The 139,674-nt window shown below is 41.2% G+C and overlaps 3 protein-coding genes and 3 long non-coding RNA genes across 14 annotated transcripts; 4 read left to right on the forward strand and 2 right to left on the reverse strand.

Moving 5' to 3' along the window:
- The first annotated feature begins 20,454 nt into the window (after positions 1-20,454).
- LOC119033839 lies at positions 20,455-24,051 on the forward strand. Its single transcript, XR_005079384.1, has 3 exons — positions 20,455-20,576; positions 21,330-21,463; positions 23,936-24,051. It is a non-coding gene; the product is annotated as an uncharacterized LOC119033839 (long non-coding RNA).
- An 11,137-nt stretch (positions 24,052-35,188) lies between these two features.
- Positions 35,189-37,862, reverse strand: LOC119034209. Of its 2 annotated transcripts, XR_005079496.1 has the most exons (3): positions 35,969-37,862; positions 35,532-35,701; positions 35,189-35,440 (listed from the first exon to the last, which is right to left on the reverse strand). It is a non-coding gene; the product is annotated as an uncharacterized LOC119034209 (long non-coding RNA). The 2 variants fall into 2 exon arrangements; XR_005079495.1 differs by having other exon boundaries at positions 35,532-37,862.
- Positions 37,863-38,640: 778 nt separating this feature from the next.
- chchd1 (coiled-coil-helix-coiled-coil-helix domain containing 1) lies at positions 38,641-42,245 on the forward strand. The gene is made up of 3 exons (XM_037125012.1): positions 38,641-39,020; positions 41,598-41,716; positions 41,951-42,245. Exons 1-3 carry the CDS (start codon positions 38,882-38,884, stop codon positions 42,059-42,061), a joined length of 369 nt encoding a protein of 122 aa, XP_036980907.1. The 5' UTR covers positions 38,641-38,881; the 3' UTR covers positions 42,062-42,245.
- Positions 42,246-49,323: 7,078 nt separating this feature from the next.
- si:ch211-51a6.2 (neurotrypsin) lies at positions 49,324-82,368 on the forward strand. 5 transcript variants are annotated; one of them, XM_037124897.1, is made up of 15 exons: positions 49,324-49,498; positions 50,665-50,765; positions 54,786-54,828; positions 61,188-61,430; positions 62,920-63,058; positions 63,656-63,831; positions 64,875-65,022; positions 67,529-67,707; positions 68,942-69,083; positions 69,611-69,825; positions 70,004-70,145; positions 71,014-71,292; positions 71,391-71,513; positions 75,071-75,351; positions 77,606-82,368. In XM_037124897.1, exons 2-15 carry the CDS (start codon positions 50,694-50,696, stop codon positions 77,923-77,925), a joined length of 2,502 nt encoding a protein of 833 aa, XP_036980792.1. In that variant the 5' UTR covers positions 49,324-49,498; positions 50,665-50,693; the 3' UTR covers positions 77,926-82,368. The 5 variants fall into 5 exon arrangements, with proteins under 5 accessions (XP_036980792.1, XP_036980791.1, XP_036980793.1 ...); XM_037124896.1 differs by lacking the exon at positions 49,324-49,498 and having other exon boundaries at positions 50,434-50,765; XM_037124898.1 differs by lacking the exon at positions 49,324-49,498 and having other exon boundaries at positions 50,669-50,765; positions 61,188-61,443.
- LOC119034141 lies at positions 65,002-68,086 on the reverse strand. Its single transcript, XR_005079479.1, has 3 exons — positions 68,046-68,086; positions 67,489-67,690; positions 65,002-65,017 (listed from the first exon to the last, which is right to left on the reverse strand). It is a non-coding gene; the product is annotated as an uncharacterized LOC119034141 (long non-coding RNA).
- A 16,097-nt stretch (positions 82,369-98,465) lies between the features above and the next one.
- Positions 98,466-137,769, forward strand: zswim8 (zinc finger, SWIM-type containing 8). Of its 4 annotated transcripts, XM_037124395.1 has the most exons (27): positions 98,474-99,212; positions 100,155-100,399; positions 108,743-108,896; positions 111,666-111,760; positions 112,936-113,108; positions 113,971-114,078; positions 114,205-114,286; positions 114,425-114,545; positions 114,909-115,110; positions 117,703-117,878; positions 118,089-119,388; positions 119,932-120,063; positions 120,397-120,576; positions 120,987-121,170; positions 125,384-125,491; positions 125,676-125,800; positions 125,930-126,251; positions 129,501-129,656; positions 129,855-130,077; positions 131,817-132,106; positions 132,212-132,435; positions 132,533-133,030; positions 133,162-133,339; positions 133,484-133,657; positions 133,757-133,876; positions 134,069-134,247; positions 134,560-137,769. In XM_037124395.1, the coding sequence occupies exons 2-27, from the start codon at positions 100,222-100,224 to the stop codon at positions 134,761-134,763; spliced, it is 5,886 nt and encodes a 1,961-aa protein (XP_036980290.1). In that variant the 5' UTR covers positions 98,474-99,212; positions 100,155-100,221; the 3' UTR covers positions 134,764-137,769. The 4 variants fall into 4 exon arrangements, with proteins under 4 accessions (XP_036980292.1, XP_036980293.1, XP_036980290.1 ...); XM_037124397.1 differs by having other exon boundaries at positions 98,466-100,399; positions 134,069-134,317; positions 134,560-134,702; XM_037124398.1 differs by having other exon boundaries at positions 98,466-100,399; positions 134,069-134,305; positions 134,560-134,700.
- Positions 137,770-139,674: the final 1,905 nt, after the last annotated feature.

Below are 139,674 nucleotides of genomic sequence, written 5' to 3' on the forward strand. Positions count from 1 at the left end.
CATCTTTATTATTCCATTTACTTTCTTGAGAACACCAGATCCAATGGCTGCAAAAATACCACTCATCATAATACTACCACTACCATCCTTGACAGTAGTTATGGTGATCTTTGAGTTAAAGGTCTCACCTTGCCTCCAAACATATTGCTGGTCATTGTGACAAACAACTCAATTTTTGTTTCATCTGAGTTTTCCTCCAGAGGGTTTTTTCTTTGACCATGTAATCAGCAGCAAACTTCTGTCAAGCTTTGAAGGTACTATTTTTAAGAAAAGTTTATTTATGACACTTTTCAAACTCACTTTGGGATTGTTGGACAGATCGGCTGCCACCCTGAAGTGTTGCAGTGTTTCATGTCACATAAATGGAAGGAAATTTGGGGTTAAAATTGGCTATCAATAATAATGAATGATTATCAGGATAATTCTTAATTAAGATAAATAATAAAATCCCATTTACATTATATCTCTTATAACTATAGGACACAGAAATAGTATACATCAGCACATTTGTAAAACATCTGGTTTAAAAGGCTATATGAAGGAACGTCACATAAGTACCGTCTAACAACATCAGCTCACAAACACATCGCAAACTATATTCACAGATACATGCAATCTTCCCAGGACCTCTGGACAGTGAACTTGGCCTTTCACACGTGTAGCACACAAGAATTCGTCTGCCCCTCACATACAGCTCATCCAAACTTCTCAGGGTAGCAGTGCACGTGTAAACACTGCTATATGGATTAGATCCACAGTACGTGTAAATGTTGGCCTGTGTGTAAACAGTAAATACGTCTCATATGTGGCAGTATGCTGTTATTTAAGCTAGCTAGCAAGCTAATCGTTAGCTTCAAACTGCTAACATTAGTATTGGGTGAATACAAATGACAGCAACATAAGGAGCTAATGTTAACTATGTTTACTACATAATGCAGAGTAATAAGACATTTCTGCAACAAAAACAAATCAGCTCATTACCTGTCCAACAGTAACACAGCTACCATGGTGTCTGTGTTAAGATCTTCAACTCCATCTATTGTCGCCATCAATGATGTTGACACTCGTTTTACTTCTTGCTGTTTAACTTCTTTTTTTGGTAAACAGTTCAGTCTTTCTTTTCTTTCTTTGTTCAGCAGTGTAAGCTGCTGTAGGTGCTGCTGGTGATGAGAAGTGTGGCCGTAGTTTGTCTGCCATTCTTCTCATTAACAGTCCGCCATACCTCCAGTGTGTTTAATAGACCCAGGTCAGGTGCAGTGAGTGATTGGGAGACAGCACAGGGTGGGCGGGGTGGTCAGGTCAGGTAAGGAAGATTGATTGACAGGCATTCAGTCCATACAGTATTAACAGGCCGGTTAACCTGATTAGATGAAGTCTTTACTGCCCTGTCGCTGCCAGAGACCATGGATTGTATCTGTTTTTTTCTTTTCAAATCATTTAATATTTTGAATGCTGTCAGGATGTGAAGAAATGTTATACAAATGTGATAGAAAAAACTTTTGAACAGAATTACCTACCCAAGCTTTAAGCCACTTCCCCCAAACCATGAACATGCACTGCCTGACAACAGCCGAATATGGGGACAGATGGAGATGCAGGTCCTAACAAGCTGTGGCAGGAAGAGTCCATCAGTGCATCTTTTTCATTACATCTAACTACAAGTAGCTACCTTGTGTCTCATTCACCTGTAAGTAAATAACTGTTATTATCATACTCAAGGTAAACACCCAACATAGCTATTGCTATTACTGAAAGCTGTCAAGCTAGCTTTGCTAATGTTCAGAAATTGTTTTGAAAATGTATTTTGATTTGTAACTTATTGCTAGTTAGCTGGCAACAACAGGCAACGGAGCACCAGATATGACATGGTAAAAAAAACAACTTAAATTGCGGCCACAATATAGCTATAACATGTGCACGAAGGCCACGAAGTAGGAATAATGTGCGCACATGTGTGCTGTCTAAATGCAGGACAACAACATATTGACCAGAACAGAATAAGATAAGACACTCACCTTAAGGACATCATGTAGACTATTGCGGTTTCTAGAGAAGGTGCACTCGATTTGCTTACCGAGCTGTCCAGGAATGATATTAACATTATTAATTAGTGTTTGGTGTGCACATTATACTTCTTCGTGGCCACGAATTAGTATTTTGTGGCCACAACTTAGTATTTTGTGGCCATGAAGTAGTATTTCATGCACACATAGCTATAGCTATACTGTGGCCACAATTATTATTTTTTTTATCGTGTCATGTCTGGGGCTCCGTAGTTTAGTGGGGGGTCTGCTACATTTTTTTCTTCTGTTACCCTCAGTGATTCACAAAGGAGAATATTTAATTGGATTCATTATAATATGATTTTTTCCTTGTAAGAGTTTCCACAATGAGAGCATTGTTGACTCTGATTATGTGTACATGCCAGACCCAAGCACATCACGTCACAGAGGACGACCCCGGGGTCAAGGGCAAAGCCAAGATGGTCGTCGGGAGGGAGGGCAACCAGCAGTGTCTGAGGAAGTGGAAGCAGAGCCAGAAGACATGTCAAATATTATACAGTTGCTGTGTGTGGAAGATTTGTGACCCTTGCTCTGATCCAAGTAGAATAGAATAGAATAGAATAGAATAGAATAGAATAGAATAGAATAGATGTTTATTGTCATTGTTTCATAAACTATGAAACATGGATAGCAACTTAGTTTGACAAATAAATATAAAATAAAAACAAGTATAAAAAAAATAGATTAAAAAATGATACAAAAAAATAAAAAGATAAGAAAAAGAAAAGATAAAAATAGTATAAAATATATACAGCAAGATAAATAGCAAGATAAATTGACATAAGATTCTGTACACAAGTTGTTGTTGTTGTTGTTGTTGTTGTTAATGGTTTTGTTCTATTTTAATTTTGAATGTAATTCCCAGAACTGTGTTGACAGTTCGTGTCAAAAGGGAGGAATATGGGAAATTGAAAACTCTGTTTTGTTGTATTTAAATCGGAAACATTTGGAAGTCTGCAGAGAACACTTCAGGTCTTCTCTCTATGCTGCATGTATTAAAGATATTTGATTCTTCACGCCGACTCTAAAATTCTTCTGAGAATTAGCAACTTTCTACCTCAACAGTTAGGGTTAGGGTTAGGGTTACAGACCTGAGGAGTTGGCCCTCCTGTGTTGCACCATTCCTTTATGGAGATGTTGTTTTGTCTCTGCAATGATCAAATCTGTGCAGTCCTGGCTGCACTGAACAGCATAAACTACATTACTCTGTGGGTGTTTCATCCTTGGACAACTTTCTGCCTCAGCATTCAGTAGGTTTGAAGTGAACAGGGACATGATGTTTATTGAAGATCCTCCTGAGCAATGGTGGAGGGGTGGGGTGGCAGAGGGTGGCCGTGGCCATATCACACTAAATCGTGGCCGCCCTATTGGCCACCCTGGCCTGACCCCAACCACCCATGCAACCACCGCATCACAGCTGTCACTACGTTCTGGCGTGCAGAGCCAGGGTGAGACCGGCTGCGCTGGGAGTTTAAAGAGCGGTGCTCTGAAAGAGCGGTGCGTCAGAAATTGGCTACCCACCTCCGCAGCTCCGACGCTGTTTCCACGGCGCATCATCCTCCGATCCTCGAGCGAGGTCGTGGGTGAGGCGCTTCCAGCTGCTGGAGGTGGGGACCGAGAGGCATCCAGCGAGGGACAGCGGGTGGTCGGGGGCCGCTGCTTGCCTGAATAGATTCATAGGATTTTCTGAATCGAATCGAAGGTGATTGTAACATAACATCCGATGTGTGCTGTGTGATTGACTGGTGTGTCTCTACCTGCCACAGAGTTACACTGTGACTGAGCATGAACAGCAGGCTGAACTTTTGACTGAGGGATACTGTTAGGGTTCTTTCTCTGCCAGCTGAAACAGCCTGGTCAGAGGGTTTTCATACAGAGCTAAAATATTTCTCTTTGTAATTTTAAGTGGATAACCAATAATTATTAGTTTTATTCTAACAGCATTCCAGACCATCAACAAAATGTAACAACAACAACTGTTTTGTGCATTTGTACAGTAGCCCTTAAACCTTGTATGCCTACGACTGTAATCAAATCTCAATTTGTTTCTTGTTGGATCCTGATGTTGGCCCATTTTGCTGGCCATTATTCATGTGTGTGTATATAGCTTGATCAGGCTATAATAAAAACAGCTGTTTTTCAAATTATGTCTGTGTATTCCTGATACACAGAGAGAATGAGCTTATAGTGATCACTACAAGCTGAGCTGAGCATCTCCCAAGTCCTCTCAGTTGTATGTGTATTGTGATACATTTGTATAGTGTACGCATCTTTATTACTTTACTTGCAGGAATAAGAAAACAAGTTAGATGCACTGAATATTATTTTATCTTTTCCACCATTACCTGCATTCCCGATATTGTGGAGGTGTGTGGTTTATGTGCCCTATGATGACAGTTTTCTTACACAGCGTTTAACGCGTCACACTGCACACGTTAGCTCTCTTTGTGTGAATAACCGCAATCACGGCACACATGGGTTTTATTCTGTACAGCTGCAGGTAATCAACAGAACAGGTGGGTCACATGACCACACGGCATACCTCATCAACATAAATCCACGGTTGCCACAACAAAACAAAACTCATTTAAAGGGGCACAGTACATTGATGAGACCACATCTCTCAACACCCTAAATACCCCTATATTTTCTAGTGAGACATTGCCACCCCAAAATGATCACATAACCATCCTGGTCACCCTAGAGAAAATGTCCTGGCTCCGCCACTGCTCCTGAGTTTCTCAGATGTTCCCGTAACACAAGGACAATGATTTTCCATCTCTCCCTCTCTGTCTGATATGAATCTTTTAGCGGTTTTGACAAAGGTCCAGTTTGGGTAGCCACAGGTTTTAAGTGCTCCCCTGATGTGCTCCTGTTCCTTCTCCTTCCCCTCTTTCTTTGGGGGCACGGTCTCAGCCTGATGGTTTAGTTTTCTGATGACCCCCAACTTGTGCTCCAGTGGGTGTTGAGACCTGAACAACAATAACTGATCTGTGTTTGTAGGTTTTCTGTACACCTTAACGTTGAGGCTTCTGTCTTCTTCACATTTGGACACACCAGATTGTTATTAAAGGGATATTCCGGTGTAAGTTTAATCCATAGTCTAACACACCTTGACACCGAGTACCACCCCCTCGAGAGATAAAGTTTGTGGACTGCTAGCTTACGTAGTTTTAGAATCCTCAGAAACAACCACGCAACAACAATACACTGCAGCAAATAAATCCAAGTATAAACCGCCATCAAAAAGTCACAAATAATGCTCAGAACAGCACCAAACTTCAGCAACATTAGAAACAGAGTCCCAGCACATGTTTCAAGGCATCAAACATCTGATATCGTTGCCGGCTTTGTTGGAAAAGATAAACAAAGATAAACAAAACTCACCTCTCCAGCTGCAGGCTCGTTGTGTGGAAGCCCTGTGAGTCGATTACCGAGCGCAGTAGAGTTCCGCAGCTCAGTGAATATCATTACTGTGGGACTCTACTGCACTCGGTAATCGAACTTCCCCACAACAAGGAGGCTTCTCAGGTGGTGAATTTTGTTTATCTTTTCTGACAAAGCCGGCAACGATATCAAATGTACTTGGACCCATTTACTGCAGTGTATTGTTGCTGTGCGGTCATTTCTGAGGATGCTAAAACTACGTAAGCTGGCGTAACTACGTAAGTAGCTACCTCTCGAGGTGGGGTCGTACTCAGTGTCAAGGTGTGTTAGAACATGGATTAAATTTACACCGGAATACCCCTTTAACAGCTAATCTTCATTGTCCAATTGGTTAAATCAACTTACAATTTCCTTGGGCTTCAAGTTCTTTTTAATGTATTCCACTGCTGCCATTGGATCTTCAAACCGCCTCTCCTGACCAGTCGAGTCGGTGATGCTTAGTACTGCGGGAACCGGACACCAAACTTGACATTCTGGCAGCTTCGGAGTAGACGCTTAGGATCAGCAAAGGCTGCTCTCTTCTTTGCCATGTCACCGTGTAGTCAGGGAATATGCTCACTCTCTTATCGTGCAGGGTCAGCGGTGCTGAGTGGGCTGCTGTACGGAAAACCTCATCCTGTTCCCGTTAGTGGAATCTGATCAGGATGACTCTGGGAGGGCCCCCCTCATTGGCGTGCCGTGGTATGATGCATCCGGGGTCGGGGTTTAGGTCCAACAGTGATACTGGCAGTGGGCCACTGCCCCTCACATGATTGAAAACCCTAATTTATCTCGACCAGACGTGCACTAAATCGGCGCTGTCCCCCGGCAACATCTTCCACTTTCTGGCAGAGTGAGGAGATTTTCGCTTTAAGCCTCATTTTCAGTAGTAGCCGTCCTAGCCGAGTATGTGTTCAGGCTGCACCCCAACTCGCTCAGACGGGTCTCCTGCTTCGCCATGTCCCCCCAGAGTGCATCTATCTTAGCGTTCAAGTCAGCTATACTTGAGTCTATCCATGCCAAAAATTCTGTTTTGGCTGCTTGTAATGGCAGCCATGACAGTTGATAGGTCTGTAACGTCAGTCTCCTCGCCTGAAGATTCCTCATGTGCCGACATGGTTTCAAGGCTTTAGCAGAGGCCTCCGTCTTGTTGCGTTTCACTTTAGACATTTTGTTGTTTAGTTGAACAATATGACAAAATGAAGCTGTCACTGTGATGTACTGATGTTGTTTAGTTGTTGTTTTAGTTGTCTCTGCTCAGGCAAATGGTAAACCTGGCATCCTCTTTTCATTTCTCATAAACCCACAAGCTGTTATTTTGCACTTCTCTTAAAACAACAGATTAAACAAATATTTAGCTACGTTATGCACACACCCTGATTCCAGTCATACAAATACAAGCGGAGCATTTGTTATGTACTTAAAGTCCTTAACAAAGTACTTAACAAGCATTACACAAGTGATTTTGATTTTCCCATAGCTCCTGGAAAGAAAACAAATAGAACATGCCATACTATTTCATAGTATGGACGGCTCCTGGTGCTGAATTGAGGTTTGATACACTTAAAAGGGATCTGCTGGGGGTTACTACTGCAGATGTGCAAAGTTAGTTTTAGTGCCTCCAGAGAGAGCTGTATGAGGTCTGAAGACTGTCACTGCCAATTTGAGATGCCACTGAACACATCACTTCCTGCTTTAATTTATCAGGGACTCTTCTCAGCAGGTATCTCAAGTCATCAGTATTAATGCAGCTCCTCTTTGTCATACACCAGCATAACTGACACTAATGCACTGGATTATAAAACAACTTTGCCATTCTTTAAATGGACAGGGAGGTAAAAAGCAGGGAGGAAAGAGAAATTCTATCATTTTATGCCAGATCACTCCATCAGTCTGAGAAACAAACGTATTCCCTCGTGGCTGCTTTTATCTGCACATGAATGTGGACAGTTAATGTTATTTCTCCAAGAAGAAGTAGCAGTGATGCAGCATTGTGTTGGTGTGAAAAGAGGGATGATCAAGAGAAAAACCTGTCTGTATTCTCCAGACAGACACGTAGTTCATTAGCTAATGCTCTTGTCTGGATAATCAATTCAGTCTGTCAGACAGCCACAGGTAGTCTGGTGCTTTTCCCCCAAGCTGTCCCTCACATCCCCTTGGCTACAACTCTCTTCCCCAAAAGAACTGGCTGTTGTTCAATATCTTTCTGCATATCTTTATTTCTCTTTCGTCCATTCTTGTTCCCATTTACATTTAAATTCCTGTTGTATCCAGAAAAAGTCAGAGAGCGCATGTTAGACTGCAGAACCAGAAGATTCACAAAATAAAAATCTTACTCATGGTTCACTTTGTTTTTTGTGGATTGTTGTAAAGCTTGAAGAAATTGCTTCCCAATCCAAACTGTCCCGATTCTCAAACTAGCATTCACTGCTTAAGTGAAATTAGTGTTTGAGACTCATATTGATCCCGGAAAAAAGACTTTGCATATTACAGAGGAACTAAAAGGAAATGCCAGTTTTTTCAGCTTTAAACAATCTATGTGAGTGTGTAGCAGTGTTGTTGATTGATTCAGGTCATATCACTACACTAAGTACAAAGTATTCAAATTGTGCTACAATTTTGCATAGTGACTGCTCTCTACAGGTTGAAACCTGCTATTGCAGTTGAATTTTGCTATAGGCAAGTCTTGAGACAGTCGAGCGCTTTCATGGTAGTTGTGTGTGTCAAGTTCTTCATATGTCATGTCATGTCATGTCATTGCCTGAACCGCTTATCCCTTTCCATGGGGTTGTGGGGTGTTGCTGCTGGAGCCAATCCCAGCCTCAGGGTGAGGGCAGGGTTCTCCCTGGACAAGTCGCCAGCTCATCGCAGGGCCCTCACTGATGAGCAATGTGGGGTTCAGTATCTCGCTCAAGGACACTTCGACATGCAGCTAAGCACTGCCCGGAGCTGGGATTTGAACCAGTGACCTTCCGACCTGCTCTACCCGCTGAGCTACAGCCGCCCATGTTCTTCATGTGTTTAAACTATAATCACTATTCCTTTGATTTTTTTTTCTATATATTAACGATTAACAACAACATAACATCATTGTCTTCCTGCTGTGCCCTCAGATCTGGGCTCCTAATCGCTAAAAATCTACATTCTAATTGTATGCTATTAAAGTGGCAGACAACTCAAAATTTGCAATTAGTGCCAGCCAAATTAGAGGGACTGTTTTCAGCCAAAAAAGGGGCAGGGGCATGAAGCAAGGGTAAAGTACCCAGATTAGTTACTATCATCTATAACTTCATTTTCTGGACTCAGCAGTCTGTGGGATCGGAGTTTCAGCAAAAGAATGAAGGAGTACTTACATAAATATGTCTTTGTAACAACTGACAGGTTCACAACATGTTGACATTCCTACCTGACTTTCATATCAAGAGATGGAGGTGATGGCAGTGGAATTACAGGAGAGAAAGCTGTCAAGTCAGTGACTTCCGTTTGAGACTGCGTTTTAACATTCTTGAATGTGAATATTTTCAAGAAGACTACAGGTGGCATCTCCAGCATGTCTGTGGCTACAAAGCCAGGTGTTTTGGACCTGAGATTTTCATGTTTTGGACTTCTGTGGGGTTGCTGTAGCTTAGGAGGGAGAGCAGGTTCATCTAGAAATCGGAATGTTTTTGGTTCGAATCTAGCTGCATGTTGAAGTGTCCTTGAGCAAGATACTGAACCCCAAATTGCCCTTGATGAGCAGCTGGCACCATGCATGGCAGCCTCTGCCATCAGTGTATGAATGTGTGTGTGAATGGGGGATCTGACATGTTGTGAAGCGGCTTTGAGTGGTCAGTAGACTGGAAAAGCGCTATTAGAAATACAAGTCTTAGAAGAAATGCGACTTGTCAGCAACGTAGACTGCTCAGCTCATCATCAGACTGCTACTAACAGCTGTGGTTTTGGACCAGCTCTCAACAAAGGGGCAGGGCGACAATTTCCACCAGCACCCACACACACACACACACACACACACACACACACACACACACACACACACACACACACACACACACACATGCACACATATACACAAAGACTCCCTCCTTTCCTTTTCTGCACTATACCAGCTGTTGCTTTCAGAGGACCCTGTGTCCTAATTAATTATTCAGTTCTTCAAGTCAGGCAGCCACACAGAACCGCACACTCACACACAGCAGGGAGCTCTTGCTTTATACAGCAAAGCTGACTCATACTGTCAGCCCACACAGGAAATGTATGCTCAGCTCTTTAGTATCAGGACCTCCTTAATTTTTGTATTTTTATACATATAGTGCCCATAGCATAAACATCAGGCCTGTTTCTAAATATTGTGTTATGGAGTAGCAGACAGTGTGAACAAAGACCAAAAATCAGTCAGTCCTGTGCTACTGAAGTACCTTCAGACAACAACAAATACATATGAACTAGGATGGCACCGTCACAAAAAATACAGATGGCCTCAGTCTATCGCTGTGTTTCTTATGTTGATACATTCTGGCAACAGGCCTTCATCAGAGGACAACCACAATGACAGTCTCCTCTTTTTGTTTGACAAGTTATCAGTCCCAGCTGTGTGTTAGAACTTAGTCACATTTGTACATCTCTCAAAAAGCCTAGAATACGAGCCCTTTACAAAGGAATTAAAAGGTTGTCGGCAAGAAAGTGACCTGTTTTTCAACCCACTAAAAGTCGCCTTTTGACCCCATTCCCTCTTTCAACTGGCAGGGCAGCCTGTGTGTAGTATTTTTTTCTAAAGAGTTGTGTTTTGTGACGTGAAATGTGTTGGCAAGTTTTCGAAATGGCCAAACCATGTAATTACATTGTCACGTGATGCACTGCAGCCCAAAAATATCTTTTCCATAAGCTAACATTGTGAAAGTAGGTTCTGTAAAACATCTTTGACTTTGGTAATGTGCATTTTTGAGTCCAGTAGTACTTGGTCCATGCATTAGAGCCATTGTTAAATAATGTCTGTCAAATTTGTTTGTAGCATCACAACCGCCGCAAAATGACTGGGTTCATGACCATAATTTAAACCATTCAGTCCAGTAACATTTGGAGAGTACAGAAGAGCCGCATGATTAAATGATTTTATCCCCATTCAAGTTAGTTGGGCGCTAAAGAGGAGGTTAGCAATCCAGGTATTTTCTTAGCCAGGAAGTCAAGCTTTTTTGGCACCACTGAGTAGGTTTCATAGGGATGAACGGGGCTCCACCTCCAACACTGTGTCCAGTAATAAAACCTCCTTGAATCGCGTACCAAATTCCTCACGCCACCACCGGATGTCGATAAGGTATCAACACTTCACACAGCGGGATTTATCATGTCCATACAGGTCTTACTTTTAGATCAAAGCCGAGCCTAGCCGAGCCAAGGTGAGAAAAACCAGGGTCTACTGCAGGGTCAATTAACCTGGGTGTAAATGCAGAGTTTTCACAATCCCATTGCAAAAAAAGCCTGATCTTTAAATTGGATTTTTGACCAGTGGAAAAGGGGTAGCAGAGGAAATTTGGAATGAGACAGAATACACCTCGCCATCATTGTTCCTGCTTTTATTTGCTTAGTTGGGATACTGTAAATATACAGTGACCATCTACCTAAGAAAGCAAAGCTTTACTAATGTGACTGTGTGTGGCAACTTTGTAATGTGTTAAGGAGCAAAAGAAGGTCTCTTTCTTACTGGACTTTTCCTGCGGTGATGTCATACGTAATCCTTACAATGTGCTTAGTGCAGAAATGTGTTGAAGACTCCTGTGCTTTAAATGTTTTACTGTTCTTACATCTCTCTATAAACGCGAGGAATCTGTGTGTGTGTGTGTGTGTGTGTGCGTGTGTGCCGGATGTGCAACATTGCATTTGTTTGGACTACAATGATACTGTTAGTTAATGATTTAATAAATGATTTACCAATTCCGCTAGCATTGTCAACCGTAGCCACTATAGTCACGTGCGCACCAGAGCCAATCACTGCAGGGCTCACCCCTACAACACACCTTAAGAAACAAGCGGATTTATACCTGCAGCGGCGCGGGCTAGACCGGGATTTTGCCGGTGGTACAGTCCCGTTCTGTGCATCTACACTGATTGTTGTGGATTAATGTGACTAAATGAGTCCGGACCTAGTCGGTTCGGGTCTGAGGAGATCTGGATACACAAGGACAACAAAGTGGAATCAGAATCTGAGGATGTTCGTGTGTAGCTAGCCGCTAGCTGCTAGCCCACCCCCACGGCCCACATCTGAGTGGACGGACGCGCCGGCGTGTCTTAACAAAAAATAATGTCCGCCACACTTTTCGCTAACATTGGCATCACGTTTGCTTTGTGTCTGGTGCAGGAAGAAACAGTAACAACAGGCTTTTGTCACTAAAGTGTCTGCAACCAGGAAGTGTTTGCAAGCAAAAAAACACATTTCTATTGGTGGTAAAAGGCACCACACCAACCAATCACAAAATTATATGGCAAACCACGTGATTTGGTTGCTGAGGAGCAGGGGAAGTTGTGGGAGGGACGTCGGCGGAAGATTGACAGCAGCAGTGACGGTGACAGAGACAACGACAGAGATATTTGGAGTATATAGTTAGTGTGTCATATAGTGTTTAGTGTAGTGTGTTCAGAGTGTAGTGTAGACGTTTTTTTGTGTTGTGAGTCAAAAAAATAAGGAGACTGCTGAATGTGAAGGAAGCAGGAGAGCTGAGGGAGGCCTGAGCCTGAGGCATTGCCTGCATTTAAATGTAAATAGTTACATATAACTTTGTAAATTTCAAAAACTAATGCACAAATTTAGCAAACAATAATTTATATTTGCATTATAAGTAATAAAAATGGTTCATTGAACATATTTGTGTTTTTTGTGATGGAAATTTTGTATTTCATCAAGAGAGATGTGAATTGAAGTCACACGCAGGAGTGAAATGTAACTGTGTAATGTGACCTGTGACCCTTTGTGCTGTTTTGTGACACATGTAAGGTATTGAATAATCACTCAGTGTTATCACTTCCTTCCTGAGACAGAAACAGATAAATACCATGCATTTCTCCTCAGACACTGAGTCTTCACTTTGTAACAGATCTGCGTGTTGCTCTGTGAATGCTCCTCTTGTACAAGATGAAACTCTTGTTTGAATTTTGAGCTGACTCTGATCTCCTTCCTCCAGCTCTAAATTATTGCAGAATTATTCTAACAAATCTTTTGGCGCCCAACGTGGGGGCAGATGTTGCACATGTTTGTATAGTTATGCACATTGTGTAAAAAATCTAGCTAAAAATCTAAAAGTAAAAAATCAGACTTTTTCATACTCATTTTATGTTATTTTGTGATTTTACGTCCATTGTTTTAATATAGTACATCACAATGAAAAAAATAACTGTACAGTCACACATGTGAGTTTCTACTTGTTCTAATACTTCTTTACCTACTTTATACACCATCATGAAATGATGTTACCATGACATCATATCATTTATCAATAAGCTCATTGTGTTTCTATTTTGTCAAATTATTATTAGTTATCCCTACAACATCTGTGCAATATCAATGTCAAAGTATTTTCAAACATATTGTTCTAAATGATTTTGACATCTAGTCCTAGCATGTTTTAAAGTGCTTTTGAGGAGATTTCAAACTACTAAGATATTTATTGTATATCATGATATAGCCTGAAAATATTGCAATATAATTTTGAGGACATATCACCCAGTCCTAACAGTCGATTGTCATGATGTTGATCATTATGGCTATTTATCACAATACAAGATTTGATCATGCAGCCAGTTTTAAGGTTATAATCTGAAGAAACCAGAGGGTTTATTAGTTGAGCTTTAGAATAATTTTAAAAAGTATGTTTAGGTTACATGTGCCTGGCGGTGTTCTGCTCTGTCACTCTCTCCCTCTCTGTTTCAGGTGGCACCTCCTCCCTCTCTACCTGGGCACACCTGTGGGTAATTGGTGCTCTGGTGGAGTGGGGGAGGTGTTATGAGGGCCGGAGTGCCAAAGGGACAAGGGACAAATGAGAGAGGAGATCACACACAGACCAGCAAGGCTTCTCTCCTCACCCCTTTTTGGCTCTGTGGTTCCAACAGGTTGGAAAAACCCCATGTGCTCAAGGTGCTGGGGAATTTTGGTTGTTTTGGCTGGAGATCACCGGGAGCTCAGTTATCTGTGTCCTTTTGTTTTAGGCCTAGCTGTCCTATAGGCAGGTTAGGGGGAGGTGTGGGAGCAACAGCCCACTGCACGGCTGGTCCTGCATCTTCCCTTCCTTTTCTTCTTTTTGGCCGGGATCTCCAGCCCTCTTTGGTTTGTTCTTGGATCTTCTTTTGATAATTATGCAATAAAGCTTGATTAATTGAGGACTTTGTGTGTGGCGTCTTTCAATAGGTTACTTCTTCCAACCCTTTTGAGCCACTGTGTTTAAATTATCAGAGGAGGCTGTAACAGTATGTGCAAAAATTATTCATCTAGCTAAGTACTAGTTTTACAACTCAAAAGGTTTAGAAGTAGAAATCTTGCAGTTATAGTGGTAAAGTAAAAGTGCAAAATTACACAATGTAAACATTTAACTATACAAATATCTGCCTTAAACAATAGCAGTCAACTTCTAAGAAAATAACTAAAATCTGTGAATACCATCACAAGTACCACTGGCAGGGCAGCAAACATCTCAAATGTTGATACAAACTAGACAAAAAAGTGGATCACAAGGGCTGACATATTTAGGTACAACTAATAAGATTAAGTAATACTGATCATGCAGTGTTCCCCACACATTAACTCATTTGTGGCAGTCCATTGCATCACCACTGGCCTCCACATATTGATTTTCTATTTTTGGAGCTGCTCATCCAGTTCTCACTCAGTCAAGACAGCACCCCCATCAGTTAATAGCATGATGTTACATATTCCGATACAGTGGAGGGTGGTGTGGTTTTTAATCCAACAGTGAAACAAACAAAGAAGAGGAGGAGCATTTAATGCTGTTTAATGATGCTGTTTAATGCTGTTGGCTTGACTGGAACTTCCTCTGCAAAGAAGACGACTAGCCTCATCATCATGACCAAGCCCCCAGGAAGAGCACCAGGCCTTGAAGCCAGTTTTTATTGTGGCCACACTGTGTACTTTCAAAAAGGCTTTTGCCATATGCTCGTATTGTAAAAGCTAAAATTGTAAAATGGTGGATAATTGTTTTTGAGCCTCACAACCAATTCAATATCCAATAATATTTGGAAAATCTTGAAGAGACGCCCAATAAAATTATTTTATCTCCATTCAAGTTAGCCGAGCACTAAACCGGAAGTTAGCCAGGTTAGATCGAGTATCAGTTAAAAATATAAGAGGCCTGTCTATAAGCATATACTCTGGTCCTGCTTAAAGCATCCCAGCAGGCATCACACACTTGCCAGTTTGATCAGTTACAATCAGCACTGCTCATTACTCCTGATATTGGAGTTTGTATGCTTTCCTGAGCAGTGCCCACACAAAGTTTCAGGAACTCGTACTCAATGCAGTAAAAAAAATAAGTTAAAAGACAAAAAACAGTAGTTGTAAAAATGATGACAGGAAGATGCTTAGTTTTTATTGCTATAATAAATAATTCTCAAAACAGAGTGATTCAAATAATGAAATGAATCAGTTACTATTGTTGCAGACAGACATATCTTTTCTAAGATACCTGAAGCAACATCAGAGGCTTGTCTGGCCTCTTAAGAGGAGTCAGATCTAAAAAAGCAGCATTGACCCGAGTCACGTTCTGCAACACTGAAGGCAAACAAGACACAAGGGGTCAAAGTCCGTGCTATAGCTGATATAAATATCCTGGCTAAGTCTGTTCTCAACACTAAGCAGATCCAAAACTAGGAGAGCAGGAGAAAGCTATCGGAAAGAAAATGTGTAATAAGACTGTTGGTGCTGTTGAACCATCTGGACATGCAACATTACAATTCTGTTGGCTGGTTAATGCATCAATAATTTAACACGTTTAGAGGAGCCTTTCTCATATTTAGCAGTAGAGACAAACTGATATAGTCCATAAAGTCTGAACAAGCCTGCAGAACAGCACCAGTGCTCCTTGTCTGATTCTGTTTGAACTGTATAGAACTCTCCTGGAGGTATTGACAGCATTCTTCTAAAATATTTTAGTCATTATTTAGTCACTTAATACAAAATATTTTTTATAATCCATTTCTGTTAAAAAAAAAAACAACAACCAATATTGGCAGATATATTGTCATTAGATATTTTTTAAACTCTAAAATATCAATATTGACAACCTTAGAAATCCACTAGACAGGCTGTAATCAAAACCATTCATTTCAGTATCACTGATGATACTGTACAACTCCTCTGAATTTTAGGGCCATTCATTTGCATGTTCTTTATAAACATATCACTAATAGAAAGAATACACATTTTGCACTCATGAATTGCAGCGTGTAAAAAAACAGTAAAAATTTACAGAGGCAAGGAGTAATTCATTCACACAGTCTGCAACCTAACTGTGAGATGCCACTAAATCCAGCACACTGGACCATAAAAAATTGGACCAGTTGTTAGACTGTAACAGCCTCTGCCTCTGTGGCTGTGGGACTTGCATCTCCACATATTCACCCAAATTGGCGGTTCTAGACAAATTTTACTGTGGGGGCCAATGTGGGGGGCACATTAAAAAACAGAAACGAATGATAATTAGACATTAAATGCTTTATTTTTGCTTTACATTAAAGTTATACAAAAGTTTATTTTGTACATAAAGAGTGCATTGATTGAAACACTGATGTAGGGCCATCAAAAATCAGAAATTAAATACAGTAGGACAGTGCTGCAGAAGGTGGGCATGGACCCCTGACCCCCTCATACCAGTGTGGCCTAAAGCTCCGTCTCCTGTCCCCCATCAGAGTGGTTGAGAATATGTTGGGCTGCACGTCTACATTGTTCTTGGACTTGCTGATATCTGTGGAAAGATGCACATTCAACATTGGGCACAGCTATAAACAACATTTATTTACTGTTGTATGCATTTATTTTAAAATGTAGTGTTTGTTTATTTTTTTAACATAAGAATCACACATCAATGACACAAAAAAGAATTTATGGCAGAAAGCACCATTTTATAGACACACTGTACTATGAATTGTAATGACACTGCTTTGCAAATGGCCTGAACAAGAACACCTTCTCCACATCACAAACCTAAGGGTGCAGTAGGTGATCCACATGGATCCACTTGCTGTTCTTCTGGCTGTTCCTCTCTCTGTATGTTTTCTTCCTCCTCACCCTCTGGAGTGTCCCTCTCTGTGTCAGTGCCCTCACTGTCATCACCTGCCTTCTCTCCAACCTCCACCAACTCTTCAGCTCTCTCAATACCTTGACATGTTTCTCTCACTTTTTCATTTACTGGGGCAATAAAGGCTGCAATGTCCTTTCCTCATTTCGATTTTCTGATGTGGATGGGTTGTTCCTGCTAAAGATGGCTCGTTTGTGAATGGATCAGTTCGAAGGAACGACTCTTTAATGCAAACAAAGTGACCTGATTCCATGTTTCACTTCTCTCTCATTCGTTCTTCCGTTCTCACAGATTAGTCGCTGTGTTTCTCACTGTTTAGTTATCAGAGAGGTGAAGGGGACTGAGAGCCAGCCAATCATATGCTGAGTCTAGGACACTGTCGCAGAATTTTAGCCAATAAGAAACAGGAAAGCATAGCAACCGTTTCCATGAAAAAAAAATAAAAAATACTTTTCACTTCATTTGTAGCTAATTGTTCTTGTTCAGTCACTCAGTCAGCATTAGCTTACCTTCGATACATGTCAATTTGATGTCAAGGTGAATATACACATTTTCTACTGTTGTGTTGTCTAAAAGTATGCATAATCATGAAGTTGCAGCTATGCATTTGCTGAATCTCATCGAATGATGAAATCCACCTCTGATTCCTGCAGACAGTTGTGTTTAAAAAGAAAAAAAGTATCTCAAAACTTGCACTTTTCTTTTAATGCCTTCAAAAGAAAGTCCCACGATAGCTGGATCATGGTGTATTTTTCATTTCACATAAATTGTTTCCACATTTCCCTCACTTGCGTCTTAGTCCCTCCAACCAAGATTTCGTGGAGATACACAAGGAGAGAGGAGACAAGGCAATACATTTTACGAGAAATGAGACATCCTTTCCTCTGCAGCATCAAGCATTTCTGATGAGGGCTGAGCTGATCCGCTGTCAGTCAGCTTCAACACCTGTTGAGACATCAGTTGAATTGATGCCAAACATGCCGTTAACACAGAACTCAACTTGTCGAGAGATTTAAATCATCAGTAGAGTTAAACTGATGTGCCACATACAGAATTACACACAGCTCTGTTAATGGAGAGATGCAATTAAATCGTGGTGAAAGCAAGTGTGTGTGCAGTTTTAAGTGTCTCAGTGTTTTCAGACAGTTACATGATTTAAGTCAGTGAATACAGTTTAGGCCTATACTTGGAAATTAGATTTGATTCACAGATTGCTTAAAAGATATTTCTTAATTAGTTAGTACTTTGCATTATTTCAGCTGCTGTTTGTGCCCTACGACATAACCAATCCTGTCCTTTATACCCATTTAAATATCTTTTGGAGAGACGATGTCAGGCTCGGACAAAAGAGAGAGGACTCAGATGCAGAATGGCAGAAGTAATGTCAGGTTTTATTGACTGAAATTGCAACTCTTCAGTTTGAATGATAAATCAAATGACTATGAAACACTATGGAGGACAAACAATACCTAAAATACAAAGAACGAAAAACGCTCCCGAAGGAGGAATCCTACACTGTACTGAAATCTTAGCTATAAAAATTAAACAGAAAACAAAATCACTCTGAAGAGGTCAGCACACAGGCTATGAAACTAACTACTCTGAAAACTACAAAAAGGTACAACAAAAGGCGCTCCACACGGAGGAAAACAAAAGGCTAACAGCAATTCTAATAAATCAAACACTAACCGCGATGTGACAAAGGTACTTTGATGTTTTCCACTCTAGCTTGAATTTCATTGAGGCTTTTTAAGTGTTAAAATTCTTACTTCTATCCACAGTCTGAATACATGTCTTGGCGTCCCAAGGAGGCATCATAGTGTCAGGTCGGGGTTTAAAGGGGAAGACGGACCCAAATGCAGTTACACATGGGAGGCAAGGATAAAGGGGTAGTGAGCCAGGTACAAAAAAAAATAAAAAGTAGCAAATAAAACCAGCAACAAAATAAAACAGCAAGACAAAGTACAAATCAAAAGGCAAAAACACAAGAATCAACATCCAAAGAACACATATCATGGGGAGACTGGAGGGACATTACGGGAACATGAACAGGAGCATAGATGCAGATAGAGGCAGGAGCAGGAGCAGAGGCAGGAGCAGAGGCAGGAGCAGGAGCAGGAGCAGGAGCAGGAGCAGGAGCAGAGGCAGGAGCAGGGGCAGGAGCAGGAGCAGAGGCAGGAGCAGGAGCAGGAGCAGGGGCAGGAGCAGGGGCAGGAGCAGGAGCAGAGGCAGGAGCAGGAGCAGGAGCAGAGGCAGGAGCAGAGGCAGGAGCAGGAGCAGAGGCAGGAGCAGAGGCAGGAGCAGGAGCAGGAGCAGAGGCAGGAGCAGGAGCAGAGGCAGGAGCAGAGGCAGGAGCAGGAGCAGAGGCAGGAGCAGAGGCAGGAGCAGGAGCAGAGGCAGGAGCAGGAGCAGGAGCAGAGGCAGGAGCAGAGGCAGGAGCAGGAGCAGAGGCAGGAGCAGGAGCAGAGGCAGGAGCAGAGGCAGAGGCAGGAGCAGGAGCAGGAGCAGAGGCAGGAGCAGGAGCAGGAGCAGGAGCAGAGGCAGGAGCAGGAGCAGGAGCAGGAGCAGGAGCAGGAGCAGAGGCAGGAGCAGGAGCAGGAGCAGGAGCAGAGGCAGGAGCAGAGGCAGAGGCAGGAGCAGGAGCAGAGGCAGGAGCAGGAGCAGGAGCAGGAGCAGGAGCAGGAGCAGAGGCAGGAGCAGAGGCAGGAGCAGAGGCAGGAGCAGGAGAAGGAGCAGGAGCAGGAGCCAGACAAGGAGTGAAGGGAACACACAGACTAAATACACAGACACTGATGAACAGACAAGGAAAAGGTGAGGAGAGAGAGGAGGGAGGAGGTCAGGTGAGGTAACGAAGGGGAGGAGCACATGAGAAACCATGAAGGGAACAATACAACAGACAGAGGGAGCCAGAGGGGAGAACATAGGAGAAACTGAAAGGACACAGAGGGGCATGGATTATCAAAGCAAAGGCACAACAAGACATGATACAAAGACAAAAATTCAGAGTCATGACACATGGTAACTCAAGCGGAAAAGTTCTGACCGTCCAGCTCCACACTTGCGTTAAATTCTTTTCTGTTCTGCCTTCGTCCTTGCCTGTTTGGCTAATCCAGCATAGTGTGTGTGAGATCCTTTGACATGCGTGGCTCCCGTCTTCAAACACTCGTGGAATCCTGCAAATGTAAGATAAATGCAATATGTTACACACACATGTTTATATTTGAGCATTTAATGAAACAGCCCAACTGCTAACCATTAAAAAATAAACAATGTAAACATTTACATATTAATTTTACTGATACAATTATCAATATAAGTGTTTATTAATTATAGCAAAGGATGTTTGAGTATTTCAATGACCTCTGTATGCTCAATGTCCAACAAAGCCTCCACATTTTTGAGTTGCGGGGATATCTGATAAAAGACAAAGCAGAGCTGCTCTGTAAACCTGATGTCCTACAAAAGAGCTGTCTTCTAAAATCATGCCAAAGTTCTTGAAGCTCATCACGTAAGGGGTCTAAGAAAGTATGGATGTTTAGCAATGGCTCTTTTGGTCCAGGTATTAGTCCAACGAGAATCATATTTTCTTCCTTGAAACAGTCTTCGCGAGATAGATTCAAAATGACCAAGCAGATGCTCCAACTGAATAAGGTGCATTTTTTAAAAGGTTGGAACCAGTCCACATTCAGCATCAAGGCCAAATTATTTGGTTCTGCTAAAAAATGCTCTCCATTCACATGCTGGTAATCCTGCCATACTTGTCCATCAAAAACGTCTCCTAACACACTCTCAGGTATTTTCTGCTTTCACTATTATTCACATTTCTCTTCAAATCCAGTTCTTTTAACAAGTCCTTCCAGAGACTGCACAACACTCTTGTAACAGTAACAATGTGTTGGATTGTCATACTCTTTACCGCTACAAGATTTGCTCTGCTTTGCTGTGAGTGATTGTAGAATGGGATGTGACCACAAGTCTTGCAAACCTTTGTGCCATCCTGTCTGAGCTTTTATATATATATATATATATATGCTGTAAAATGTCGTTAACTGCTGAAAATTAGGGAGATTTCCGGGCACTTATAATGGGGCCGAAAATCAGACTTTTCATGCAGTGTATGATTTTCTGACTGTTACCTGTTTAACAAACAGCTGCACATGAAGAACAAGCTGCAGTCTGTATTTATTCTTTGTACTGTTTGCTCAGAGGCACAGCAAGCATTTCAATGCAGAATCGTTTATGTATCTGTTCATTATTTGCCTCTGTATTCAGTGATATTCTGAGTGTGAAATCATCATGTTATAACCCAGAATGTGATTATGATATCCTTTGAACACAGGAAGCTATCTTTAGGCTAAATGTTTCAAGGAAAATTGAAAAGATGTAACATATGAAACCTGGCACTCAGGAATGATCAGCCTGACGTTTTCAAAACCATGGGAAGAAACTAATACCCATTAGAGTCGTTTGTCACCTGTGGAACACAATAGGACTGACAATGTTAATGTGCTGAATAAAATAATAGCTCTCCCAACTCACTGTCCAGTCAGCCAGAAATGACAGAAATGATTTGCCATCCCCTGTATCACTGTACAACAAGCTTGGAGCTGTGTCTGCTTGTATTCTGTGCTCTGTGCTGAGAGGAGAAGAGTAGCTCTGCAGTGACAGTCAGACACATTGGTAGGTACAATCATTATCCTCATTTGCATGAAGATTATCAAAACTATGTCATAATTATACAGACATATCTTGAATGTGTTTGAATCTGACTCATCCAAGACTTGTTTTGTGGATACGTTCAACACTGTGATAGAATACACTGAGATTAAAATAGAATTTATTTACTAAACTCAAAAAAAAAAAACTCTGGTCAGATGTTAAAAGTAAAAAGTTGTTCGTGTGACTTTTGTTTCTGCTCTCACCTGGAAAAAAAACCCATCAGTGGATATTTTCAGTGTGCGTTTTTGGTAATGTTGTGTTTGTGTGCATTTTAAGTGCAGTGATGTGTGACTGTGTGTATTTGTCTGCAGGTGGGTTAACCATAATGGTTCAACTACTTCATCAGCACATCCAAAAGAATGTGCAAAAACTGTCCGCGTAATTAATCAATGTGTGTGCGTGTGTGTGTGTGTGTGTGTGTGTGTGCGTGTGTGTGTGTGTGTGTGTGTGTGTGTGTGTGTGTGTGTGTGTGTGTGTGTGTGTGTGTGTGTGTGTGTGTATCAGGCATCTGGAAGGTTAAAGGATCGACTCAGGCTTCCGTTGTCCTCGCTTTTCCTGGGTTGTTGACATTATCAACAAAAAAAGCTTTGGAATACATGATATATTTGCACATGCTTAAATATCTTGTAGTGAGGAAAATGAATTAGCTTAATTTGTTCTGTGTGCTGTACTTGCCCCAGGGTGTATGGATTGAGTCTGTAGCGTCAGATCACTGTGGATGAACTGATATTGGCACAGAATCAAGCCCGTATTTCTCCCAGTACAGACACAGCAGTGGTGCAGCAAATTTCATCCATTTGAAGAACATGCAGAGACACAGAAAATACCACACCTTCCACGTAGACATTGGCAGGAATGTGGCAATGTGTTCACCGCTGGAAACTTGAAGACATAAAGTGTGTGTGTGTGTGTGTGTGTGTGTGTGTGTGTGTGTGTGTGTGTGTGTGTGTGTGTGTGTGTTATGTCAGATAGATTTTCATCAGTAATGATGGTTGTTTAATGGTGTCTTCACCGCCAGCATAGCATAGCAGGTTTGACCACAAGGATATTTGTGTGTATTTTTGTCAATCTGCTTCATAGCAGTTAAAGGCAGGTATGGACATTGGACACTGGATGTTGGCATGGATTAAGTGGGAAAATTCCAAATGACTAATTTTTGTATGTGGAGTTGTCCCAACTTCTGTTTAATGACTGCAATGCCAATGGTACACACCACTGGTTTAGAGTATCACTGTAGTATGTTTAATATTTAGTCTCTTCATGAAGTGCAACTCAGCTGTTGCAGTGGTTTTAGTGGCAACATTTTGGAAGTCACTGATATACAGCAGTGCCGCAGAGAGGCCTTTTTGATGATTATTCCCAAACAGTCAATCCAACAGCTAAACTGACTGTGACCTTTACCATTAATTATTCCAGGTGTGTCCTAACATGTTAGTTTTGTTACTTTACATATCTGTTTCAACTGGAAAAGTTCAAAATGTGAGCAACAGTCTCAGTGTGTAGGTGTGGCGTCTCCTGTGAAGGCTGATTTTATGAAGCTGAACCTGATCTCATGACAGGATACCAACCCTAATACATGCTTATGCTGCTTACACTTAACGTGCCCTCACAAAAGGACTGATGTTAAGACTTGCCCTGCATTCTCCCTGAATGTCATGTAACCATAGGCCAAGTGCCAGAAGAACACAGTACAGAGGCCGTTTCACACTGAAAACTACCCTTTCTTTATCATTGCCGATGTCTCGGATGACTTTTTTGATCGGATTCCAATTAATGTAGCTCGTTATTTCTGCAATTCAAGTAATCAGTTATTTAGTTATTCATAAAAAATAATTCATTACTGGAGAAAAATGCTGTCTTGCTACAACAATCAAAGAAAATCCCTGAAACATATGCACTGACTCTGTAAAAACAAGTAAAAACATTAAGAAACAAACATTAAAACAAGTAGGCTAAAATGGAAAAGCCGTAAAAGAAACAAGACTGTAGAATAAAAGTCACAATGCAGTTCAAAGACTTGAAATTGCTTCAGTTAAACGCAGTAGCAAAAAGAAATGTTTTTAGTCTTGATTTAAAAGAGGTGAGAGTTGGAGCAGACCCGCAATTTTCAGGGAGTTTGTTCCAGATATGTGGTTCATAGTAAGTGAATGCTGCTGCTCCATGTTTAACTCTGAATCTAGGGACTGAAAGCGGACCGGTACCTGACGATCTCAGAGATCTGGGTGCTCCATAATGTGGCAGCAAATCATAAATGTATTTTGGTCTGAAACCATTTAGGGCTTTATAAACCAACAGCCCCCGCGACCCTGCAGAGGATTAAGCGGCGTACATAGAATATGTACAGATGATGGATGGATGGATGGATAAACCAACAGCAGGATTTCAGGACTTGAGCAACAGCGTTCTGAATCAGCTGCAATTGTCTGTTTTTAGGGAGTCCTGTAAGGACACCATTACAGTAGTCGAGTCTGCTAAAGATCCACGCGTGGACAAGTTTCTCCAAATCCTGCCGAGACATAAGTCCGCTTATCCTGGATAAATTCTTAAGGTGATAGTAGGCTAACTTTATAATCAGAATCGGAATCAAAAATCCTTTAATGTCCCGCAGACGGGGAAATTTGTTTGTTACAGCAGTGTCAGAATGTTACAAGAACAGACCAATAGCAAAAAAATATATAATTAAAGGAAAGAAAATAGAATCAACATATATACATATTTACATGATATAGTGCAAAAATGAACAGCACATTTTTATTTACAGATTTTAAATGTAGATAATAAATATCCATCCATCCATCCATCCATCTTCTTCCGCTTATCCAGGGCCGGGTCGCGGGGGCAGCTGTCTGAGCAGGGACACCCAGACTTCCCTCACCCCAGACACTTCCTCCAGCTCTTCTGGGTAATAAATATGAGTGTCAAAATGAGTTTGTAGAGACTTATTGCACAGTGCAGAAAACAGGGTGAGGTCTATATGGAGCAGTGCTGGTTGTACAGTCTGACAGCAGCAGGAAGGAAGGACCGACGATACCTCTCCTTCACCCATTTAGGGTGTATCAGTCTGTTGTTGAAGGAGCTGCCCAGTGCTGAGATATAGAACTGCAGGGGGCGGGACTCCTGCACCAGCAGCGATGACAGCTTGTCCATCATCCTGCTCTCTCCCACCACCTGCAATGGGTCAAGAGGGCATCCCAGGATGGAGCTTGACTTCTTTGTAAGTTTATCAAGTCTCTTCTTGTCTGCTGCTGAGATGCTGCTGCTCCAGCAGACTACTCCATAGAAAATGGCTGATGCCACCATAGAGTCATAGAAAGAGGTCAGGAGTGCCCCCTGCACCCCAAAGGACCCGAGCTTCCTCAGCAGATACAGTCTGCTCTGACCTTTCTTGTATGTAGCTGCAGTGTGATCAGTCCAGTCCAGTTTATTGTTCATGTCAACTCCCAGGTACTTGTAAGATGTCACCATCTCAATGTCTGTTCCCAGGATGTTCACCTGTGTGCAGGGTTGTTTGTGCCTGCGGAAATCCACCAGCAGCTCTTTGGTCTACCCGGCACTGAGCTGGAGGTGGCACCAGCCTACAAAGTCCTTAATAAGTTGTCTGTAGGCTCTGTCATCCTCGTCCCTGATGAGGTTGATGATAGCAGAGTCTTCAGATAACTTTTGTAGATCGCATTGAGGGGATTGGTGGTAGAAGTCTGCGGTGTACAGGGTGAACAGGAAAGGGGCCAGGACTGTTCCCTGTGGGGCCTCTGTACTGCAGATTATTGTGTCCAACACATAGTCCTGAGTCCTCACATACTGTGGCCAGTTAGTGAGGTAATCCAGGATCCAGGATGTGAGGTGTTGGTTCACCCCTGCGAGCCCCATCTTGTCCCCCAAAAGTGCAGGCTGTATAGTGTTGAAAGCACTGGAGAAATCAAAGAACATGATCCTCACAGAGCTTCCAGGCTTCTCCAGGTGAGACAGTGATCTGTCCAGGAGGAAAATGATGGTGTCGTCCACTCCGATGCCAGGTTGATATACAAACTGGAGTGGGTCCTACCAGAGGGCAGAGATGGACGAGGACCAGCCGCTCCAGGGTCTTCATCAGGTGTGAAGTGAGAGCAACTGGTCTGTAGCTGTTAAAGTTTTTGGGTGAGGGATCTTTGGTACCACGCAGGAGGTTTTCTACAGCAGTGGAGCTTCAGGCTCATGTTGAATATATATCCCACAATCCTGCACAGCTGGTCTGCACAGGACTTGAGGAGCCTGAGCTGATCCCATCTGGACCCGTAGCCTTCTTCACCTTCATCTTCCTCAACTCATTTCTCACCTGGAGAGACGAGAGCGACAGAGTGGAGCAGGGGGCTGAGTGTCGAACGTGGGGGGAGGGTGAATGTCAGGGGGGACAGTGGGAGGAGTCTGCGACATGAAAGCTGTGGAGAGGGAGGTAGAGGTGAGAATGGGGGATTATACAACAAGTAGTTCCGACCAAGCAATCTGATTGGTCAACAAGACATTTAGACCATGCTCAAATCAGCATGACAGCACGCCTGACTCATTACTCAAAATATTACTCCGCCAAGTCTGTTGCAAGATTGTATCCATCTCCATGACAACATAGTAACTGTCAGAGCTGGAGAAAAACAAATAAAAAGTACGGCTTAAGATTCAAACTCTCTGCCGTAAATATGCAGAGGAAATCTCAGGAGAAGTAGCTGCTAGACGTTTCTTTGTTGACCCCAAGAGAGTGAGAGATTGGCGAAAAAATAAAACGGAGCTGTCCGAGGAGGACAACAACAGGGTCCGGCTACCTGGTGGAGGGAGGAAGAAGGCTAGCGAGGAGCCTGAGATAAACATGCAGGGATGAGTTATCAGCAAACAGGCACACCATAAGAGAGTGTCCCGCACAAATGTACACTACCGTGAGCAGAGATGAGGAGTTTGCCGCGAATGCTGGTTAGCTGAATTGTTTGCTCTGACGCAAAAACTTCACTTACGGAAGACGTACAACTATTGCCCAGAAGGATGCCAGAGAATTCACCAAGAAGCTGGCGAAGTTTGTGACATTTTCATCCCGCATTTTTGAGAGGAATGAATTAAACGCCTGTCCCAAATTGCCGCCTGGTCTTTACGGTAGTTCATGAAATTCCGAAACCGCAATAAAACATTAACCTCAGCTCATTCATCTGGGACTTGAAAATCCTTTCTGTTGCTAGGTTGTAGGAGACTCTACTGCTTGATATTAAGGGTAATTAATCTGGCAATTAATGATACACTTGTGAATGGGGCACCACCTCCGTTGTTTAGTTCTTGGAATAATCTGGAGGAAATTATTCCAAACATCTAACTACACAAGTTGGCTTGGACAGTTAGAGTCCATTCCAAATCAGTTTATTCAGTCTCAATATTCTGAAGCAGTGACTTCTTTGCACATATCCATCAGTTCACCACATTAAAATTAAGTTCCAGACAAAGACAACCAACTATATGTGTTTATTGACTAAATAATTTGGGTAACATAAATGAAATGACAATTTCAGACAAACAACAGACAACAGAAGATGTAAAGACTGTAATTAGGAAAGTAATGAAGTTATGTGACTGTCAGCAGATGGTGAAGTTAAAGGGTTGGGTTTTTATATATATCAAATATCAAATATATTTTTAATATTAACGAGCCCTAATCTCAATTCACTTAAGTTCATAAGATAGAATGCCAGAACTTAGACAGAAGTCAGAACCTAGACAGAAGTCAGAACTTTAGACACCACTCATTCTCACGTGTGGATCCAGCAGTATGAAGACATTCAGCCTGTTTTGTCAGGGAGTCAGGAGGTCCTGAAGCTTGGTTTCCTTGAGAGTTCTGGGTTGGACTACGGCACAGCGCGTCGGTCCAATAGCCAGAGGGAAGGCCGGTACTCTGTTGAGGAACTCTCGGTCTGAAGGCCCAGCAGGGTTCCGCCTTAGGTGCGCTGGGGGCAGGGTCGGTCTCAGCTGGGAGCACACAAAGTCTCTTTTGTTGGAGACTCCTTCCAAGGCTTCTGAAGCAGACAATGACTGCAACATTCTTCATCAAGTTATCGTAGCCTTGAAAAAGACTTTTTCTTTGTTGTTTCAAGTAGTGGTTCTTAAGTTCTGATTCTTACTAATTCAACTTCTTCTGGATCAGGCGGTGATACTTTAACAATACATTAAAATCAAAAATCAAAAAGAAAAGAATTTCATTCTATTAAAAACTTGTATAAGGAGTAAAGCACTTAAAGTGGTTGTTCAGTTCGCTTTTCTTAAAGCTTGTTGCAAAAATAAAAGTAATGATTACTTTAAAAAGAAAAAGAAAGAAGAGAAGAGAAAAGAAGTAGACAGAAGAAGTGGACAGAAGAGAAGTCAGAAGTCAGAAGAGAAGAGAAGAGAATCTCTCTCTGCCTTTATGACCTGCAGCAGAAGGACCAAAAGGGGTCGGGGCCGGCTCCTACTGTCATCTCAGTTTAGGCTCACAAAAGTTTAATCTAACTAAACTATTGTATTTAATGTTTCGAAATCATGTTTAACCTTCCCAAAACTTCACCATGCTTAAAAGCTGAATTTTTGCCTTTGTGAAAAGATGCGACATGATTATGATCACTTAATATTCAACAAGAATTAAAACATGATTAAACAGTAAAGTACACAACATAAAACAATAAAGTATACAATACACAGTAGGACCGAGGACTTACTCGTTGTAAATAACTAAAAGAAGGTCTCTGGTGATCTGTTTGTGGAGCGAGGTAGGCGAGAAGAAACTAAACTAAATTATCTGACTAGAACAAACAAGAAAAGAAACCGACAACGTCACCCTGGGCATTTCACCCAGGGAATTAATTTAAAGTGCAAGGCACACCGGTAAAGCCACTCATTAAATACCGGTACTTTCTTTTAAAAACAGCCTTTTTATGATTCACTCATAAACAAATAAGGGCTTGGAGCCTAGTGAGTGGACGATGACTAGTGCAGGGGGGGGTTCCACCAAAATAAAGAAGTCAAACAAAATTACCCAACATAGTGGCACACACACACTGAAGTAAACCCACTTCCAGGACACAGCAAACCAGACAAGGGGGGACACCACCACCAAGACTCCAGCACGCCACCACCGGTCTCCAGCAACTAAAAAAGAGAAATACACAAATCAGTGGGCAAATAACAAAACAACATTAAACAGCATAATTTCAGAAGTTTACAAAATTATAACTATTGGGCAAATAAACTTAACCAATATCAACAACTGCCCACCATTAACTCATATGGTAATAAACAAAACATGAAAACTAGAAGAAAAACTCGATCCAACCTAAAAAATAACATACCGTATTTTCACGACCATAAGGCGCACCTAAACGTCTCAAATTTTCTCCAAAATGTGTGGCGCGCCCTATAGTGCAGTGCGCCTAATGTGTTGTTTTTTTGTAAGGTGGATTACATGAGAACGTTGAAGGGTGAAGTGTGAAGTGTGGGCGTTATTGTTGTTGTTGTAAGACGGACGTAACAGAGGACTAGATGAGAAAGTTGTGCCGGTATGTGCGTCATTGTTTTGGCAACCCCGATAATGGCAAAGAGACACGCTTACGAAGCACAGTTTAAACTGAAAGCTGTCAGTTATGCGGTGGAACATGGGAATCGAGCAGCCGCGAGGGAATACAATATCAATGAATCTATGGTTCGCAAGTGGAGGAAGATGGAAAATGAGCTGCGACAGGTCAAGAAGACGCAGCTGAGTTTCCGCGGACACAAGGCGAGATGGCCCGAGTTGGAAGACCGACTCGAGCAGTGGATTGCCGGTCAAAGGACAGCTGGAAGAAGCGTCTCTACAGTCACCATACGACTAAGGGCAGTAACGCTAGTGGAAGAAATGAAAATTGAACATTTTCAAGGAGGTCCGTCTTGGTGCTTTCGCTTCATGAAACGGTGCCATCTTTCCATCCGGGCCAGGATTTCAATAAAGCACAACCAAACTCAGTTTTGCTCCCGCTGCCTTTTTAAATACACACACTAGCATGCAAGTTTTACCAGTGTGTTTTACCATGCCCGCGCCCTATGGTCCAGTGCGCCTTATGTATTTGTTAAATACAGAAAAAGCACCCATAACTGAAACCGCGCCCTATAACCCGGTGCGCCCTACGGTCATGAAAATATGGTAACCTAAATATAATTAAGTAAATAGTCAAACCAGAAGAATTACAAAATTACTCATATAACCAAAACACACTTAAATACACACTCATTCACACATCGGGAGGGGGGCTAAGCCCCCATTAAAACACACACTGGATGAGCACCCCTGGTAGAGCTACTCGGGAGTTGTGCACTGCGAGACACAGACAGGAGTGAACACAATATGCCAGCCGGAGCAAAGCACATGGAGCAAACAACAGCAATGTGAAGCAGCAGCGAGGCAAAGCAGCGTGGAGACAAAGTATTGGCAAACAAAGCAGCAGTGAGCCCAATAAGCTGATTCCAGTTGGTCCTAATCATGAGAAAATACTGTCAGTGTCGCTACATTAGCCAGAAATGCTACGGTTGCTTATTACACTAAACTTTAGTCCACTTAAACTCATTACAAATTATGAAGTCCATCACTCAGTATTTTTCAAAAACATCTCCCACAATTTTTTCTCAATTGTCACCAAACTTGCTAGAGAGCATCTTCAGCCATGGTTTAATGAAGTTGACGAAGTTTGGAAAATATCAGCATTTTATCACAAAAACTGAATTTTTGAGAACATTTTGAATTCTGCTCTCATGGGAACAACTGGAGTCAATGTAAGAGTGGCATTTTTAAACATCAGATTTTCTCGTATGAAGCAAAACACTTAGAGTTAAAAACAAATCACCAACATTTCCATGCTGTCAAGATGCAATTTATGTATTATCAGATTTTTGTTCAGGTAACAGAATATCTGACATTTTTACCATTTTTGAAATCTGCCTTGACAACAGCTGCCTGGACAGTGACTCCCTGAGTCGACAAATGAAGCTACACAGCAGCTCTCGCTTCCAGCCAATTAGCTCAGTGAGTTAGGAGCTGGTTCTTGGTATCAGGGGTTGTGGGTTTGAGACCCAGCAAGGATGATGACAGATCAAAATGTCAGATGTCCTCAACATGAAACACAAGACAATTGTCCTGATGGTGGCATCACAGCAAGCCTCTAAATTACGTAAAAACAAATAGCTTGGTCTGGACCATGGGTGAAAGCTAACCAAATTATGCACAAAAGTCCAGTCTCATGCCAGATGACCTCAGCTGTAAACCCAAGCCAATAGTCCTGATGGTGGCACTACAGCAAGCATCTAAAGTTCAAAATATTGAAAATTTGTAACAAATCAACTAGAACTTCACACTTTCATCAAACTGTAGCCCTAATACTAAAGAAACTTTTATACATTTAAACCTATTAAAAATTATGAAGTCCATCACTCTGTTTTATTTTGTTTAAACTGTAACACATATCTCCTCGCACAATTTTTGCCTACAGTGCATGAAAATGTTTGACTGTGAACACTACTGTAAACAAATTGATAAGTAAATCTTCAATGTTCATGAAAAAATGTAATAACATTTTTTAGAGTCATGGTAGATGATGTATGACAAATATCAGAATTTTACCTAATTTTGCTCTCATGTGAATAATTGCAGTCAATGCAAGCAGCATTTTTAGACATCAGTTATTCACTTATAGAGCAAATCAATCATTTTTAAAAACAAATTACCAACATCTCCATGCTGCAATATGTGTATTTTCAGATTTTTGTCTTGATAACTGATTTTTTTTACAGTGGTTTCAAATCTGCCTGCACAACAGTGAATGGCTTACTCAGTTTGTGAAGCCACTGTTGTGTTGCCACTTGCCAATTAGCTCAGAGCAATTGATGACAGTCTTTGGTTTCTGAAGTTGTGAGTTCAAGCCTCAAGTGGTCTAAAATGAACACTGTTGTCAACTGTATTGTCTTCCTGTTTGTTGCTGAATATTGCCAAAAATAGCCCGGACCTGACCCATCATTGCGCAGCAGCTATTATATTAAGATTGTTTTTGATGTTAACAGTTTGTGGCTGACAAGGAAAGGCCAAATCCATCAGTCCTGATTTCGTGCTCTGGGCTTTAGCAGCTCCCAGGCAGTCTAAGAAAGAGTCCCAAATCCTGTAGAAGGGCTTGTCCTTTAAGGCTGTGGAAAAGGGGATGATGTTTGTCACAGTGCACCACCACTGATATAGGGCTAGGGCTTTATCAGCGATCCACATGAGTAGCATACACTTCCAGGCACAGTGCAGCAGAATATATGCACTAGATTTGTGTCACAAAGATCGGCAGGTAACTCATCAGTCAGACCCAACAAGCAATTCCTGGCACCCAGATGTAAAGGGAGCTTAAAGATCTTATCAAGCTGATGAGCAATTGTGATCCAAAACTGCTGGACATGGGGGAAGCTCCACAAGCTATGAAAAAATGAGCCAACAGCATATTGACATTTAGTACATATCAGGTCTGATATGGCAGGATTCATTCTGTGTCTGACCCAGGAGTAATACATACTCATAAAATTCTGAACCTGCAGATATTTAAGGAAGTCACCACTGGTGACACAAAACTTGTTTTTGACTTGCTGAAATGAGAGGATCAAGCCACCCTGAACCATGTCCCTAACTACTTTGATGCCTCTGCAGCTCCAATCAGCGAAACCAGCCTGAAAGCCAATGGGAAGGCATAAGACTGCCTGAATGCAGTGGCTACTCCATTCAATCTGAAAAACGAAAAAACAAGTCAATATTTAGTTTTTCTGTATCTCTGTATGCACCAAACATTGAACACGGGCCCAAAACAGAAAATATAATAAACAAGGAAACCAAAACAAAATAATGAATTTAAGTTCCATATTCCGTTATTGTTATACCATTTCCCATGGTACATTTCTGCTGTGTGGTCACACTTTGTGCATGCACAGTGTATATTCCGGTATCTGGTCACTAAATATGTGGACTGGAAACCCAGCAGGTAGCGTTACACGTGCTGAAATGGATGCATCATTTGTGCTTTTCAAGGCCTCCAGAAGAGTCACATTGAGAGAGGAGGACGTGACGGTGGAAAAGATTGCTAAAATATTTCAGGTAGTATGGTCTTCAAATGTTGCTTAACGTTTACACACAATCATATGTAATGTTAGCCAGCTAACTAATTCTAGTTTGATAGCATTACGTTTTACATTTACAGAATGTGTGACATTGGGTGAACTTAGACAGCTAGTTAAAGGTCCCATATTATACTGTTTTTCATCAATTTCACACATCTGTCAGAGGTCCAACAGCTCTGTATTTGATATGCATTGCCCCAAACCCATCTGTATTCCTGAATTTCAGCTGTCTAAAAGTCGCTCTACAGAGCTCTATTCAGAGCAGTCTGTTTCTGTGCCTGCACCTTTAAATGGTAATGAGCTCCGTCTGTCAACGCCTACTTGGAGAGCCCTGCCTGCTAGGTCACTCTCAGGGACAGGATGCCCGTTGCGTTAGCAGTAGCATGTGCTAATATTTACGGTGGATGTATCACTATGGCTCGCAGAGATTTTTTCGTTCAACCATACCAGTTTGACCCAGAGTGGGACCCAGAAGGAGAGGCTCCAAAAGAAGGATTGACTCTGTGGCTGCAGCAGGACATTTCAGAATGGTTAGTGTGTCTGAATAATGTTCGTTTGTTCGTATGTGTTGTTACATTTACTACCATGAAGCTAATGACTAACAGCTAGCAAAAGCTGTGTTTGTCTCCAACTCAGTCTCCAAACGCTTGGACACTGTTAGCATCGTCTCTGTCTCCAGTCTGCATGTCTTTTCATTAACATTAAACTCGCTTCAAACTCCATTGCATAGCGGACTGAAGCGGAGCTAACTAGTTAGCCAATTTCCAGCTGACTTCACCAGACTCATAGGCAACTATAAATACTATCAAACTGCAGCGACACTTTTGGATATGGGACCTTTAAGTGCAAAGTTATGGGATACGAACAGCCTCCCATCTCCTCCCTTAACCCTACTCAACCGAGTTTATTAGGTCCACCAAGATAAATCTAATTCTGTCTAATGCAATTGTCCTGCTATAAGTCATACCTTCATATAGGTTATTATGTTCAGTTTGTGTTGAAACTGTTTTAGAGAGATGAACAGGGAAAAATAACTGAAGCACACTGACTTGTGTTTTAATGAGGTATTGATATGGTCATTTTTGAGGTTGCTGTTAGTGGTGCTGTTGAACTCTGTTGTGTACCGACAGGTGTTTCTATAATTTTGTCCACTCCATTTATATCAGTGGCTAGGCTCAATTTTGAATGCCTGTACTGTCTGCCTGGGTGAATTACAGAGTGGAAAACTTGTGAACAGCAGAATGGTGGTTGTAAGATTCACTGAGCAGGAGGCCAGTGTCCCATCCATGATTGCCAAAGTAAATGAGGCCTTAGGAAACTACGAAGCACTCATCGTCACAGACAACAATGGTGTAGAAATTTTGGACTCAGAAAGAACAAGAGGTGCACCATTTGAGCAACTTTATTTACCTTGTCAGTTTTCTGGAAGATTTGACCATGGCAAAAATGTTAATGTTGCTTCGCAATTAGGTATCAAATATATTTGTTGGCTTTGAATTGCTGCATCGACATTTATGAAGTCAAACTGCAGCCATAAACAGTGTCAAACTTCTACTGCCATTTCAGATCAAACTTAATTAATATGCATTCACATCAGTCTCAAGAATGAGTCCTAAATTAATCCACTATACATTTTTTCTACTAAATCATTGCTGTACCAGAGGCTGACTTCTAAGCTGTGCAACAGAAGAAGCAGAGAATCTTGTAAGTTGGATTGCCAGTGGCTTGTTACACCTCCTGACATCAGTCACTGTAAAAGGCTAAGCATGGCCTCAAATGGAATGGTAGAGTTATTTCATCATTTTTTTTTGTGTGTGCTTAAGCTGTTCTTTATTGTTATTTTTTTTCTACTTGAATAATGTTTTAACATATGCATTCAAAGCACTTTTGACTTTTAAAGATGTTTGTGCATCTTCATATTGTGTAATTTTGTTTTGGTAAAATCATCTTTCAGTGCTGTAAGAGCCAAACTACCTCATATTTGCACTAGTTTATGTTGTATATTTTATAAATACAAACAGGAATTTTATACAAGGACTCAGTTGTGTTGCTGTGCCGTTCTTTGTGTTCTTTGTGGCTTCAGAATTCATCACTGTGATTGAAGTTCCGAGCAGATGATTTTTCCATCAGCTTTCACAAGATTACTGGCCTTACTGAAGTAGGAAATGTCGTTAGAGGACTGGCACTTAAAGAGTAAATGCTGCATCCCAATCCCTACTTTTCATAGTGCGGATCATGTTATTCATAAATGCTTCTGATAATGAGGATTGATATGTTTGTTGCATCATTGTTCTCAGCTCACAGGGGTTTTATAAGAGCTAGAAAATGTTGATGTTTTTGTGACAGGCTTTTCTATGGAACACCACACTGGTTTAAAGTGTATTTGCTTTTTTCATTTTCATGTAGAGTATCCCAAAGCTGGACTCACTGTGTGTGTCTCTGTTCCGTCATTGTTCTCTCTGTATACAAGCAGTACTTGTTTTTCAGCAAAATGAATATTTTGTCCATTTTGAAATATGGACACAATGACAATATACAAAATGGAGTGGCATTGATTGTTTTAATGTAAACAAAAAGACAGCTTATTTTTAGTCCATAGTTCCACTATGCCTACTTAAACAGAAGTTAAAGATCTCCAGACATGTAGGTTACATCCAAATGAAGATATTCTGGTGAGGTATGATCCCATGTCGCTGTCGTACATGTAAGCTGCAGCTATGGCATCTGGTAGAAGATCTGTTGTGATCTTTGTCGGTGTTCCAGTCCCTGCCAGGTGATTTGGTATCCCTTTCCCTTGAACAAGACAAAAACATGTTGTGATGTTCAAGTTTAAAACACTTCTAGAACCTGTGACAGAATAACTTGTATGGGATATGTAACATACCTGGGATCCTGTGAGCATTCCATGATTGCACAAATCCATTTATACCAATCTGGCTCATCTGGCAGGTCAGATTGCATGTGCAGAACCTTGTCAGGCTGTGCCAGGGCCTCCTTTAGTGGGTACTTCACTCGATTATTGATTTCTGGCCACATCCTTTCCACTGCGTGATTCTGTTAAAACAAAAAAAAAGGAAAAGGTGGGCAGAGGTCTGTTAACATAGTAACATAGTGAACTAGAGAAAAGTTAGTGTTAGAATTTTTTTCTGGCCTGGTGGTACACAAAAAAAAACAACCTAATCATGACTGATAATGCACCAAAAAAAAACTAAATATGACTGATATAATATATTATGACATTATTAAATTGTAATTACTCATTATGTAGTGAATAGAAGAATAAGATAGCAGAAAATGGATATACTCAAATAAAGTAGGTACCTCAAACTTGTACTCAAGTGCAGTACATAACCTTCATATTGTCTTCCCGGGTAAAATTGACCCCATCTGTATTGACTGTTCCTTCTTTCCTCCATTCCTTCCTTCTGTCCTCCCTCCATCCTCTTTCTTTCTTCCCTTCTGTCCCTCTTTCCTCCTTCCTTCATCTGTCCTTCCTTCCTTCCTTGACCTGAGTTAATATACTTGGTTACTTTTCACCACTGGTGTAATGTAGGTGGATGGCTTGCAGATGGTTAACATTACCCTTGTTGACTGAGTTTGGAGGTATGGCTCTCTTTGCTGGTTGTGTCTATATTCTGACAGCCTCTCTTGCACGTAAAGGCAGAGGTAAAACTCTTTTCCATGAGCCACATGAAGTTGAGCCCACATTCCATAAAATGTAATTGCAGGTCTATATGAACAAGTATGAAACACTTTATTATTGGTATGGTTAAAATTGATTCAAATATTTTCTGTCAAACAGAACATAAAGCACTGACCTGTACACTTCTTCGTAGATGGCTAGGTTGTTTTTTACTGGCATAGTTGCATTTGCAACAATTTTCTTGCAATAGCCATCTACAGCAATCATGTGAGTCACTTCAAACATAACCAGCTTTTCATTTTGGTCCATGTGCAATTTGTGTCCCATATACTCCACAAGAATCAATAACTTTACTGTAAATGGCATACACAACCCTAAAATTTAAACATTTAGGACCACTTAATGACATACTTGATGCCGTTCTTCATGGTAAGTCATCATTTACGGCCATAAGTAGATCCAGTCTGTTAAAAAAAAAAAAAACACACACACACACACACACACACACACACACACACACACACACACACACACACACACACACACACACTCGATTGTCTACATGCTACAGCAAATAGTACATGTTTTTTTTCCTGTTGTTTGTAAATACTAAATAGTCTTACCTCATTTACTGCATGAGAGACTGAAATTTCAAGGTCTGAGTCTGAAGTGTGTCCTTTTCTCTGCATGTTATGTTGGGCAAGTAGTCTCCAGATACTGATTTCAGAGCCTCCCCGCTGGACACCCATTTCTTGCAACTTTTCTGAGATCTCATGATATGTCACTCCATTCATAAACATGTCATTAATTAGAGACATGTACGGCTCGAGTGAGGCCATGAGAACGTGGGACTCCAGCGATCTACTGGGACTGGACCATACATGCGCATGCACATAGCGTGGCCACACAGCAGAAATGTACCATGAGATATGGTATAACAATAACGGAAAATGGAAATTAGATTCATTATTTCATTTTGGTTTCCTTGTTTATTATATTTTCCGTTTTGGGCTGAAAGTAGGAAAATAAACATCCGTTTGGTCCATACAGAAAAACGAAATACTGACTCGTTTTTTAATTTTTCTTTTTTCAAATTAAATGGAATCATTTAATGATCAGATGATACACGTGACAGACCCGTACTGAACTGTCACAACATGTCTAAACCAGACAAAACCAAAACAAAACATTTTCGTATCCATTCCGTATTATATATTAACATTCAAGTGTGGTTCTGAGTCATTTTGGATTCCACTAAATATGTCTGTCAGCAGGAGGCAAGCGCGAGCCAATTGCCAGCCAGCCACAGTAGTGGCTTATGAATGACTGTGTTGTTACTCATTATGATTATTAGTCCATTATGCAACAGAAATACATTTGTATGTATATCAAATATAATAATACAATTTAATATTTTTTCAACATTTGTGTCAAATAACCAGTATTATGAGAATATTTCACCTTGTAATTACGCTACATGTTATACTTGTATGAAGAGGTGACACAGATTGTTGTTGATATTTGTCATCTTCTATGTATTATAAAATTGATTTATTAATCTAATGCAATGTATTATTGAATATATCAAATGATATCTGAACTGTAAATTGACAAATATAACAATTACTTTTCTAAAAAAAAAAAAACTATTTTTAATGAATTAAAAAAAAAACATATTGTCCCCAAAATATCATCCAAATGCAAAATATCTTTTAAGTAATAGATTTCTAAATCCATCAGTATGAATCCCCAAACCATTAACAAAATGTTAAATCATATTTTGCAGTACATTCTCGAAGCAAGGTGGTAGTATGTCATGTTATAGAGTCCATTTTAACGTCGGTGTTCGTCTGAATGATGCAGTGTATATAAGTCTATGCATAGACACAATATACGTAGACGCCTCATAGACTGACGCTGCCTATTGGACCTGACGTGTCAGCGCGGCCGCCATCTTGGATGGGTCTCCAATGCGCCCCCTGCATTTATTTCCACTAAGGAAGGTGTATCCCAACTACAATTATCATAACCTCCCGGATTTTTACCGGATTTTCACACCGTGACAAACGGCGGAGATTTAGTTATGATACAGGGCGCTGTCACAAAAATGTAAAAAATCTTACTTGTGAAAGGTAATCCCACACGATCTGGTAACAATACTGCGCCGGTTATTGCAACCATAAACTGCACAAAATACGGTCATAGTAGCTCGCTCTCCGTTGATTCCGATTGAATCTGGTGCTAGCCTACATTGAGGAGACCCAACCAAGATGGTGGCGTCGCGAGATTACGTTCCAGCACGCCATGAGGCGTCTACATATATCATGTGTATGTGTCCATGGTTGCAGTGGCTGATGTACGCTTGTGGAACAAACAGCTTTACGAGCGTTTTACGACAGTTAATGGCTTCTCACGGCAAACATGGCGCCACACTGTTCAGCGCGGTGAGTGCGGAATTGAACTGAAGCCTGCTCGCTACTTTTATTCTCAGTTCGTTCAGGGAGATTTAACATTTTAGCGCTGAGTACTGTCAGCTCTCTGCTGTGTTCGGGCAGAGTTAGCGCGGAGCAGAGGAGATTTCTTGAAGTGAAATGGCGGCACAGGGAGGCATCCAGTTCCAGGAGAAGGTCAGAATGCTGCTCAGCAGACAGAACGGGAAACCAGTGCTCAAACCCAACAGGACTCTCGCTCTGAAAGATGCTGTATCTAACTGCAAACTGAAGAAAGGAGGTATGCATAAAAACTGTGCGGCCGTTTGCTGATTGTAACTATTTAATTACACTGAGGCATCTTATGAGGGCTGACTCCCATAAGGTCAGCAGCAGAGGCACAGTAAACATTCGCTCGTAAGCAACATGAAGTGCAACCGGAGACATGAGCACACTATACATTAAATGAGTAAAACAAACATGGGATATGGCATTGTACCTAATGGTGCTCATGGGTGAGCATTATAGATAGAATTGTAAAAGGTACGTGTGTTTTTATATCTTGGTATTCATAAACGGATTTTTGTTGTTGTTGTTGTTGTTTATAGGTTTTATCCAGAACCAAACATAATAAAAAATCTTGTAAATCAAGTGTTTTCATGAAGCAAGGTGGTATTGGCTCAAGAGACAGCAAGCTCAATTTGTGGCAGCGGCATCTAGCTGCGGCACTCCCAGATGCCGCAGCTAGGTGCCGCTAACAGTCGCGGCAGATGCCACTGTTTGCCGGAAGTGCCACTGGTTGTGCCACTGTTTGCCGGAAGTGCCAGTGCTTGTGCCACTGTTTGCCGTGAGGTGCCACTGGTTGTGCCACTGTTTGCCGTGAGGTGCCACTGGTTGTGCCACTGTTTGCCGTGAGGTGCCACTGGTTGTGCCACTGTTTGCCGTGAGGTGCCACTGCTTGTGCCGCTACCCGTGACATCTGCCGTGGCATCTAGGAGTGCCAGTTTATTTTTATTTTCATTAATTTCTTACACATGTTGTGTGGATTATCATCTGCACCTTAATTGACTAAAACTATAGGCTACTTTGCAACTTATTTTGTTGTCTGTATACTTTCTTGTATGATTATCACAGCTTTTACCAAGAGTGGGTATAATATACATCGATTTAATTGAAAGACCCACTTATGTTTGGTAATGTTTTTGTAGGCATGTCAACCAGCATCCATTTTGCTGATGTTGGCGAGTTCTCTGATATTGTTTATTTTCAGAGAGGATTGTATAGTGCACAAAGTCCTCAGGTCATATCTGTTATTGCAAATCTTTTGATTTAATTTTTATGATTCATGTTATGTATATTTTTAGGTTGTTTAATGCATAAGTGCTTTGTGTTGCCCTGTTGTGCTACAGAGGTCTACATCAATTTTCAATTGTGTTGCAATAAATCATCTGAATACAGTCCTGTGGACATAAGACTGCATTTAGAATAATTTATATATCATGAATGTGAAGTGGTTTCAGACTTGGCAACTACTTGCAGACATGTCAACAGATGGCTGATGGTCTGTGAGGTAGAAAAAATCAAATATTCTTATGACACACATTTCAAATATACAGAATGAATATGTAAACATTGTCATGTTTGGGTTTTTCCTGTCACTTTGGGTATTTGAATCCTCATTGGCTACATTGCTTTGTGTTGTTTGAAGGGTGATGTTTTTTTTTTCTTCTTACTTAGTCGATTACAACTTGCCAAAAATACCAACTGGAAGTGTGCAGAGGCAACACTTATGATAGGGTTTATGACACTTTATGATACAAGGGGACTGTGGAAAACAGTGGCATCTGCCGCAAAATCTCGCTCAAACAGCGGCATTTGCCGCAACGACATGTGCTGTGACATCTCTGATGGCACTCCTAGATGCCACGGCAGATGTCACGGGTAGCGGCACAAGCAGTGGCACCTCCCGGCAAACAGTGGAACAACCAGTGGCATTTCCGGCAAACAGCGGCACAAGCACCAGCACCTCCCACCATGCAGTGGCACCTTCTGCAAACAGCGGCACCTAGCTGCGGCATCTCTGCTGGCACCCCCAGATGCAGCAGGAAGGTGCTACTGCATGCCACAAATTGAGCCAGCCCCAGCAGCTTGGCTCTGCTTTAAAAACATTCTTTTAACTTGATTTTAATCAAGTTTAAGTTGTACTGTAATTAATGATAAGATGATATTTTGTTAGCTTTTTACCAGCATGGGCTATATAGAAGAGAATGGCCAATTCAGAAATGGAGAACTGGGCAGCTGAGTTGTGAATTTTAGTAATAATCAATCTGATGATTTTACATTTGATATTGTCAAGTGTATCATGTCATTATACATATCATGAGAAATGCGATTTAAATTTACAAAGTAATACACCTTGATTGGCTCTGATATCAGTCTGTGATATTTTAGGATGTCCTCACAAAAACTAGTTTGAAGAGCTGCTGTTCATATAGCCCATATTTGCCCAGTGCCCTGATCATATAATGAAACATGTACACATTAGGAAGGCATAGCAGTTCAAAGGAACAACAAGGAAAGATGTCTCTGTATTGTGAGGATGATTTCACTGTCAGGAAAGCAGAATGTGAAAAAGTCAGTGCTATATTTATTTTCTTATTCAATAACCAAACAGATGTCAGAAAAATATCACTGTTTTTTCTTTTTGAAAGTTTACTATTGTGATTGTCATTGGCAAACATCGAGGGGGTCAGTGTATTTGATATACACGAGAAAATTGTTCAGTGTGTATTGGTGACACATAAGCATAAGTGAGGGGAGTGTGCGACCCCCTGGATCATCATCACAAATGATAAACATGACATTCTTTTCTCCATAGAGGCCACCTGTATTACAGAGATGTCAGTCCTGATGGCCTGTTGGAAGCAGAACAACTTTTTGGATGGTCTGTGCTCTAATGAGGTGAAGGATTTCTACATATGTGTTGAGAAGGCTCAGGTATGTCCACACACAAAGCAAAACAACCAACAACTGAACTGCTTTGTGCTTTTAAACAACATGTATATTCCATTTAAAATAAACAGTGCTATTCTATTTTAGTATATATATATATATATATATATATATATATATATATATATATATATATATATATATATATATAAGATACACATACACATACATGCACTATGTTTAACACTGGCGGTAACAAATCATCTTCCTCTTTCACAGGCTGCTATGAAGAATAAGTCTGAGCAAACCAAGATGCAGGGAGGCCGTCTGCACCCAAAACAAGCCACAACACTGCTGAAGAGATTCCCCAACCCGCGCACTGAGATCTAAATAACAAACTTTTTCATCAATAAGTTAGGCAGACTGCAAATGTGCAGACTAATAAGAGGCTACTGGACTGACTTTTAGAGCTGTGTGTATTTATGTTGAGCTGTTGGCAAGAGTTATCAATGAGTGTATGAGTCAACCATATTCTTTTCCTAAATAAATAAAGCAATGAGCAGAACACTGAAAAGGGTGATTTCAGCACAAACACACTGCACTAACACTCTAGTTTGTACCATCAGGTTGCCAAAGGTCATCCAGTCATTTTGTATTGCTGCTGTTATAGTACAGCCTTTGTATCTGAATTGGCCCTGATAAAAACATCATGCCATTTTGTCTCAATCCAATTTAGCAGAGTGGTCTCTGTTAGTGCGGAGATGTGATTAGCGGACACGATGGAATTCTTCTTGGGTTTCATGGCTCCTGGCTGGAAGCTTACCGTTATCACTGAACACTTTGATGCTTCATCATTCCTGTGGAAGCTCAAATTGATGTTAATGAAATAAGCATATTAAACAGATAGCATTACCAGTTACCCATAACAGTTACCAGAAAGCAAAGCACAATGAAGTTGAAATGGGTTAAAACTGCAGATTTCGTGTCTGTACGCTTTAAAGTGACAGATAATTGTATACTTCAATGTTCAAAAAACCCATTGCATTTCTCATACTCGTATCTCATGTCCATCGCTGCATCACCTCTATTCACCCTCTGTCTGGACGCTCCACTTTAGCATCTGTCTCTGTACAATTCCCCTTCGCAAATGCTCACTCTGGTCTGATTGGTCCACTGTGTTTCAGAATTGTCAAATTATTGTCCTAAATCAAGCAAAAAACAGCTAAGGAGATTACTGAAACTACTGAAATTGGGTTAAGAACTGTTCAACAGTTGGTTGGTTGGAACCCTAACCCTAACCCTAACCTGAAGAAAACCACTCATCAGTGAGGCTAATCCGGAAAAAGGCTTCAATTTGCCAGACAGCATATAGATAAGACTCTGGAGCATTGGAAAAGGGTCTTGTGGTATGATGAGTCCAGATTTAATAGTGATTGGTTCATCAGGATAAGAAGAGAGGTGAACGCAGTGATGCACCCACCATGCCTAGTGCCTACTGTACAAGCCTGTGGGGACACTGTTTTGATGTGGGGTTGCTTCAGTTAGTCATTTCTAGGTTCAACAATGTTATGAGCCCAAAAAAGTAATAGTCAGCTGACTAGCTGAATATACTGAATGACCTGGTTTTTCCATCAATGGATTTTTCCTTCCTTGATGGCACGGGAATATTCCAAGATGACAATGCCAGGATTCATTACGCTCAAATTATGAAAGAGTGGTTCAGGGAGCATGAGACATCATTTTCACACATGGATTGGCCACCACAGAGTCCAGACCTCAACCCTATTGAGAATCTTTGGGATGTGCTGGATAAGACTTGAGGCAGCAGCCCGACTCTCCCATCATCAATACAAGATCCTGGTGAAAAATGAATGCAACACCGGACGGAATGTATGAATATGACATTGCAGAAGCTTATCATAATGAAATATTAGAGTGTGTGCCAAGAAGTGTAGTTTTCCTTCAAGGTTAGACCCTCTATGGAATAGTACTTTGGTAAAGAGATATTTAATGTGTATATACTTATTAGGCCGGATCAGCGCTAGGGTAAAATACCAGAATACTTCTTTGATCACTTGCACTGTGACTGTTAATCTATATGTTGACCTGACTGAGCCAGCTTTCCTTTGCCACACACATCCCAGTCTATGGTTTGCTCCCATATATGATAAATCATAAATTTATCATGCCCCAAATATATATTTCAAAACATGATTTATGGAAAACCTGTCTCTTTGGATATTTGAAAATGCAATTAGAGAGTTAGCGATAACAAATTTACTTCTTTATGTTTAGTTTTTTTTTAATTACCTGTGGCTGAATTTTGAGAGCAGAAGCAGCAATGAAGATGTCAACATCTCATATATTAGCTTCATCAATAAGGTGACAAAATATAACATCCAGTTAGATTTAAATCCACATCTTGGCGTTGTTGTAAGTTTAATTTTTGAAAGAGTCATATTAGCATTTCCTGCCTACAATCTTTGTGCTCAGCGCAGCTCCTCTATATTTACCTGATGAAAATAGCATGCCTATCACTCTCTTCGTCTGACTAGAAAAAGAAGCATGTTTAAGTTGGATTTTTCCTTTGATGCCTCTTGTTTTTAATGACTAGCTTCATTTTATTCCCCACGCTTCCTAGTTTCACCCCATGTTTTCTTCCAGTTAGTTGATTTCTTGCAGAAATATTGACATTTTGTTAATGATGCTCTGAGTGTGGCTTTAGTTTCATGTTTTGTCTGAAGGACAGGAAGGATTTTGTGCTATGTCTGCACCAACCATTGTCAGGATGTGGTATTTTCATAGTGTCCCTGTTTATCTGCCTGTCATTATACAGAACCATTTCCCCACCCTGCTTATCACTTCCTCCCAAACATGTAGAGTTCAGAGGAATCTCCTCCACAACCAGCAGCAATCACTTGCACAGCTATTACATACTCAGATCCTGAGGCTGATACAAACTAGAATAGGTTTTGATACCTCATAAGTTATACAAACAATTGCCTATTTAACCCAAGGGTGGACAATTAAACTGATGCCAACATATTATATTCAAATTTAGTCTAGGGGTATCTGAAGCAACATAAGTCAGATCCACTCAAGTGATGATTTGATACATGCTCTACTTGTTGATAGCAAAGTAAAATGAATTAAATCTGCAAGCAGCGATGAAAGGGCCCTCGCAGGATGCGCACATCGGGCTGCGGCGTCGTCGGACTGCGCGCTCACCTGTTACTTGCATGTCATGATCGGGAGAAAACAGGCAGTAAACGTCATGTCAGTCGGATGATGTTTGTCTGACTTCCTGTATCCAGTGGGTGGCACTATGGATATGACACAGTTTTGATGCACAGATATATTCAGGGTGACCTCTACATTCCTGAATAATTTGGTGAAGATGGGAAATTGTATGTTGAACCTATAAAGCCTTGATGCCTCACAGCGAAGGAAAAAAATGGTTTCCACCATCACGGCCACCAGGTGTGACCTAGCGGAAAGATCTCTATAACTTTTGATCTTCAAGGCATGAAGATGATACTGAGTTAATGTGAAGACTGCAAACCGAATTTCGTTCCTGTATCTGCAAGTTGGAGGCGGGCTTTACATTATGATTTTTTTGTGGCGCTATGATGATGACACAGTTTTAATGCGCAGATATATTCAGGGCGACTCCCTCTACATTCCTGAGAGATTTGGTGTAGAAGGGGAATCGTATGTTGAAGTTAAAAGGACTTGATGCTTTATGGCAAAGGATTTAAACTGACCGCAACACCATGGCCAGCAGGTATGACCAGGCGAAAGCTTTTAACAAATTTTCATCTTCAAGGTCTGAGGATGATACTGACTGACTGTGAAGTCTGTTGTGTCAAATCTGTAGGAGGATGTCATTACAGTGCGAGGATTGGAAATATTTCAAAATGGCAGCCACAATCAAAATGGCCAACTTAGTATTGATGCTGAGACGTATTCGGGGCGACACCGTCTACATGTATGTGCATTTTGGTGTAGATGGGAAATTGTATGTTGAAGTTATAAAGGCTTGATGCTTCACAGCAAAGGAAAAAAATGGTTTCCACCATCACGCCCACCAGGTCTGACGTAGCCGAAAGATTTCCATAACTTTTCATGTTCAAGGCATGAAGATGATACTGAGTGAGTTTGAAGACTGTGGTGTTTAAGCTCTAGAACAAGATAGTTTTCAAACTAGACATGAATTTGTGAAAAATGCCACCACACATCAAAAAAGACCTTAGTCCTTTTTACACCCTCAATGGTCAGTTGAGCTGGTGAGCTTGATGACTTGAACACAAGATTTGGGCTCAGTAAAGGTTGAATATAATATAACATTGTTTCAAATAACTTTGGGCTCTTAAGGGTTCCGGATGCTAGGATTCTGCCATCAAGCTGTAAGGAGCCATTTTATGTTTTCATTCAGATGTATTATTAATATTTTAAAACGAGTCTTCAGTTTTTTTAGGAGAATGCTGCTGCAACACTGTTGCAGGTATCTTATGAGCTATTGGTTCAATCAGTTCTTCCATCTGATTAAGATCTAAATGTTCCCTTAGGTGTAGTTGTTTATTGACATTTTGAAGTAACAGTGTTATATGTTCCATCTTTAACTAATTTATCAAACAGATCATATATCTTTATGTCCAATTATACCACTTCACCAATTTTAAAAGTCAAGTTATTAGTCACAACTAATCAGGACAATTAGAAATACAAATCTTAAGAATACAAAACCATTGGTGTGTTTTCTGTCAACAATTTTGTATAGTATTGTATAATGTAATAAACATTGCCGTTCTGTAGACATTTGCTCCAAATACTGACTAACAGTATGGAGCCGCACAGGACAGCACTCAATACCTAGTAATACTACACCTTAATCTAAAAGTATTTTAGCCACGGTTCAGTATTGATATTGCATTGACACTGTGTTTCCACTACACTGTACGACTTGGCTCAACTTAACTCAGTGTGCTTTTTTTATTAAGACAATTTAGTAACACCAGGGGAAACTGTTGTGACATCACCTGTCCATTCCTTCTGACAACTTTTCATTGGCAGCCAAAGGAATTTGTCCCTTTTTAAAACATCATTTAAAGCATTTTAAATACAGTATATAAACACTCATCACTTTTCATTTGAGTGGCTATGTTGTGAATGAACATATACAGACAGTAAGAACAATACGAAACTAATGATACCATAAACAACATGTAATACACACAGCAAAAGAAGGTACACAGCCATGTCACCACTCCCCGACTGACCCCCCCTTTTTAATGTGCTCCAACATTGAGCTCCAAATTTTGACAAATACCAAGATATTGTTGCTATGAGAGAATCTCAAACATTCTAAATGAAGCACATTCACCAACTCTGTAATTAACATTTCATATATTGGAGTACAGTCTGACTTCTACATGTGCAGAATTACTTATTTTGCTACCACCATACCTACTGAACAGCCTTGGTTTCATATATGTTCTTATCAGCTGGAGATGCCGTGGATTCATGGGCTGCCATTTAAAAACCTGGAATAAACTGCTTGGAACCTCAACCAAGGTCACAAAGAAAGTACCGGCTACTACCCACAACTGCTGGCAATGGAAAACCAATAAAGAGCAAAAAGATTTGAGTTAAGCTGAGGATAACATGCAGTGGAAACATGGCATCAGATAAGTTCAGTGCTTCAGAAAGTTGTTTTTCAGTACAAGTTAATTAATCTTGATAAGGTCCCTCCAAACTGATCAGTTAACAAGACACAAAGCTGTTCCGTGACTGTCTGTGAAAAACATCTTAAAGCCTTAAGGTGTTTTTTGTTTTTGTTGGGCCCCCTGTTGATGCCTTGGTGCGGTGCAGTCAAACAAATTCCTCAGCCTTGTTCAGTGGGATCTGTGAATATATATTTTGCTATCTTCAACAGCCATCTCTGGAGTTACAAAGCATCTGAGGCCTCTGCTCCAAGAGGAACCCTGTTCTGATGATATAAACAACATCAAGTGTTATAATCAGCTGTGTTTGTGAGAGGTCACCAGAATAAACAATCTGTGACTCAAACGTCAACAATTGAAATCCAGCCTATCAGGCTCTTTTTTTTTTTTTTGGCCTTGCCCCGCTATCTCTGCTCTGATCTGTGGAGTTCTGTGGTCAGTGTTATACTGACTTGATGTTGACTTCCGCTGCTGTTGTTTTCAGAGCCTCCATTGTAACTTCACTGAAATGCTCCAAACAACCCAGATAGCAAAGTTTGATGGAATCAACATTGAGATATTGTCAGGCTGAAAATTGTAATCAACGTTGATGTCAGATATTGAAATATACATTGAAAGTGCTCGCTATGATCAGCATTGAATCTCCCATCAGTTCTGACAATGAATCAACCTTTATTCAACTATGATACAATCAACATTGAAAGAATGTAGAATTAAATCAACATTGATTCATCTATATATATGCATTGCATTATACATTGAAACAAGGTTATTCTTAAAGGGCCGTTGAACACTTTTCAACCTTCCTTTCCCTACAGGAAATACACGGGACCGCGATACTTCAGTTACAGATGACTTTATTCTTCTTCATCATAAACCACCATAAGTCAGCGTCGAACTGTTAAATGCGTAGCATATCATTTTAAGACAAAATTTGTATGTGACAGAAATACAGAATATAAACACATATGCACGATACAACGTGACAGAAGTAAACGTACCTCACTGGCTGCACACAACCGAGAGGGAATGAGTCCACTTAAGAAATCTTTTAAGCAGTAAATATCTCTGCAAACTTAAGGTTCAAACTTGTTTTCGGAGGCTTGCACGCTTCTCCTGCTTCATAACTTTCTAGTTCACTCTTTTCTTCCTGAGTGACGTGTCGCGATCAAATTCATCCCACTTGTAACTCTGGTTGAAAATAAGTTCTTACTCATTCTTAGAGAAATAAAAATAATTGTCCATGAAAATAAACAGCACAAAAATAAAATATATAACAAATCAACAAATAATTACACAAATACGATTTATGGCAGTTAAACTTTGTATGCAGCATCACACAAGACCTGAATCATTTAATCAACTTATCTCAGTCTTCAGAAACTTGATTGTTCAAACTGTGTGCTCTTGACTGGTTGGAACAAAAACCTGCAGCCACACCGTTCACACTGGTTTGGTTCTCCAATATTACAGCCCTGATAATACATCCATAGGTGGAGTGAAATTTCACCCCTCGCTGCCTCCGATAGATTCACACTGAGATGGAGGCGGAATTGGTGTACAAAAATCATCATCTATACTACACTGATTCAACAACAGTTTTTCAAACGTTGAAATGTTAACTGTGATTAAACATTGCATCAACATAGATTTTTCAACCTCAACCAAATATAACCAGTCTGACCAAAATCCAACATTGAATTAATGTCTTTTGCTATCTGAGAACACACCCTACTAATAACCTATCATGTTTAAAGGCCAGAATGTCCCTTGACAGCATTGAGAATTCATTAATACTGTTCTAAGCATTGTTTACTTATCAAAGTAGGTGTTAAAACTTGCTAACTATATTCCAAAAGCTACCACTGTTCTAGATTGTTTGGTCAGTAACTGATCTCTCTCCTCCCTCCTGCTCATGATGTAAAAGAGGAAAGCCATTTTCTGGTATCCCTCCTTCACTGTATTCAATCAGAGACAGAGAACTCCATAGAGAGACACTCCTTTCTGCTCAGGGAACACCCAGAGAAGAGGATCCTCCATTTTGCTGTCGTCTGATGATTTATTTGGTCATCATGTGGTGATGTAGAGAGGACAAAGAGGATAGGTAATTGCAAAACCAAAAAACAAAGATGCAAACCAGAGGGTGCAACGTGACAAAGGGAGTGGTATTTCTTTGTCAGGGAGGAGTCAGTCTGTGTGTGTGTGTGTGTGTGTGTGTGTGTGTGTGTGTGTGTGTGTGTGTGTGTGTGTGTGTGTGTGTGTGTGTGTGTGTGTGTGTGTACATATATATACATATAGTCAGGATGACAGTCAGGACTCCTCATATGGAGACAGGGGAGTCCTGACTGTCAGCACCTTCTGTCTACAGTCAACTGATCTCAACCCCTTTGAACATTTATGGTGACACCTGAAGACTGAGGAAGCCAAGCATCAAGAAGCTTTCTCGAGCTCTGTTAAATCATGCTGGGATAACATGAGTCAGCAGGTTTGTGGAATCCATGCCAGCTCAAGTGCATGCCTTCATGAAATGGGAGATGTTCTGACATTCACAGACAATTTTCAAACATTCAGCATTTCACTCAGATTAGTTAGTATAGTATTAGATAGTACTACATTTGAAACACATGCATGTAATCTATTTTAAGCATTGATCTTAGATATTTTGAACCTAATGTATACACACACATACACACAGGCCATGCTCAGCAAGTTTTAGTGTAATTGGTTTTGTTAGTCATAACTTCTGCTGTTGACAGCTCTGCTTCTCTATACTCAACGCACCTGCTGACTCATAATGTTTTCTTCCAGCTGTATTGTATAAGGTTCACTGTTGCACTCTAACTACTACATGGCTATCGTCAATTCTTCCAATTAATTATTCACAGAGATTTTCATGTTAGCGATAGAGGATCGCCTATAAAGCCTGTGATTAGAAAGAGCACCCAAAGACTTGTGTGTGTGTGTGCGTGTGTGTGTGTGAGAGAGAGAGAGAGCGAGGGAGAGAGAGAGAGAGAGAGAGAGAGAGAGAGAGAGAGAGAGAGAGAGAGATTTTGGTATGCGCTCCTCTCTCAGACAGCGCGTCATTTATAGCTCGGTCGGAGCGGGTTGGGTGTCTGGAGTTGAGTTCAGCGCGGACCACGGTGTGTTAGACTGTGTGTCTCCGTCCATTTCTCATCGGTCGAAGTGGGATTATCAGAAGGCAGGGTGAGCTGCTGAAGGTGTGTGTGTGTGTGTGTGTGTGTGTGTGTGTGTGTGTGTGTGTGTGTGGAGGGTTTGGAGGAGATGGTTCCCTCAACAGGATGGACCGGAGGAAAGTCTTGCCCGGGTTCGTCCTCTGCTGTCTGTTTCTGGCCCTGTGCGTGTCTGCAGAGGTAAGCAGGCTGCTGCCAGCCGCTCTCAGCCTACATACAGCTGATGTGTACATGCGTCTTTTAGCCTTGAGCGGGATTTAGGACTTTTTTATGTAATGGAAGACATGTGCGACCATCTCATTTAATTCCACAGAAACATGTAACGTTATTCTGCGAATCTCTAGCATACTTCATCCCCCAACACTGGGTATTTGGCAGAAAGAGGCAGCCCTTTTTATCATAAGCCAGGCTCAGGCAACAACATTTTTAAAATGACAACAGGCAAATCATTATCTGGCTATGTGATCCAAAATAAAATTCCGACTTCTTCCAAATTTTGAAACTTAAAGTTTTGTTTTTTAAAGCTCTAGAAGCTGTTGATTATACATATCTGACTGGCAATCAACCATATACATTAACACACTGAAAAAACTAGATATTTGACTAAGTTGTCTTGCTTCAGATGAGCTGATGTTCTCAGCTGTCTCCTGATTGATAGGTATGTTCAGTCTGTTATGTGTAAAGACACAACAAAAATGAATTAATTAGGCTACTAATATTTTCTGTGCAATGCAGTCTTTGAATAGTCTTCAGTTTGAAGGTGTCTGAGGGTGTTCACGTCTACAGATTTGTAGACAGTGTCAGGGTTATTATTTTACTCAGTAACCATTTCAACAGCCTCAGACTGAAGCTGAGATTCTGCACTTAAAGCTCACAGTCGCAGTTCAAATCCAGTGTGCTGGACTGCAGAGAAAACATGAAACAAAAAGTCCAAACATCACAACCTGTTCAGCCACTCATTCTTCCATTAGTACCTGGTCTGACTACTTCATATTATCAGCAGGTCGAAGTCCATACTCATTTTTATTCATATCACGTCTCTGCAGATAAGTGAGAAGGGAAACACCATCGTGTAATTGCTCTGTCACGTTGATTCAAGTGCTTCAGAAGGACCTGAACTGATTTCAAAAGCCACAAACCAGGTTAAAATCCAAGAATGTAAAATAATCTACATCAGCATGGTTAACTAAAACAATTCCTGACCACCACAAATCTAAAAAAACAACTGCTCTGGCAGTTCAACCAATGAAAAAATTATATGGCAACGCACAGCATTTGGTTGCTGAGGAAGAGGACAAAGTCGTATGTCATACTCTGTGCTGTACTACTTTTATGAATTCAAGTAAAACACACATCATGCCTATGCATATGTGTGCAGCACGGTCACTGAAAGTTCCGAAACAAAAGTGGAAACACTCAGCTACTATTGTATTCCTAGGAATTCTTTCTTTCTTTCTTTCTTTCTTTCTTTCTTTCTTTCGTTCTTTCTTTCTTTCTTTCTTTCTTTCTTTCGAGGAAGTCATATTTCCCATGGGCGAAAACTCACTAAACTTTACAGAAATGTCCGGCCCTATGCCAGATTTACTTAATTCCAAGGGCATGTCAATATTCCTCCTGGGGGGCACAATAAGCATTAAATTTTAAAAACTTTTTAAAAGAAAAAAAACCTCCCACAATTTTTGCTCAATTGTCACCAAACTTGCTAGAGAGCATCTTTAGACCGTCCTCCACAAAACTTGTTTCTCGGATTTTTGATTTATCAAAAATTAAGCCTACAGTGCATCAAAATGTTTGACTGTAAACAGTACTGTAAACATATACTATCAAATTCTTGCTAAATACATTTTCAATCTTCCTGAAAAAAAATGAATTTTTGAGAACATTTTGAATTCTGCTCTCATGGGAACAACTGGAGTCAATGTATGAGTGTGAATTTCTGACATTTTGACCATTTTTGAAATCTGCCTTGACAACAGCTGCCTGGACAGTGACTCCCTGAGTCGACAAATGAAGCTACACAGCAGCTCTCGCTTCCAGCCAATTAGCTCAGTGAGTTAGGGGCTGGTCCTTGGTGTCAGGGGTTGTGGGTTTGAGACCCAGCGATGATGATGATGATGATGATGATGATGATGACAGATCAAAATGTCAGATGTCCTCAACATGAAACACAAGACAGTTGTCCTGATGGTGGCATCACAGCAAGACTCTAAATTAAATAAAAACAAATAGCTTGGTCTGGACCATGGGTGAAAGCTAACCAAATTATGCACAAAAGTCCAGTCTCATGACAGATGACGTCAGCTGTAAACCCAAGCCAATAGTCCTGATGGTGGCACTACAGCAAGCATCTAAAGTTCAAAATATTGAAAATTCATAACAAATCAACCTGCTAGAACTTCACACTTTCATCAAGCTGCAGCCCCAATGCTAAAGAAACTTTTGTACATTTAAACCTATTAAAAATTATTAAGTCCATCACTCTGTTTTATTTTGTTTAAACTGTAAAACGTATAAAAACATATCTCCTCCCACAATTTTTGCCTACAGTGCATGAAAATGTTTGACTGTGAACACTACTGTAAACATACACCTGCAAATTGATAAATAAATCGTCAATTTTCATTAAAAAAAAATTGAACATTTTTAGAGTCATGGTAGATGATGTTTGACAAATATCAGAATTTTACCTAAATTTGATTTTTTTTTTTTAATGTACCTTTTTGAGAACATTTTGAATTCTGCTCTCATTTGAATAATTGCAGTCAATGCAAGCAACATTTTAAAAAAAATCATTTTTAAAAACAAATTACCAACATCTCCATGCTGCAATATGTGTATTTTCAGATTTTTGTCTTGATAACTGATTTTTTTACAGTGGTTTCAAATCTGCCTGCACAACAGTGAATGGCTTACTCAGTTTGTGAAGCCACTGTTGTGTTGCCACTTGCCAGTCAGCTCAGAGTGATAGATGACAGTCTTTGGTTCCAGAAGTTGTGAGTTGTGTCAACTGGTTGTCAACTGTCTTGTCTTCCTATTCTCCTCTTGTTGCTCAGAATTGCCTCCATTTGCCAAAAATAGCCCGGACCCGATCCATCACTATAATTTGTACTTTTTTTGTACTTGTTTTTTGTGTAAATTTTTGTAAAACTATTGAAGCTGAGTGTTATCAGTCAGTTTAGGCCAAGTGAGCTGTGGCAAATAGGCTTGATTGCAGGGCAGGGCTAAGCCTGCCTGAAGTAAATCTAGCACAATTGGGCTAGTCACTACAGCATCAGGACAGCTGAACAAAGACTGTCAAACAAAGATTTAGGGAGTCTCTCTGCAGAGTCCATCGAGGGAGGTCTAGTAACTCACTGTCCACCACCGATTGTAGCCATGAGTTCTACCCAATCCTAGACAGGAAATCAAACTGGGGAAGATTTCACCAGAGAACCAGCCAAACATTCTCCACCGGTACTGAACTAGAAGTACTAGGGGGGCTATGGAACTGCCAGTCTGCAGTCAAGAAGGCAGACACCATTTCAGCCTCTGCCTCCCTGCAGACTCTCCACTTCCTGATCCAGATCACCCAAGAAAACACCACCACTCCAGTTACCCTCTCACCTGCGTACTTATTCTCACACTCCCCGAGACAAACAGGTCAAGGAGGAGGAACTGGACTCATCTCACCCACATGGTCTGCATTTGAATTCCACACTGTCTCTGTCACCCCTCCTTTCAAGCTCAACATTGTGGTGATCTATCACCCTCCTGGTCTTCTCCATGACTTCTTTGATGAGATAGACACCCTCCTCAGCTGCTCCCCTGATGTTGGCACATCACTCGCTGTCCTGGATAACTTCAACATCCACCCAGAGAAGCTGCACTCATCTGAATTCATCGAGTTTTTCCTCCACATGTGACCTCACACTCTCTCCCTCTCAGCCCACCCACCAGGCCAGGAACCAACCAACAAGGTCCTGGTGTACCTCGGCATACTCTGTTATCAGCAGCCAAATGTGCCTTCTACCTGTCAGATCAGCTCCTCCACCTGCAAGTTACTTTAACAAGACAGCAAAAGACATCAGCTCCTCATTTACCCTCACCTCTGATGGCCTTACCTGCTTTTATTTTTATTTTGTACTTCATCGACGGTGATATGCTTTGGCTTCTTTCTTGTGACAAATATACTTATTGTAATTTGTTGTCTATCTTCCACAGGTCAATGAAGGTGGATACTTAGTGAATATTGTGCAAAGTGCAGGTAAGGTATATCTTAAAGTCTTTATTCATGTATGTCTGTTTGGGGAGAAACCTTATCAAAATGAGTAATAATTGTAGTTATTAAAATAATTTTTAAAAATGTTAATATAAATGAATAAATTGGTTTATTTGGTAAAAGTGATCAAGACATGTATACTTCAAATAATAAATATCTGTTATCCATCTACAGCTACAGCAACTGAAACACACTAAACAAACTGCTATTTGCTGTGTGTGTTTTGTTTGAGAGAGAGAGAGAGAGAGAGAGAGAGAGAGAGAGAGAGAGGGAACAGTTGGAGGGGGGGACAAGATGGTGGACATGATCTTTGTGGAGATCACATCACATAAGAACTCAAGATGGCTGCTGTGGACACTACCGGACAAAGTAATTTTCAAATGACAAGCCAGCAAATTTCCCAGTCATAATCAGCCCCAGGAGTCCGGATGAATTAGCTGATGTTATCAACTCAAGACAGGACATTGCTAAGCTAGTTACTTTGCAGTTTACGTTGAACGAAAGCTAGAAAGAAAGCTAACCTGACTAACCTGTGGCTAACAACATGAAAACAACCACAATTTCAAATTATATACACATACAACTCAACTAATCACAAAAGGTAGGGACATTTGTGTTTTGTAGATTATTTCTTTGTTGTAACAATGCTTCTTGGCAACAAATCTTACGCCCTTGGAAAGCCTGATCAGCTTGGGCATGCTTTTTGTGCCAGAGTGACCAAAACAACCACATTGGCTGACTTGCAACAAATGCTGGTTGAAGAATGGGATGCCATCCCTTAGCATTGTGTGACCAGGCCTGTGGAGGAGGTGCCAGGCTCTGTTGTGGCTATGTATGGTTCTTCCACACACTACTGAAGCTCCTGTTTTTTAAACTGATAAATTGTTAAATTGCTAATATGTCTGGTTTCTTCAGCCTTCAATCATCCAATCCACCAAACAACACCAAATGAGTCAATTGTAGAATAAGTGGTTTGGCATAGAAGATTTGGCAAAATGTTCCTGGGCACAACCCACATACTAGGCTCTGCTGCTCATCCCACAAATGCACCTTCCTTAAAAATATGGCACCATTTAAAAGGAAAATGAACAGGCTTCCCAATGTTTAAGATTTACTGCCAGGAAGCATTGATACAACAAAGAAATAATCTACCAAACATACATTTGCTTACTTTTTGTGCTATGTTTATGACATGCTTTATTGCAGTGTCTTTTTTTTAACTGTTCGCCACGAAGAAACCCACACCTGCGTCGTTTTGGAGCTTCAAAAACTCCCTCTATGAGTTCTGAAGTTTACTTTTTTTCGCCAGATTTCGGTCCAATTCCCGTTTGGCCAGATTGGCTTCTGTGGATATTACTCTCTTTTTTGGGTTTACGAGCAGTCTGTGTTGGGGTGTGTTTTGTTGAGAACTGCCTGTCGCTTGTAAGTGGACTCCATTTCTGAGCTATTGCAATGCTCTGTTGCTAGCTCAGAGCTAGCTGAGAGAGGGACTCAGAGGCGAACATGCATGTCAAGCCAACACATCAAGCCAACATAATTTTTCTGGGAATGTGCTACATGGAGCACCTCGCAAGATGAGTAAGCCACAGGCTGATAGGGCCAACCGAGTAAAAAGGGGAATGTCTCATTTATCTTTTAGCTTACTCAACAGCCTGTAACAACCTGTTTTAAAACACATAAAAGTTGACTAATGCATCTTTGACTTGCCTTCATTCAATCCTGACCTGATCCTCATCTAAAACCTTCAAGATAACAACTCCTACTCTGACCTGGATCTTACCATGTTATTAAATGCAGAAAAAAAAGTCCAAGGTGAGGTTGAATGTTTTTGTAGATACCATGTATCAAGTCTCTTAAGGTCAGTCTGTTTCTGTTCATATCCTTCCTCCCACCGGTCGTGTCATTATTTCTAATGTCCCTTAGCAGAGGATAGGCTAATATAATTAGCTGGCTATGGTATGGCCTTTATGCATGCCTGTTCTTTCCGGTCCTCCCTGTCTCGTCACCTCCACTCCCTACTCTCTCCCCTCCAGTCACAGCATGTCTATATATACAGTAAACCAGTGTGGTTTCATCCTGTGCCTCACAGTCACAGTTAAAGCAGTCAAGCTGTGTAGGTTTTGTAATTTTCATGCTTCATGCCCTATGGCAGTGGTTCCCAACCTTTTTTCCTTAAAGCCCCCCTTTCCTGTGTCCAAGACAAGCCAGGCCCCCCCCAACCCCAACCCGCATACACTAAAATAAGTGACTATTTACAAACTTTTATTTTCAAAAATAACAAACAGCTGTATGTTTTTACTCATATTCTCATTGTTTTACAATGTATCTAGATTAGTGCTGTCAATTAAAGGCATTATTAATGGCGTTAACGCGAACCCAATTTAACGGCGTCAATTTTTTTATCGCGAGATTAACGTTCTATTTTGTGTAGCAAACTAGTTTTTTCACATGCTGTTGCAACCACTAGTGACGTTAGAAAAGCTACAACACCACACCTGGTCTAGCTAGACTGGAAGCAAAATGACAGGCACGATATTTTGGCTTGCCAGCCGGCCAAAGAGTTGAAGGCACCTTATGTTTTGAGTGGATGACGAGCGTGTGACGTGGTATACTAACGTCATGGTGCACTGCACGCACGCTCACACACACGCTTGGACACACAAGCACTCGAAAGACCTGCTACTGCAGGGGTGGACTGGCCATCGGGAGTACTGGGATTTTTCCCGGTAGGCCGATCAATAATGGGCCGATGGACGGCTGTTATTTATCTATTCAATTATTTTCTTTTTTTATTCTTTTTTTTTTTTTCTGCTGCACCTTGCCTTGGTAGCTATGACAACTCTCCTGGCCCAAGGATGGAGACATGCATCGGATCGGCCCACAGTGCTCTGCTGCAGATACAGCACAAAGGTGACGATTGGCCCAGTGGCTTGTCTGTCTAAAGAATACCTGGCCCAATGGCCCTATGAGAGGCTACAGAGACCCAGGAGTCCCACCCACACGTTACTTTATCGACCCGCACCAAGCTATTTCATTCATAAAAACAGGGGCCTATGGCAATTCTGGACAGCTGTTTGAGTAATTAGCTCAAAGCAAATAAGTAGTAGGGTCACCTTTTATTGGTAACCTAACCATTACTGTTCATTCTTTCCGAAATAAGAGGCTGGGTTGATGAGCCTCTGGTGAATGAACTGCTGTGTTCAAAGCAAACTTGAGAAAAAGAAAGTATTAAGCTCTGGTTTAACTGCACTATAGGCTGAGTCCTGGTTTACCTGACATGTGCACTTTATAATTTTATTTTGTATTGCCCTGTGGGACTCCTGCACCAGCAGCGATGACGGCTTGTCCATCATCCTGCTCTCTCCCACCACCTGCACTGAGTCCAGAGGGCATCCCAGGATGCAGCTGGCCTTCTTCATAAGTTTATCAAGTCTCCTCCTGTCTGCTGCTGAGATGCTGCTGCTCCAGCAGACTACTCCATAGAAAATGGCTGATGCCACCATAGAGTCATAGAAAGAGGTCAGGAGTGCCCCCTGCACCCCAGAGGACCTGAGCTTCCTCAGCAGATACAGTCTGCTCTGGCCTTTATTGTATGTAGCTGCAGTGTGATCAGTCCAGTCCAGTTTATTGTTCATGTCAACTCTCAGGTACTTGTAAGATGTCACCATCTTAATGTCTGTTCCAAGGATGTTCACCTGTGTGCAGGGTTGTTTGTGCCTGCAGAATACCACCAGCAGCTCTTTGGTCTTCCCAGCGTTGAACTGGAGGTGGTTCCGATGGCACCAGTCCACAAAGTCCTGAATAAGTTGTCTGTAGGTTCTGTCGTCCCCGTCCCTGATGAGGCTGAGGATAGCAGAGTCATTAGAGGACTTCTGTTGATGGCAGTGAGGGGATTGGTGGTAGAAGTCTGCGGTGTACAGGGTGAACAGGAAGGGGGCCTGGACTGTTCCCTGTGGGGCCTCTGTACTGCAGATTATTGTGTCCAACACATAGTCCTGAGTCCTCACATACTGTGGCCAGTTAGTGAGGTAATCCAGGATCCAGGATGTGAGGTGTTGGTTCACCCCTGCGAGCCCCATCTTGTCCCCAAAAAGTGCAGGCTGTATAGTGTTGAAAGCACTGGAGAAATCAAAGAACATGATCCTCACAGTGCTACCGGGCTTCTCCAGGTGAGACAGTGATCTGTCCAGGAGGAAGATGATGGCGTCGTCCACTCCGATGCCAGGTTGATAAGCAACCTGGAGTGGAGGGGGAGGGTGGAGAAGGACCAGCTGCTCCAGGGTCTTCATCAGGTGTGAAGTGAGAGCAACTGGTCTGTAGCTGTTAAAGCCTTTTGGGTGAGGGATCTTTGGTACCACGCAGGAGGTTTTCATTTTTCCAGCTTCAGGCTCATGTTGAATATATATTCCACAATCCTGCACAGCTGGTCTGCACAGGACTAGAGGAGTCTGGAGCTGATCCCATCTGGACCTGTAGCCTTCTTCACCTTCATCTTCCTCACTTCCTCTGCACTTTTCCGTGTTGATAAGAGCATCAAAATGTGAAAAAATTATGGGACAAAATTGAATCAAGGGACATTTAAAATAGATACAACGTGCAATTAATTGCAAGTAATCGTGAGTTAACTATGACATTAATGCAATTAATTGCAATTAAATATTTTAATCATTTGACAGCACTAATATAGATAGATTTCTTACTTTTTGTGTCATCAGATGTATCACACACAAACACACACACACACACACACACACACACATACACACACAAAGTGTGGACCAAAAATATGTTTCAATTTGGATTATACAGAGTTCTGATTATCCAGTTGGGTGTGTTATTGTGTTTTTATAAGTTTAATGTGCACAAATATAATTTCGGTAACCTCACAACCTCAGAGCAGACAAAGTTGTGCGCACCCCCTGTGATCTCTGGCGCCCCCCTGGGGTTCAGAGTTGTTCTGGCTTCTCTTCATTTATTCACTCATAAGGACAAGACAAGATACAGTAATCAACAATTCTGTAAATGGACCAATAAGGTCAAACCAAGTGTGTGTGCGTATGCGTGCACGTGTGTGCGTGTGTGTGTCACAGCATTGTCTTGTTAAACCACCATCTGCCCACCAGATGAATTTACTACTTCACAGAACTTGTTTTTACCCGTCTCTAAAAGATCCCATAACCAGGGGAAGGGTTGTGAAGCTCCTTGACCCACTGATGAGGTGTGAAAACTGTCTGTCAGTCAGCTCCTTATGTCAAACAAAATTAGGAACATAAGTGAGAACAAAGCAGTGATCACTTGAGCAGCTGAACATTTTGTTTATTGGATCATGTAAACTCTTGGTTTACTTATAAAACGGTCAGCAAATTTAAATTGTGTTGTGTGTATTTAATGTGTCTCTAGTGTCTCTAAGATCACCTCTCACCAACCACATGCCCATTTTAATTTGAACTGAGTAAAGTATTAAGTATAATATTAATAATATTAAGTATTATCACCAAAATGTCGTTAGGGTATAAAAAGTAAAATTGTCATTGTGCAAGAAGACTCCATTGAGAAAGTTTGCTTATTGTATAAAATACAGTATATTGTCAAATTACTATTGGCGATTGGTGCATAAACACACAATCAGCATTGTTATGTGGCAGCTGGTAGAGGTCTACTGTAAAAAACAAAAATGAAAAAGGTAAACTGTCAGGCTGTAAACATTTTCCATTACACCACTTAAAAATATTATATATAACTCAACAATGAATCACTAAAAAAATGCAGCATTATGCTGTATGTTTCATTTGTAATATTCTAGCCAAATTTGAGCAAATTTTCATTCATCAAGACACAGAGGATGTCGCCAGCCACAAGTAGTGTGTTTAACAGGAGCAGGATATGATCAGCAGAAAGTGTTACTTCACTCTTACCTGCTCATTTTCTTTGTAACTGCGAGAAAACTAATCTTCTTTTTTTCGAGTCAGCTTGCTAAACTGACTACTACACAGGCAAAGAGAATGAATAGTGGGAAACAGCATACACAACAGGCTTTTAAAAAGATGTTGCAAACAGGGATTGGGCAGCAGATTAGTAGCTCCAGAAGAAATACAGAATTGTTATAAATATTAATAATAATAATATTAATGTGAGCTATTAAAAATGCATTTATGTTAGGGATCACCTCCACCCAATTCTTCATTGAATTAAATTTAGTTTGTAAAATGTGTGTTACACAACTGACTAAATTAATAACTAAAATCTAGAATTGATCAAATCTAAAATCTCTGTTTGGTTGTTCTTCATGTAATGTGATTTAGGAAATAAAAACTGGAAAACTGAGTGATAGTCTGTGTCTGCAGCTGTGCCCTCCTGCTCTGAAGGCTTTACAGACCTGGGCTACTATAATGGCTCAGTTTCCCACACGGACTCAGGCTCCCCCTGCCTCAAGTGGACAGACTTTCCAGACTACATGCAGCAGTACCCAGGCCGAGGCCTGGGGGACCACAACCTATGCCGAAATCCAGACCAAGAGGCCAACCCCTGGTGCTTCTTCCGGCAGAGCTCTGGTGCCATCAGCTGGGCGTACTGCGACTGCCGTCATGGTGAGCTTAAACTGTATGTAACTTGATAACTACACCTGTGTGTAAAATATGCATATGCATTATTTTATTAATTAGATTTGTAAATATGAGCGCATGCCTGATTCTGCTTTATAAAACTTGAACGCTGTGGAACTAGGCGCACACACTTCCACTCCCATAATTACCCACCAAAAAAAGCAGTGCAATTCGGTATTGCTGAAAAAGTGGTAAATTCTTGCAACCATTATGTAAAGCATGTCTGTTTTTAGCCTACCAATTATTCATCAAATATAGTTGAATGCAAGAGGTTCTCAAACGTTTTCTTTCATGTCACCTATGCCACATTGTTTTCTTGTTTATAGGAAAGCAACTATTAAAATCTGATCCAAAGTGAAATTTAGTGAAAAAGTGATAAAGGTCAGTACAATAGCATCAGAAAACATTTGCTTGTTTATGTTCCTCACATAAATCATTTTCATTTAACTTTGTTTGACTCCATATTTTTATCCCAATCATCTGGGGGCACCCTGTGTTGGAGAACCAGTGCTGTAAACCATCATGGTATATCTTAGTCACCATTTTAAAATGGAGAAGGCTGATCCATGATTAGTCTTAAGATTAATCTTGTAAATAGTATTTATAATTTTCCTGCAAAACTGGGCTACTCATGAATTGTTGTAGTCCTTACTACTCAACGATGTGTTCGATGTGTTTTGTAACTTACCAGATACAATCCACTGTCACAGACAGATTTTTAAAAGACAAAATTAGATGGTTTTCAAAATATGTCATTTTAGGCAATGTAATGGGGGTTCTCATGATGTCAGAAGAGATATTCACAATAGATAAAAATACATACAATACCCATTTTAAAATATATAACAATGACAGCACAAGTCATCCATATGCATTACATCCAGCTGCAACATCTTGTTAATAAAACAATGCCAATATCAAATCCAATAATAAATAAGATAATAAATCATCCTTACCTTTAAATGTTAAGTTAAAGTGGCCTGTTGTTTGGATCATGCGTACTTTTTTAAAGTAAAGTTCAAATGAGTTAATGAGTTCACCCAGTCGTGAATCATTTTAAACATAAGGTTTAGGTACCTACTGTATGTATGAAAGTGTATTATTTTAGAGCAACGATTCTCTTTCATTATCTATATTTAAGTTGCTGTAAGGAACATTTTTTATAAGATAGCTATATGTTCCAACAATAATCACTGTCATAGTGTTTGGTCAGAAACACGTCTCCCATCCTCATGTAGTAAAAGAGAAAATAAATGTTCTGATATCCCTGATAACAGGACAGAGATGTCCATTAAAACCCTGTCCTGCCACTCCCTTTCAATTGCAGGTATTGCATAGGTATCAAGTAAAAATGACACCTACGCATTTCAGCTAGTGCACCAATGACCAATGATTCTCAAAAAGTTCCAAAGTATCACTTTGCCATGGATTGCAACAGGTTAACCTGTGGGAATTTCTCTTGTGTCATTTGCAGGTGCTGCCAGACTGGTGGGAGGGTCATCAGGCAACAGTGGGCGTCTGGAGGTCTACCTGAACGGCCAGTGGGGGGCAGTATGTGAGACACATTGGACCAACCATGATGCCAGTGTCATTTGCAGACAGCTCGGACTTGGGTGAGGGCAGACTAACAGACTATATAATGCTGACAATACACATGTGGAGAGGATAAGTCAAAACCATTGTTGTGAAAAACGATGAATTCACTGCTCACAGAGCTACAAAAAAGGATGACTTTCTTCAATTTTGTTGCCGTAATAGTTTACAACATGAGCAGATCGGGGGCATTGGCCCAAACTAAATTCTCAATTGCCCTGTTAGCTTCAGAGCACTTTGTAACTGGCTACCATTAGCCAGCTAGCACTAGCTAGCAAAGCTACACATTGTAGGAAGGTACCGTATTGTCTGAACACACAGTGTTCTGTATAGGCTCAACTCAGGCCAACTAACATTTCACCACAGGTTGGGATCTCAGTTACTGATGGTAATTGTTGCCTACTCATCCTCCTATATGTCCTGTCCTAAATAACAGTGTTTTCTGGTGTCTGAATTTTCAAAGACAATTCATCAGAGTGCAAGAAATTAAGTGTCTAACACTCAGATTTACTCCAGACCACTCAGTTCCATTTTTCTTTTAATGTCACACATTGTATGATTTTTGCACGTGTGCTTCAAAAGAAGAGAGTCTCAGTGTGTATCTGCTCTCCATGCAGTGAGATTGGTACAGCCCTGCAGCATTCCTACTTTGGCCCAGGTTCTGTCTTCCACTATGAGCGTCTGGGTTGCCGTGGTTATGAGAAATCCCTACTGGAGTGCCGGAGCAGGAAGTTTGTCAACGGTAACTGCAACCATGGCAACGAAGCAGGAGTGGTCTGTGCTGAACCTGAAGGTGAGGCCAGAGTGCCACCTCATATAATATAACAAATTACAACACTAATGAATAGCAGTATCGTTATTGTGGATAAAGGATAGTCACACAAAAACACCGGATACATTTTACACATCTTGTCTTATTGGCATGAGTTGTTTTTTTCAGGGGAGTTGCAAGATATCAATTGCCACACACTTCACCTATGTCATTTAAACATCAGTGTGTAGGAAAACTTGTGCTTGTGGCAATAGTGTGCCTCTGGAAGCAATCAGACCCAAACGTTTGGCTCAGTGGACCTTTAAATGACAGGAGTGCTGACCATCTGCCACATCGGTAGAGTCAAGCAAACACATCCACTTATCTTCACTAATCCACTCGCAACATTTGTGACCATACACACAAACATTGTACTCAGTAGCAATAGTTCAGAGGAATAGAATAATTTCAGCCGTATCATCATTGAAGTGTGAAAGGAGTTACAGTTTCCGAGGGTGAAGCATTAAAACATGGTGAACTCTACTGATACTATTAAATCAACTCTCTGTCTATTACCTCAACCAACTTAGTTACCATCATCATGGCAACTGATAACAGTTGGGCTGAGTCAAACAGATTTGCCAATAATTGCAAAGACACAGTGGCACACACAAGCATAAATGAAGTCAAATATGTATGAGTGCACACATGACCACACACACCGTATATACACAGTATATTTGCCAAAATTTTAACTATATTAATTCATCATCTTTTCGTTCATTCTTGAAGTGGCAATCTCCATTTAAATATTCAGATATTTATTATTTTTATTCTTTATATTCTTGGCAGTTTTTTAAAGCCAGCAATGCATATTTGCTGTCAGCATTCCAACAGCCAACATTTGCAATCACAAGTTCTTCAGAGCTGGCCTTCTCTTGTTAGAATAAATTACTTTGTTCTGACATATGGCTGACTAAAACAAATGGTTGAGGGAAACACAGGGCCAAGAGCACATAGCTACCACTGCAGAGGTCCATGTGTTTATTATTGCCTCACTTGTTGCTTTACTGTTTGTTTCTCAGGCATTGGCATCCCGTTGAGGTTAGTCGGAGGCCTAGAGGAGTTTGAGGGCCGTGTCGAGGTGTACCATGATGGCAGGTGGGGAACCATTTGTGATGACCAGTGGGATGACTCTGATGCTGAGGTGGTGTGCCGACAGTTGAACCTGGGGTAAGAAACAACTGCTGTGCTACTGCTTCAAAAAGAGTATCAGGATCATCCCTACATACCTTATTGGCATATCTTCTGATCTATAACCCTCTTAGTTTAAAAGTCTAAATGATTACAGTAGTAAGTATGGAGGCATGTTGACAGTCTATCTGCCAGACAGATACAAGACACATCATTAACTTTATATATCAATATCAGTATATTGTTCCAAAACTACTCTGAGAATACAGATAGATGACTAGATGGAATTTGATAAATTTCACTTAAATTTGGAACTATGATGGATAATTATATTTAAAAAGCACAACCAAAATGACCATACCAATAAAGCTATTAGTACATTAGTAAAGGATGAAGGCTCTTGGAGTTCTGAAGAGGTTGGCAATAATCACTCTTGCTCAGCATGAAATAGACCAGTGTGTAAGGAGCACAATATTGTTTGCTTGTAATAATGTTTCTGTGTAATTGCCAGATGTAAATAATCCTTTATGCTGTTTCACTAGGCTATATGTCAAATCACAAACATTTTAAGTTACTTGTATATCTCAAATATCTCCTGTGCTCTTCTAATGTATTCCTATATCCTGTAGGCTGAAATATTTTAGCCCAGATCAATATAAGGTGACTTACAGTATTATTTGTTTCTATTTTGTATTCCATATACACTCACCCACACAGGCATTGTATGCATACTGATCAAATGATTATATGATTTATAATTATATTATCATAGATTATATTGCTTATTTTATTTAGTTAATTCAAACCTTTTTCACTATTTACAGACTATGTGTGGTCTCCCTCTTTTGTCACATACTGTTGAGCCAGGTTGTGACAAAATTGGGGCTTGTCTGTCCAATTTCTGATTTTCTTTGTCTGGTAAGTTTTCTGATGCTGAGTTGGTATCTTTTTGTAATCTGCTGGAACTAGTACTATTTGCATGACTTCTATCTTATGCTAATCTGCACTACTTTTGCCTTTAGTGAATTAGTAGTAAGTTTTGCTATGGATGACTGTTAAGCACTAGTTTTGGGAGGCCTCATAGTCTGGAGTTATGGTTATTGGTTGTGATGGAGATCAGTTTGTCTGTGTATACATAGGTTTGGTTTAAGTTCTTGTATGGTTAACTGCTTAGTTTTTGTCAGATGTGCATTTCATTAATACTGGAGAAAGTTATAGAAATTGAGGGCCATGGAGACAATGTTTGTTTGTCATGCACATGTTAGAATTTGAGCTTTCCTTGGTAGGATGAAGGAACATTTCTCCATTGGGATTTGTGCGTGCCTTGCTTGTTCTAGTGGTTTTTGATACATAAATACCCACTGTAAATACCTGCATGAAAACTAGGGTTGAGATGAATAGGTTTCTGGGTAGGTTAGCGGGAAGGCTCAAATTTTTACTTTAACTCAGGGATGAATATTGTCCTGTTATAACTACTGCTGCTGTTTTTTTCAGTGTCCATCTGATGAACTTTTGAATAGTTGTACAAAAGAGCAACTCTTGAAGCTGAACTCTTGAACTCTTAATGGAAGAAATAAAGGGTCACTGAGGACTGCTTTAAAGGAAAATGGTGTTTTGCTGGCTACATTGCAGAGTCCCAGTGGCAGAGCTGGTGAGTTTGTGGGTTCTACTACAGTAGCTTTAACCTTTAAGCAGCAAAAAGAGCTGTTGCTGTTGCAGATGGAGATGGATAAATTGGGTATAAGAAAAGAACTTCTAAGGCAGTCTTTGGAAAAGGAAAAATTGGAGTTGCAGCAGTATCAATTAGATCTAATTGAGGCAAGTAAGCTATCAGGTAATGCTGGTGCTGGGTGTTCAGAACATCTGTCATATCTGATTCACAAAGTTGGAAAATGTTTGACGTGGTAGGTAACTTGTAACTTCTAACACGACAGACCCCAGACACATTGTTTTTCTCTTTTGAGCATGTCACCAATGTGAGAGGTTTGCCTGAGGTTGACTATGCAGTTATGTTGCAATCAGCATTGACAGGCTAGGCCCAAGAAGTGCATTTAGCGCTCGAAGTTGACAGCCAGAATTATTCTACTGTTAAAGATGCAATTTTGAAAGCTTATGAGCTGGTACCAGAGGCCTATTGGCAGCGTTTCAGGAAGTCTGACATACAGTCACATGTTGAGTTTGCAAGGGACTTAACTAAACATTTCATCAGGTTGTGTTCTGCATCACAGGTAACTACTTTTAAAGATATGTGTGATGGGATGGTACAAGAGCAGTTTAAAGACTGTATTCCACCTGAGGCTGCCTCTCATATTGCTGATATTGCTCATATTGCTGAGCAGGATGTACAAACTGCCTCCAAAGTTGCTACTCTGGCAGATGAATAAGTACTATTTTGTGTTCCACATACATACACCCACACAGACATAATTATTTTGCTTATTTAGTTGATTAAAAACTTTTGTATTATTTATAGACTATGTGTGGTCTCCCTCCTTTGTCACATACTGTTGGGCGAGGTTGTGACTCTGTTTGTTCTGACTGACAGAGGAGTGGCCAAGGCGTGGACCTGGGCCCGCTTTGGCCAGGGTGTTGGTCCCATCTGGCTGGATGGCGTGCAGTGTACAGGCAATGAGCTCTCTCTGGAGGAGTGTCCTCATAACATGTGGAAGCAGCACAATTGTGACCACACGGAAGATGCAGGTGTGTCCTGCAACCCCTACACAGGTCAGTGCCATGGAGCGAAAAGCCTACACCAACTCACATGTTCATATTAGACAACACAGATATCATTCCTGTCAGAAGCAACTTACCATTGTTTCTACATGCCAAAAAAATTGGGATCTAAATATCAAAGTTTCTACAACGGTTATGTGAGCAGAAATCCTCTTATGACATATCACAGTGACATCAAGAAGTACAGCATCAAAACTGATCAGTCTTGTTACACATTCTTGAAACCATTTGACCTCCCATCCAAAAATCCCTTTCTGTTCTGACTGACTGACAGGGATTCCTCGTCCCTTGACCTTTGTTAATTACACATTGAGAGTTGCTGAGCTCACATGCAGGTCGGTAGGCAACATGGCTGTCATGTAAGAGTTACTGCCTTGGAAGAGAACTGCACTGCAACTGCCTCTCACAAGCCTTAACCTCGTTGACCTGTTTAGTGTCAAGTAGGGACAGAACAGGAGAATACAATATAAGAAGAAGAGTGAAAGGGGTAAAGGGGGGAATTAACTATTCCGAGCAAGGAAATAATAAGATAAAATACGAAACTGAGGGAAAAATGGATATCTGTTAGCCATAGTATTTATCAAAAGTACCAGGCCATATCTAGTTTTAATTGTTGAGGACTAGAGAAGAAGGGGTAGAGAGTTAAAAGGAAAAATGACAACTTAAGAGAATGTTTGAGTGTTGAGTTAAGTGTTGAGTTTGTGAATACACATTAAAGAAGTAGTTATATTAATCCAAAAACATCAGATATTATAATTCAACCACAACAGGGAATATTAGTTTTCATACTTTAACTTGCATACTAAGTCACCATAGTTTTATTACAACAGTTATCATAGTCAAAATACCATTCCTGTTTTACATTTCAAAGATGATAACATTGAATATTTAATTACATATTGACCGCCAATGTCCCCAGTTTTTTTTTTTTTTTTAAATTTAGTCACCATACCCTAGTGTGCATGTTTTTGCATTCCTTGCATTCATTCCTAGGTATCTTCACCAATCAGATGTGAAGAGGCTTTTTGAAAGGGGGAAAGTTTTCAAGAATATACAGCAAGTTCTGTTGCCTTTGATGTAGAACTTCTACTTATCATATGACTTGGATGCCTTGGAATCGTCCTGTACATATCATTGAAATCCACAGTGAGCTAAAAAGACAGTCCATGCACGACCCTTGGCATATGATCTGATAGTGTATTTGTGTATTGCTGTGTGTCTGCAGATGGTGCAGTTCGTCTGGTGGGAGCAGACAGTCACTGGGAGGGTCGTGTGGAGATTTACCACCAGGGAGAATGGGGCACTGTATGTGATGACAACTGGACTGAGCTCAATGCCCAGGTGGTGTGTAGACAGCTGGGCTTCAGGTCAGTGCTTCGCTAAATCTGAGTCACTATAGAATACCTCTGTGCCTTAAGAGCTTAAGTAACCCCCTGTGATTTTCAATCAATTTTACAACAACCACATGCCATTATGTCTGTAAATGATCATTCTTACCAACTAATAACAGTTTCTCTTCTCTGATGAAGCAAAAGGAAAAGTTATTTTTAAACCCTAGAATGATTGAACACCATAGTAGCAATTTTGCTATTCTTAGGGCTTATGAATATCAACCCTTCTGTTGTTTTGTCTGTGTATGGGTTCCAGTCGTGGTGGCATGCTAGCAAGGTATTTCCCCTTCTCCCCAGCCCCACTCTTCAGTCTAGTCTGAGGAATGCCAAGGCGTTCGCTACTCAGAGACATTTGGCAGTCATTTGGCATCCTAAATACATATTTAGCAAACGTGGATAGTTGCACAGAGGCGTTTCTCAAATTTACCATTGTGTTGGTGATGTTGCTCTTCATGTCATTATGAAAAATGTCCATAGAGTAGATGTTCATGCTTTGTTTGCAGTGGCCGAGCAGAGGTGGCTGCTGACATGGTGTATGAAGAAGGTTGTGGGCCAATCCTACTGGATGAGGTGCAGTGTCAGGGAACAGAAGCCACTCTACTGGCCTGCACCCACTCTGAGTGGGGCCAGCATGACTGCTCCCACAGTGAAGATATAGGTGTCCGCTGTGAGACGGGAGGTTTTGCCAGTGACATACCAGGCCCGTTGCCTCCACCTGGTAAGGCTATTGAGGAAGCAAAGCAAATATTTACTTTCTCAGTTTATGAGGTTTTTGTTGGTTTTCTTTGTAGAGGCCAGCATACCGAGGTATATGTCAGTACTTGCTAACATATATCTTCTGGTATAACTCACCAACAGCTCAATGACATGTTTTTTCTTGACATGTTTATTTGCAGGCCCTCTGGTGCGTTTGGTTGCTGGAGAGAGCAGAAAGGAGGGGAGAGTGGAGGTCTTTCTCAATGGCCAGTGGGGAAGTGTGTGTGATGACAACTGGAATGATGTCAGTGCAGCTGTAGTTTGCAGACAGCTGGGATTCACGTTAGTATAACTGGACAGGCTTCATCCTCAACATGAAATGAAATAGAATAAATAAACAAAATGTATTAATAAATAAATGAATAACATTTCCTGGAAACCTATCCATTAGAGCTCAGATTCAGGACAGTTGATTGGTTGCCTGACTGAAATATCTTGACAACTACTGTGTCGATTTCAGGGAAATTGTGTATGGACTATTTTCATTACGAGATGATGGCTACCTGATGACCTCTTACTTTACATTCTTGGTTCCCAGATGATCTTCCCTAATGATTAATATGTTTTGTATGGACTGAGCTATTGGATGCATGCCATCAATACTTCACTATGGCTGATCTATGCCATCAAATTTTTGATTTGCCTAAATTTAATATGACCAAATAACTTGAAAAACCATTGGCATCATTTGTATGTTGTATAAATAAATAATTAGCAATTGTGAGCATGCAAACATGCTAATCTAAATGGGGAAAATGAAAAACTTTACCAGGAACTACAAACAGAAAACCCACTGTATAAGGGAAAATGTGTTCAATGGAAGCACGTGGGCCCATGATAATAGCTCCTACAATTAACTGGGTTTAACTGAAGAACATTTTGTAATAGCCAGTTTTTAACAGTGACAGCAGAGTCTTAATGTATACGTACATTTATAGAACAAAAAGGAACAAATAATAATGATACCGTGTGTGTGTGTGTGTGTGCGTGCGTGCATGCGTGTGTGTGTGTGTGTGTGTGTGTGTGTGTGTGTGTGTGTGTGTGCGTGTGTGTGTGTGCGTGTGTGTGTGTGTGTGCGTGCGTGCGTGCGTGTGTGTGTGTGTGTGTGCGTGCGTGTGTGCATGCGTGTGTGTGTGTGCTGTCCTCCCAGTGGTGTGGCTAAAGCTCGATCCATGGCATACTTTGGGGAGGGCCAAGGTCCCATCCATCTGGACAACGTTCGATGCTTGGGCACTGAGACATCCTTAGGCCAGTGTCCAGCTGTGGGTCAAGATGACCATGACTGTCGCCACAGTGAGGATGCAGGTGTCATCTGTGATTACACTCTGGATCCTGTGGGAGACGGTGCCATGGCAATGCAGACCTGTGGCCTGAGACTAAATAATCAGCGTCGCCGACGGAGGATTATAGGAGGAGATAAGTCACTGAGGTCAGCATACACACACAACACTCTGGCTCCTCACTTACAAAGAGCAGAGTTTGATTCACTATCTGACCTTACTCTGGCTTGTGTGAATGTGGTTTCAGGGGTGAATGGCCCTGGCAGGTGTCTGTGTGGCTCAGGTCTCAGTCTAAAGGAAGTCATCCTCTGTGTGGAGGATCAATCATCAACCCCTGTTGGGTTGTGACTGCTGCCCACTGCTTCAAGCGGTAGGAGACGCTTCCCTCTATTGGTCACTTAGTGTCATTAGAAACATTCACAGCTTCAAAATAGGAGCCATCTGTCACTTTCATGCCACATTGTCCTTTACCATCTATGATCTATAAGTAATATGAAACTTAAATTATTTAATGTTTTTGATTGTAACCGCATAATGGTCACATAATGTTTTCAAAATATAACGAAACCTTTTGCAGGAATATGTACTCACTTTATTTATGTTACATTCAGTGTCTTTTCCATGTGTGGCTAGTATTGTGTACTTTGTATCTGTCAAAACTAAATCTCTACAGAGTTGTCAATGACCCTACATTGTGCCATCCATGGTTGATTCTAGAAAAAGACCTATACGGGTGCTCAGCTCCCGCACATTTAACATTTTATTAACTGATTTTGATTTTTTTTTTTTTGATTGATTGTTTTTTTTTCCCCTCTATAATAGTCTTCACTATCTGTCCACTTTGTCGCCTGGTTCTCTGGTTCTTGCTCTCTCCTTCTCTCTCTCTCCCTCTCTCGCTTGGCTGTTTTACAGAGAAAACAAAATGTAACCTGTAGCCACCATGACACAACAGACATTTCTTTGGAGTCATATACACTGTGTGCACAATTATTAGGCAAGTTGTATTTTTGATGATTCATTTTATTATTGACCAACTACAGTGTTCTTGGTCAATTCAACATGTTAATAAGCCTCAAACCTGAATATTAAAGAAAGTAAAAGTGAGGTTTTGGCTTTCTTAGGAGAATATCTCTGTGTGCACAATTATTGGGCAACTATTAGTGTGAAGAATTATTATGCAAAAAGTTTCCCATCTCATTTGTTTATTTTCATCTGTTAAAGTGAGAATAATCGACAAACAACTCAAAATTTACAACATTTCTGACAAAAAAAATCTGTGACCAATATAGCCACCCTTCTTTTCAATAACAGTGATAAGCCTTCCATTCATGGAGTCTGCATCCCTCTGAAAGATTTTTCACAATTTTTTCAGAGTCAGATAAATCTGTATTTTGGTCAATTCTGCCTGAGGAAAAGAAGCTGCCCAATAATTATGCACACCTTGATGCAGGGTGTTGATCTCCTTAGGCCACACCCTCGCTCATTACACAAATACACAACACCTGATACGTTTAAATCCAATAAGCATTCCAGTTTATACAGCTTGGAGTTGGAAAATATGCATAATAAAGATGATATGGTCAAATACTGACTTGCTTAAGAATTATGCACACAGTGTACAGCAAGGCCAGTTCATTTATTTTTGCTGTACACTGACACCAAAAGATGAATATGACACAAGAGTTCAGCAGTTTAGCTTTCATTTCCAGGTATTTACATCTAGATCTGTTACAAAACAAAGTATTGGAACATGTGACTGACAGGTGTTTTTTGCTGCCCAGGTGTGTCAATATCACATTGATTATTCAGACAATAAATAGTGCCGAATGTCTTCGCTCAGTTTCAGCTTTGGGTTTTGCCTTTGGAGTCTGCATTTATAGCTACAAAGATGTCACCAACATAAAGACCAGAAAGCTGTTTATAGGAGAACAGCAAGCAATTCTGAAGCTGACAGAAGATGAAAAATCAATCAGAGCTATTGCACAAACATTGGCCATAGCCTGTACAAGCATCTGGAATGTTCTGAAGAAAAAGAAACCACTGATGTACTTAGCAACGGATGTTGAACTGGTAGACGAAGGAAAACATCAGCAGTTGATGACAGAAATAGTGAGAGCTGTAAAGAAAACCCCTAAAACAATTGTTAGTGATATCATCACCAGTCTCTAGAGGGCCGGAGTGAAGGTATCACAATCCACCCTTTGCAGTAGACTTCGCTAACAAAAGTACAGAAGCCACACCAGAAGATTCAAACCACTTATCAGCAATAAGAACAGAGGGCCAGGTTGGCATTGGTGTGGAGAAAGAAAGGATTTGCTGATGATACCAAACACACAAGCTTATCTGTGAAACAAGGTTGAGGTAATATCATGGTTTGGGCCTGAATGGCTTCTCCTGGGATGGGCTCATTGATGTTCACTGATGATGGCAGCAGCAAAATAAACTAAGAAGTCATAAACCTTTTGTCTGCCAATTTAAAGAGAGATGGAACCAAACTGATCGGGAGATCCTGCATCATGCAGAACAACCCAACAACAACCCAAAATACACTACCAAGCAGCTCATCAGGGGAAAGAAGTGAAAGGTTTTAGACTGGCCAAGTCATTCTCAGATTCCATCCCTATTGAGCATGTATTGCACCTGCTAAAGAGGGGACCGATGGAGAACCCTCTGCAACAAGAAACAAGTGAAAGAGGCTGAGGTGAGAGCCTGGAAAAGCATCACAAAAGGAGAATGGAAAAGTTTGGTGATGTCATTGGGTCACAGACTTGATGCAGTTATTGCAAGTGAAGGATTTCCAATTTAAGATGAACTATTATTCATTCTAATCTATTTTAAGTCAACCTGTTCCTATACTTTTGCTCACCTAAACATTTGGTGTTCCATTACAAATTATGCTATCTTCCAAGTTGTGTAACAGATCCTGATGTAAATACCTGGAAATGAACTGATCACTTGTGTCATATTCATCTTTTGATATCAAATTCAAATATTTTCAGTGTACGGCCAAAATAAAGGAATTGAGAGCATGTTACAATAGTTTTGGACTGTATGAAAATTGAAATAGCTTTAGCATAGCCAAGGTCCTCAAATTCATGTTGGATCTTAAACTGAACAACGGAGACATGTGATAAGACGTAACATGACGTAACAAAGTTGGTTGTCTACAACTCGAGTCATCTTAACTTCATCTGTCTCTCCCCGGGTCCACTGAGTCCATGGGAGTCTCACATAACCAGAGCCACCTCCACAATGTGTCTGCTGTACACCTGCAGTAAATAACAGAAGAGGAGAGACACTAGCCTTACAATAAATGACAGCAACACACAGTAGAGACTCTCATACAGTGTTGAAATGAGTTCTTATTAATGAGGTAAATAACATAAATAAATGTTTTTGTTTTTTCTTTCAGGTAGCAGGGAATATGATAAATAAGATGTATAATAATAATAATAGGTATTATTATTTTCAGTGGGTGCTGTCATTAAATATAGGTGAACTTGAGCACCCCTAAAAAAATGTCTAAAATCACTGAATGACACCATCTACTCTATCTAAAAATGTATTTTACGGTAAACGTGGGCATACCTTATGCTATGCAGGACTGCCCTAAAAATGTAGATTCAGACAAAAATAATCCGTCTTGACCATCTGTTATGAGCCACCAAGTGTATGGTGGTGTCTGCACAGGCCCTGCCCTTTGCCTCTATTTTCTACTTTATTTAGTTGTGTTCAGAACATCAAATACTAACACATTGCATTGCTGAGCCATGAACCCCAGTGTTGACATTTGGTGAACTGGGACTAAGCAATCAACTACCTTCCTCCAGAATTGCTAGTTGCAGCTTTAAATATGTGTTTGCACACAGTAACTGACAAATCTTGCATAATATGCCATTAAGACCATCATTACTATTACTCTTTCAGATTTGGCAGAGACCCATCCCGCTATGTGTTGCGCCTGGGGGACTACCACACCGAGGAGCAGGATGATTTTGAACGCACCTTGTCCCCTGAACGCATCGTTATCCACAGAAAGTATCACAATCAAGGCTGGGAGTACGACATTGCCCTGCTGCGGCTCAAAGGCACAGAGGGTAACTGTGTGGCATTTAATCCTCACACTGGTGCAGTGTGTCTGCCGGAGCCAGGTAACAAGTGGGAGAAAAGGCCTGCTGCCTGTGTGATCACTGGCTGGGGCATCACAGGTAACCTCACTGCTCAAACCGTCAAATGGCGAGCATGATGTATGCAGCAATGCTAAATATAAATGATACATCGTTCTTCTGCAGCCACGAACATAGCATATCATTTGTGAAAGGATTAGTTCAAGAACAGTGTGTAGAGCGCTTCATAGAATGAATTTCCATGGTCGAGCATCTGCAAGCCATACATCAGCATCCAACGCTTTGCAATATAACGTGTTGGATGCAGTGGTGTAAAGCATGCCGCCACTGGACTCTCTGGAGTGATAAATCGCGCTTCCCCATCTGGCAATCTGATGGACGAGTCTGGGTTTGGCGGTTGCCAGGAGAACGGTACTTGTCTGACTGCACTGTGCCAAGTGTAAAGTTTGGTGGAGGGGGGATTATGGTGTGGGGTTGTTTTTCAGATGGGTTAGGATTAGGGTTTAGGCTGGGCTTGGCCCCTTAGTTCCAGTGAAAGGAACTCTGAATGCTTCAGTATACCAAGATACAAAAAGAGATGCTGGACAATTCCATGCTCCCAACTTTGTGGTAACAGTTTGGGGATGGCCCCTGCCTGTTCCAACATGACTGTTCACCAGTGCACAAAGCAAGGTCCATAAAGACATGTATGAGAGAGTTTGGTGTGGATGAACTTGACTGGCCTGCACAGAGTCCTGACCTCAACCCGACAGAACACTTTTGGGATGAATTAGAGCGGAGACTGAGAGCCAGGCCTTCCCATCCAATATCAGTGTGTGACCTCACAAATGCGCTTCTGGAAGAATGCTCAAAAATTCCCATAAACACACTCTTAAACCTTGTAGAAAGCCTATCCAGAAGAGTTGAAGCTGTTACAGCTGCAAAGGTGGACCGATGCCACATTAAACCCTATGGATTAAGAATGGGATGTCACTAAAGTTCATATGCAAGTCAAGGCAGGTGAGCGAATACTTTTGGCACTATAGTGTACTTTCCCACGAAGATGTTCGCAGTGGAGAAAGCTGCCTTTTCAGTATTTTTGTGCCCTTAATTCGGATTGGAGGCTTAGGTATGTTTACTTAAAAGATTTGTCTTATAGTGGAGCATCACATTGCTACTTATGTTATCACCACCATATCAGAACAAATAAGACGTACTGGTTTTGAACTACCTGTGGGAAGAATGAACAGGTAACAGTCCATTCTTAGTAAAAGCTCTTTCTTAGTTGTCCACTTTTCTCTTATATAGAGCACACAATATAAAAATGCCTTTCCTTTGACTCGAACCTCTTCTGACAGTTCGCTCTGGTGTGTATCTTGTTTCTATAGAATTGCCCACTTGTCCGTACACAAATTTTGTTGACTGAGTAGCGTTACATGAGATGATTCACAAAGCATGCAATTGGTCTGAGAGATAGGATGGCATTTTGGTCCAGAATTGTAGCGCAGTCCACCTATTCGTGACATCTGATGTAGAGCATGAAATGAGATCTGACAAGTGCTCACTTGAGGTTTCTGTCGAGACACATTCTAAAGCCAGGTGTGAACCGATTGGCTTAGTGGTGTTCACCTATGTCCAGATCACCTCAGGGTGCACCAAGCATGTTTGACCCCCAAAGTCCAGTTTATTTGACTAGTGTATGCACTCCGTACTGTGCTCAAGTACAGTATACTTCCTTGGCCCTCGCACAGTTGGAAGAGGCGTGCTTCATCATGATACAGTTGCTCTAGGCGAGCAAAAGCACAGGTGCGTAATGTGGACATGAAGTATAATGGTGTGGTGGTTTAATCATGGTATGGTTTAGGACAGAGCTGAACCATGCAGTTCAGAATTTGGTGTTACTGCGACACACGCCTCTTATGAAGTATGGCTTGGAGACAAAGTTAACTTTAAGTGATCTGTTCACCAGAGGTGTGTGCAGGCATGTGTATCTGTGGGTACATGGTGAGAGGTGGTGAGAGGAGGAGGAGAGGAGAGGAGAGGAGAGAGGGGGAGAAAAAAAAGAGTGTAGCATCTCCAATAATCATGGCTGTGTGCTGGAACTACAGTGTGCTCATGTGTGCTTCAAGCCAATGGGATAAGAGAGTTCTGAACCCGGAGAAATGTAACAAGCAGGTATGACTGTCTGGACTGCTGGGGTTTGGTCGCACTTTCTTTGTCCACAGGCTTTGCTGGTGCGTGGTGGCTGCAACTTTTTTTAATGATTTGCTTCATTGTTTGTATTGCTTTTGGACATCTTGTACTTAATGCTTTTACATGACTGTACTCACTGTTTCTCTGTCCTGTCTTCTGTCAGATTCGGAGTACTCCCGGACTCTGCTCCAGGCCTGGGTCCCCCTGCTTCCAGCCTGGAAGTGTAAAAAAAGATACGGTGGTCGTTTTACCAGGCGCATGCTGTGTGCTGGGAGCCTGTCAGAGCACCACCGCGTGGACAGTTGCCAGGGCGACAGTGGGGGTCCACTGGTTTGCCAGGGGGAGGGGGGCCACTGGGTGCTGACCGGAGTCATCTCCTGGGGTCATGGTTGTGGTAACCCCTTTTTCCCTGGAGTGTACACGCGTGTTAGCAGGTTCTTGCGATGGATTGATAAGGTCATTAACAAACCCTTTAAGAACTAATGATGGAGATTATGACTGAACTCTAGATAAGTAATGTTATTAAGTGGCAATCGCACTTGTGAAGGGAAGTGCATAAGATTGAGGCTTGCTGGCCACTGCTTCTGTGTAGTGCCTTCTACACTGAGCTATTAAGATCATTAGTTTCTTTTTCCACATCAATTTAAATAGTGTAATAGGTGTGACACAGAGTGAACTCATGCCAAATTCTCATACAATAGGGGACACCTGATTTGTTAAATATGTCAAGGAACTTGGATCAGCGCCAGTGAAGGGCAGTGAAGGAAGTGGTAAGAGTTTCTTACTTCAATGACTTATTGTGGATTTGATGTTCCTCAAAACTGTAATACGTGCCTGTTTCCTGCACCTCTTCATCTAACTAGTTCGATGGTTACTTCTTCTTTCATTTCACATTCACAAAAGGGCATTTAAAACTGATCTGCCCTTAAAAAGTTAGCTGTACTGGAGAACAGTACCCATGCAAATTGACTGGAATAGACAAAAACATTGACACACCTGAGACACAAGACCTGTGGCAAACATAACTGGATACTGCTACCTGTAAAATAGTGGACCCAAGAAGACCTCTTGGTGCATATGGCACAGTTTGATAATGCTATACTTAGCTAGTCTTGTGAAAAGTTGAATGACATTGCACTAAAATATATGCCTTACAATCAGACGGTCAGAGCCAGTGAAAGAATGACAGTAATGCAGAAAAAGCAAATGCCTTTGCAAAATGATGTGTTGTGTATAGTTGCGTAATACTAAATTTGTACATGTTATTTGTCTTAACATTCCAAGTGTGCATTTCTGAACCAAAACCAAAGGTCCATTATTCATCATTATTCCAACAATTAAGGTCATCATTGTTGCCAAATGTATTTCTTTTAGGCAAATTCCTGGAACAGTTCAAGTGGGAGGAACTTAATACAGGTGAACAAATATCTAATGAAAGGTACAGAATGGAGGTGAGAAACATCAAGTTATCATATTTAAAGGGTGAAATGAAGCCATGCATGGTATAGGATACCCCAAATGGACTCAACACTACTATGTCTATGATGCATTTTAACACATTATGAACATACTTATAATGCATTATAATGTGCATATAGTGCCCTACAATTACAGTTATAAGCACCCATCAAGGAAAATAAATTATTGTTATGATTATAAGAATAAGCATAACTCATTATTAAACTATTGTCTATAATGCATTTTATTACACGGCTCTTCTTAATGCTGTAGAATGCTCCATTCACTTGAATGGGCCTTCCCAACATTCGGCGGTCAATCATTTTTGTGTAAATGACCGTTGCCAAGCATATCTGACCATTGTCAAGGAAAGTGGCCTTTTTGCCTCTGATTTACTTATTTCATGGCACTCTGCGCTCTAAAATCTTTGCTAGTAGTCCGGTCACTTATCACCCCAGCATCTTTGGTCGCTAAGCGACGTCAGCTGATCTGTTGTCTACTTCATATCGGGGAAAACTACTCCTAGGCCACTAGTATGGATGAGTTTCACATTAACTTTAATATTCTTGGAAAATACGGTGATTTCAACTCGTGGCACAAGGATGATGTGTCGTCACTGGTCAAGAAAAGAAAAAGAGAGGAAAGCAGGGAAGAGGGAGAAGTAAAATGGCGTCGGTTTGGCAAACTATATTTCTCTGCTGAAAAACACTATGAACGGTAACAAATAAATTGTAAAAACACACACTGTCATGTTTTTTTTCATGTTGGCAAGTAACCGTGTAATAAGCGGTTGGAGTCCAGTTCATCCTGCTGGGACTTATTTAACCCGCCGTTCTATACACTATCCCTTACATAAACATCAATATAACAGATAACTGTTTTCTATTCATTGTATGTTAGTAGAAGTGGTTAATTGAAGAAAATACATGTCACAGAGTTTGGCGTGCTCTTCTTTCATTGTCTTAATCTTTAACACAGGGATTTTATTACTTCACTAAAAGCACCCAATGGACACTTTAAAGTGACTTATAATTATATGATAATGCATTGTAATAACAATTATCGTGTGTCATAAAATGGTTGTACTGTATTACAATTATGAGAATTTTAATACGCTATGGTCCACCAAAAATGGTGAGTGACCAGCAATTATGAATTACCTTAGAAATCATTACAAAACGCTTTATAATGTGTTATGCACATTTTTTTATAAAGGATTCTAAATATTCATGAGTGTAATTATGATTATAGAGCAATATTGGTACATTTTAACACATTATGAGTATGTTCATAATGCATTATTATACATTACAAACATTTCATAAAAAGTGTTACTACTTCGAGTTGGCTGCAACATAAAGAAAGCCTTCCTGATTGAACTTACACTAAGCTTCATTTGATTGTAGAATTTCATCCCCATTTCACTTTAAATGGGCAATCACTTTGGCTTGAGACTGAAACAGACTGAGGTTTTTTGCGAAGTTACGTTTTGTTTCCTTAAATGTAACTAATTAAATGTCTGTAAAATAACATTTACTGTCTACTACCATACAGTGTAAATCCATTCAAAGGTCCACACATGGCTTGGTGAGGCTTATAAGACTGTATAACCAAGGGCCTGTAAAAGCCTCAGGTGTATTAAATGGATATTGGTTTGTGGTCAACAACCATAACTGTGTTTGCAGATGTGGAAATATATACGGTATGTTATCAACTGATCATAAGAGTCATGAATTCTGATCTTGAGGCCTTCTGTCAAAATACAGTTTAACAAACTTAAAAATTTCAGTTTATTTTGTGTTTACAAGGTGAAAAATCCTGAATTAATTTGCATTTATTTTTAGAATTCGGAACACACTGCATGTGTACAGCTGTAATGAATACAACAAGATATACAGTGTGTGCTGTGCTTTGGCCAATGTAGTTTTATTTTTTATAGTATTTTTGTTTATTTATCTGAAAAAAACACATCAACATGGACTTTGTTATGCTGTATTTATTTGAGAACTGTTGATTTTAGCATAGTTGCATTCCACTATGAGAGTAGAAAAAAGTGTATGTATGTTGCTGGAACATTTAAGATAATGTGTTTAAGTCATACAACATCAGTATTCAACCACAATGTACTTAATAGAGACTAGCAGGCAAATTTTTGTTCACCTTGAAACCTTTTGTGTACTTAGCAGATGCAATTCAATAAATATCTCAAAAACTAAATGCATTGGCTATATCAATATAATGTTCATTTCCTCACTACATGCTTCCTTCTCACCTTCTCTCCAGGGCTCTCACTATCTCTTTTAAACAAAAATGTTTCTCACAGATTAATGTTTTGATTTTTGAGTTTTTGTTCTGCTTTGTTCTCTCTCATTGTTGCCAATAATACTATAATACTGCCTTTAAAGCTTTGAATGTGAAATAGATTGCGGAAGTATTCTTAGACTTATGCCCGCAACGGGGGGCCTTGTGAATGGATGAGGCCTTCAAGTTCTTAAGTAGAAAGCATGGGTTTGATTTAAACAAGGATCCTGAGTTGGAGAGAGCAGGTCTGTATAAGTGTAGGAGATACTACTTGAATTATTCCAAATATCTAACTACACAAGTTAGCTTGGACAGTTAGAGTCTCATATTCTGTATTTAATCTCCTTTCCTGAAGTAGTGATTTCTTTACACGGGTCCATCAATTTGCCACATCAAATTAAATTTGCAGAGACAAGGACATACGGTTATATATGTTTATTAGCTAAATAATGCAGAGTAAAAAATATGAAATAAAAATTCAGATCCACGAATACGGTTCCGGATCTTTTCTCGCTTGGCTGCGGATTTGCGGCAGCGGTCCAACAGCTGGAGGATGATGTTGCGATTCATCTTTGGTGACGAAACTCACAGGCCCAAAGGAGTTTTCCATTTGAGTGCACTGCTGGTGGTCTTTTGTGGCTGGAAGTTAATTTCTCTGTTGAGCCGGACATGTTATCCTGATTTCTTGAACAGTAAACTACTGCACAGGCTTCTGGATAATGAGCAAAGTTTTAGCAGAGTCTCTTCGGGCGGTAATTCTTCAGCTTCCGTTCTGAGCTGATTTAACTTTCTTGTTTAAAAATAACTGGAGGATGAGACGCTGGCCGGGCGAATCTTCCTTAGTCACTAAATACAAGAATTAGAAAAAGTAACCTCTTCTGAGTCGGCAAGGATACCTTAACAATATATAAAAGAAGACAAAAAAAAATAGTTTCGTTCTTGCTCGGGCCTTTAAAATAAAAGCGCTTGGAAAAGCGCTTCAAACCGCGAGTGAAAAATTCAACACGTGGTTTAAATCCGCAGAGATTGCAAGTCTCGGAGCATGTCGCAAAAATGAAGCAAAGTACAGAAATTAAAGTTAGAGTAAATAAGTTACGCGTTCCTAAAGTTTTAGAGAGAAGACAGAGAGAAAGATCGAAGTTTTCTCTTTTTGAAGTTTTAGTCTGAAGGCGGAACCGAGGGGCGGGCTGACTGCGTCACTTCCTCCGGCGGTATCTCTACTCGGATTTTAACTATTCTTTTAAGTTTTAAGATCGCATTTCACTGTTCACATGAATCCACCGAGGTGATCACAGACAAACTTTTACATGTTTTAAAGGACATAACCGAAATCACTTAATAGGCAAAGAAAATGACTAGAATATATCAAACACACACAGAGACATATGATGCAGCAGCACTGATGGCTTAAACGTATTTCGTATAGTACCTGCTTCATACTTAATGCAAAAATATATGTCAGAGGTATATCAAAGTATAGATAATTGTCAAATACATCACTTCAGAAAGACCTCTGTTAACTATACCAGAACTTACCAAAAGGTGGTGCTGTGGTTCCATCAAACATTCAGACATATTAAACCAGAATTTGTAATTTGGGATTAAATTCGTGTCAGAATGATGGGAAAAACTTGAGACCTTATCATGCTGGTTAAGAATATGTTACTTGGAAAAGATGAAATTCCAGTTTGATACTCATCCAAGATTAACTTGAAATCAGGGCTGTTCTGACTCCTGCTGTAGAATGGGAATGCAAACAGCTTTAAACAACAACATTGTAAATTTACATTTTGACAAGCAGAAGCGAATGCCAGATGTTGATTTTTATCTATGGACAGAGCGACTGCTACATCAAAGAAGGATGACACGATCCAGTGGCCATTCGTTCCTAATTTACACTAAACAAGACACTTAATTATCAGCACTTCTTTGCAGGAAAAACAGTTGTGATTCGCTACAGATGTAGAGTAGTTAATCCTGAGTCTCGAATGTCTATGACCTTCAGACTTTCAAGTGTCAAGAAAAGGGGAAGAAGAATGTGTCTTATAGAGGGAGAAAGGTGACAAATGGCTTTCACCCACACAGACACACGAACAGGGCCTCCTGATGATGAGTAGATGAGCGGACATATTCCTACATAAGTTTGGTGATATCAAGGTTGAGTTTTATCTCAAAGACTATACCAAGGTTTCTTATGGAGGGTTTTACATCGGGCAAGGCTGATGCAGGCTGAAACAAAATATGTTTGGGCCAATGAGAAGGACCTTAGTTCTATCTTGGTTCAGTTGGAAGAAATTGAAGGACATCGAGTTCTTAATTGCATCCAGAAAACGATGAAGATTGGCAATGTAATTTATATTGTTCGGTGTGACAGAGAGAAATAACTTCAAGTAATTTGCATAACTGTGGTGGGAGATGCGATTGAAGGGACTGATCAGATTGTCCATTTATATGGACATAAGTAATGGGCTAAGAATAGAGCCCTCCTGAACACCATAGTGTACAGTGGCTGTAGAGTACGTCATGTTCGAATTAACATAAAAAGCACACTCAAATAATCAGATAAAACATTTGCACACAGGCAACCTGGACCCAATGGATTGTACTGTACTCTCTCAGCTCATGTTGATGTAAAACACACCTGACTGTGGACACTGTCACCTGTCCTCCAGCAGCTTCTTATTCTTCACAGACTTACATTTGGTGGTTGTTGAGTATTGACCATCCTGACCAGTTTTCTCTTATTAAAAGGTGATAGTTTGTGTTTTCTTCCTGATCCTGACAGTGAAGGAACTGGGTCATGCCCTTTATACTTACAATTTTTGTGCACTTGATCTTGGCAGCTGTAACTGCTCTTTCAGATCAACGCTGAGCTCTTTAGACTTTCCCATTGTAGTGTCTGTGGCTAAGTCTTCTTTCAGAAGAAAAAAATCTATAAATACATTTTTGTACCAAACTTCACTCACTCTATCACAGAAAAATGGCAGTTGTACAAAATCATTGAAACTCAACACTGCCATGATATACATGTGCTTAACAAGTGTGTAAAACGTTTGACCTGGACAGAATTATTTTAACTTTGAAAAAAAAAAAGAACAGATAAAAAACAGTAAATATCCAATTAATAAGTACAGATTGATCATGTTGAGTAAAGAAGTGCTAAGTAAATGTAGAATGTCTTCATGCAGTTGAATGGGGTTGGGTCGGATGATTTAGATGAATAAAGTACTGAAATTAGCTGGTGAATGTCAGTGGTGGACAGTGGCGGTCCGAGCTTTCATGACACCGTGGGTGAACCTCACCTCCAAGAAACACAAAATAAATACCAACCAACTTCTGGTTATATTTTCCCCACTAACCAATGACTTCCTTAAGTATTAATGGTGGCAACTTCTTCCGTCACTGTTGTTTCTAGGGAATACAAAGTCAGATGGTACCTGACTTGGTCCCCTGGAAACCAGTTGCTTCCAAATGATCATAGTCAGACCTGAAGGCCAGTTAGCAGGTCAGGGGACAGAGACTCATCCTCAGGAGGCGATTCTGCTCCAGGCATTTTTGATGGAGAGCACAAGGGCATTAGTATACACACATTATTCACAGTGTTTATAGTGGCCAACATCATACACACCCAGTAATAACAACATTATAACTGACACACTGAAACACTTTGCAGGGATGCACACACACACACACACACACACACACACACACACACACGCACACACACACGTGCACACAAACTCACTCAAGAGTCTTGCTGGGGAGAAGTAGAAGTAAATGGGTGGCTGAGGAGGTAGATGGCTCCTCATCCTGGCTAGTGGCAGAGGATGCTTTAAATACAACATATATGAACTGTCACTGTCAATCAATATATATCAAATAGGGAATGTATCATGATAAAACTTATACACTGTCACTGTTTTTATTTCAGGATTCCAGTTCTGAAGACTATGCAGCAGCCTGACAACAGAGAGTATGATTACTGTGCATGCTGCCATTTAACCATTTCATGTGTCTAACCCCCTACAGGAAGTACTTCAAATAAGGAATAACACAAGCCAGTCAAACAAGTTGCAGTTTAAAGGATCAAACACACATACTGATGACAAATATGTACGTTGTATGGTGGAGCCTCCATGGATCTGACTTGCTTGTGCAACATATCCCACAGATGCTTGCTTGGATTGAGATATTGGGAATTGGGAGAACATTCTTGTTGTTGTGTTCCTCAAACCATTCCTGAACCTGATTCCTGAATTTTTGTTTTGTGGCATTATCCTGCTGAAAGAGGCCACAGCCAACAGGGAATATCATTTCCATGAAAGGGTGTAGATGTTCTGCAACAAGGTACATGTCAAAGTAACATCCACATGGATGGCAGGACCCAAGATTACCCAGTAGAACATTGCGAAAAGCATCACACTACCTCTGCCAGCTTGCCTTCTTCCCATAGTGCATCCTGGTGCCATGTGTTCTCCAGGTAAGCGACGTACACGCACACGCACCTGGCCATCCACATGATGTAAAAGAAAACATGATTCATCGGACCAGGCCACCTTCACCTTTTGGTGGTGGACACTGGTCAGCATGGGCACCCTGGCTGGTCTGCAGCTATGCAGCCCCATATGGAACAAATTGCGATGCACTGTGTATTCTGAACCAGCATTAACTTCTTTAGCAATTTGAGCAACAGTAGGTCGTCTGTTGGATTGGACCAGATGGGCCAGCCTTCACTCTGCACATGCATCAATGAGCCTTAACCGCCCATGACCCTGTCACCAGTTCATATTTCCCACCCACTAACAGGTGCCATGATGAAGAGTGTTATTCACTTCACCTGTCAGTGGTCGTAATTTTATGCTTGATCGGTGTATATAAACTGTTTTGTTGTTGTTGTTGTTTGTTTGTTTTATTTCTAAAGTTATTTATAATAAATAAACATGACTATACATACACAGAAATCTATGAAGTATAATCATGTGTGTCATATACTAGCAGAAAATATAAATCAGTTGCATATGACCCACAGAAAAGGAGACCAGCAGAAGAGCCATTACAGAGCATGATTTGTAGCCCTGAATCCTATATTGCTGCATGAACCATAATCACCACTGTGGCTCCTTGTGATAGACCAGATAGGACTGTAGGCAGGCGGTTGACAAACCTGCTCTCTGTGGTTTTTGCATTGTGCGGTTCATCTGTTGGGTTAGGGTTAGCTGACATGTTGCTAGCTTTGTCTGACTCACATGAAATCAACTTCTGGTGTTTAATGTTAAGCAGAGCGAATAGAGCTAACTGGGAAGTAGCAGGGTCCTATTTCCAGATTTCTGGGGGTCGGATTGGAACATAGACTTAAGAAATTGCCAGTACCTGCCTTTCTAGCAGTATCGGTGGCATTTCTGATACCTGTCGGAACATCAAGTGGAAAACAAATAGATTTCAAAGCAGTTATGTTTCTTGCAAGATCCCCCTTTAGAAAGACAGCTGCAGCATTTTGAACATAGCAGCTTGCTAGGAAGATGCAACTTTTAATGCTCCACTGCTTCTGGACTTGACCCTGCTACAACCCATGTATTTATGACAAAGGTCACAGTTTGCTAAAAAAAAAAATTCTGTCAGCTATTGAAAGTCTGAAATCATCTTTTTTCATGAGATGATATTCTAACAATGATAGAGGGAGTGAGGAAAGATGGAGGTGAGTGTGCAGAATGTGTTGCACATGCTGATATCAGAATTGCAACCACTGACAGAAAGCAAGAACAATAAAAAGGCGAAGAAGGAAAACGTGCAGTGTCAGTGGTCACATCTTCTTCCTTGATTCAAAAAAATAAATAAATTGGACTCAGCATTTATTTGGAACCGGTGGTTATTTATCAAAATATACACCTGCACCGGTGTTTAAAAGGGACCCTGCGGTTAATTGAAACCCGGCTATTATTTGGTAATATACGGTACATTTACACCCCGCTCTGTAAGCCAGGGCGGGAACAGCGGCTGCCATGCACATCTGCGATTCATTTGCAGCCTGGACGCGGAGTGGTGTGTGTCTCCTCTCTGCTCTGACTGCAAGCTGGACTGCTGCGAGAGGCTACTGACAGACTGACCGCCTGTGAGTGCTTTTGGACGGGGGGAGACTCACGGCAGCACCCGCTGCTCGTTGAGCACAGTGACTGCAGAGTGATACGTGCTTTCAAGTCAGAGTCTCCAAACACCACAAAAGTCTCCTATAACACCAGTAAAAGTCACTAGATTTGTCGCTAGTCGCTTTTGACAAATAAAGTTGCCAGGAGGATGATTTGTTTGTGTGTTATAATAGTCCAACCACTTGCATTTCGACATGGGGGGAATTTTCGTGATTTTTCTTCTTTTTTCTTTCAGATTTTTTTTCCTCCCATCCTGTAGCCTACTCACGCCCCCCTGGAGAGTGTGCGCGTCCCCCCAGGGGGGGGGGGGGGGCCCTGCCGGTAGAGAACCACTGGCCTGGAGGATAAAATTGAGGATCTGGAGGTGAGATCCAGGCTATCCAATATGAGACTGATAAATGCAGAAGGATAACATGAATGCATCTCTCTTGAAAACTGAATTCAGTTTGGCATCTTTACAGTCAAAGAAAGTGCTGGGAAGAGCACACAGGATACGCCAAAGAAAAGACCCCAGTGTCCCACCAAGAACTCTTGTTATGAAGTTCTTAGATCACAGGGACAGGGTGGTGGTAGCAAAGGTTTCCAGAGCAAAGAAACAGATCCTGTATAAAACAGATGAGAGAGACTTCTTGTTTGACGAATGGCGGAGTAGGTCGCATGCCGTTGAAATCCTGACTAAATCCAAACAACAAGTTCTAAATTACTCCAGTTAACCTGTGCAGACCTGTGTGAATGGCTAACAAATATGGGTAAATATAATAAAAAGTCAAGCCAACCGTCTTCACAAGCCATATTCAGAAAATAGTCAAAGTGACGAAATGCATGCTAGGCAAGACAAACAACATGCTAACGATGCGCGCTAACCCTGGCGGACATGGAGAAACTTCTTAAGTCAATGGAGGACCGCATTATAGCCAAACTTTTTGACCAACTCTCTGCTGACCGAGCAACTATCGACCGGCATGACCATACAATTCAACACATGGAAACTTCGCTCAGCGACATAGAGACCAGATTGGCAACCCTCAAATGTACCTGCTTAGCCCTGTCCAAAGAAAATGAGAGCCTCAAGTTTGAGACAGAAGACCTAGAAAATAGGTCGAGGTGAAATATCATCCGCACAACTGGCTCACCTGAGAAAGCTGAAGGCATGCGACCAGCTGCTTTTGCGGAGAGATTCCAAAAGGAAACTTTCGGTACAGAGGCTTTCTATACCCCTCCAACAGTTGACAGGACCCATAGAATCGCCATCTCCCGTAAGAGACAGGACGACCCTCCTCGCCCGTTTGTCCGAAATACACATCTACCCGGATTACAGCATTGAGGTCTCTAAAAAAAGAACTGCATACTCCACGGTTAAATCACAGCTGAGAAACACCGGACTTGGATATTAGAGGATGCTCTTCCCTGCCAAGTTCGAAGTCACCAACAAGAATAGGCAGAAACTCCTTTTTCTCTCACCCAAAGAAGTTTCCTCCTTTCTTCAAAACAACCCACCAAGCACATCTCCCACACCGTCATAAAATAATGAATGTGTAAAAACTACTCAAGCGCAGTCACACTGAAAGGTATTTATTAAGAGTCATTTTGGTCCTTGTTTATTTATGGTTAAGACATGCATAGTCTAATCTGATAAACACTTTATGAGTAAATTAAACTCGGGACACAGCTTTGTCACGGACCTTTGTACCTTCACTCTGGCTAACTGGCTGTCCCTGTTTATATGATAGACGCGCATTATGTCACACACAGATGCACATAAGCACACTCGTGGGCACGCTGAAATGCACACACACATGAAGACACAGGTACGGACACAGATATGGATGGATATTGACAAACGGGGGAGAAAAAAAGTTTGGTGTCCTGCATATATAATGTTTCTGTTACTACCACCATTTTGTTTTCTGTATGCATGCATACATATACATAAATGCATACATCTGTTTATGTCTATTATTGTCGCTTTTCCAGTTGCTAATGCCAACCCCACAGTGTTTTTGCACAGAGTTTTATGTTGAAATCTGTATTTCTTCTCACCCCTGCCCCTACACAGATGCCTTTTTAATTTTTTTATTTTATCACTTTGATTTTTCTTATTTAATGTTGTTGTTTTACCCCCCCAGATTTATCATTGTATCGTATAAATTTGCCAGTCCTGTCATTTTGATCAATGTCTATGTCCCAAATTATTTAGATTGTAAGTTTTTTAACAAGCTATTTTCCACCATACCTAGTGACAACGATTACAATTTGATAATAGGGGGTGAATTTAACTGCGTACTTAACACTATATTAGACAGATCATCCAACAAAACCCAACTCCTCACTAAATCTGCCAAAATTATTGATGACTTCATTGCTTGGAATGGTGTTTCAGATATTTGGAGATTTACATTTAACAGTAAGAGAGCATTCTCCTTCTTCTCCGATGTCCATCATACATACACCCAGATCAATTACTTTTTTTTAGATAATCAATCAATCAATCAGTCTTTATGTATATAGCGCTTTTCATACAGAAAAAGTATCTCAAAGTGCCTCACAGAAATATACAAACAACAGCAGAAAATGAGAAACAGCAAAATAAAGTCAAGAGAAGAAAATTAAAAGAACCCAACCCTCCCACCCCCACAGACATGCACAGAGACATACACACACTCACACATACACACACAGACATACACACTCACGCTCACCCATACAGTAGCTGTCACTAAAGACACATGGCCGGGCAGCGAGACCTGTTGCGTGGAGGAAGCTACCTTTGGGGGGCCAACCACACTGGGACAGATCCTGGTCCAAGGCTGCAGGGAGCACTGCCACAGAGACAACCACAACCCGGGCAGACAGGAGGCCCCACACCAAGGTGCAGAGCCCTCTGGTCACCCAGGCTGGAGCCGTCCATGGGACAGCACCCCCTGCTGCCAGACCAGAGACCACCCCCAGCCTGGCAGGCCCCCATGAGGAAACACTGGAGATTAAGAACTGACAGACTAAAACAGTAAAATAAGGCAAAAAGTGTAGAAGCTAAAAACAAAAGGGACTAAAACATAAAAGCATAAAGGCTAAAAACACAAGAGACTAAAACATAAATGCATAAATGCATAAAGGCTAAAACGTGAGAGATTAAAACAGTAAAAAAGGATAAAAAATAATAAATAAATAAATAAATACAAGTGCTCTGATTAGCACGGCATAAAAGGAATTAAAAAGAATTTAAATTTCAATTAAAAGCCTGGTTAAAAAGGTGGGTCTTGAACCTCTTTTTAAAAACCTCTACAGTCTCTGCGACCCTGAGGCTCTCCGGCAGGCTGTTCCACAGTCGGGGCCCATAACAACTGAAAGCTGCCTCCCTATGCTTTTTTGACCTAACCTGTGGTGGTTAAAAGGCCGGTGCCGGAGGACCTCAGGGAGTAAAAGCAGGTCAGATAAATAAGAAGGCCCAAGACCGTTAAGACATTTAAAAACTAGTAAAAGAACCTTAAAATCAATCCTGAAACGCACGGGGAGCCAATGAAGCGACTTTAAAACCGGTGTAATGTGCTCCCGCCCTCTGGTCCTCGTCAGCACTCGTGCAGCTGAGTTTTGTAATAATTGTAGATTCGAAATGCTCTTTTTGGAAGGCCAGAGAGCAGGGCATTACAATAGTCTAAACGACAAGAGATAAAAGCATGCATCAGCACCTCCGTGCTGGCCTGAGAGAGAAACGGGCGGACTCTGGCTATATTCTTAAGACGGTAAAAACCTGTCTTTGTTACATTTTTGATGTGTGGAATAAAACAGCTCAGAGTCAAAAATCACACCCAGATCTTTTACAGATTGTGATGGTTTAAAATCCTTTAACTTTGGTAAAAGTTTCTCTTTCAGGCCTTCAGGACCAATGAGTAAAACTTCTGTTTTGTCCTGGTTGAGCTGTAGGAAATTTGCTGCAATCCATGTCTTGATGTCTAAAATGCAGTTAAAAAGGACATCAATAGGCCCTGTGTCATCAGGAGACACAGCGATGTACAGTTGCGTATCGTCAGCATAACTATGAAAGCTGATGCCTCCTGATGACGTTCCCAAGGGGAAGCATGTACAGATTAAAAAGAGTTGGACCTAAAATTGACCCTTGGGGAACCCCACACTTTATTTTGTGGGTTTCTGAGGAACATGTATCCATACTTACAAAGAAGTGTCGATCTGTGAGGTAAGAAACAAACCAGTTAAGAACAGTACCAGAGAGGCCGACCAGGTTCTTCAGTCTATTTAATAAAATGTGATGGTCTACTGTATCGAAGGCAGCGGTTAGATCCAGCAGTACCAAGACTGTGAGTTTATGGTTATCTAAGTTGCACCTGATGTCGTTTAAAATCTTTAAAAGAGCTGTCTCTGTACAGTGATTCTCTAAAATGTTGTTTGCGATCAAAAAATCATTCACTTGATTGAAAATGAGTTTTTCCAAAATTGTACTTAAAAATGGGAAGTTGGATACAGGCCGATAATTATTAAAGGTGTTGGGATCTAGGTTGCTCTTCTTCAGAAGGGGCTTTACCACCGCCGTTTTACAGGAGGCGGGGAAGACACCCGTCTGAAGAGAGCAATTCACCATGTATAACAGCTGATCCTCAAAGAATCCACAAAGTGTTTTAAAAAACGGTGTGGGAATTGGGTCTAATAAGCAGGTCCGCAATTTTTCAGTTAAAGATTTGTCAAAATGAAAAAATAACTGTACAGTCTCACACGTGAGGTTGTGCTGAAAATTATTACACCAAACAAGGCAAGGTAAATACTTTTTAAGATGAAATATAATGGTATAATCAAAAGTAGTCAAAAACAGCCAATTATATCCCTGATGTCCCACCTTCAAACACAACCTCATTTGGCCATCCATGAAAAAGCTATGAAACCTACCACTTTTCTATAGGAATACATGCTTCCCACGGGCACTGCACTAGTTGATATAATAAGCATAAGCAAGCAACATGTTCCTTGAAGAGTATTTCTGCCTAATTTTATGCTTGCATCACCATTTTAACAATTGAAATAATTAATATTCGACAGGAATGGTGGCCATCTTTAAAAATGGCAGCCATCTTGAATTTTTGTGGGACAAGCACCTTTTTCCATTAACATGTCCTTTAGAGAGTATTTATATCAAATTTTATGCTTGGATCCCTGTTTGAATAATTGATATAATAAGCATTGAATAGCAATGGCGGCTATCTTGAAAAATGGCCGCCATATTGAATTTTTGAGTGGCCAACACCTTTTTCCAAAATAGTGGCCAAATTTCATGCTTGTATACCAAAGTGAGCATTTTTTTATACTAATCTGCTGCACTATTTAGATGTACCTGTTTTTCAAGCCAGTACCTACAGTACATTTCTTTGAAGCTCTAACCTACTTTTGTATTGATAATAAACATAAAACCTTTCTTCATTCAGTGGCATGGCTTTATTAGTTCTGGTGTGTCTGATGGCATTTTGAGGGATGTCTGTCTGCGGTTTGTCCTCACTGGGCCACGCGAGTCCACAACCCTACTTAAGCCTCCCCCCTTGTAAGATAACCTGATGAAGGTCTATGTACCGAAGTGGACAGTGTGCGAGAGTCTTTTTCTTGATTTTGTTGGCCTTTGGTCTTCTCCTATCCACCTGTCAACCCAAAGGTGTGCAAAAGCTGCGTACCAGTAGGTCAAAAAGACCATGACCAGACCATTGCTCTATATGCTGATGACATTATCATCCTCATTAGTCATCTGGAGACGTCATTCCAGCCTTACTAGAAGTGGTTTACATATTTGGTAAATTTTCAGGCTCCAAAATTAAGATTCTAAATCTTCCATAATGTTACTGGCCTTCTAGTTTAAAGATGTAAATCATTTTACATACCTAGGTGTAAACATATTACTTAATATAAAAGATGTAGTGAACTTAAATTATATAATTATGGAATCATTTACAAGTTTAGTTAATAGGTGGACTCTACCAATCTCGCTGTCTGAAAGAATGAATATATTGGAATTAATTTACTCCCCAAAATGCTCTGTTTATTCTATCAAGTATTCCCTTGCCTCATCCCTCAAATCTATTCTAAAAGTTAATGAAACGATTTTTTACATTTCTTGTGGAATAACAAATGACCTCGATTACGCATATCTCTGCTGTACTTGTGACAGAGCGGGGCTCTAGTGTCCTAGCCCTCTTTTTCTATTATTGGGCTGCTCAGATGATAACCCTCCTGTCTGGAGAGAGATGGAGTCTCAATCTTTAGGCCTTCCTCTTCCCATATATAATGGGAAATTCCTGGGTGAGGCACTTTCCCTTTCACGTTTTAGTCCCATTTGTCGAAATGAAGATTTCACTCCAGGTGTTTCAGTGAAGGTTAAGGGGAAATAAAATGACAACTTCTCCTCAAGAATTTTCAGATTTGTACCTATTATTTCATACAGTGTAGCGGTGTTGACATCTCCTTGCCTCCTTGCCTTGCCTCCTTTCTGAGTGAGGGGGAACATGTCAAGGTTGGCACTTTCCAGATGTTATTGCCAGAGGTGCAGCTTTGTTGTGAGAAGCTTTTCATTTTGGCTTTGCATTTGTGTGTTCAGTTCATTCAGATGCTGAAATATATTTGACAAGTATGCCAGCCTTGCACCACAGTCATCATTTTCAAGCAGCTCTGTATTATTGCCCCTCTCATCAGTCAAAAACACTTTTAGTTCCTCCCACAGCTCATACACACAAGCCAGCACTTTGCCATGCAACAACCATCGGACCTCCACATGGGCAATAAGGCATTATTATATTATATTATATTATATTATATTATATTATATTACATTACATTACATTACATTACATTACATTATATTATATTATATTATATTATATTATATTATATTATATTATATTATATTACATTATATTATATTATATTATATTATATTATATTATATTATATTATAAGGCCTCGCAGTGCAAAAAACAGTGCATAACAATATGATCAGGGTGTCTCTATTTCACTCTGCTATCAAAGCCTTTCTATTCTATTCTATTCTAGTCTAGTCTATTTTTCAAGTAAATCTCCATTGCTGTTGTACATCATGTCACCGCCACCTCTCGTGCGCATCACTAATTCTATTGTGTTAAATCAGCACTACCTGCTGCCGCCCACTGACATGGAAGAGTATTTAATCACTTAGCAAGCCACTAAATTGCAGGCACAGATGCTCAACAATGGCAAATCATTTGCAGCAACTAAATAATATTTTTTTTGGACGGATTAAGTGGAATAGGACAATTTCCCACAGCACACCCGATGATCTCCCATGGCACACTGGTGTGCCACGGAACAGTGTAACTTGGTTACAGGATGATAAAGTCATGTTACTCAAGGAGCTTGTAAGTAAACCCCATATTCAACAGAAACATTTTGACAATTTTTAACAATTTCGAAGTTTCACTGGAGTGAATCAAAACATGAATTAACCATACCTTTGTTGGGACCCACAAATAAAGCCATTCATTGTAGATTTCAAAATGAACTGAACTCCCCAGAATTCCCCAGTTTTCACACCTAGGTGCAAAAAGTGGCTAGAGCTACTTTGACCTACTATTGGTCATGGTGATAGACCCCCTGACACTGGGCTACCTGGCCCCGAAATTCTGTCTTCTGGATTCTTCTGGGCCTGACAGCTATAGGGAGCTGCCAGTTGCATTTTCAGCAAGCCCAAAAGACTTCTCCTCACAGCAACACAAGGTCCTGCTAGTATTCAAGCTCAGTTAGCTACAGCAGCTGTAATGCAAAGCTTGCCAGCTAACTCCACAATCCAAAGAACACAAAGCAAGTTAGCACCAAGCTGCTGTCCCTGCTAAGGAGAGGAGCCACCAACACAGCAAGAACAGCACTGTTCTGTTCAACATTTGGATTACAACCTATTCCTGCTTTGCTCATCAGCCAAGGAACCACCAGCTCTTTTCCTTCAAAAACTGGTAAAGTTAAACTGGGCCTAGATAGCACACAGCATAACATTGCATTGCTAAGCCCAGAGCCCTATTTACACAGCGACGCCGCATTATCTCTGCAGCAGTGGTTCCCCAAATCTCCACCGATGGTCATTCACACTGAGCGAAGCATGTCCGCCTTAAAGACGAGCCGCTGTGTAATTCACACAGAAAGTCGGCACTACGGCTCCTAAAGAGGAGTGATGGTACATGTCATGATGATGACATGTGTTTTCAAGGTGTTTTGCCGGTGTCCTCTTGTCAATCTAAACCTGCAGATAGTTTAGAATCATAAGGATGCTGTTATAATGTGTAGTTATTGAGATCCTGACCCACTAAACATAATGGAACGTGACAAAGATACATTTTTTGCATCAAATTACATACTTACATTATCGCCATCAGTAAACTTGTCGCTGTCTGACTCTGTCACTCACGGGGACGGAGGCTGATTTCTGGGGGAAAGTTCCCTGAAGTCTCAGTCTGGAGGGCTGACCATCGCTGTGATTTATTTTCATCACAAACACTCGCTAAGTTAAAGTTTTTTGCTGGTTACAGATGCTGTTTTTCAGGCAGAAATGTGAAGGAGTCAGTAGGATAGGCGGCAGGCAGATGCTTCCACGTAACTGTGGTATTTATTTCTCTCATATAAGTTGCCAAAGACAGTTACGGTTACTACGTTACTAATGTTTGGTTCTGTAACATTTCTTTGTGGGAAATTTGTCTTTATTAAGTTGAGGAAGGCACCTGTACGGTTATCAGACTGTCCGATCGACATGCCCTCACACTGGTTTGGTTTGCCAATAATGCAGCCCTGATACTACCTCCAGAGGCGGATCAGCACCGGAGCGAAATTTCACCCCTCACCGCCTCCAGGAGATTAACACTGAGACGGGGCGGGGAATTGGCGCTCTAACCCTGAATCCAAACGCCATTGTGAATGGCGCTCAGGATTTTTGACTTTTTAAACAATTTATTGGTTGATGTAATGCACACATGTACTCAATCTCTGTGTTTGTTTACTGTTTGGGTGTTAGTGTGATCTCTGTCTAGTCAGGTTATTGCTAGTTTGCTTCACTTCATGGCTAATTTGATGTTAGTTGAAGTATGACCATGGCTCAGGTGGTAGAGCGGGTTGGTAAATGTTTGGAAGGTCATTGGTTCAATCCCTGCCCTTGCCACTGGCCCTGGTCATTGTGTCTTTGGCTAAGACACTTCACCCACCTTGCCTTGTGTGAATGTGTCTGACTGCTGTATGTTTGAGGTGGTGGTCGTAGGCACTGAATGGCAGCCACACTTCCGTCAGTCTGCCCCAGGGCAGCTGTGGCTACAATTGTAGTTTACCACCACCAATATGACTGCGTGAATGAATGGAACCTGGAACCCTGTCAGAGCACTTTGGGTGTCTTGAAAAGCGTCATACAAATCCAATACATTATTATTATGACGCAGGGTCTTTGCATGCATCTAACCAACTTCTCTGACCTGGCACAATATCACACACACACACACACTTCTTCAGCCTGGACCATATCACACCTACATGTGATATTAGTGAGCGAATGGTGTGAGCACCATCATTTTTCTCACCTATCAAAGTGGCGATCCACCATCTTGGACCTGAGTCCAAACTTTTGATATTTGATATATTTGCTATTGTGTAATCCTCTTTTGATCCATTTTCATCCATTTTTTCTGTAGTCTTTCTTTGTCCATGCCATTCGGTGTGGCATCATCATGCCACCATTTGGTTGTATTTATGAAGTTAACTATTAATCACAGTCACAAACTGACAGTTCAGTACCTTTTATGAGACTGATTTGGTGAATTGGCAATTTTTTCCCTTCTTCAGTGGTGGTGCCCCAGAGGTGACCTTATGTAAATTGGATCTTATTATTATCAAAATCATTAATCATCCCTGATAATTATTAATTATTATTGATAGTCAAATTTAACCCCGAAATCCCTATTAATGTTGCATGAAGCACTGCACCTCCATACTCTCCACTGGAAAGGAGAAAGAAAAAAAAAATATGGATTTTATGACTTTCTTGTATCCACTGAATCTTTAAGGCAAGCATTTAAAACTTGGACTTACAGGAAAGAATTTCACTTACTGAGTGGAAGAATGCTTGTGGGAAAGCTCAAACATGAACAGCAAATACCTGACTCAAGCATTTACAATAGTAATTGGCACATGCCCACATATATTACTCCAGAAAAGTTTTAAATTTAATAGCAATATCCCTGACCTGTATTTTAAATGTGGACAATTCAAGGCAACTTTTTTCCATTGTGTTTGGGAATGTATGATATAAGAATGTCTTAGGGAGAGGTAAAATATATGATGGAAGAAATTGCATCTAAATTGTAATAAAAGGAAAATAGATATCCAACAAGGTTTGGGGCCCTGTTATTCATTATCTTGAGTATTCAGACCTGCAAAGTATTTGTGAACTTGAAGTGACTGAAATGCCTCTCTGTTAGCCTGGCATGCCTGGCACTGTATTGACTTTATTGTCAACTATTCTTTTTAAATAAACACAATTTTCCTATTTCCTGACTATGGGATTTGTTATGTTGTTTATGTTTCTCTCTTGAAAAGACAATAAAAAGTTTTTTTTAAAAATAATAAATAATGCAAACATTTGTGTTCACACATACAGCTCCTCCAGGTAAACTCTGGATAAACCCAGAGTTACAGTGCATGTGTGAAAGGCTCTGAGTTAGCTTGTTAGCTATACTTAGAAAGTTAAGCCAAGAAAACAGTAGTGCAAATGACATTGGCATGCTAACATCAGCCAGCAAAAAAAGAACACTGCTGTCAGGTTCACCTACTTGGGCAGGAATCTTTTCCAAAGGCTAAAGTTGCAATTCCCATATTCCGTCCCATCTCCTAAAATGAATGGGATGAACACAAAAAAAAGATTAGATTAGATTTTCTTTATTCTCCAGGGAAATGAATTTTGTTCAGGTCAGACAAGACAGTAATATACAAAACATAATCATAAGAAAATGACACACACACACACACACACACACAAAAACAATAGTCAACACAGGACAGTCTGTTTTATCACCATGAGTATACCATTCAAGGTGTGAGCGTAACTAAGCAGCTATAAGCTCAAAATAACAAAAACAAGAAGGACTTTTTGAGGTCAGCTTGGGGCATGTTCATGGAGTAAAATAACACGAGTAAATGAAATGTAAATTCCCAATATGATGTTTGACCAGTTCATGTACTCAACACGACAATATGCGTAAGCAAGGTTTGTTGACAGATCTCATGTCGGCGTTTTTCTCCAGTCGAGCACAAAACCATCTGAACCGCTGCCTGTGTAGAGCTGGCAGCCGGAAGCTGTGATCAGCTGATGGAGGAGGTGCTGTTGGAGAGGTGAGCCATCTTTCCCCGGCAGACTGATACTCTGATAGAGCCTGGACGAGAGCGATACGGGGGACGTTCTGGGGATCCCGGTGTCATTTGGAAGCATAGACGATTATAAGACACCAGGACAGCCGCTGTCAGTCGGGAAGGACGATACCTGTGGATTGATTCGAATTTCTGCAAAAGAGCTGACTGAGGAATATACGAGCTTATAACGTCAGGCAGAAGGCTCTAATACTAATACAAAGAACGGAAAACATTGAGCTAGGAGCGGGGATTAATATCGAATTGTGAACCGTTTGTAACCTTTGAAAATGCAAAACTCTAGAAGATCTGCGTTACAAATAAGCACGTAGTTATTGCATTGAGGCAGGTGTATGGCTTCACTAGTAAATGTAAACAAACAGCTATTTAAGCTAGCTGGAGTTAGCCGTTTGGAGGTTAGCTTTCTCGTGCTAGTACCCATAGCTAACGTAAGGTAGTTGGACCAATACGAAGGTAAAGCAACGCCTGTCGTCGTGTAAGAAACCAAATTTAACCTCAGTATAATCGTCTGCAACCGATGACAGCTTTTGTGATATCTCAGTTCGTTGTTATTAGCATAATTAGCCTTTCCGCTATCATCGGCTAAATGTTATTTGTACTAGCAGCCCATCATAAGAACATTTAACTAGCACACTAAATGTACAACAAACAGCACAGTTGGTTGCATTAACGTATGTGTGTATTTGACATCGACTGAATAACAGTGTTTGTCTGAGAGAGATTTAACTTTCAGAATTGGGTTAAAGCTACAATACATGATCGAGATATCGACTACAGTCGAGCTGATTGGCTGAAAAGAGCAGGACTGGATGAGAGAAAACAACTTAATGACTTCTTAAAGATTTAATCACATTGGTACCCCGAGTCAGCAATATGTATAAGAATTCATAGCTGCATGTTGGAGGCGGAATTAATAAGTTTTGCATTTATACTAATTGGTTTGTTTGACATGAACAATACTTAGCTGGTGTATTTGGCTTGTTTCTCCTCAGAGGCAGCAGTCGGCAGTAGTGCATTAAAACCAAAACCGACGAAGGACTTTCTAGTCAAAGTACTGGACTGTAAAGAGAGCCACAAGTCAGTCAGGCGGCATGGAGTGGGTCCGTAAATCGATTTAAATGACCAGTGGTTTGATTTGAATAAATTACAAAGCTGAAACTCATGCGAATTTAAATATAAACGCGGTGTACTTGTAGTTGTGTATGTTCCTACAGACAGTTTAAAGGAGAACACAGCCTTGCCAGAGTTTGTAGTATGTAGCTGTGTGTGAGGGCCCAGCGGTAAGCCTCTCAGCTGTGTTGTGGTTGCTAGTGGCCTCCCCTCCCCCAGTCTTAAGACTCCGATTCCTCCCGAGTGTTGGACACTGTTTGCCGGGTTTCCTCTTGGTTTTTCTAGATCGAGGAAAGGCCGTGGCCCAGAGTCGCAGTCCTCTGGACTCCGAAGCAGTTAAAAAGTGGATGTAATGGAACTTATGTTCGCCGAGTGGGAGGATGGGGAGAGGTTCTCCTTCGAAGACTCGGACCGGTTCGAGGAAGACTCTCTGTGCTCCTTCATCTCAGAGGCAGAGAGTCTCTGTCAAAACTGGAGGGGATGGAGGAAGCAGTCTGCTGGACCCAACTCCCCAACTGTCAAGATTAAAGGTTGGACAACCCTGACACAGACAGACATATTCATTCATACATTTTCATTCAACATAAATTTCCAGAGTAAGTGTGAATGTCTTTACTCGGCTGGATTAAAACAGAGTCAGAGAACATCACCAATATTATCTGTTGCTCTCAAACATTTTATATGATATGTATATATTATAAAATATAACAGTTAATTAGTTTCATGTGCAAGTAAATTGGAGTTATACATTATAGAAACGTACTTGTTAGTTTGGTGATATTCTAAACACTGTAGTTGTCACTGATATTATTCAATTATGTAAAGTCCAGCCCCCCATCAGCTCCACTTAGCTTTGTCATGTTATTGCTGTGCAGATACAAGGACTAACATATAAGTCACTGTACTTTGTTGAACTATGCAAAAGCATAGTTGCAGTTTCTCACAAGTTAGTCAACTAACTGTTACTTAAGTAATCTCAAAGCCTTTTTGAAGACTGCTTGTATGGTGTATATGAATCATTATATGGATTGTAATGTGGTGAATGTTTCCTGGGGATATGGAAAACACTGGCCACCGAATCCTCAGCCGAGGTCCAGAGAGGAGCCTAGCCTAGATTTCTCTGGGGTAACTCTCCAGAGACTCTTCCTGTTCCTGTTTACTAAAGCCATCAGCAAGCAGAGAGCCATGTGCTACAGGAACAACAACCAGTTCTAGTGAATGACACCAGTCGCCTTCGCATGTAACAGTTAACTCTCAGAGTAAGCGTTCATTAACCCTGAAATGTGTCAGCCAGAGCAAACTGATTTACTTTGAATTTCACTGAATGTATTTTACAGATTGGCTTCAGCTTCTCATAATTTGTCTCAAAGATAATGATGTGTTTTGTTAATTCTTGTTATTTATGCTGCATGTCTACACTCACCCACATGATTTTTACTGGTTCTCAAAATCCATGTGCCACAAATGACTTGCCTTCAGTCATTTCATAACAAACAGTAATGAAAGAGTTTCTTTAAAAGATGACAAAACAGTATTCAATTAACGATTGAAGTTAACAAGTGAAGCAGCTCCAGTTTTGTCAGAGATCTTGTTCCTGGTCAAGAGCTGGGTTTAGTTTTAATAGGAAAAAAGTGGAACCCAAAAATGCTAATAATTATGTCCAGTATTTAGAATTTAGAATATTTTTTGCACGGATCTAAGTCTAACAGATCACTGTGGCTGCTTTCTGTTTTAACCTCCCTCCCTGCAATAATTAAAACTCACCCCTGACAGATGTTCTTATCTTCATCCTTATCTTGCTTTTTACACTGAGGAGGGCTGTAAGTTGCCAACCTCTGTGGCATATAAGGATGATCTGTGGCAGTGTGAAAGTGGCAGGTTTGAGAAGATGGAAATACTGTCTATTATAAAGACCACTTTATCCTACACAGGCAGCCGTAATAAAGGCTGATTTTATTGTTCTAAAGCATCACAGCCCCCCTTCTTAATCAAAGCCTTAAAGGGTAATTACAATATTTTAAAACCGGTGGCCCCATATTTACATGTTTTGGTGTGTAAATAATTCATACTTACTAAAAGTTTTGGAATCAGTCCAGTAGATCACCTCTTCTGGCAGCCATGACATGGCTGCAGAGTAATCCTTTAGTACAACTCCAACCGTCAAAGTTGCGTCCACTATAAGGGCTTGTTTTTTCACTGAAAGGCTGAGGTTGTTATTCTATGTGTTTGACAGTATTATGGAATCTATTCTTTTTTGTTAAACAATAAGATCCATTCTTTCCTTAAGGAAAATTCTTGCTCTGAAATCATACAATGTTAGCTGTTGCCTCATCTAGATTGTCAAAATCAGTCGGCCATGATTTTGGAAATACATTGTTGCTGGCAGTTCCTCTAGGTAAACTCAAACTCACCTTATGAGATTTCAGAGTGAAACTTGTTCTTGAACAATGTTAACTTGTAAATATAGGGCCCAAGTTTAAAAATACCAGAATTTCCTTTTAACTTGAGAATAAAACTTTACGGCAGCTCAGCCCTTTTTCACTGCTTACCCATTAAAATTTCGCATAGATATGCAAAATACACATTAAAGAAAAGAGTAGACAAGAAAACATTAGTAATGTCATATTTACTACCTTATAAACCCATTTCCATCAGGTTGTAACATGTGATCTGACTGTAACCCAATATCTGATCATGATTAGAAAAAAACGCATCAGTGCAGGTGGAAATGAACACAGCAGGCTTTGTAGTCTGAATGTGACAGGCTAAGACATTAGACTATTACTAGGGCTGATGTCCCAGTAGCCTATAGATGCTGTTTGATGCCTATATTCTCTGTCACGTGACCCTCGCTTTCCATGACATTGCAGGAATTCTGTCAAGAGTATCACAGATAACTTTCCTTGAACTGAAACCTCCTGTCCCTGTTAATGAATTTGCCAGCTACAGTCACCAAAATGAGAACATGTGTTAATCTCAATCAATCAAGGTGTAAAACTAAAGACTTCATCAAGATAATGTATCCAAATACTAATCCCCTCACTACAGAGGAAGAATGGCTGCTGCAGTGCAGTAGCTAATGGGGATCCTAATAAACCAGGTGGATGGGCTATTAAGTTGTGGTTTCTAACATGTTAATAGTAGCCTGCTCAAATGTTTTACAGATACAAGTCAATCTTGTATTCCTATTGGAGAGTTGTTAAGAATATTAGTGAAGTTTGGAATTCTTGTGCCCCTTCTTGACACGTGTTAGTTGCAAGCCAGCAGCTTACAAGAATAACTATGTTTCTCAAACTGAAGTTTTTCTCAACAGACAGAGACATAACAAAAGATGAGAGAATAGTCCTCCTATATGCAATGTTTTTAATTCTTATAAAGTATAAGGAGCATAACATGCACAACACAACAGGGACAGGTGTGTGCAAAATCTGTTGACCATCTGCCGAGCAGCTGAGAAAACACTTAGGGGAGGAGAATGGTAACAAGTGTGTTATGGGCAGGTACATGATGTGTGTTTTCATCTGGTGAAATGCCTTGCATGTTGAAGTAAAGGTTTACATGAATTGCTCACAGAGAAGGAACATTCATAGTACAAAGTCAGGTTTAAATTAACAATTGGGGGAAATGCAGCAATGCTGGGGAAGGTAACCGTGTTTACATGATGTTAGAAAAAATCAGACTCTTGTGTTATTATTTGTGTGAGGTGTAACATAATAGTTATATTAGATTCTTCCATCCAAATTCACTCCATTGTTTACATCTAGTTGAAGACTGCCCGGTATTACACATGGAATGCCAGTCACTCTCTGACAGTTTATTTTTCATTTTCTCTTCTCATTTCACTTGAGTTTCTTCCGTTTAATTTTCTGTAAACTATTATATATTATACATTTTATAAACCGTCTTTGAGGGAGTTTGACAGATGTATTAATTTGTAAATATATGAACAGGTCCACATTTTCTAAATACAAAAATAAAACTCATTGTACTGATAGCTTAACATGTCATGTGAAGTCAGTGAACCAATCACAAGCCTCTACTGATTATGCATTGTCTCTAGTTATGTCTAGTTCAGCATCCAATGCTTTTTGAATGTTCCTCTTAATGTATTAATTGCGTGATTCTGTGAGTAGATCTCAAAAAAAACATTTCTTGTCTTATATGTCTTCTGCTGTGTCCCTGCACATCTGGCCTTCTATCGTCTTCTTCCATTTAGGTTTTTATGGTTGTTGGAATCCATAAGTATTGCATTGCCCCCATCTGCTCTACTGTCTCTTGTTCAATCTATTTCGGTATTGCCATGGCATGTGTGAAAAGGCACCAGACGGAAATGTTCCTTAATGTAGCTGCATGTCTGAATATCACAATGAAAAATCACTAACGGGCAGCCTAAAAGGTTATCCCATTAATTTACTGGGAACTGTGTGTGGAATAGTGGGATGGATGGATGGATGGATGGATGGATTGATTGATTGATTGATGAACAGACAGAATGGCAAAGTCAGCAAAACTGCCTCATTTATTTGTTGCAGTAATTGTTCCAGCTCCCCAAGACAAACAAATAATCCTTCTTATCTATTCATTTATTTGAATTCACAGACCACTATTAAGATGTGTCAGTCAAACTTGATCAAATGAGGACGGCTTTTTAGAGTGACTGGTACTCAACAGCTGAATGTAACAGCTGAGTATCCAGTGTGTATAACAGCAGAGGCTATTAAATAGTGAGGAGAATACTCCACCCAGTGCACCATAGGTGTATGTCAGTGAACTAATGGAGTGCAGTGGAGGGAAATGGACAGAGGGAGGAAATAAGAAAGGTAGGGAGAAGACAAGTGACCCAGTGAAAACACTGAATCAGTCCTCAGCTCTTCACCAGCTAGCTACAAAGGAACAGCTGTTGAAGCGGCTTCCTTGTCTGCTAGCAGCTGATTGGTGGACAGCTTGCTGTCATTCACCTGCCACAGCCAATGATCTGCTGGCAGCCTGCTCTCTGTTACTACCCAGCCACTGTACCACCCTCTCTCTGTAGCTCTTTACTGTTGCAGTCGGACTGTCACAGTTTCTTACTGTGTACTAAAACTGTAATATATTCACAACATGCAGATGTTAATAGTACACTTTACTCATTTTAAATGGATTTTGTAGTAATTAAGACATCTGGTAAATAACATCAGTCAGGCTGCAGATTTACAATACTACTTACATTTCAAAAGACCATGCTGTAATGTACTCATATGGATGTAGTAGGCCTAGTTTTCCTTTCATTCTTGAGCTTTTGCACCAAAGGAAACCCTGCGCTCTGAGTTTTAAACTTTTTCCTGCCATGAGTGGAAATAGAGTAGTAGTGAAAAATATGCATCATTTAAAAAAATGAAAAAACAAACAAACATAAGGACACATAAACATGTTCTCGTGACTGGCAAGCCATTAGATTTGCTTGGGACTCGCTAAAGTTTGTACTATTAAAGCTCTTGGATAAGAGCTTTAAGAGATAAATATCTCTGATTTCGCACAGAATTCTCCTCCTGAATATTACAACTTTTCCTCATCCTTGGTTGTTTTGTCACTCAGCCTTATGCTGCTACTCTCTTATCACCAAGTTTAATGTCTTGGCTTGTTAACCAACGCTTGCTACATTAATTATTGAAAATATATGTTGAGCTTTTTTCCAGTTTGAATGACACTTCTGACATGAATCTATGGGGTGTATTCATCAGCAGGTATATTGTCATGGAAATGTTTTACTCCCTTATATTAGTATCTACATCGGCCCCATAAATCGACACACAGAACACTGGCCTAATGCTTACCTTTTGATAACAATTTAAAATGGTATGCCCTTGATGTTGTGTAAACACCTATTTGAATCTTTTTTTCTATTTGTCTAGTTGTACATATTGTACTATTGTTATATATGTTAGGATTTTTAATGTGTTTAATACTTGTTTATATTAATATTTATATTGTCAAAAATGAAGAGCTGCTATGTGTGTTTTGTTGTTTCTGAAACAACAAAATACAGATAGCAAACATCTACTCTAATCTATATCCCACTGTAGTATCAAACATGGTGTTGAATATCAGTATTTTTCAATGTAGCATGTCAAAATTGGAAATTGAAATACTACGGCAATGTGCCGAGCTGTCTCTCTAAAACCGAGGCGTAATATTCCTCCTTTTCCAAAAGCCGCCTCTGTGGTAGGCATAAACGAAGTTGGGCAGTGAACAGTGAAATAGAATTTGTCTTCAAAATAAGAGCTTTACATTGCACCCCATAGGAGTTTAGAACTGTGCTCTTAGCGGGGGGGCCTTTAATTTGAAAGTAGCGATCGTCCGTAGCTTGCCGACGCAACAACAACCAAACAGCTACAGAGACCGAGGAGACGCTGCATCTCCTGGATCTCTGCAGCTGTCCAGTTGTTCATCTTAATGTCCGCGGATGAAGTGATGGACTGACTGCTGTGATCAGCTGTTTCTTGGTTTTAAAACTCCCCGACTGTGGGTCGCACAATAGTGCAGGTCATTGACACCTCCGCCCACTTCACGCAGAGGCCAGCACATTTCCGGGCGAGGCAGTAATAAGTGTATCGTCTGAAGCGGAAAATCGACGGACCAAAACAGACCCCCAATTTGCTGCCCTCTGTCTAAATCCGGGGACTGAGCCGCCAAAAGGACGGGCAAATTGGCGGCTCAGTGCTCTGTCTAAAAATGAATAATGTAAAGTCAACCAGTTCAAAGACAATATTACAGTTCAGTAGAATTAGGACTAAGCTGATGCCTGAAGTAGTTTCTAGACAAGTTCAGAGCTTGAATGAGAGCAGTCTTGTTACAGTGTTGTTAAGACTAAGAAGAAAGACTAGATTTGCTTGGATGCACTCTAATCATTTCTTAATTCAACTGGGTCAAATATTATGTATCAAATGCTACAATATTTAATGAGCCAGATTTGTGCTTCAACTACTTTTGTATTCTGTAATAGAAAAGAAGGCCAAGTCTGTGAATGCACATATGGTTAAATGTTTATATCTACCTTGGTTCACTTTTGGCATCGTTGTTCTTAGACAGGCAGAAATAGACATCAAACTAAGTACATTGAGAGCAGCAGAAAACTGGAGTCAAATTGCTTGCATGTGTTCACATACTAGGCCAATAAAGCTGTTCTACAACCTGGTTTTCAAATTATCTGTGCTTTGTTACACAATGGCTTAGCTCAATGATTTACACTCACATAAGATTTGAATGATGATAGTCTGCTTTTCTTGATGGCCTTGGCAATGGCCTGTAAACACGAGCTCCTGAGTTCTTACCCAAAGGATGGCATTATATGAACGGAGTGCTTTCCTCCATATATGGTAAACAGAAGCACAAGCAGTGGCTTGGAAATGAGGTCTGTAATCTGAGACCTATCACTTTTTCTGCTCTCAGTGGCAAACTACTGTGCTCCCAGTAAGACTTCTGTCATTGTGCTTATGCTGCCCCTTCTTCAGAAGACACACACACAAACACGCACGCGCACACACAGCTTGGATTCCCTCATTGGTCACAATGACGGAATCATATCAAAATATATCAAAAATATATAAACGAACAAATGATTTGTGTGTAGCTGCACTTCTGGACTTAAGAGGTTGCTAGGCTTACCCCACTATTGTGAATTTTTGGATAAGAAAAGAAAAGAAAAACCATACTGACGGGTTTGCTGTTGTATTGTATTGTATTGTAAATTAAATTATAAATTAAAATATAAATTAAACAAATCGGAGTGTCATCTCCCATTCTCTTAAGAGTCAGGTGCGCCAGGACCTGGAGCATTTAGTGAGGGATGGGTTTGTGGTTTGTGGCTGCTGGACCTTCTCTCTTCGCTGTTTTACAATCTGTCCCGTTAACAACTCTATGTGACGGCAAATGGAAAAATACACTGATATTCAACTGAGAAGGAGAATGCTGCTGTTCCTCTGTGTGCAATAATGATCTTGTGGATCTTGGTCTGTGGATCGAGCAGGACAGGTCATAAAACAATTATTTTGATCAATAGCAGCTAGGATACAGGTTGGTGAAAGTCTTTAATGAGGAAAATATTGCTGAAATTACCTGCTGTGATCCTCCTGCAATACAGACAAATTCATATCTTGTGTGTAAGATAGTAATTTCTCGTCTTAAAGAAGTGACCGGAGTTAATGCTTACAAGAGTCTTTACAAAGACAAGAATAAGGGATTGCTGCAAGTTTTTCTGCAGTGGTTTCAGATCTCTGGTGGGTTTGACAGTTTTTTGCTCGCTATTGACAGTCAAGTCAACTTGTAATAATTGACCTGCACTGTGATTCAGATTTGAAGGACAAATTTGCCTCTGTGAGCTTGGACACGTTTTTTCAGTATCTTTAAAAGCACTTTAAATGTCATCCTGAAATTGGCTGCTACTCAGGATTTGACACCTGATATTGTTGCACTTGTGAAGGCTAAAAGATGCAAAGTTTCAGGAGTAAATTAAACAGCTTTTGTATCCTTAAGAATATAATGTAACTATTTAAAGATACTGAACATTGTGCAATATAATGTCAGTCAGCAGCTTCAGTACAAACAAGTTTGGTTTGATAGAACCCTATTGTTTATCCATTGCCACAACTTTTATGTTGTGTAAATCTTTTATGTTATGTAAATAGTTTCAAACAGTGACATACTTGCACGGAATAGTACCCACAAGTGTTAAACCGGCCTTGTGAGGGAGCAACACTGCTCTTCACCCTTCTGTTGAGTTATTCTTTATTACTTCATGTCAGGTAGTTGTGGTCATTCAGCCTGCAGCTCTCAAGTCTTTTTTCTACAATCCGACTCACTGAGCTAATCTTTTGCTCTTCTGTGGTCTTCGCCAGATGGCCAGGTGATTCCTCTGGTGGAGTTGTCAGCAAAGCAGGTAGCCTTCCACATCCCATTCGAGGTGGTGGAGAAGGTTTATCCCCCTGTCCCAGAGCAGCTCCAGCTCCGCATTGCCTACTGGAGCTTTCCCGAGAATGAGGAGGACATCAGGTGAGAACACTGATAACCTAGAATTCTTTTTTTTTTTCACCTTTCAGGGATGGAGGTGCTGGTAATCCTGTCAGCTACTGACAGTTAAAGATGCAAGTACAATTTGCTGATGTGCTGATGAACTCTTTTAAAGTCTCCTGTGATAATCTTTACAAAAATGTATCCAAAGTTAGATTATTATAGTTATATATTTGTTTAATCTGTTCTCAGTACAGAAGCAGGCAGTAGGCAGACTGCTCTGTAGTCAGGCTGCATTTATTTTACCGTGTTATTAGTAGATATGGTTTGAAAATAAAATAAAGATTATCTTGCTATATTTGCAGTTAATTTATGTGATTGTTCTTGATAATACCAGCAAAACCACGTGGTGAAAGAACTTGAGATTTTCAAATGCGGTGTTCATTTTGTCAGTAGCCGTTTTTACACAGCTTCTCCGCATTATATCCCGAGCGGTGGTTCGCCAATTCTCCGCTTCACAGAGTGAAGCATCTCCGCCGTACCGCCATGTAATTCACACAGAATAAGAGGCGTGACGGTACACGTCATGTTGATGACGTCAGTGTTTCCCAGGTGTCCCCCTGTCAGACTAAACCCATGGACAGTTTATAATCATATGGATGCTGTTATAATGTGTAGTGATTGAGACCCTAACATTTGCAAGTGACAAAACAGAAATAACTTAAACACGAAGAAATGAATTTTAATCTCTAACCCCAGCTTTTGTTATATGAGGAGGCAGGAAGTGTTTTGGGTTGCAACCTAATTGATGTTGACAGCAGCCAAAACATAATTTTGTTTGTGAAGTCACTTAAATCATGAATATTTACTGCATTACTGCCCAACTGGCAACATCAACACACTGCCAATCATGTTTTCCTTTTGCCTTCTTTTCTGCAGCTCTCTCGCTCTTGCTTAAACACAGTCACTATGCACAGCACACATGTTGCATTTTCTTTCTTCTCAGTTTCTAGTTGCTTATTACAAGAAAGAAGCAAACTCTGATAAAAGCTACAGGCAGCAAGACAGAAGACTGCTAAAATACATAGGTTTGGGAGATCTTACTTTAGAGCATGGGTGATGAGAAGATTCTAGTTGATCCAACTGACCAATCAGTGGGTTGTAGTGTTTTAACTAAGGATGCTCTGATTGATCAGGCACAGATCGTCATCGACCAAATTTGTTGTAAAGAGTTTGAATGGTGGCCTCTACAGAGCCTGATTAGAAGAGTAGATTAAAACCCGAGACAGTTTGTCTGTGCACTGCAAAAAGGCCGCTGCTAACAGCTTACCAGCTATCCTTTTGGCAATATCCATACAGATTTTTGATGCCCTCTTGGTTTAACCACTGTCATGAGTTTGCGTGGCCCCCCGTGGGGGACAGATAGACCGGTGCTGGGGAACAGTTCTCATAACATTAGGTCTCACGCTGAGAGGCCAGCCAGTGATCATAATTAGTACTGGCACAGTGCTGTGGAGAGAGATAACTGTAGTAACAGCAGGAGAAGACATGTGTCGTTAGTAGAAGTAGTACCTTCAACATATTATTTGGCACTGTCCGTTTATATTTTTTGTTGTCTGGAGAAGGGGTACAGGGTAATGCTCTTTGTTTTGAACCCTGCAGCATGACAGCTAACAGCAACCAGAGCTAACAACTTGCAGATGACAGTGCTTATAGGTTACAGCAGAGCTAAACACTACAGAACTGTTCCGAGGAACATAAAGTGTTAAACTGTGAACTGTGTAATGTAGTTTAATGTGACAACACAGCAAGTTTACACTAAAGATTAGTACTGAAGTACTTTAGCTGAGTACAGTTTGTAGGTGAATGTACTTTGGAGCTACGATCATTTTTCATCTTTCATCTTTGTACATTTTATCAATCTGAATTGACAAGGTACAAGCGGTGACCAAGTGGTGGAGTAGTGGCTTCAGGGCACAAAGACTTCAGTACAAATACTGACATAACTGAGATTGAGACAGAATGCTTCCTAAATTCTGTTTTTTTTAAAGGTTAGAGATAACTTGATTTTGTTTTAATTATGATTTTACTATGCCACTGATAACAACTATAGATAATAATAAAATGAAGAAACTTCCTTCTGGTCGGTGGTCAGTATCAGCCTATACTTCTGCGGTGAGCAGCCCCAAAAATCCTGAGCGGCGCACCCTTAATTTTAACTCCACCTTTTAGCATTGGATCAGGGTGCTAAGTACCACAGCAGAAAGGTAACCAAAAAAACAGAACAGCATTGATTTCTTTTCATACCATTTTCAACTAGTAAACTGGACTGCTTGGTGGAAGCGTAGGTATTTGTTACCGTTGAATTCTCTGAAATTTATCACACACACTTGCACAAACCTTGACAAGTGAAAGATGGAATTTCCAGGTAGGAGGCTGACATTTTTAGATTGTGCAGCTGTCCAGAAGGACACATGGGAAGCTTCCCCCTTTAGGCCAACATGGATTGAGGCACACGTATTTCTCTAGACAGAGGACATCCTTACAGCATCAACTAACAAGTGGAAGAAGAACATGGCTCTCAGGATCTCAGTACTGTGGCATTTTATGTCTTCTTATGTCACCGTGAAAAAGTTGTCTAAACATTTTTGTGCCTTTTAGAAATAAACTTAACACAGAGATTTGTGACTGGGATGTTTCTCATCATCTTTCCTTTACATGTGTCTTCTATCATTTTTCTCTTCTTGTTTTCTTCTTGTCTGACCTCTGTCGTTCATCTCTCCCCTGTCTATCTCTGTCCTCCTATTACAGGTTATATTCCTGCCTGGCGAATGGAAGTCCAGATGAATTTCAACGTGGAGAGCAGCTATACAGGATCAGAGCTGTCAAAGACCCCCTGCAGATTGGTGAGTTGAGTTGTCGCACTTACCATATTGTGTCTCAAGGAGACATTTTTTATTCCTATTGTAAGCTATAACAGCATGCTGTATAGATTGTGCAGAATCTGCTATGCTTGAGCTTATTATGATAGCATGTACAGCTGTACAATCACATGATTGTGATTTGAAGGAACTCCATTCACTTACATTGTAGCTATAAATGTATGTATCACACTTGGTACCGTATTTTCACGACCATAAGGCGCACCTAAACGTCTCAAATTTTCCCCAAAATGTGCGGCGCACCCTATAGTGCAGTGCGCCTAATGTGTTGTTTTTTTTGTAAGGTGGATTACATGAGAACGTTGAAGGGTGAAGTGTGAAGTGTGGGCGTTATTGTTGTCGTTGTAAGGCGGACGTAACAGAGGACTAGATGAGAATGTTAAAGGGTGAATCGTGAATTGTATATACAAAGGACACTAGTGCCGGTATGTGCATCATTGTTTTGGCAACCCCGATAATGGCAAAGAGACACGCTTACGAAGCACAGTTTAAACTGAAAGCTGTCAGTTACGCGGTGGAACAAGGGAATCGAGCAGCCGCAAGGGAATACAATATCAATGAATCTATGGTTCGCAAGTGGAGGAAGATGGAAAATGAGCTGCGACAGGTCAAGAAGACGCAGCTGAGTTTCCACGGACACAAGGCGAGATGGCCCGAGTTGGAAGACCGACTCGAGCAATGGATTGCCGGTCAAAGGACAGCTGGAAGAAGCGTCTCTACAGTCACCATACGACTAAGGGCAGTAACGCTAGCGGAAGAAATGAAAATTGAACATTTTCAAGGAGGTCCGTCTTGGTGCTTTCGCTTCATGAAACGGTGCCATCTTTCCATCCGGGCCAGGATTTCAATAAAGCACAACCAAACTCAGTTTTGCTCCCGCTGCCTTTTTAAATACACACACTAGCATGCATGTTTTACCAGTGTGTTGTACCATGCCCGCGCTCTATGGTCCAGTGCGCCTTGTGTATTTGTTAAATACAGAAAAAGCACCCATAACTGAAACCGCGCCCTATAACCCGGTGCGCCCTACGGTCGTGAAAATACGGTAATTGTTGTAGTTTCTTTGTCCAGTCCATTCCAGTCGCCTTCTCTGATTCTGTCTCTTTGTCCGTCCTTCTTTAACTGTCTCCTCTCACCAGGCTTCCATCTTAGTGCTACAGTGGTGTCCAGTCAGGCCGGTCAGTCTAAAGGAGCTTACAATGTGGCGGTCATGTTTGATCGCTGCCGCATCACTTCCTGCAGCTGCACCTGTGGCGCCGGAGCCAAATGGTGTGCTCATGTGGTGGCCCTCTGCCTCTTTAGGATCCATAATGTGAGTTTGTGTGTATCCTAGGGAATTATATCAAACTGTGTCACGTTTTCATCAAATCAGTTGGTCTAAACAAAAGTATTCATAGCCTACAGGATGTATCGGGCACAACTTCCTCATCAGATGGGGGATGGGGAAGTGGGTTAAACCCAAAATGATTAGTCAAGTCTCGATAATCAGTCATGTCTTGTCATGTCATTGTCCGTAACTGCTTATCCCTTTCCATGGGGTCGCGGGATGTTGCTGCCGTAGCCAATCCCAGCCTTGTCTCAGGGCGAGGGCAGGGTACTCCCTGGACAAGTCGTCACATGCTACTTGGACGCCCCTTTTTTCTTATTTTTCCTTTTTTATTACTTGTTCTTTGACTACAGCATTTTTAATGTTATGCTTAAGATGCTAAAATCATAACTATATTATTCATGTATTCATTGTTAGATTTTAACCACAAATCTCGGAATTTTTTTAATTTGAGTCTTAATGAAAACATTAATATTCCAGGTAAGAGGGAGCCTATATACTATTTACATCAATAATACTATGATACTCTCATTTAAGAAGAAAATTTGGCACTGTAACTGAATTATCCTTAACTGAATCAACATTGAATAGGAAATGTAATAAATTGGCACATCAGTGGTGTTACCTTCCTGGGAACAATGTATGATTTGTTGACAGGAAGTTTAAATTTGTACCAACATGATGAAGAGGGGATGCTCAACTAGCAAAATAACTCTATAGTCTATTTGTCATCAACTGTGTTGTGTCTTCTGTAATCTAAGGTGTGTTTGGAGGTTTACATTTTACACATTTCTGAAGCTATTAGGTGTTGGTTTGTTTCTACATATGTGTCTGTGTATTTCTTCAGGCATCAGCAGTGTGTCTGAGGGCTCCAGTCTCCGAGTCTCTGTCACGGCTGCAGAGGGACCAGCTCCAAAAGTTTGCTCAGTACTTAATCAGTGAGCTGCCTCAGCAGGTAACATCCATTTCCCAAACCAGTTGTTCCCTATATAGAACAAAGAATTGAACAAAATGTATCTCAGCATATGTAATTTACATATAAAAAAGAAAGTTTGGTATTCATTGAGTTTTGTGTCCCCAGATCCTACCAACAGCTCAGCGACTGCTGGATGAGCTGCTGTCATCTCAGTCTACTGCCATCAACACTGTGTGTGGAGCTCCAGGTACAGTACAAGAAATGTAAACATAGATTGTTTATAACATACAGTACAGCAAGAGAACAAGGTGGAACTGTCTTAATGTGCAAGGTCTGATATTCAGTCCAGGGGAGAACTTTTAACTATGTGTTTATGTGTGTGTAGACCCCACAGCAGGCCCTTCAGCATCTGACCAGAGCACCTGGTATTTGGATGAGTCGACCCTCAGTGACAACATCAAAAAGACTCTTCACAAGTTCTGTGGGCCTTCACCTGTAGTCTTCAGGTACACACTTCTTACCTCATTTAATGGTCCTTAGAGGGGCTGTATGTAAGATACGGCCCGAATGTAAAACAGTCGAGAAATGAGCCAACATTATCAATGGTGTGTGAAGTAACAACAATTTTGACATTGTATTGTGTTGCAGACATGCTGCTAGGTTAGCATGCTAAGCAGCTAGCCCTGACGTGTCCTGTACACCCTCATACCGGGAGACATCTTTATACCTTGATCAGCATAGTTTTTTATATTACCTGCCCAAGACTGTAGTACCACCTTACTTTATATAACACTCCCTTTCTCCCAGTTGTTTTACTGCTGTGCTACTTACACATAAACAAGTGGTGCGTGTATGTGTGTGATCAACAGTGATGTAAACTCCATGTACCTGTCGTCCACCGAGCCGCCAGCTGCTGCTGAATGGGCATGTCTGCTGCGACCTTTGAGGGGCCGAGAGCCAGAAGGTATCTGGAACCTCCTGTCTATTGTTAGGGAGATGTTCAAGAGACGAGACAGCAACGCAGCCCCACTGCTTGAGATCCTCACCGAGCAGTGCCTCACCTACGAACAGGTTTGTCCTCAACATTGACACAGGCTCAAGCTGCTAAAAATACTCATTAGCGCAATCCCATTTCCAATTTTTAACCTCACCCCCTTGCCCCTCAGAACGAAGTTACAAGGGGTAGTAGTTTAAATCTCCACCTATGAAAACCTATGAAGACTCTCATACATCACCAGTTGTTTTTTTCTTTGTTTTTTTTATAAATCTTTTTTTTGGAGGATCAAGGATGTTACATTTTACAGGAAGTGAAACAGTGAAAAAACCTTATACAAACCCCCCAAGAAAGAAAAGAGAACATTGCTTAGTAATAACCCCCAACACAGTTGTCCCACCTTTCCACCCCCATATTTCGACAGTATTCTGGGAAAACAGCTATTTTTTCCATTGTGTTTGTTACACAATTCTTCAAAACAGGTTAAGGATCTACACACTGAAAACAAGCACACAACTACATGTCCACATTTCGACACCAGTTGGTTACCAAGGCTTTAAACTCACAGTTTGACAGTTGTCAGTCAGGCTGCTCAGCTCCCACCACACTAAGGTAGTTGACCATTGATTTGAATAAACATATATATAGAAAAAAATAAAAAAGAAACAGAGAGAGGAAGAAGTAGAATATAAGATAAAAAAGGTGTCTCATACTTCAGGCAATACTTAAAGATTCTCCACCAATAAGATTCTACGATGGGCAAGAAGTGACGTAAAAGCAATAATGTCCAATTGGTCCCGGTTAAAGTTAAATTCTCGATTGGAATACCAAATATTGCAATCAACGGACAGGACTTAATTTGAATTTCTATGACTTCGCATAAAGTTTGAAAAACAGATGACCAATATTGATTTAGACGGGGACACAACCACAACGTGTGTTAAATCAGCTGGAGAGAGGGAGCATCTATTACAACTCCTGTCCGTTCCTGGATATATATCTGCTAACCTAGCCCTACTGAAATAAGCCCTTTGCACTACTTTAAACTGAATAAGCCCCAGACATGCACAGGATGAGGATGAGTTAATCCTTTGTAGTGCATCCCAGTGTCAGTCCGACAACTCAACCATCAACTCACCTTCCCACCCGTTCTTAATTTTTGAAAGGTCATGTCAGAGACATTAGTTGAGTATAACCATGATATCAGTCCCTTTTTTGGACAGAGGATGGTCATTTCTTCCCATGCTGCCTCAGTAGGGAGGGCCAGGAAAGAAGGGAACAGTGCTTTGACACAGTGGCTTGTTTGGAGATATCTAAAAAAATTATTGCGTGAAAGATCATATTTCTGGAATATAATATCGAAACTATCGAACCCTTCTTTACAGTACAAGCTTTTAAAACGGGAAAGCTGCTTCCTGCCCCACTGAGTGAATGTAAAGCCGAGAGAGGAGGCTGGAAATAAATGATTCTTACAAATAGGGCCTAGGGGGACTGGGCCCAGATTCTAAGGGTGGACAGTACTAAGGGATTGGAGGTAAACCTGGACCACTTTGTGGAGTAGTACGCCAAAACAGGGAGGGATGACGAGTGGCAAGAGTGTGCCTCAAGTGTACACCACATCAGCGTCAACGTAAAGAGACGTGGCGAATATTTCCAACGTGCCATCCCGGCATGCCTTGGTAGTCTGTGTTACACAGTGTTTATACATACACCAATAAAACCATACAACAGAAATTGCATTCACTTATCACATAACAAGAATTAGGTGAGTTTACTGACAAGACGGTGGTAGAGGATTTGTCGTCGAAGAGAAAAGCAAATTAGGTTTTATGCAATTTGTCAGATATAAACTCAATTACAGCTGTAAGCAGCGATGAACTGGCCCTCACTCCACGCACATTGGTGGTTTTATTATCACAGTGTTATTTGTCTGATGAAGACAGAAAAGCATGGATACTCACGAATTGATTTACAACATCTGGTATTAAACAAGTCATCAAATAAAAAGAAATTTTCATTACCTGGCCACTAGCAGGGCTTTATAGGCTAACATTAGCAACCTGTGCTTCTACCCTGTTAGTGCATTGATAGTCGAGGAGAGGGACCAAGTGCAGCAGCTTTACTGCTGGTTTTAATTGTCAAATGCAATCCAAGGGGGGAAATGCAACATTAAAACACATTTAAATTTGGGTACCAAGACGTCAGCAGTGGTAATGATTGTTTAATGCTTGTAATAAAGAAAAAGACCATAATAAATCGAAACAAAACATAGGGGTATGGCTAAATGTGTTTGGGTTAGGCTGTTATACACCCACAAGCCCACTAATTTGAAATGCCTTCTTTGATTCCAACAATTACAATACTAGATTGAAGTATTGATTTAAGGGTTTATTTATAGTGGTAAATCAGTTAAGTCCAGACCACCCATCGCTTACTCAGTTAACATTATGATGGACAGTTATATTATGATGGGCTGATGCATGTCGTTTTTGATGCATTAGGGGGTACTTACTGACTTCTATTAAAGTTGGAGCACTGTGCTGGCATTTTCCCAGACCTCTCACCTTTTAATACTTATGAAATGCTAAAGAGAGTCATGAAATCCATATGTTGACCTATAATTAAATGAAATTGAAGTACATGTTCCTCACTGAGTTGTGTGTGTTCAGATCATCAGCTGGTGGTACAGTGTTCGGACATCCGCATCGCACAGCAGTGCCAGTGGCCACACTGGGCGCAGCAATGGCCAATCAGAGGTGGCGGCTCACGCCTGTGCCAGTATGTGCGATGAGATGGTGGTGCTATGGCGGCTGGCAGTGCTTGACCCCACTATGAGCCCCTGCAGGTGAGACCATTGGCACTAGGCTACACACTGCTTATAGTCTTGTTAAATTGTAGATGAATTTGGTCATGAAACATGATATATCCCATGCAAAAGTTGTGTAATATGAAGACACTTTTCACTATTGGATTGCATCAGACAATATATTTAAGTTGAGAGCAAGTAGTTGATAGGGACCAAAATTAACAACAAACTATGAATGCTCTCTTCCAGGCGTTTGGAGCTGGCAGGCCAGCTAAAGCAGTGGCATCTGAAAGTAATAGAGATAGTGAAGCGGGGACAGCATCGTAAGTCTCTGGATAAACTCTTCCAGGGCTTCAAGCCTGCTGTAGAGTCCTGCTATTTCAACTGGGAGGTGGCCTACCCACTGGATGGCATCACCTACTGTAGTGCTGATAAGAAGAGTGCCACATTCTGCTGGTCCAGGGCAGTGCAGCTCCAAAGAGGAGCCAAAGCTGCTGCAGGAGGGGGTGGAGAAACTTCTGAAACAGTTGGAGTAGTGCGAGGGGAAAGTGGAGCTGGAGATTTTAAAGGAAGAGGAAGTGGGCACTCTTCCCAACAGGAGGTGGCAGTGAGACCCAAGGAGACCATACTGACCAAGAGGAAAGGTCTGTCAGTGAGTGGTGGCGGAGGGATGCTGGTCCGTCTGGGAGGGAGCGTCTCTCTGGCCTTGGAAGATGGAGGAGGGAAGTGCATGTACAAAGGACCAGGCTCCTCCTCTGGAGGCAAGCTGAAACTGACACAGGGAGGTGGAAAGGGGGCATCTGTAGGAGGTCCTGGAGGAAATGGAGGGTTAGGAGGTGGTAAGCATGCTGGTGCCAAGAGAAGAACCAGCAGTGAGGACAGCTCCCTGGAGCCAGACCTGGCTGAGCTCAGTCTGGATGACGGCTGCAGTCTAGCTCTGGGGGCTGAGGCCAGCAACACTTTTGAGTTTCTCCCCCCACCCCCTGAGATGCTGCCGTCCCCGAGTCCACTGCTTAGAGACTCACGCAAGTACAGCAGTGGCAGCGGAGGGAGCAAGATGTTTGAAACAAAGCGTGTCAGCCAAGCCTCAGCAACACTTCCTGCGGCAGAGCATGCTCCACCTTGCTTCCCTCCCAAAGAGACTGTGGTGGTTGTTATGGACTTGCCGAATGCTGCAGAGAAGGAAGCAGAGCTGGAGGTGGAGCCTGTCCAAAACAGAGATGAAGATGTAGATTCAGCTGGCAGTAACCAGCCTTCCACTTCCACCACAACAGCAAGATCAGGTACCACTGAAAAGGCTGCCAAACCACCACAGAGTAACAAAGAGGCAGCATCAGCTGGATCAGCTACAGGTGGACAAGCTAACCAGGCTGCAGAAGCAGCAGGTGGAGATGCGGGAGAGGCTGTAGGTGAGGATGACTACCAGGCATACTACTTAAATGTTGCCTCGGAGGAGGGAGCAGACAGACAGCTTGCTGACAACCACCAGGAGGAGGAGCCAGACATTTTTGCAGGAATGAAACCTCTGGATCAGGAGGGGCGCATGGAGGTGAGGAAGGGGCACAGGTGCTGGTTATATTGTTCAAAGCCAGAGCTTTACAAGAATCGTTGTAAAGATTCGAAAACATTCTGACCCCATCCATAAAGGAAATATCCATTATTTAACACACATACTACAGCTTCAGATAATTCAGTCGAAATTGTATTTACTAAAAGAAGACATTTGAATTTGATTATCAGCAACATCTGTGTTGGTGCTCTCCAGTGGGCCTGAATATTTGGTACAAACTGACAATGTCAGTACTGCAATTTGACTGGGGCAGTATTTGTGTGGATGGGCACAAAAAACAGGCAAACCATAGCTGTTATTGTGTTGTGCTGTGTTGGTGTCCAACTGTTTTGAGAATAAAATGTTATTTTAAGTAATAGAAAGTATTACTCTATTTCAAAAGTAAGATCTGGGTTGTAAAAAGTACAGGAATTAGTGAACAGAATGCATGGCTTTCAAATCAAGCTGATGAACATGTCTTGACCAAAGAAGAATAGACTATTTTCTACTGGTGTTTTTAATTTTTCCGTGTGTTTTTTACAGGTGCTATTTGCATGTGCAGAGGCTCTCCATGCTCATGGCTACAGTAATGAGGCATGTCGGCTGGCTGTGGAGCTGGCCAGAGACCTGTTAGCCAACCCTCCAGACCTGAAAGTGGAACAGCCACAGACTAAGGTAAATCCAGTCCCAGCAGTGTCAAAACACATTGTCCTGTGTCCTTTGACTTCTCTTATCTATTTTTGGTCAGTCTTCCAAACTCATCAGTTAGCATCTTGAACTATGTAGCGGCAGGAAAGCAATGATATTATTCTAATATCTGTGTTATAGTGGAATTGTCACTCTCCCAAATTGTTACTGTGCCAATGCACAGTAACAGTTGTACTCATTCATGTAATCATGGAACACATATAAACTATTCATTAAAGTTAGAAAATACAGATGTTGAGTGTGGCAAAGTGTTGTTTCATGTTCTAACATAGATTTTATTTCCCTCATTGCTGGATGTAGGGTAAGAAGAGCAAGGTGTCAACCAGTCGTCAGACGCAGGTAGCCACTAACACGCTGTCAAAAGCTGCCTTCCTCCTCACTGTTCTCAGTGAACGACTGGAGCTACACAACCTTGCCTTCAGCACCGGCATGTTCTCCTTGGAACTCCAAAGACCGCCGGCATCTACCAAAGCTCTAGAGGTCTCTCTCTCTCACACACACACACACACACACACACACACACACACACACACACACACACACACACTCTATCCAGAGGTACTTGACAAGTCCTGAAAGTGTTGTTGCATTACGTTTAGTGTATGTTAACAGTTCATTATCCTATGTAACACTGTGGTTTAGTTCATTATTTATCACATAATCATATCTAGATGAAGCAGGAGTGTAAGGAAAGTTAAATCATGTGTATGCCAAACATTGTACAAGGTCGTGTCATCCATTAGCTTCATTAGCATTTGGATGCAGAAACTTGCTACCTGTCGCTGTATAAAATTTATTGTATATGGTGTCTCCAAACTATCCTTATACAATGTGGAGACATGAACGTGTATCACACATACTGACAGTGTGTGTGTTTGTGTGTTGACCAGGTGAAGCTGGCCTACCAGGAGTCAGAGGTGGTAGCTCTGTTGAAGAAGATTCCACTGGGCCTGGTGGAGATGTCGGCCATCAGAGAGAGAGGCGAGCAGCTCCGAGACGGAAACTTCTGTGATTACAGACCTGTGTTGCCTCTCATGTTGGCTAGCTTCATCTTTGATGTACTGTGTACCCCAGGTAAGCACCAATTATTGTTTGATTGTTAGACATTTGTATGATTTCCAACAGAGAAGAACAAAACAACATAGCACATCAGATACAACATACTGCAGTGCAGGATATGAGAGACAGGGCACTTGGAATAGAAACAAGGTTATACAATTCTATGGCTGAGCAAAAGACAACACTGGAACTGAAAGTGGTAAGCACAACACGGATCTTTGGAAATTCAGAGTACAAGATTTTAATAGTTGAACTGCGAGCACTGCATTTTTTTAAAACAAAAAACATACTTTTAACATAGTTTAACTAGTCTGATTGTTGAAATAAGCAAAGCCAACTAGTTTTCTCTATATAGATTAAAAAACATGAGATGCCCAGGCTTTGGGCACAAAGTCAGTCAGGAGTTTCTGCTCCACATTTTCAGTTGCAAAAAAATCCATAGTGGGTCAAGTACTATGTCAGAAGTTACAGTGCACAGGGGCATCTTTAAATAAACCACCAGCCTACCTGCTGCAGTCATGAGCCCTTTTCACACAGAGACGCTGCATTATCGCTGAAATGGCGGTTCGCCAATTCTCCACTGTTGGTTGTTCACACAGAGCCAAGCATCTCCGCCTTAAAGACAAACTGCTGTGTAATTCACACAGAAAGCTGGTGCTGCGGCTCCTGAAGAGGTGTGACGCTTCTCAGCTGCAATATTTTTTTCCTCATATAAGTTGCCAGCGACAGTCAAGTTATGTTACTTTTGTTTGGTCATGTAACTTTGCTTTGTGGGACATGTCTCTTTATTCAGCCACGCCCTCCATACGCAATGCCAGCTTATCCATTCACACTGTTTCGATTTGCCAATACTGCGCTTCTAACACTACCTCCAGAGGCGTATCTGCGCCAGAGCGAAATTTCACCCTTCGCCACCTTCGAGACATTCACACAGAGACGGAGGTGGAGAATTAGCACAGGATCCCAGCATTCAAATGGCAGTGTGACTGGGACTACTGTGTCTCTTGTGACCTACTCCAAGTGTCCCTTGTCAGGCTCTCCTTGAGCTACGTAAAAATGGAAGATCATTTCTGCCAGTTAAAGGCACACACTGATGGCAGGCAAACTCAGTATCCTCTTTTAAATCTCTTCTTAAAACTCACTTTTATCTTATGGCTTTTACTTAATTGTTGGTAATTGTTGTAGCTATTTAAATTATTTTATATGTTATATCTTTGTTTTGATTTTTAACTCATTGTATTATCTGTTTAATTGTAAAGCACTTTGTAACTTGTTTATGAAAAGTGCTACTTATATAAATAAAGTTATTATTATTATTATTATTATTATTATTATTATTAGTAGTAGTAGTAGTAGTAGTAGTAGTAGTAGTAGTAGTAGTAGTAGTATTATTACTATTTGACATAGCTGTGAGTTCTATCGTGTTTTTTTTAAGATTTGATTTCACCAAATGTTTATCTGATGTGATCTCCGGTCACATTCATTCCAGATTTTTTTCCCAACCACATTTGGTGAGGAGATGATGGTTCACCACTATCCTTCCAGGTTATAAAAATGCGTTGGACAGTCTTTGCTTGATGCAGGCCAATAATTTCACCCTTATGAAACGTAGAAACATCTTTTCCACAACCACCGGGTATATCTTCCGACATGGTTCACTCACTGCAGTAATTATCCAATGGAAGGCTCGTACCTATTTTCTTAGTCAATTCCATTCCATGTTTTTGGCTAGACAGTGGCCAGTGGTGCATTCAGGAAGTATTCAGTCCCCTCACTTTTTTCACATTTTCTTATGTTGCAGCCTTATGCTAAAATTGTTAAAATAATTTTTTTCCCTTATCAGTCTACACTCAACAGATCATGATCACAAAGCAGAAACAGATTTTTTTTTTTTTTTTTTGGAAAATGCATTAAAAAGGAAAAAGTGATATCACATTGACATAAGTACTCAGACCCTTAACACAGTACTTAGTTGAAACACCTTTGGCAGCGATTACAGCATTGAGTTTTCTGGGGTATGACATGACAAGCTTTGCACATACGGATTTGGGGATTTTCTGCTGTTCTTCAGATTTTCTCAAGCTCTGTCAAGTTGGATAGGGACCTTGGTTTGACTGACATTTTCATGTCTATCCAGAGATGTTCCATTGGATTCAAGTCAGGGCTCTGGCTGGACACTCAAGGACATTCACAGAGTTGTCCCCGAACCCACTCCTGCATTGTCTTGGCTGTGTGCATAGGGTCATTGTTCTTTTGGGAGATGAACCTTCCTGAGATCCTGAGCGCTCTGGACCAGGTTTTCATTAAGAATATCTCTGTACTGCTCTGTTCAGCTTTCCCTCAGCCCTGACCAGCTCACAGACCCTGCCACTGAAAAACACCCCCAAAGCACGATGCTGCCACCACCATGTTTCACTGTGGGGATGGCACTGGGCAGGTGATGAGCGGTGCCTGGTCTCCTCCATTTTTTTGAAATAGCTTAAAAAGTAAAAGTTCTCAGTGTTGTTGTTAAAAATAACCTAACCATGTCTGTGAACTCCAGCGTACATTGCATGCATGCGTACTAGGGGTGTCACGATTCTCTAAATCCTCGATTCGATTACATTTTTGATTCTAAGGTTACGATTCGATTCCATTCTCGATTTTTACATTTATCTTTTTTAAAGCACAGGTTGCTATGCCATATTTAGACTAGACTTTTAAGCAATATAATATCTGACTTTTGTTTGCAATGTACCATGCTACATTTTCAAATTTAAAACATTTATCAACAACATAATGTAACAATAACTTATATATCCTCAGTCAATTGGAAACTTAAGCAAATTTACCTGCCATCTAGTTTCTGCCGAGCTTGCAAACTTTTTTTTTTTTTGTCATCAACACGAACGTTGTCAACATAACAGAAAATACTTCCACACTTGCGACTTGAGTGAAAGAGGAGAAGGTGCAAGTTCTGTCTATGGGTCTCCTGCATCTGCAGTTGCCACTGTTAAAAGACTGGCTAGCACCTTTCAGGAATAGGGCGGTGCGTGAGGTGTGTGTGCGTAAGGGGAGTGTGCGAACATGCAGACAGTTAATGAATGGGAGAGGAAGGAGAAGCGAAAGAAGAAGCAGTCGTAGCGACAGTAATAAAGTGCACATTATAGTCTGCAGTTTGGCTGTGAATAAAGGCGACGGCTAGACACAGCAAAGCTCTCTGGTATTATTTCCCGACCAGCTTAACATGTGAAAGTGGTTCAGCCTGAAGGTAAACATAAACTTCGGCCCTGGCGGAAATCATCTCCCCTGTGCTTCCTCACCACGGTCCAGGAGCCGAACAGGAATGGTGTAACACCATGCTGTCGTTTGGCTGGCTGTAGCTAATAGCTACTGGCTTAGCTAGTAGTTCAGTTAGAGGAGGTTGACTCGCAGCACTTCAACACGTGTGTGCTTTTTTTTTCTGCTTGGCAAGCCGACCAGATGTGATATGGAGGCATGGCGGCATCAACAATTCCATTTTTTAATTCAAAATTCGAGATTGTGACTTCATTCTGGTCAATTATGATTTTAAATCAAAATTGTGACATCCTTAATGCGTACTCACACAAGAGTATGATGAGGGGTGTTCATTTGGTTGCAGTCACCAACAGAGCTGAAGAATGCCATGAAATCTATACAGTGGACTTTTTAAAAACTTTTTTGTTCTGCTTTGTTTTATTTTTTTAAGATTGGTTTTGTGACATTTTTGCCTTTTTTGGCGGTTGAGATACAGACAGGAAATGTAGGCACAAGGAGTGGTCTGACACCCAACAGACCCTCAACCGAAATCAAACCAGAGACATTATGGTTTTGGTGTGTGTTAAAGACCCATTCAAATGGCGGCTGTGGCCCCAAAGCCTTTAACAAGGTCCTCATTCCGTTCCTTTGAACATTTTGTTTGTAGGCCGGTTAACCCAATCATTTATTATGTCTGTTGCTAGGCCCAAATATATTCTCATTTAATTAAATCACCAAGAATCAGAATGGACTTCTCAGATTTTCAGTTGTGTATACAAATAAACAAAGTGGAGAAAAAAAGTTGTTGAATAGGATGAAATATTACCACTTTCTTGAATTGAATTTTTTTTCTCGGTGTAACACCCAACAATTGTCCACCTTATAACTTGGAGTGACTGAAGAATGTACTATTTTCTTATTTAAATGGGAACTTCAAGAATTAACATCCCTTTCACTTTTCTCCAAATTGTTTGTGCAGTTGTGTCCCCAACGGGTTCCCGTCCACCAAGCCGCAACCGTAACAATGAGATGCCTGGTGACGAGGAGCTGGGCTTTGAGGCTGCTGTTGCTGCACTCGGTAAATTCAGTCTTGTCCTTAATTTCTTTCTGGATTAAATTCAGTCACCATCTCTGTTTTCAAATGTCTCTTTTTCTCTCCTCACTTTGTCTTTTGCATCCCCTGCCTTTGTGTCCACTGTCCACCTCATTCTGTCTTCCTGCTGTAATCCTTCTATTTGTCTCCCTCCTCTATGTGTCTCCAGGTATGAAGACCACAGTCAGTGAAGCGGAGCATCCTCTGCTGTGTGAAGGAACCAGACGAGTGAAAGGTGACCTGGCCCTGGCCCTCATGATCACCTACAAGGATGACCAGAGCAAGCTCAAAAAGGTAGCCATCACTACTGTGACCATTCTCACCACTGATAAGAAAATGGCACACATTTCCGATATGCCACGAAAACTTTTCAACAGACAAAGTCAGCTAATATCTTCCTTTCCTCTGCCCCCCACCCCCCAGATACTGGACAAATTGTTGGACAGGGAGAGTCAAACCCACAAGCCCCAGACCCTGAGCTCCTTCTACTCCAGCAAGCCAGCAGCTGGCAGCCAGCGCAGCCCATCAAAGCATACTGCCACCAACCACAGTGGGGTGAGTGGGGCCACAGGCGGCGTTTCCAAACATGCACCCTCATCTTCATCTGCAACCAGCGTGGCAGCCTCTTCTTCCAGCTCTTCCTCTGCTGTAGCATTGGCTGGCGAGGAGTTGGCTCATCAGGCTGAACTGAACCCGGTGCAGAACAATCCAGCAGGGGAGAACACTGCTGAGACCAGGGAGCATGGTGAGAACCGCCACCCCCTCTATGGGTGCCATATCTTACTGTACTGTAGTGCAGCAACTAAATCTTTAAAAAATAGTGATTGTAATTGCTATATTTCACTATACAGTACTTACAATAAGTTAGGTAATTTTAGATGTGGGTGTATAAATTTTGCCAGTATATGCAGTATATATGTTGCTTTAATAGTTTGACTTATGGAGAAACAAAAATGAATGTTTTTGTTTGTTTGTGGAACTGCCTCAGCTCAGTTTATGGGCTGTAACTCAAATGAGGGGTCAAACTCAATATTCACACAAATATAGTAAGTATAGTAACAGAACATCTTGTTCGGGTGCTGTAAAAGTCACTGGATAATGAGTGAGTGTATGTTGTGGCCTTTTGAAAATGTCCACCTGGCTTTGACCCCTATATAGAGACAAGGAGTAGGCCAATTGATTTTGCTCATGGACAGGGGTCTCAGAGAGTCATTGGCAGACTGGTCTCTCAACATCATAACACTGATTCAGTGTATGAAAGGCCTCATAGTTTAGCCACAACCACACAACTCCAGAGACATGTGAGGGCTGTCAGAGGAACCAGTGTGTCTGATCAGACCATCCAGAACAGGCTACACCACTATTACTGAATGCCAGACACTCATTGGATGTGACGCCCTTGAATGCCAGGCACTGTTGAGCACTGGGGGTCACTCTGCACCAGGCCAGGCAACATGTTGGTTGGACCATCCAGCAGTGGTCGTCAGTGATGTCCACTGTTATGAGCAGGATCACCCTGCATTGGAATGATGGGTCGCAATGGGTTTGGAGGTGTAGAGGTGAGCACCAGTCAACATGGTCCCTAATACTGAGCTAGAGGAGGGGGTGCAGCTGTGTTCTGGAAAATCAGTGGACAGAAGGGTTGGGGTTAGTGACTGATCCGGTGTTTGTCAATAGAACAGTCACGGGTCAGTCATACCTGCAGTAAATCACTCAGCTCATCATCATCCCCCAGTGGCACCAGTACGTACCGAACTTCATGTTCATGGATGACACCGCACCCACACATCGTGCTCGTGTGGTTATCACACAATTCCAGCAGGAATGGCCGGCCATGTCACCCTACCTGAACCCCACGGAGCTTCTCTGGGGCTAGTTGAAGCAAGATGTCTGTGCCCCTGACTCATTATGTGACTTCCAGGAAGTCTGAGTTGCTGCACAATAGAGCACCATACTGCAAAACAATATTTGACATCTAGTGATGATTATTAACTGACTTTGTGCTAATTATCCAGTATGAGGTGTGTGTCCACAGTTGGTCACTAGTTATGCAATAACACACAAATAAAATGTGTTGCATGGTTTTGGGGGACCAAAGATGTTCACAAAACACAAAATTAAAACTAAACTAAAAACACTAAAATATCCCAAAATACCTAAATAATATTGAGTAATGTAATAGGTGTCTCTACACCACATGTTCAGCCTTTGCTTAAAAACATACAGAATTAATTAAAAAGACAGTGGAGTTTAAATTCACAGTTTATGTATATTTTCTCAGTTGGGCTCGTGCACTAGTTTAAAGCCATAATGGCAGGCCCTGCATCCTGTTTAGTTTTTTATGTATTCATTTGTTTATTTAATCAGTGGATGCGCACTATAGGACCATGCCAAATTACAAATAATATGATGTGTAGTGAAGGCATGACCTGCAGATCAGAGGCAGAGTAAGACAGGTCAGTCGTGGCTTTATGCTACCAGGAGAGCACCAGTGATATTTCTTTGAGTAACCTTATGCTTGATGTGTGTTCACTTAATGGAGTCTCTGTTTTTTTTTTACCAGTTTAAAAAACAGTGTAATGATAACATCCTTGGACAAAGTTTACATATACTTGTAAAGAACATTGTCAGATTCATACACTAATGGAAGAGGCTGCCATTCAAGGTACCAACCTGCACATCAGGAGCAATTTGGGTTAAGTATCTTGCTCAAGGATAGTTTGACACGCAGCCCTAGTAGCCAGGGATTCGGACCAGGGACCCTCTGATTCCTGGACTACCCATTCTTCCTCCTGAGCTACAGCTGCCAAAGTCGAAGGGCTCAAGTCAGGACTTTGTGAAGGCCATTCCAAAACCATTCCATTCCTTTCCCACTTCTGATGTGTGTTTGGGATCATTGTCCTGTTGGAAGACCCAACCACATGCAAGACCCAATCTTCTGATGATTTTAGGTTTTCCTGGGGATTTGTAGATAAATCTCCTTCTTTATTATTCAATCTACTTACTTCAGAGCAGCAGATCCACTGGCTCCAAAACAGCCCTGACACTTATTACCACCAGCACCATGCTTGATAGTAGGTATGGTGTTGTTGGGGTTAAAGGCCTCACCTTCTCTCCTCCACCATCATCAGCAAACTTTAGTGGCGCTTTAAAGTGGCACATTTGGAGCAAGGGCTTCTTTATTGCATGGCAGCCTCTTAGCGGTTGATGTAAAACACACTTGACTGTGGACACAGTCAATTGTGTTTCAGCAGCTTGTAATACATTGCAGACTTTATTTGTGGGGTTTTTAGATGACACTTGATCATGCTGAACAATTATTTCTCAGCAGCAGTTGATAGTTTGTGTTTTCTAACTGTGCCATGCACTTCATACGAACAGTTGTGTACAGTCGATCTTGGGACCTGTAACTGCTTTGAAAAGGCTCCAAGTGACTTTCCTGACTTGTTTTTGTGGCTTTTTGTGTGTTCTAGTTGATGTATAAAACAAGCCCTGTTAAGAGGCCATCCGAAAAAGCAAATTTGATTGACACATCTTTCTATAATTTTGTTAAATCATTGGAATCCAAGCCTGCCATGATAGACATGTTCTTTACAAGTGTAAGTAAACTTTCGACTGTGAGTGTATGCCTCACATCTTGATTGTTTTACAAGTAAATGTGTTTTTTTTAAACTGCCGATGTGAACAATTATGAAGACACTCCCACAGTCCCCCACAAGCCTGCGTCTCCTGATTCTTTGTGAATACTTTAAAAGTCTTTAAAAGTTATCAGTAAAATCTTAAAATCAAATCAACAGTTGACAGATAATGAGCCAAAAGAGGCCAACACAGGGCTGAAACATTCCTATGAATTTATTAATATGTCCAAGATTGTTATTGATTTCTTAAAATTCTGATTGTTGATATTTCTTAATATCATAACCTTGCATAAGGCAATCATCCATCATGACACAGTACTCTTTGATAGACCTCTGTATTTTTTCTCTCCTCGCAGTATCAGATGGGCCTCCACCTTCAAGTGAGCAGCAGAATGAAACAGCTCCATTTAAACTGGAGGCCACAGTGCCCAGTCGGCTGGCACTGGGGGCACGCTGTGGATATAGCCAACGCTGCTGGGGCTCACCTGTACGCCAGAAGAAGAAACACACTGGTACAAACTTTTGTATTGATGTCAATATTTTTTACCCAGGCTGTCACTTCCTCCAGTCGTCCAGAGAGTCAACATTACTTCTATCCACACTGTCAGACAGTGCTAACTTTTAGAGTGGTATATCTGATTGTTTACCTACATTAAAATAAATGAACACATATAGGTGATGTGAGTTTGATGTAGATGTTGTTTGGACAGGCATGGCGAGTATTGACAGCAGTGCTCCGGAGACAACCTCAGATAGCTCTCCCACCCTCAGCCGACGGCCACTCCGGGGCAGCTGGGCAGCAACATCTTGGGGGCGGGGCCAGGACAGCGACAGCATTAGCAGTTCATCGTCTGATTCACTGGGCTCCTCCTCCTCCAGCGGATCTCGCAGGGCAGGGGGCGGGGCCAGGGCCAAGAGCACCGACACCAGCAGGTAAACACAGACTTCCTCCACATCAGGTTAATAATGCCATGTTCAGACAACAGGCAAATCCAATTTGTCTCTCAGAACAGATCTGAAAGACGGAGAGCCCACAATATCAGGTATGTGGTTCAAACCACACATGTCCAAAATTCTTAGAACACTGTGTTTCCCCTAAATTTTTTTTTATAGCAGCTGCTGTTCTTTGAGTTGATAACCCAGCAACACTAGGGGGGTCCTGGGGCATGCACCGCCCCCCCCAAAAAAAAAAAATAAATAAATCGAAAAATGACCCTTTAAATCTTACCTACTGGTGAGATTTTTGAAAAAAAAGAAAATTCATTTTCAAAATGTCAGAATTAGACATGAGACATAATAGTGTAGAAGCTGACATTGCTGCTTGAAAATATGTTAACCTCTTTAGCATTAGAGACATTTTTTACCATTATTTTCATGTCGCATGACATTGAAGCTATTGAGAAAAATTATCATAATTTCTGCATATTAATATACATATAAAATAGAGGAAGCACTAAAATACAGTAAAAAGAACTCACCGATTTTTAATGGGCTACACTGTTATCATAAACAACATAAGGGAGTCTAATATCAGAGACTCGTATACGCCTAGAACCAGGGTTTGACTAGTAGGACAGTAGCTAGATTATTGAAAGATTTCGAAGAGATGAGTTCACAACAAAACAGCCTGTTATCCAGTTTGATATTGAGTGGGCTATGAACGTACTTAGAACAAGAGTCACATCCATGTTACTTTCTCCTCGTCTCTTACTGCTTTCTTTCACTGTGATAGAGAGCGGGGGTCGCAGTGAGAAGACTGGGAAATGCGATGGAATTGCAGTTTCTAAAAGTGTGTCAGTTAATAAAAAAGAAAATAAGGTGATGGCTAAAGTGATTCATGTTTTTGAATGCAGTTAACAGTTAATAACAATATAAGAAATCACCAATCATTGCTAAAAGAAATTGTAAGCTTAGCATCAAACCTATGCCTATAACAGTGGTTCCAGAACTTTTTCTGGAGGGTACCCCTTCTGTAGATAACAATATTTTCAAAAACGGTATATCTATATCAACTGTGTATATTTCTCTCAGAGACACGTTAGCCACAGTATAGCTACACAATAACCTAACCATAATAAATGCACCTCAAAAAAGCCTTTGCTGTGTCAAGGCTGGCTTGAACTGCCAAAATGACCCGCAAGTAAACTGGTTCATGATGCTTATCAAGAACTGTCTAAATAGTGGAGATAAATACATAAAGTCATTTCACAATGCATGCACACATTAGACATTTATTATCAAAGAGAAACTCATAGTAACATGATGTGCTGCTATACAAGTGGTTGTGAACAGTTAACTTCCAAATGACCTCAGTTTGCAAATAAGTGACATAATGATTTTCATACAATAGAAATTATTTGAAAATACTAAGTGGCTGTCTGATGCTCTTAGAGCTCTTAGAGCAAATCATGAATATACTTCTTCTTACCAATTAAAAGAGACAGATACTGTAACAAATGAGAGGGCCACAGAATATACAAACAGTGCAGTTTAGTTTGAGTATAGCTCAGATGGTGTAAAGCTGACTTAAGTAGGACCAGACATGCCTGGAGAGATCAGGCTACTTTGTTCAGCAGGTTTTCTTGAAAACACACCAGACTGACAGTAACTCTGTTTGTGTCTTCTTTCTAACTAATTCTAATTAGCATGTTGTATGTTTCCCCGTTGATCAGGTACAAAGGGCGACGTCCAGAGTGCCATGCGCCCCACGTGCCCAACCAGCCTTCGGAGGCAGCAGCTCATTTTTACTTTGAACTGGCCAAGACGGTGCTGATCAAAGCTGGAGGAAACTCCTCCACCTCCATTTTCACCCAGCCCTCAGCCAGCGGGGGCCACCAGGGGCCCCACAGAAACCTGCACCTGTGTGCCTTTGAGATTGGCCTGTATGCTCTTGGCCTTCACAACTTTGTCTCACCCAACTGGCTGTCCAGGACCTACTCTTCCCATGTGTCCTGGATCACTGGTGAGGGGGATTGTTGTGTGTGAGAGAGAAAAACAGTTTGACAGAAACATAATGATTTTCAAATCACCTTACGCACAAATACTGTATCCTCTCTCCTTGTCTCAGGTCAGGCCATGGAGATCGGCAGCGCTGCCCTAAACATTCTGGTGGAATGTTGGGATGGTCACCTCACCCCTCCAGAGGTGGCATCCTTGGCTGACCGAGCGTCTCGAGCAAGGGACCCCAACATGGTGAGAGCGGCGGCCGAGCTGGCCCTGAGCTGCCTGCCTCACGCTCATGCCCTCAATCCTAATGAGATCCAGAGAGCCCTGGTGCAGTGCAAAGAGCAGGTACTGTGGGAGAGGGTACAGTTCAGAGTAACGTGTTGTTGTTCATTGTTCTTCTCTTCCTTACCATCGGTCCCCATCTGTCACTGTTTTTCTTCAGGACAATGTAATGCTGGAGAAGGCATGCATTGCAGTAGAGGAAGCAGCCAAGGGTGGAGGTGTTTACCCTGAGGTTCTCTTTGAGGTGGCTCACCAGTGGTACTGGCTGTATGAGCAGTCAGTGGGCGGGGGCTCAGGCCAGCTGCGAGAGACCTCTGGGCGCTGCGGGGCCAACGGGGGTTCAGGCAGGAGGCCCCCAGAGACCAGCTGTGTGGTCCTCGACACTGGAGCCAACATGGAGTCTCAGGGGATGGCAGCCGTCACAGCCTCAGTCACTGCAGCAGCTGTCGTACCTGTCATCTCTGTAGGCTCCACCATTTACCAGTCCCACGCCATGCCAGGGCAGGCCATGGCTCATCCCCACAGCCAAGGCCTCCACCCCTACACCACCATCCAGGCCCATCTCCCCACCGTCTGCACCCCACAGTACCTGGGACATCCTCTGCAGCACGTCCCCCGACCCACAGTCTTCCCTGTGTCTGGAGCTGCATATCCACAGGTTAGAACTTTCCCTTATACAATCAGTGGACTTGGCAAAAATGTTAAAGTATAGTTTTGATGTTGTTTTCACATGAACATACAAAATATCAAATTAGTATTTAAGGATCGAAACTTTTGACAACCTTACAGGGAATGCACCCAGCTTTCATTGGTGCCCAGTACCCATTCTCAGTGGCCACTGGCCCTCAGCCCCCTATGGCAGCCACAGCTGTGACCTTCCCTGGTGTCCCTGTACCGTCCATGACTCAGATCGCCGTCCATCCTTACCACGCAGAGACCGGCCTACCACTGAGCACCACTGTAGCAGGTCAGGACTACACACTGTCTGTTGTCTGTGTTTGATCCCAGCAAAAACAGCAGTTTTCTTCTAAATTTAGGCAACATTATTGTACATTGGTACCATGAGATGGGTTAATGCTCAACAGTACAATGTTCCTGTGATGTTTTACAGTAGGCAGTGTCCACGCGGGCCCCACCATCCAGGCCATACAGGGAGCATCTCTCCCCTCCCTGTCCTCCCAGCCCGGCTCATTGGTCAGCACTCCATTCCCAGCAGAGGACGAGCAGCACAACCAGCCAATCAGTCAACAGGGCCTGCACTACCTGCACTCTGCCTACAGAGTTGGTCAGTAGTTTGAGTCGTATGATTAGGTATTAATAAGCAATTTCCATATAGTACATCTATAGTATAGTTAGCTGAGTAAATGTGATCTTTTGTTTGAAGGCATGTTGGCATTGGAGATGCTGGGCAGGAGGGCTCACAACGACCACCCCAACAACTTCTCCAGGAGCCCACCATACACTGAGGATGTCAAATGGCTGCTGGGACTTGCTGCAAGACTAGGTGAGTCTGCACAGGAATTAATGGACAAAAATGAGGGATGAAATGGCTGATACATGAGTACATTCTTTTGTTAAATGAGGTGTGGATTGTTTAGTCATAATATTTGCGTATGTAAGCACGCAACAGCAGATTGGAAAATGTGTCTTTTCCTTCTCTACATATTCAGTCTGTTTTCTCCTCTCTTCCTGTCAGGAGTCAACTATGTGTACCAGTTCTGTGTGGGAGCAGCAAAAGGTGTCCTCAGTCCATTTGTCCTGCAGGAGATCATCATGGAGGCTCTGCAGAGGCTGAACCCTGCCCACATCCACGCCCACCTCCGAACACCTGCGTTCCATCAGCTCGTCCAGCGCTGCCAACAGGCCTACCTGCAGGTACAATGCCTCTGCATTCACACGGCGGCCGCAGCTGCAATTTGATCTGCAAAAATATGTCCGTAAATAGGTCAATAGTCATTCTTGGTTTACATTCCAGCAGTTGCAGTGAGTTGGTCAGAATAGGTGCTTTGTTCATCTACTCATGGATGATGGATCTAGCTAACATTACTGTCCAGCTGAGGAGGACACCAGTAATGTTTATTTCCCACACTGAAATGAGCTCAAGCTTCTTGTCTATGTTGCTGACTCAGAATCTCTGAATTGTCCATCAGGCTGCCTGTAGAATCACCTTCCTCTGTCTCTCTGCAGTACATTCACCATCGGCTCATCCACCTGACCCCTGCCGACTACGATGACTTTGTCAACATCATCCGCAGTGCTCGAGGTGCTTTCTGCCTGACCCCTGTGGGTATGATGCAGTTCAATGACGTGCTGCAGAACCTGAAGAGAGGGAAGCAGACCAAGGAGCTGTGGCAGCGCATCTCCCTGGAGATGGCAACCTTCTCCCCCTGAGCGTGCTGCTCAGTGGGGAGCATGCTGGCTCTGGGCCTGGACTTCAGGAATCCCATCCAGTGGCTCTTAAGCCTCCAGCATTGCTACTGCCATTGCACTGAGCTGGCCACATTCATGCTGTCTGGTTCTATCAGGGACCCTGCTCCCTGCTATGTGGACTCACAAACAAACACAGCACACGGGCAGTACAATCAGCTCCGGTACCCCTGACCCAGACCTCAGAGGAGACGCCAGGTCAACCTCCTGCTCTCCTCTGTTCTTGACAGACTCCTCACTCTTGTTTAATCATGGTTCATGTTTGTGTAACTGTGGAATTAAAGTGTACTCCTATCTTTCTTCATCTAACCTGTCTCTTCCATTTCCCCTAAGCTGACGACATTAACGGGGATCTCTCAGCCTCCATCCTCACTTCCTTTCAAGTGTTTTGTAGTTTTGTTTCATTCTGTTTTGAGTGAAACCACTAAGTGTAGCTCATTTTCATGCTGCAACATTCCTGTCCAGAGTGGTAGGTGCTGCAAGGCCTTGTTTGCCAAAAGCTTGTCACTATGGATCTGAATCTTTGCAGAGTGGGAGACGAGAAAGATTTGCAAGGAGAAAAAAAAGGTTTAAAATGAAAAATTATATTGTGAGTACGAGTGGGGATTTTTCAGTATTTTGTTTCATTTTTTTATATATATTTTGTATAGAATATAACATGTATGCAGAGAGAAATGGGAAGAGAATGAGAGAATGTTAAAGGTGCTGTTGTTGTGGTGTGGGATCCATATTTACATTTCAGCCTGCCTGAGGAGTGATTCGAACACAGCTCCAGACCAAAACCCGAGGCCAACTAACCACTGCTCCAAGCACCGAGTGCAGCAGTCACTACATCTGGATCAGTCCTAAGTTATAACTTGTCTATAAGGCTGGGTATCATTTACATGTTTTGATTTGGACCTTCTTAAGACTAAAAACATCTTTTCTCCGAGCCGATGGCGGTGCTCACCAAAGTCTCTGTGGTGGTTTCTGCTCATGTCCCATTAGAGGCTCCACAGGTGTTTAATAAGCGACAGATGCGGTTTTTTTGATGCCTTTTATGCTAAATCTAAATATGCTTTTCTACACAATATTTCTAGACATTAAACAAAATAAGCTAAATTCACTCTGTATTGTTGTCTAAACACAATTGTGCTGAATCTGAGCTTTAATAAAATCTAGTACAAAACTACATTTGGAATGATGTTAAAAACAAGTGTTACTTAAAAGACCCAAGCATTTATTGGCATCAGTTAATAATACTGAGTAATACACACACTAATCAGTGTGTACTCAAAAAGTATTGAGATTACATACCCAGCCTTTCTTTTCAGCATCCTAATCACTGACTAATTCAAATACATCAGCAGTCTCAGATGCTTCCATTGAGAAGCAGCTTTCCTAAAGCAGCTGTCTACTGCCCTGTATTGGACATGGTGAAATTCCCCAGATGTACATTTGCCAAACTGTTTAAAGTGCTGGTGCTCATCTTTGTGTTTCCAAGTGTTCCATCATGTAAGACCAAAACATAGAGTTTGAAAACATTTCAAGTACAATTTTAGGTGCACCTCATTCTGGTATAGGCATGGGATGAGATGAAAATGTCATGTCTTGATTATCCTGGCCAAAATAATTCACAGTATTATCTTGATAATCATCAAAACATTCTGGAATCACTTCACCATGCATTTTGTTAGGGAACAAATATTCATGTCAGATAGGACACGCCATTTTAGTTAAATCTTTCATAGTGAAAAACAATCAAACTTAAATAATGTAATCATAAATGACCTTATTTAAGGTCATTTATGAAGGGGTCCCGATTCATGAATAAATAAATAAATGTCAGGGACCCCATCCATCTGTCGTTCTTTTAGTTTGGAATCCATAGCCTTTCCTCACACCTGATACCAAAACATTCCCATTAGAAAGGTGCATGTTGTTGTGATATTCGTTAAATATAGGACTGCACATTTTGGAGCTATTCAGCTGTTCACTGATGTGAGCAAATTCTCCACGATCCTCTGTGATCTGATCTGTGATAAAGTCTTCTTTCCTCCCATCCCTGTTCTGGTGCACCAAACAAGAATGAGTTTACTGCTGTTAGACTCTACCACTTGTTTTATCTCCCAGCAGTCACAGGCAGTAATGACACCATTCTGGCCACACGCAAAAACAAACTTGAAAAAGCTGCGTCAAGGTCTTAGGTATGACTGGACGTTTTGTTTTTTGTTGTTTTGTTTTTTTCTGAGATTGATAACTGAGTTAAGTAGTTGGTTTGGCAAGTGTGTGTTTTCAGTGGGAAGCATGTCACATACTGGGTAAGACTACAGGGCCCAGACAGTGGCTGTGTCTCATTTTCACCATCTTCTTTTATTTGATTCGGAAACTCCTAGAGGTTTTTACTATTCCCAAATTCACTGTGTTGCTCCCTTGTCTTTATAAGGCCACAGCTGTAATTTTGCAATGCCTTCATAATGTTTCCTCTGTAGACTGTCTCACACAGGGATACCTCCAAAGCCACACCTTCAGAGACCATAACGGCACTATAATTGAGACCCAGCCATTGTTTGGCCCTGAAAAGCCCTTCTTAAATGAGCTCTGTAAGGCACACAAGTCCAAATACTGACCCGAAGCTGTCAGAAATCAGACACATAAGTGTGTTTGAGGGGCCCCTTTCTTCAATGTGGTTAGCTCATAGACCATGGTGCTGTTACTTTCAAACATGTCGACGTTCCATCTCCGTCTAGGCAGCTGCTGTGGTTCTGAACCTGCCTCTCTGATTGGCTCTGGACCTCACAGGTGAAGGTGACTTAGTAGAAAATGTACTGTGATATTTTTGTATTCTTCAAAAAGTGTAGCTTGATTGAAAAATTCTATATGTGCTGATTGCAAAAGGTTCTAATTTAGTGAAAAGAATTTAAAAAAAAAAAAAAAGATAAAAGCAATACTAAAATTGTAGAGTTTACTTAATAAAGATAATTCAAAACACCAACGTGCTGTGAGTGCTGTGTGGGGTTTAGTAGGATTTTTTCGGTCATTTTCCTTTCAGAGGCGAGATGCATTATGTTCTTGAGGCTGCCTGCACACTCAGCAATGGCCACTAGGGAGAGCAGTAGCATAATGTATAAGATAATCAGACAGGACTGTCCTTTTTTCCACATTTCCATTCATCCTTAGCACACACGGCATCTGGACGAAGACGTTATCAGCCCAGGCAACTGGAGCCCATCAGTGACATCAGCAAAAGATTATGAGCAGCCCATCTCTCTAGACCAGCACATCCCTCCCTCTAGTGGTCCAGTGATGCAACTGCACAATGAACTGGAGGACCTGATGCAAAAACACCCTTCCCTGACACCCTTCTGTCTGCAATGGAACTAAAAGCTGTGCATCTAGGATCTCAACCTAAAGACCTAGCAGATCGAGTACAGACTGGAAGAACTCAGGTAACTGTATGATGGAGGCGGATCAACTCAGTACACAGATCAAAAACCTGGGAGAAATAGTTAAGAAGCTTTCCACAGGTTCAGCCATCCTCAGCATGTCTCATTCGCTACCCACCTTTTCTGACTGGCTGAAATTTGAGGTGTAGGTGTAGGTTGACACTTCAGGGCTCACCTACCACAAGGAGACCAGCACTAAGAGGGGGAGTCATGTGAACCTGCCAAGCCCTCTCGGAAATCATCTATAATTCTGCTTGTTACTGAGCACCGCCTGCCACCACAGCCAGACAGAGGAGGTCTAGTATGTCGGCCAACCAACTGGAGGATGGAACGTGCTGTTGAAGGTCAGCAAAGTTACCCTGCTACTGAGATCAAACCTTGGAGTCATACTCTGTTTTAGCAGATGGCTTTGGAATCTGGAGCACTGGGCATATATATACATACACACAGGTGTGTGTGTGTATAGTACATGTTTACCTCTAACCCTAGTGTATTTGTGTCTGGTAGAACAAAGAAACAATGATGGTTCTTGCATCATGTTCTCACTGATGTGGATATCATATGCCCTGCTGGGAAAAAACAGCATAGACCAGCATGATCATCTGGGCTTAGCAATGCAATGCTATGCTCTGTGCAATCTAAACCCAGTTTAACTTTACCAGTCTTTGAAGAAAAAGTGTGAGTGCTTCCTTGGCTGACTAGCCAAACAGGAGAAGGTCATAATCCCAATGTTGAACAGTGCTGTTCTTGCTGTGCAAGGTCTGAATCAAAGACAACAACAGACAACAGGTGGAGAAAACGGGCTGCTCCTTTCCTTTGCAGGAGTAGCAGCTCAGTGCTAACTTGCTTGGTGTTGTGAAGTTAGCTGGCAAGCTTTGCGTCTCAGCTGCTGATGCTAAATGATCTGGAACACTGGCAGGGCGTCGTGTTGCTGCAGTGAGGAGAAGATCTTTGGGCCTGCTGCAACTGCAGCTGGCAGCTCTCAGCAGCTGTTAGGTCCAGAAGGAAAGATCTTGAAGAAAGAGGTGGAGAAGAGAGGGAACGAAGGAAGGTTTTGATCTGTCAACATGACTAATAGTAGGTCAAAGCTGAATTTGCACCTAGGTATGAAGGCTGGGGAATTCTGGGAAAGTGAGTTTAGTTCAGGGTCCATTTTGAAATACACAATGGACGACTTTATCTGTGGTTGCCAACACTGAACTGGTTCACAACTTTGCATTCCCGTACCAACAATTAGGAAGATGACATGTACAAAAAGGAAACTCCAAAAGGGACCAAATCAAATAAAATTTTATTTATATAGCCCAAAATCACAATCACATGCCTCAGTGCCCTGCTGAAAAAAAACCAGCATAGATCAGCATGATTTCCATGCTGATCTATGCTGGTTAGTGCTGATTTGGTGCTGGTTTAAAGTCCCATTAATTAGTCTTGCTGGTGACGTTGCTGA

Source organism: Acanthopagrus latus, chromosome 15, assembly GCF_904848185.1.
Source record: "Acanthopagrus latus isolate v.2019 chromosome 15, fAcaLat1.1, whole genome shotgun sequence".
Classification (NCBI taxonomy): domain Eukaryota; kingdom Metazoa; phylum Chordata; class Actinopteri; order Spariformes; family Sparidae; genus Acanthopagrus; species Acanthopagrus latus.

Coding starts and splice junctions, on each gene's coding strand:
- chchd1 (XM_037125012.1), top strand. CDS start 38,882: ATGGCGGCACAGGGAGGCATCCAGTTCCAGGAGAAGGTCAGAATGCTG. Junction 39,021..41,597: donor CTGCAAACTGAAGAAAGGAG/GTATGCATAAAA, acceptor TTTTCTCCATAG/AGGCCACCTGTATTACAGAG. Junction 41,717..41,950: donor TATGTGTTGAGAAGGCTCAG/GTATGTCCACAC, acceptor CCTCTTTCACAG/GCTGCTATGAAGAATAAGTC.
- si:ch211-51a6.2 (XM_037124897.1), top strand. CDS start 50,694: ATGGACCGGAGGAAAGTCTTGCCCGGGTTCGTCCTCTGCTGTCTGTTT. Junction 54,829..61,187: donor GAATATTGTGCAAAGTGCAG/GTAAGGTATATC, acceptor CTGTGTCTGCAG/CTGTGCCCTCCTGCTCTGAA. Junction 63,059..63,655: donor TGCAGACAGCTCGGACTTGG/GTGAGGGCAGAC, acceptor CTCTCCATGCAG/TGAGATTGGTACAGCCCTGC.
- zswim8 (XM_037124395.1), top strand. CDS start 100,222: ATGGAACTTATGTTCGCCGAGTGGGAGGATGGGGAGAGGTTCTCCTTC. Junction 114,287..114,424: donor CACTGTGTGTGGAGCTCCAG/GTACAGTACAAG, acceptor ATGTGTGTGTAG/ACCCCACAGCAGGCCCTTCA. Junction 120,577..120,986: donor CATCTACCAAAGCTCTAGAG/GTCTCTCTCTCT, acceptor TGTGTTGACCAG/GTGAAGCTGGCCTACCAGGA.